The sequence below is a fragment of the Schistocerca gregaria genome, chromosome 4 (assembly GCF_023897955.1).
Source record: "Schistocerca gregaria isolate iqSchGreg1 chromosome 4, iqSchGreg1.2, whole genome shotgun sequence".
Taxonomy (NCBI): Eukaryota; Metazoa; Arthropoda; class Insecta; order Orthoptera; family Acrididae; genus Schistocerca; species Schistocerca gregaria.
Genome location: NC_064923.1, coordinates 356,955,834 through 357,100,012, shown reverse-complemented (window position 1 = coordinate 357,100,012; position 144,179 = coordinate 356,955,834).

Genomic DNA, 144,179 nt, shown 5'->3' with positions numbered 1-144,179 from the left:
TTGTTACAGAACTCAATTAGTCTTTCTACACTTTCATTCCTTGTCCCAAGCACATATTCTCCTGTAACCTTTTCTTCTACTCTTTCCCCTACAACTGCATTCCAGTTGCCCATGACTATTAGATTTTCGTCCCCCTTTACATACTGCATTACCCTTTCAATATCCTCATACACTTTCTCTATCTGTTCATCTTCAGCTTGCGACGTCGTTATGTATACCTGAACTATCGTTGTCGGTCTGCTGTCGATTCTGATTAGAACAACCCGGTCACTGAACTGTTCACAGTAACACACCCTCTGCCCTACCTTTCTATTCATAACAAATGCTACACCTGTTATACCATTCTCTGCTGCTGTTGATATTACTCAATACTCATCTGACCAGAAATCCTTGTCTTCCTTCCACTTCACTTCACTGACCCCTACTATATCTAGATTGAGCCTTTGCATTTCCCTTTCCAGATTTTCTAGTTTCCCTACCACGTTCAAGCTTCTGACATTCCACGCCCCGACTTGTAGAACATTATCCTTTTGTTGATTATTCAATCTTATTCTCATGGTAACCTCCCCCTTGGCAGTCCCCTCCCAGAGATCCGAATGGGGGACTATGCCGGAATCTTTTGCCAATGGAGAGATCATCATGACACTTCTTCAACTACAGGCCACATGTCCTGTGGATACACGTTATATGTCTTTAATGCAGTGGTTTCCATTGCCTTCTGCATTCTCAAGTCGTTGATCATTGCTGATTCTTCGGCCTTTAGGGGCAATTTTCCACCCCTAGGACAAGAGAGTGCCCTGAACCTCTATCCGCGCCTCCGCCCTCTTTGACAAGGCCGTTGGCAGAATGAGGCTGACTTCTTATGCCGGAAGTTTTCGACCGCCAAAGCTGAGCAGTGGAGGGGATCGAACCCGGCACCGAAGACGTTTTGATTACGAATCAAAGACGCTACCCCCCCTTTTTTTTTTAATGTCGTTTTGTTCGCTTTTGTTCGTTGCATCTGCTCAGGGCGGACGTCGTAAGACATCCGTTTAGGTTCGTTGTTGATCGATTAACTCAGTTTTTTGTTACAGAGGGCAGCTAACCCTCTGACCGAACACGCTGAGCTACCGTGCCGGTTACCCCTAGACCACGGGTGCAATGTTATCGAGGAGCTATAGACCTATATCTCTAACGTCGATCAGGTGTAGAATTTTGGAACAGGTAATATGTTCGAGTATAATGACTTTTCTGGAGACTAGAAAATCAACTCTGTAGAAATCAGCATGGGTTTCGAAAAAGACGATCGTGTGAAACCCAGGTCGCGCTATTTGTCCACGAGACTCAGAGGGCCATAGACTCAGGTTCTAAGGTAGATGCCGTGTTTCTTGTCTTCCGTAAGGCGTTCGATACAGTTCCCCTCAGTCGTTTAATGAACAAAGTAATAACATATGGACTATCAGACCAATTGTGTGATTGGATTGAAGAGTTCCTAGATAACAGAACACAGCATGTCATTCTCAATGGAGAGAAGTCTTCTGAAGTAAGAGTTTTTTCAGGTGTGCCGCAGGGAGTGTCGTAGGACCGTTGCTATTCACAATATACATAAATGACCTTGTGGATGACATCGGAAGTTCAGTGAGGCTTTTTGCGGATGATGCTGTGGTCTACCGAGAGGTTGTAACAATGGAAAATTGTACTGAAGTGCAGGAGGATCTGTAGCGAATTGACGCATGGTACAGGGAATGGCAACTGAATCTCATTGTAGACAAGTGTAATGTGCTGCGAATACATAGAAAGAAAGATCCCTTATCATTTAGCTACAATATAGCAGGTCAGCAATTGGAAAGCAGTAAATTCCATAAATTATCTGGAAGTACACATTAGGAGTGATTTAAAATGGAATGATCATATAAAGTTGATAGTCGGTAAAGCAGATCCCAGGCTGAGATTCATTGGAAGAATCCTAAGGAAATGCAATCCGAAAACAAAGGAAGTAGGTTACAGTACACTTGTTCACCCACTGTTTCAAACTGCTCAGCAGTGTGGGATACATACTGATGTGCTCTCCATGCTAGTCTGTCATGTACAAATCTCTTCATCTCTGTATAACTATTGAAACCTACATTCACTTAACCTGCTGACTGCAGTCAGAACTTGGTCTTCTTCTTTAGTACATCTGCCCCCTTACCCACCCCACATACTTAATTCCATTACCTATCTGGCTTTCCTTGATGCTTCAGGATGTGTCCCATTAACTGGTTCCATATTTCAGTTCAGCTGTGCCAGAAATCCCTGTTGTCACCTATCTGATTCATTGTGTCTTCATTAGTTATCTGATCGGGCCTACTAATATTTAGTATTCTCTTGTAGCTCGATTTCAAAAGTTTCAATTATCTTCTTGCCTGAACGTATGATTTGCATTGCACTTCTGTGCAAAGTTACACTCCAACCAAGTGCCTTAGAACCACTTCCTAATACTCAATTTACGTTAGATGTTAAAATATAACTCATTTCAAAAACACTTTTTTGTTGTTGCTAATCTACATTTTATATCCTCTTACAATGTTGCTGAAATGAAATGTTTAAGGTGTAAATCTGCATCATCCATCTGCAGAATCGTAATCAGGATACTTTTACCACACAAATGCTGGCCCCAGAAGGCCTTCCCCTGCAAAGCGCGTTTCTCCATTCCAGTTCCAGCGGTTTGGCCTCTGATTGTTTGCCACGGATCATAGATGTTAATTATGCACTAAAGACCACAGTAGGTTGCCCAGTGATACTTGTGTCAGACAGCCAGAGTAATGTTGCCTATCTGGCTGCTACTTTTGTTTGAGAACAGAAGACAAACGCGAGGTACATTTGTGTGTTCACTTGAAAGGAAATGTTGCAACCAGTAACAGATGGTTAAACTAAAAATTTGTACTGCAATTTAGACTATACAGTGACATATAAAGCTTTGCACTGACTGTTCACACTACTGGCTATTAAAATTGCTACACCAAGAAGAATTGCAGATGATAAACGGGTATTCATTGGACAAATGTATCATACTAGAACTGACATGTGATTTCATTTTCACGCAATTTGAGGGCATAGATCCTGAGAAAACAGTACCCAGAACAACCACCTCTGGCTGTAATAACGGCCTTGATACGCCTGGGCTTTGAGTGAAACAGAGCTTGGTTGGCGTGTACAGCTACAGCTGCCCATGCACCTTCAACACGATACCACAGTTCAGCAAGAGTAGTGACTGGCGTATTGTGATGAACCAGTTGCTCGGCCACCATTGACCAGACGTTTTCACTTGGTGAGAGACCTGCAGAATATGCTGGCCAAGACAGCAGTCGAACATTTTCTGTATCCAGAAAGGCCCATACAGGACCTGCAACATGCAGTCGAGCATTATCCTTCTGAAATGTAGGATTTTGCAGGGATCGAATGAAGGATAGAGCCACGGGTCGTAACACATCTGAAATGTAACGTCCACTGTTGAAAGTGCTGTCAATGCGAACAAGAGTTGACCGAGACGTGTAACCAATGGCACCCCATAACATCACGCCTGGTGATACACCAGTATGGCGATGACGAATACACGCTTCCAACGTGCGTCTCAGGGATCGAGACATGGCTGCACTATTCGTTACAGCCATGCGGATAAGATGCCTGTCATCTAGACTGCTAGTGACACGAGGCCGTTGGGATCCATCACGGCGTTCCGTATTACCCTCCTGAACCCACCGATTCCATATTCTGCTAACAGTCATTGGATCTCGACCGACGCGAGCAGCAATGTCGCGATACGATAAAGCTCAATCGAGATAGGCTACAATCCGACCTTTATCAAAGTCGAAAACGTGATGGTACGCATTTCTCCTCCTTACTCGAGGCATCACAACAACATTTCACCAGGCACCGCCGTCAACTGCTGTTTGTGTATGAGAAATCGGTTGGAAACTTCCCTGATATCAGCACGTTGTAGGTGTCGTAACCGGCGCCAAACTTGTGTGAATGTTCTGAAAAGCTAATCATTTGCATATCACAGAATCTTCGTCCAGTCAGTTAAATTTCGCGTCTGTAGCACTTCATCTTCGTGGTGTAGCAATTTTAACGGCCAGTGGTGTAATGTCATTTGTGCCATTCAAGTGGTAGAAACCAAAGATATGCATTTTTCACAAGCTATTGTTGCAAAGAAGCATGGTGGGGTGAGGCGGTATATTTATTCATTAATCGTTCTGTGCATGACGCTACAGGGTACCATTATGTTACAAAAAAGCCGCCTGAAAATGCAGTTTTTCAGGGCATCATATCTCGTGCTCTACTGAGGACAGAGATCAGGGACATTCTGTTTTGAACACCCCACGCCCTACCAACCATTTGCGCACATACCAGAAAGCAGGGTATCTATTACGATCTGCCATAACATTATGACCAGTGATCGCCGCGACGTTGGATACCACCTGGTGGCGTTGCGGGTAAGTAAAAAAGTAAGTAACCGGAGGAGACAATGACAGTGGTTCACTCTGGCGAAAATATGGGCTGCAAATGAGGAAATCCTTTGAGATAAGCGACTTTGACAAAGAGCATATTATTATTACGCAGAGCCTGTGAAAAAGTATCTCGAAATGGTTGGACCTCCAAGACTCAAAAATGTTCCAATGTGTGTGAAATCTGATGGGGCTTAACTGCTAAGGTCATCAGTCCTTAAGCTTACACCTACTTAACCTAAATTATCCTTAGGACAAACAAACACACACATTCCTGAGGGAGGACTCGAACCTCCCCCGGGACGAGCGGCACAGTCCATGACTGCAGCGCCTTAGACCGCACTTCACGACTCCTCACACAACGTGGGGTTCGGAGGCTTGTCTGCTTTGTCAAGTAGAATAGATGGTGAACTGATCTGTGGCATCTCCGCGAAAAGAGCACAATTCTGGTGCACACACAACTGTTCTGGTTCACTCCGTTCGTCGTACATTTTTGATCCTGGAACTCTGCAGCAGACTACCTCTACGTGTTCACATGTTGACGCAACGACATCGTCAATTACGTTTGTAGTGGACACGGGACCATTGAGACACGACCGTCAACCAAAGTGTCGCCTCTTCGGGTGAATCAAGTATTTGCTACTCTAGGTCGACTGTGTCCGTTGCTCGTGGTATAGCTGTAGCGTTTTCGCTTCCCGAGCACGGGGTCCCGGGTTCGATTCCCGGCGGGGTTAGGGATTTTCCCTACCTCGAGATGACTGGGTGTTGTTGTGTCGCCTTCATCATCATTCATCCCCATTACGGTCGGAGGAAGGCAATGGCAAACCACCTCCACAAGGACCTTGCCTAGTAAAGCGGTGTGGGTCTCCCGCATCGTTCTCCTACGCTCTGTAAAGAAGCATGGGACTTCATTTCATTTTTTCAGGTCGACTGTTGTCTCCACTAACTCCGTCATCGAGGTGAACAGCGGCTCGGAACTTGCAGCGCGTCACAGACCCAGGTTGGTGGGAGAAGTATTATGACAGAGACATTCTCTTGCCTTGGCATGGGACCTGTGGCAGTAACTGAAGACACGTTAGCAGCTGCGAACCATCTGCATTTCTTCACGCACGATGTCTTCCCTGGCGGTGATGTTATCTTTCAGCAGTATACTTATCCGTGTCTCGGGGCCATATCCGCGCTACAATGGTTTGACGAGCATTTAGTGAAATCATGTTGACGACTCGACAACCAAATTCGCCTAATGTAAATACCTTGGAACCCATCTGGGTTGCTATCGGGCACCATCACCACGTGCGCAAATCAACAGCTGAAACGTTCACTTACAAAAATTATACATGACTGTGCTTAAACTGAAACAAAGTACTTTTAGAGCAACGCAATCTGACTCTCAATAATCCCTACAAAAGAATGGCCCTGATTGACAATAACCTATACCTTTCATGAATCACTTACCTCACAAAAATCTTCGTTACTCAAACTACTGCAATACAGCGAGCGCCACTACTGCCAGCTAAATAAAAGATTCAAACTACTGAAGGCACTAACTACTGATAGGCATAGTTAGCAAGTGAAAGATTTTGATAGAGAACAAAGAATGTATTTACCTTAATAGTGTTCTAAAGTCATAATATATATAGCATTTCATGACATCCAGTCTTACAAATTTACTGTATCTGATGGACACACGTCGAGATCATCCGCTCTCAAACCTCCGCCATCTCTCTCCTCACATCCACCACTGCTGGCGGCTCACCTAAAACTGGGCAACGCTACGCGCTGTCAACAACCAACTGCCCAACACTACAATGGCGAGTATTACAACAATGCCACCAGCCACAGACTGCTCACAGCACAGTCAGTGATTTTCATACAGAGCGCTACTTGGCGTTACCAATATAAAAACCTAAACAGCCTACTTAACACAGACCAATATTTAGACGAATTACGTGAGCTGTGCGTAGACATTTAATGCCAGACACATCCACAAACCTACAAACAAATTGTCGGATCCCTGGTACACAGTGATGTATTTCGTTCCAGAGACGGACAAACAAGCTATTAAGCAGGTAGTATTAATGTTTTGCCTTATCGGTGTACATCTATTAAACAGAACAGGGTCAAAATTTAGACATTAGACACTTCCTCCAACCCAGATAAATTGAGCAAATCGAATAGTTCTCTTGTAGTAGGTGTGGCCTAGGATCAATGGCTCCTGACAAAACCACTAAAAACGTGCAGCATACAGCAAAAACCGGTTATTAACCGTTTTTGCGCCTTGAGTCGCAGTTATCTGAATAACTAACCATCTCAAATGACTCACATTTTAACTGTACATTTAGGTAGACATGCCATTTTCCCGTTTTCGGAAATCTTTTTCTTTTAACACCCCCCCCCCCCAAAAAAAAAATCCCCTAAACTCACGTGTTCCATATTTCCCGATGTAGGGTCAAAAACCCGAGAATTCCATCCCCGAGGATGGAAGGAGACATGGTAGTTGAAGAAACGGACAGCAGTCAGGAAGTGAGAAAAAAAAGACAGTAGCAATGATACAGAAAAATATTGGCACAAAGACAACGGTGGCGCGACAAAGAGATGGTGAAAGTGGCAGAATAGGAGACAGTGGTAAGAAAGAGCGAGAGAAAGGGATGAAGACAGTGCCAGTGGAGATACACACAGAAGAAAGTGCCATTGGGAGAAAAAGGAGACACTAGGAGAGAGATGTACTGTATATAGAACGTGGCAGTGAGCTGGGGATGCTGATTATGAAGGCTTCATTACAGAGAGAGTGGGTAGAATGATTAAGAATGTTCTATGTTAAAAGTGCGCTAATGTGTTTGCTTGCCAAAACTGTGGCGAGGTATATGAAATGAGTATTGAAACAGTTAGTTCCACTTTTCTGTCAGAGTCTTTTAAAGAGGAGCATGTTTACAGTTTTTGTACTCTGACAAGAGCATTTTTCAGTTGGTCAAACAAGTGGTCAGTAACTGTTACAAGATCACATCAACCTGTTATGTGTAATTGGTGACAGTGCTAAATTAAATGCCATCGCCGGCGATAGTAATCGATTCACATTTTGTGGGGTAAAGAAATTTACTGGCTGTAGTTGAGATCATGAATTATCTTCTTTCTCAAACTGTGCACTCATCTGGTTTCACCTATGTCACCAGTTCTGTGTATTATTTATAACATTCGTTGCAACTCGAGGTACATGAAGTGCTTGGTAAATGAGAAGATGCCAGAAACGAGGAAGCTAATTTAGTTTTACCAGTGCTGAAAAAATGCTTCCTTAAACTAGGCCGAGACGATTTTGTCCCCTCAACTTGAGCTCACTGAAATAGTGATCTGTCTCTAACGATCTCGACATTAACGATAATAGAACTCTTGCTTTCCTTTTATCTTTCTAGATGAAATGGTGAAGTCACGACAAAGCAAATATTAAGTTTCACTGGTATTACCGACCAACATTTTCCCATTAGTTTTAGGAACACAAGGGTTCTAATGAAATTTCGCAGTCTGGAGCCAATTTCGACATGCACTATCCAATAGGGTTAGGAATTTTTTTTTAATTAGAATCCACTACAGAGGCCTGGAAAGGCACGCGACTATTAGGCAGCTGTCAACATTCACATCAGATATACTGATACAGCTGTCACAATCTTATCTTCTTTAGTGGTACACATTATACCACTTTGTTTGTGCTACCTACATTTTTAAATTTCCGGCTCCTGCGCCTTTTCTGTATTAAGTGGCTTATAATTGTGGCTTTTCAATCGCCACTCGAAAACTTATCTAACGTGCTGATTGCATCTTAAGCGGTGCACTTACAGATAATGTTACTTTTTTTTCTCTCAGATTGTGAAAGTCATTTGCGTTTTATAGGTACCAACAGTATAGATCAGATAGCGGTGGAAATGTCCCGTTTTACGACATAACTGGGAGTTACGACCAAGAAGCTTTTTGACAGTTAACCAACTGTCTAATGGTATCTCACGTATCATGAGTACCATGCATTTGTCTCGTCTTTGGTCGAAAAACATAGTGCAAAAATTTACTTTCGTTAGAACCCATGAACATCGATGGCCTTTACGGCAGTTTTTAGTAAATATCTGATATCTGAAGAAGGAAGAAACATTTTCTGTTCATCATAGAGAGAAAAACGATTTTCTTATTATCATACCAAATATAAACTGTTTTTCGTGCTTTCAATCAGTGTTAAACCATGGAGAGTTCTTCAAAAATATCAAAACAGACTTCTTTTTTCTCCACATCGTACACAGAAACCACCAGGATCCCTTAATTCAATCAAATACACAGTGAAGAATATTTCAAACGATTGGATGACGCATGGGTCTGTGCCTTAAATCCGACTGAAGGAAGACTACACTTTAACGTCCCGTCGAACACGAGTTCATTACAGGCGGTGCAGACGCTGCGACTGGGAAAGAGGGGGACGGACATCTGCTGCTCGTTTTCAAAGAAACTGTCAGGTACTCAACGCACTCGATTTTGGGAAATCATGAAAGCTTATATATAGATTGTCGGAGAGAATTTCAATTTGCGTCCTTCTGCCACCCAAATCAAACCAGAGTTGAGTGCGTATAGGGAGAAAGACTCGTGTGCCACATTTGTGTTGCTGAAGACCTGTATGGCTGCCATTTCTTCGTTTCGTTTTCCAGTTTCCTATGTTATGTTTCTATCAGCTAATTTAGATATCACCCACAATCTTTGGCTGTTTTCACTCCCTCTCCCTTCAATCGCTGACCTTAATTATTCGTTTGTACTGCTAACAGCCACATTATTGTGACTGGTGGCAGTGCAAAAGAAACGATTCGTAACTGCCTTGGTTCGTCCAATAGGGATCTAAGATTTCAGTGACGCCACAGTCTAACGTGTCACTTTTTTCTGGCAGCAAAGACAAATCAAAAGGATGCAGATAATCTGCTCAACAGTATGCACTGCCTAAGTAATGTTTTGCTTTCTAAAGGTGCGTAACAAATATGATGGCATGATGTGATGAATTTAAATACACACACCAAATTATTAATTGCTTTGTTAATTCCCAGCTTGTTTCCCTGAAAATAAAATAGCCACCGCTTTGCTGATTAATGAGTCGATCCGGCCGCGGGTGTTGCTGAACATACCACTGTTCGATAAGCGAACTGATCGTGGAAAGCGTTGACCAAGTTTCCACCTTTAATTAGTGGAAGTAATACTGATTCTAACTTCATATTGAAAGAAGCGAGTTCTATTTAAAATTAAATGCTTTAACAGTAAGACGAGATACGTGAGCAGTCTTAGAGCTTTCGAACAATGTACGCGACCCTTCCTAAAACGTCTTTCAGAGAACATGAAATATACAACTTAAAAATATATGTAAGAAATATATAGTAGTCTGCATAGATTGTAGACACCGTTGCAAATAATTAATTACAACAACGTTTCACCAGACAACGCCGGTCAACTGCTGTTTGTGTATGAGAAATCGGTTGGAAACTTTTCTCATGTCAGCACGTTGTAGGTGTCGCCACCGGCGCCAACCTTGTGTGAATGCTCTGAAAAGCTAATCATTTGCATACCACAGCATCTTCTTCCTGTTGGTTAAATTTCGCGTCGATAGCACGTCATCTTCGTGGTGTAGCAATTTTAATGGCCAGTTGTGTATTATTCAGAAGAAACGAAATTACAAGACTGCCACAGGTACCTATACCTCAGTAGAAGGAATAAGCGAAAACTAAAGTTAAACTGGAAGGAGCCTTTTCTCCAAGAAGTCTCTCTACTGTTTTCCACAATGGATAGTAGCTTCTACTACATATCGTTATAATTACAAAAAATTATTTAATGATATAGATTATCATTACTTTTATTTGCTGCCAGAATATAAACCTTCTTATCTTCCATTTGTACTGATATACTTCATTACGACAGAAACAATATATTTTTAAAAAAAGTATCGTATCCTTTTACTTCATACATTTTAACTGGAAATAAACGTTTTAGTGAGGTGCTCCTCTATTGGAGAAAAAAAGAGAGATGATTTTGGACGTACTCTCTCAGGTTAAATCGAAACTCATGAACATCTTGTTCTCTGTATTTTATTATGTATGCTTGTCACCACACCTAAGGTGTGCGTATGCGTGATCTCCTAGAAACGAGACTATGATGACTTAAGCCGATGACATCGACCTGTCGAGGACCGTTAACCATTCCTAACAGTAGTAGCTGAGTGGTCAGCGCGACGGAATGTCATACCTAATGGCCCGGGTTCGTTTCCCGGCTGGATCGGAGATTTTCTCCGCTCGGAGATTGGGTGTTGTGATGTCCTGATCATCCTCATTTCATCCCCATCGACACGAAAGTCGCCGAAGTGGCGTCAAATCAAAAGACTTGCACCAGGCGAACGGTCTACCCGACGGGAGGCCCTAGCCACACGGCACTTCTAAGAGTAAGCTAATGGGCAAGTGTCGTAAACAGAATGTAGGATGTGTTGCATTCAAGAGAGCTCCGAATAAATGCGCACTGTTGTTGTTTTATTTTATCAGTTTATTATTTCCTTTTTTTTCTTTCACGGCCGGCTGGCAGTGGCCATGTTACTGATATTCAGATTTTCGTTTACATATAAAAGCGACACAAAGAAATAAATTTCGCTACGGTAATATTGTGACAGTTTACACAGTGTGATGTCGCGCATTCTCTGTTCAATTACGGTGATAGTGGGTTATCATGATAAGTGCATGGTAATGAATTCGGACGGCTAACATGAAAAAAATGTGGCATGCATATTGATCGGATGATTGGGATACAGGAATTAGAAAATGGTCGGAGTTCCACCAGAAAGAAAAGGAGTGAAATGAGCCTCTTTTGAAAATGGAATCGATAGGATGGATTCGGAGCGTGTGTAGGTCTCACGGATTACAACAGGTATCACATGATTAGGTGGTTAAAAGTTTTCTGGGAAAGGATGCGAAGCGTTTGCTTGTATTCCAACATTCTTTCAAATCCGTGAACAATCACTGCAACTTTCGAGGAACCAGCATTTTTTCTCTCCATACGTCATCCACCTTTCCTTTGATGAGATTTATTCTTATCTATTTATGCTCTTTAGTGTATGGCATTTTTTTCTTAGCCCATGAAATTTTTTCTGTTTGTAAACGACATTTCTGTTCGTAGCCTTGTCGTTCTTTGATGCTAAAAGACGTTATTTACGTCTGGGAATATAGTTGGTGAGGCATCAGAGTCAAGACATCTCACTTGATATGTTTGTTTAAGATACAGCACTGGAGCTCTGAATCAACATTCGTCGCTACAGACCTCAACGTAAAAAATACTTGGCAAAGTCTGTTGTTTGCAAATGCACTTAAAATCTGTTTACTTTGTTTCTGAGGTTACTTTCGAGCATCCCTATTACAATGGTGTTGTAGTATAAAGAAAGTTCACCGAGACGACATCAGCTTCTTTCTCTGAAGTCAGAGTAAGAAGCGTCTTTTCTAGTTTCGCTATTAAGCATCTTTTTCGCCATGCATCGAGTACGTAACAGCTGAGCATAGGAAAACCTAGTTTCGTCCGAAACTGTTGCTGCCGCCGGATATCATAATTGTCTTTGTTTCGTGGTCAAATTTTTTAACAGTGTATCAATATTTTTGCGCAAGTATCTGGATGAATTACAGAAAAATAGTGTTAGATCGAAGAATAAATTTAAAACAGTTCTATATAAAATTACAGTGTGAAAACTAAGAACAGGATTCAATATCTTACCTAACCAGAAACGAAGGTACTCGTTTAAATCTTGTGTAGGGCACTTGGCTTGCCGTACAACAAGTAGAACTGACTTGGTGCTACCAGAGTCGATGTGCAATTCTTTTCCCACATTTAATGCATAGAATTTGAAATTCTTCAGTTAGTGCTGCTACTTGGTCTGCAGTTTCTACTCGTAGAGAAGAAAGAGAGTGATTAGTACATGTCAGGCTATAGACAGTGTAATGTCTAATCTGAATGGAGGTAAACCGACGGCCCGGAGAAATGGTGCTCAGAGTATTTCAGAATGTGGATTTCCGTGAAGCTCCGTCGCTTTACACTTCTGACAGGCTCAGTACCACGTCTGTATTAAACCGCTTGTGATTGATTTTGGTAGAGCTTGTCACAGCATAGGCACACTCAAGAATGGAGCCGGCCAGGGTGGCCGAGCGGGTCTAGGCGCTACAGTCTGGAGTGGCGCGACCGCTACGGTCACAGGTTTGAATCCTGCCTCCGGTGTGGACGTGTGTGTTGTCCTTAGGTTAGTTAGGTTTAAGTAGTTCTAAGTGACTGATAACCTCAGAAGTTAAGTCCCATAGTGCTCAGAGCCATTTGAACCATTTTAATCAAGAATGGAAAACAGATGTTTACAAATAAATAATTACGTCTACACTCCACAAGCGGAGTGTGATGAAATATTCTTCGTGAACCACTGCATGTTCCTCCCTGTTCTGTTCTAGTTGCGGGAAAAGCAACTGTTGGCAAGTCTCCTGACGGACTAGAATTTCTGTGATTTTGCCTTCGCGGCGTTTTCGGAAGACACATGTAGGAAGAAGAATTTGTAACCCGACTCCTCTAGGAGCGTACATTCTGCGACAGTAGCTAACTGCTACTGCTGGTAAAGTTGCTCTTCCATACTGCTTCGTTTATGTACAAACAAACTGCGCCTTTACCTGTGATCACTCGTACATCAGGTACATGGACTATGCACGGCTTTGTTTAAAAAGAATAGCTCTATTTAATCACACGATCGAGGTATACACGTCTGTTTTCATGCGCCACAGCTAATTCTCTGCAAATAATGACCTATAGCTGTGAGCTTGCGGTCACATAGTCCAAGCATTGGCTAGAATTGGGAGTTAATCAAATAGGCATAATACAAAATAAAAATTGAAATAATAATTTAACAACAAGGCTCTGTTCTAACATCTGTGATTGATGCACAAGACAGAAATTAAGTTGAGTCAATAATAAAAAAGGATACCTCAGATAAACGGGAAGTGGTCCAACGATGTTAAGTTAAAATACAGACAGATAATACTCTTGTCAAATGGAGTGAAGTTACATTGAGAAGATTTCATGAAAGACAGCAAAATCCACAAACTAAATATTCATCACAGATACACGAAAAATAGGTTCATTTCGTACTCACAGTAAATGAAATATTCACCACCTCAAAACAGTTCAGAGTTCAACATGATGATTCATAAGTAAACACACTCTTTACAAAGATAGCAACTTATGCTCTCTCTATTACCAGTCCTGTAATACAAGCGAAAAAAGACGGAGTGCTACACTGGAGCACACTCAGACCTCTCGAAATATGAATACCCTTCAGAAGTTAAAGTATGGTAGCGGTCGTTCACCACTCAAGAGTCACCTACATGATCGAATACTACTCGTTACCTCCTTCAAGCAGAAACGTAAAAGGGTCCAGAATCGCTCCCTTGAGCTCCTATCCGGAAAAGGTGTCCTCCACTTGACTCCCATAGTGTTTCACTAATGTCTGCTTCTCCATTGGCTGAAGGCTGTCCACACCAAAAGTACAGCGTTCTTAAGTCCTAAAGACATCATTTGACTCATCATGACCACTTAGTAGACTAATATGTTACGACGATACTTTAAATAAAGAAATGATATAAACATTCATTGACATTCAGATCGTTGACAATAAATATAAAGGTCTGTCTATAAATTAATAAGCCCATTATTTTTGTAAAAGTGCACAGATGATAAATGACAACATACTGCCGTGAAATATTGTTTAAACAGGTATTTAGGCCTGCTTGTCAGAAGCACCTTTTGGCATTCTTTTGGAAAGGTGGTGTCAGCTAACACATTCACTTGACCATTTCTTAAGCTACCAAGATTTTGAATTATTACTTGTAATTAACATTTAAATAAAGTTATTGGCAAAACATTAAATGTTGGGAAAATAAATACAAAAGTATGAGAAAATGTGAGGTGTTCGTACTCTATTCATTTGCTGTGTAATTGTAGAGGATACCATGTTTTGACAAACATTTGTGTAATGAAAACATATAAAAAACGTAATAAATCAAGAAATAAAACTGATACATGTACGTAGCTTTCAGACATAATAGCTCTACTGCAATGCTTTTGTCTGACATATTGTGTCTTGAAACAGTAAGAAGTGTTTTTAAGTTGTTAATTCAGATGTTCATTACGAAAATGTTTATTCAATGTGAAATATTAACTTCTCTAGTTTTAAGGATATTTAAATGCTGTTGTGTTTTTGGATGCACCGCGTTTTTCTGACATCTTAGACGTATTCTAATCTGCTTTAATACTCGACTGTGAATTATCACAGATTCTTGAAGAGCTGTAAGAAGCCATCTCCATTTCTTGGGCCATCATCTCCTGTACAAGGGCCATGCGAGCAACATCCGTCCAAATTCCCAGCTATAGGATTTGCACATTTCCCGCGACGCTGCTCGTCTTTGTACCTGGACTCGGCTGCACCAGTCTCGTAGCCGAGACTGATACGATGCACCCTGGGCCCGCTAGTATTCAGCTGTACAACAATTTCACCTTCCCCCATGCTAGTTGTTCGCGGCCAAATCACTCACCTTTATGCGCATAACGTTACAGTGTTCGGAATTCTAATAGTAAACCACACCATAACGCACATGCCTCCCTTGTGACTTACGAAACTGGAGTTGAATGTGCATCTCTGTAACACTTTCACGCGTATCTAAACGAATCAGACGTTTCTTCTATCAACGCTATGGTCCCACACAGACGAGCAGTACTCAAGTAACTGTCGCTAACTCCATTATGGGTGGTGTACAGATATTAAAGATTTTTCCAATAAATTTCAGTCTGGCATCTGTATTTTCTGCCATTAGTTTCATGTGATCGTTCTACGGTAAATCGCTTCGTAGATACACTCAGAGGTATTTAATGTATGTGACTGTTTTCAGCGAATGTTTAGCATTAGTGTAATGAATTCGCCAATTAATACTCATTAAGTTAATTGTTTGTGTCGCGAGTCAAGTTAGAATAGCTAACCCAAACTTCGATCCTCTATAGATCTTCCCGCACTTCCAACATCTGTCTAGCATAGTGACTTCTCTAGATACAATCCTATCTTCCATGAATAATCTCGTGTATCTTCCGAAATTTATCCTCTATGTAAATTAATTTCATTGCTAATATAAATGATTCTATAACACCCCCGTTAAGAATGTCATGTTCTGTCCTACTCGCTAAAACCTCGTCAAACCCATAGCAATGCTGATCTGATATTCATAAAATATGTCACGCCATATTCTTATTGTACGTTATGACAACAGTTTAAAGTAATGCTAGCAGTATCGAGTCTTTCTTTTAAAATATTTGTGAACGAAACGGTCAGTGGAGGATATTAGACGTAGGCGGTTGTATACAGGAAAGAAAAGGAGTTAAATACACACCGTACGCTGTGCAGTTAAGTCACAGTGGCTTACAGAAAGCCTTTCGATTGGACTCCACTTCGACGGCGCTATCTGTGTATCTGAAGAGCCTACATCTACATATATACTCCGCTAGCCACCAAGCGGTGTGTGGAGGAGGGCACAATTCGCGCCAAAGTCGAATTCCCTCCCTCTGTTCAACTCGCGGATCGCGCGAGGGAAAGACGACTGTCTGAACGCCTCAGTACGAGCTCTTATTTCCTTTATCTTTGAACGACGATCATTACGCGATCTGAAAGTTGGTGGTAACAATATGTGCTCTACATCCTCGGTGAAGATTGGATTTCGGAATTTAGTGAGCAGTATCCCACTTCAAACTTTCTATGAGATTTGTAACGCTCACGCGATGGCTAAATGTACCAGTCACGAATCTTGCCGCTGTGCTTTGGATCTTCTCAATCTCTTGAATCAGACCCAACTGGTAAGAGTCCCATACTGACGATCATTACTCTAAGACTGGATGAACTAACGTATTGTAAGCTATTTCCTTTGTTGAAGGACTGTATCGCTTCAGGATTCTACCAATAAACCGCAATATAGAGTTCCCCTTAACCGTTACTTGTGTAATCTGATCATTCAATTTGAGATCATTTCGAATAGTCACATCCAGATACTTGACGGATGTTACCGCTTCAAAAGACTGATCATTTTGTAATCATACATTAATGGGGATTTTCGCCTTTTTATACGCAGTAGGTTACACTTACTAATATTCAGAGACAACTGCCAGTCATTACACTACACATTTATTTTCTGCAAATCCTCATTGATTTGTTCACAACTTTCATGTGATACTGCTTTCCTGTAGGCTACAGCATCATCGGCAAACAGTCTAAGGCCGCTGTCAATACCATCAACCAGATCGTTTATGTAAATCGTAAAAAGCAGAGGATCTATTACGCTGCCCTGGGGCACACCTGAAGCTACTCTTGTTTGTGTTGATGTTACCCCGTTCAGGACGACATACTGCTCCCTGTCTGTTAGAAAACTTTCTATCCAACCGCATGTGTCATTGGATAGACCGTAAGCGCGCACTTTTTGTAGCAAGCGACAGTGCGGAACTGAGTCGAACACCTTTCGAAAGTCGAGAAATATGGCATCAACCTGGGAGCCTTTATCTAGAGCTTGTTGTATATCATGCACAAAGAGGGCCAGCTTTGTCTCGCATGACCGCTGTTTCCTAAAACCGTGCTGGTTTCCGCAGATGAGCTTCTCAGAGTCTAGAAAGGTTACTATGTCTGAACACAAAATATGTTCGACGATTCTACAATAAATCGATGTCAGTGAAACTGCATCCGATTTTCTACCCTTTTTTATAGATCCCTACGACGTGGGCCTTCTTCCAGACCAGTGCAACTTTCCGCCGTTCCAATGATCTCTGATAGATGACGGATAAAAATGGTGCTATATTTGTATCATAGTCAGCATAAAATCTTACCGGGATACCATCTGGGCCAGATGCCTTTCTGGCGTCTAAGTCCTTAACTGTTTTACAATCCCACATACACTAAACACTAAGCCGGCCGGGGTGGCCGAGCGGTTCTAGGCACTATAGTCTGGAACCACCCGACCGCTACGGTCGCAGGTTCGAATCCTGCCTCGGGCATTGATGTGTGTGATGTCCTTAGGTTAGGGGAACTGATGACCTCAGAAGTTAAGTCCCATAGTGCTCAGAGCCATTTTTTAAACACTATGTCAGCCATCCTTTCGTTTGTTCGATAATTGAAAGGGGGAATGGTGCTGCAGTCCTCTATCGTAAACGAGTTTTTGAAAACTAGGTTTAGAATTTGGGCCTTCTGTTTATCATCAATTACATTACCCGTACTGTCAGCAAGAGAAGGTACTGAATTGTTTGTAGCGTTTATACATTTTACGCACGAATAAATTTTTTGGGGTTATTTTTAGAATCTTCAGATAAAATATTGCTTTTTGTAATTGTCATGAGCACATTTGCGACTTGTGTGTATTGAGACGAATGAGAGATTTTTGCCTCTGTGTACACTGCTTTCTTACTCTACGGACCTCCTTTATGACATTACCCGGGAAAGTGCTAGAACAGATCTCTATTAATCTGCTGGACTACGGTAAACTACTATGTCACCGCCACTGACAAAACCTGATGAAACTTATCACAGCCTAGGAAAAAAAAAAAATTCTCGACATTTCAAAATCTACTGAGCACGTATGGTACCTGTTTAGGAAGTGTCCCAGAGAACAAACCAAAGGTACAGGAAGCTGCTATGAAAAGTTGACAATATGAGATACGCCGAAAGAGCTGGTCGGTAACATGCTAATCAGTCAAACGAGAACAGCTCATTGCTCTGCAAGAAAAGAAAACTGCTGCCAGTTACGGACCGACATGCTCGGGCAGCGTGCACGAACGATAGGGCATCGTATGACCGCGAGGTGAAAAACTGTCCAATGACTGTTGCATCTGGCTGTACAATAGGCGTCACGCCGCGGGCATAAGGTTTCGGCTAGCGTGATCATGATCGCTAGAGGCGGCTGACATCTGAATAGTAGCGTATTGCATCATAAAATACTCGGCGGTGCGCTGGAGTTGTTCTGACCTTGGAAGCAGAGGCTTAACGGCGCAGACCGCCGCTGCTCCGTCCTTGGCGTTCACTCAGAGAAAAAGGAGACGTAAGAACTGCACTCCAACGCTGCGACAGACGAAATTCGCCGTTCACAAGGAAGAAAATTCGTGGCGGTGCTGATGGCGTCTTTCTGCAAGTGAATGTTGTGCACTCCACTAAGAGAGGAAAGCCTTCGGTAACGGATAGTGGTCTCCAGTCTGAAATACGGCTCGATACAGCGCTCCACGGTAGTCTATCCTGTGCAAGCCACCTCATCTCTGTATTACTGTCACAGCCTACATCTATCTCAACCAGCGTACTTTATTCATGTCTACATCACCATCTACAATTTCTGCCTCCCACACTTCCACCCATAACCAAATTAATAATTTCTTGATGTCTCAGGGTGTGTCCTGTCAACCCATCCCTTCATTTAGTCAAGCTCTACCTTGCATTTCTCCCAAATTCGATTCATCATCTTCGCAGTAGCTATTCGAGATGGTAATATGGACCAAAAACAAGAAAAAATATCCAGTAAACGTGAACTCCAAGGTACATTGCTTAAGAGCTATGAGCAATTGTTCGTCTTCCCTGCTGTGAAATACATTTCGTCTACTGAAGAAGTACTCATAGCTCTTAAGGTACAAGACGAACTAACAGTCAAAATACGATAGAACACAGAAAAAGATTTTCAGACAGATGGCACACATGACTCTTCTCCCTTACAATAACTGATGACTCTACCTCCACGAAGGGCAACTTTAATCTGTAAGTCGGAATGGAGATTTGAACTCACTACTTCCATGCCATAAGCGCAGCAAGATCTCGCTCAGAGGAGACTGTCAACTATCCGCACGACTGCAAGAACGAAGTGGATTCTGGGAAATGTGTTCAGTAGGCACGCAAATCCAATGAGTTCGAAACGAGGAGATTGTCGCTTATTCAAACTCCAGAGTACTGTGCTTTCTTTGAATAAGGATCAGAAATCTTGGCAGCCTGTGAACCCCCTCGTACCCGAAGCGCTAAATTAACGTCATCGCTTACGCTGTGAAACCAACGACACTGAGAAAATGCAGAGTTCAGCCTTCCAACTATCAGACGTTACTATTGCATCACAGACATTTTGCTTAGGAATTATTCACTGGAACTGGTACAACTGCAACCGATCAGTATCTAGTAAGGCTACGTCAGTGTCTACGTTGTATTAGTTAGTTACATGTCCTACAGATAATTTGAAGGATTCTTTTACCGAAATGATGTGGAACGAGACAGTTTGCAGGATATATATACATGATTAGCATTTACATTAACGAACAGATTATTATGTTTAGTCCTACTCATGCAACTAACTTAATTCCTTTCTTTTTTCACGGTACGCCAGATTCAAATACATAAATGGAGTGGACGGATTCGCTCACGAGAAATGAAATTAGATTTAAAACTTGCTTCGCTACCTGTCAAACTTTTTATGTTACTGGTCAAATTATTGAACATTATTGTTGCTCCATATTGAACTCGTTTGTGAATTACTGACAGCTTTAACAGTGGATAATAAAGGTTATTTTCACCTGTAGTGTTGTAGATACGGACATGACTGTCCTTCTCATATTGTGATGGATTAGTTAAGACGAATTTCATCAACTAATATACATAATGTCACGGCGCAGTTAAAATGCCTTGCTCCTTGAAGAGATAGCTACATGACGGCCGTGAAGACCACATACTATTCTTAATGTTCGCTTTTGTGTAATCAGTACTTTCTTTCCAAGTGATGAATTACCCCAGAAAATTATTCTGTGAGGTATTATTCAGGGGAAATAATCAAAATGTGTCATGAAGATGATACGTGTGTTTGCAAGATTAGAAACTGTACGAAGAACAAACGTGGCTGAACTTGTTTGAGAAACTCACTAAGTTTCTTCTTCCAGTTCAAGTTTACATCAATATATATGCGCAAAAGTTTTGAATATCCTACCCTATCTACTGACTCCGGCTGGTGTGCTGCAGTTGTTAATGGTTTAACTCTATATGTTGTACAGGAACGAATGTAGAGTGGTTATTTTTTTCAAAATTTAGGGAGAGTCCAGTTTTAGAGAACCATTTAATAATTCTTTGGAAAATCTCATTCAGCAATTCTTCTGTTGCTGTCTCTGTAATGGGATTTATTATAACGCCAGTACCGTCTGCAAAAGTACTATTGTTTTTGCTAGTTGAATGTTAAGTTTAAGGTCATACACAAATATAGAGAATAAGAATGGACCCAAAATTGAAGCCTGTGGGAATCCCTTTGTGTTCACTAGTCACTAAAATTTTATAACTTTTCGACATTGTCTGAATTATTCAGCACAACTTGTGCCTTTTGTTCGTTAAGTATGATTCAAACCAACTGTCCATAAAGTCATTAATTCCATACGACTTGTTTTGCTGAATGAAAAACATAATCTGCACAATCAAATATCTTAGAAAGATAGCTAAAAAAATTATGGCGATATATTACTACTTAAGGACTGTACTGTTTGATGAGTCAACGTGTAAATAACATTCTCAGTCGAATCCAAACTCTGATATGCTAAGTAAATTGTATCCACTAAAATGTTTGACTACTCTTGAGCACAAACTTTATTTTCTGGAACGCACACTGGACAAGCTGACAAGACATACTTCTTCCAAGTACGACTCGCGAGCTCCCATCACAGCTGTACATGTCACAGTACTTCATTTCCTGCCTACCAAATCTCAGCCGGCCGGTGTGGCCGTGCGGTTCTAGACGCATCAGTCTGGAACCGCGTGACCGCTACGGTCGCAGGTTCGAATCCTGACCCGGGCATGGATGTGTGTGATGTCCTTAGGTTGGTTTGGTTTAAGTAGTTCTAAGTTCTAGAGGACTGATGACCACAGATGTTAAGTCCCATAGTGCTCAGAGCCATTTGAACCATTTTTAACCAAACCTCACAAAAGTTCTCCTACAGTTTGAGTCTCATTCTAGCAGACAGTTTTTAACTGCCACCAAGTTTCATTCAAAAATGTCGCTAGTTCCTCTCCTTCACATGCAAATTCGACATGAGCTCCCTCACAATGTTGATGTACCCTCAGCGCTGTGGAGGTAGAGTATAGGAGAAGGTTCGACCGTTCCTCAGTTGTGAGAAAGAAATGAGGATCAAGATTTAACGTCCTATAGAATGAATTCAGAGGCACGAAGTTAGCAGCGGAACGGATCGGTATGTCCTATACGAAAACATGACAGAAATCCCCGTGTAAGTTAAGTCGGCATCCATTGCTGAAACACAACGCAATTCTCCCGAAAACCTGTTGGGTAAATTTAGGGACCTCGTGTATTCGAAGAAGACTGTGTGACCATTATTCTCCCACCAGTGTATGTCTCGCGTAAGGATCAAGAGAAAAATGGAGATTATGGACCGTATAGACAGTGTTACCCCCATCGTTAAGCACGCGAATGAAATAAGAAAGAAAAATGATATCACTGGTACGATGTCCAACCGCCATGGATTGTATAGTGGCTTGCGGACTACACAAAGTCAACAAAAAGTCTTGGGATAGCGATATTCACATATACAGATGGCGGTAGTATTGCGTACACAAGGTATTAAGGGGCAGTACATTGGTGGAGCATTCATTTGTATCCAGGTGAGTCACATGAAGAGGTTTCCGTCTTGAATGTGGCCGCATGACGGGATTTAAGAGACTTTTAACGCGGAATGATACTTGGAGCTATACGCATGGGACATTCCTTTCCGGAAAATGTCAGATAATACAATATTCCTAAATTCACAGTGTCAAGAGTGTCTGAGAATGCCAAATTTCAGGCATTACCTTTCACCTTAGACAATGCAGTGGCCGACGGCCTTCACTTAACGTCCGAGAGTAACGGCGTTTGCGTAGAATTGTCAGTGCTAACAGACAAGTGACACTATGTGAAGTAAATCAATGTGGGACGTACGACGAATGTATCCGTTTGGGTAGTGCAGCGAAATTTGGTGTTAGTGGGAATGGCAGCAGCCCTCCGACGCGAGTGCCTTTGCTAAAAGTAAGACATCGCTTTCAGCGCCGCTCTTCGGCTCGTGATCATATTGGTTGGACCCTAGACGACTGGAAAACAGTGACCTGGTCAGATGACTCTCGATTTCAGTTGGTAAGAGCTGATGACAAGACTCTAGTGTGACGCAGACCCGTGGAAATCAAGGACCCAAGCTGTCAACAAGACACAGTGCAAGCCGTTGGTGGCTCTGTGATAGAGTGGGCTATGTTTACATGGAATGGACTGGGTTCTTTGGTCTAACTGAACCAATTATTGAATGGAAACGGTTATGTACCGCTACTTGGAGACCATTTGCAGCCATTAAAGAATTTGTTGTTCCCAAATAACAATGCAATTGTCATTGATAACAATACGCCATGTCACCTAGCCACAGTTGTTCGCCGTTGATTTGAAGAACATTCTGGACAATTGGAGAGAACGATTTGGTCAACCAGACTACCAGACACGAAACCCATTGATTATTTGTGGGACACATTGGACAAGTCAGTTGGTGCACAATATTCTGCACCGGTAACTCTTTCAAAGTTATGGGCGACTCTAGAGGCAACATGAGTCAGTTTCTGCAGGGGACTTCCAACCACATCTTGAGTCCATGCCACATCGAGTCACTGCACTACATAGGGCAAAAGGAGGTCCAACATAATATTAAGAGGTACCCCAGGCTTTTTATGCTCTCAGTGTAAATCCACACGTAGATGTAGAGGTCATTGGAGGTTGAACACGAGCTCCGATTAGGAAAGGATGGGGAAAGAAGCCGACAGTGGCTTTTCAAGTGAGTCATCCCTGTATTGCGTTGTACGATTTACAGAAGCAACCGAAAACTCAAATCAAATTGACCGTGCAGGGATCTGAACCACATTTTTCCAAATGAATGTCTTATGCACTGCACCACCTCGCTCGATCTAAGTCTCACTTAGAACTTTTTTTTAGTATTGTTGTAGTATAAACATTGAAAATATGTGACTTGTTAAATCTGTGTGAAAGGCGAGGAGTCGAACAGAGATCCCTGCTTTTCGGAGAATGGATTCTACAAGTTAAGACTCAGCTAATGAGTAAATATAATTTGCTCCTCGAACATTACGCTCTGGTGATATCTAACTCTATGCCATATTCATTTTCCCTGGTGATGTTAATCCCGTAACACCATCTATGAGCATGTGTATAAGCAGTAAAACAAAAAGTGGAACTAGCGACAACTTGAAGCTCTAAGTTTGTCGGTGACATTTGCTGGGAAAGCGCATTTAGTATCGCACCGGCCAAGACAAGCAGGGGCCTAGCTGGGGATTGGTACACTATATTTTCACAAACTTCTACGCGTCAAAGCTGAACCCTATTCCATGAAAGTTCGGGGACCGTAGCCGTAGGAAGTCGATATCTCATCATGATATTTCGGCTGAAAACCATTCAGCCATCTTTAGGTGAGCGTTTTACACTGGAGATTGCTTGTGCACGTCGCTAAATTTATACCAAAATTTGGCGCGGAAATGCATGTGTACAGGGTACCGCTGCATAAGCGCCATCTACCGAATTCAGCGCCCTCTGTGGCGCCCACAGTGATATTCAGTGCACTCCCTCTGTCGAATAGTGGATCCGCGAAATTAAAATTCAGGTGTCCACGCAGTAAAATTAACTGTCTCCTGATGTGTGATCAGTCCCCACTCATGTTTTCTTTCTGAAGATACTAAAGAAATCACCTAGTCCCATGACTCATCAATTTGAAAGCCCTCTATTATGTTGAATAAGCTCTTAATCCTAACGTATTTCTGCAGATCCCGCAATAACTGAGTCCTAGAATCATGCTGACGGTGGTAGGCGTAACCTACGTGTCAAGAGTGCTATCGAGTTTCTCTTTTAATTTTTATTGTATTTTGTAGCCTCAGGTCACAAAAAGGATGTAAGAACCGGTTTAGATTTAATACCAAGTCGTCGGCTGAGTATATTACACAGTAACTCATCAATTTATAATTGATTTAACGAGTTACTTTTGTTACACTGATGGCTGTTGTAGCTATACTACTTTAATCAAAGCATCCTATGTGATGTAGTAGGCAGCTGACGTCATTAGAAACTACTGATCGGCATATGAGGTCACGAAACACAACACGTGTCGTTTCTAAGTGGCATCGTAGACTGGTGGGCTCCTTTATTTCTCTGGTCTGCTACTGATGGAACGATCCTATGCTCTGTCTGTTTGGGTGCTGCATGCGTAACATAAACTATAACGTCATTACTAATGATTTGCTAAATAAAATTTCAAGCAAGCATTTGTATCAGTACGCTGGTGTGTAAAGGATAAGAACAAAAGCAACTGTCACAAAATTTGTCGTTGCCAAGTTACATAGACCAATAAAACTTGGACCAAACATTGCAAGAACTGCTGCAGTATAGTACAGAAGGTAACAGGAAGAGGTAGGCAATGAAACTAATAGAAATTATACTTTCTTTCAAAGCCAATAATAATATTGAAGTTACCGTGATTCATGATGGTCTCCTGGAAATTACAAAAGGTGGTGAATGGTTTGTAATAATGTGTGTAATCACGAGGGACCAGGGTATGCTGTGCAGCTTGTTCCCATGTGGGCTACAATGTTGGTAAGAAGTTCTTGTGTCCAGCGTTCCATCCTACTAAAACCGTCGTAGGCAATCGCTGTATGGTCCTTCGTTCATGTGAGCATGCTGCAGTATGCCTTCCGAATGCACATCGCACATTTTCGATGGGATGTAAGTCTGGGGAACGGGTGAGAGAGTCCATTCGCCAAATACGCTCTCGGTCCAACAGCTCCTCCAGTTGCGCTGTTCGATGCGATTGTGCATTGTCATCCATAAATACACTCCTGGAAATGGAAAAAAGAACACATTGACACCGGTGTGTCAGACCCACCATACTTGCTCCGGACACTGCGAGAGGGCTGTACAAGCAATGAACACACGCACGGCTCAGCGGACACACCAGGAACCGCGGTGTTGGCCGCAGCATTTGTGCACCGCCGCCGTCAGTGTCAGCCAGTTTGCCGTGGCATACGGAGCTCCATCGCAGTCTTTAACACTGGTAGCATGCCGCGACAGCGTGGACGTGAACCGTATGTGCAGTTGACGGACTTTGAGCGAGGGCGTATAGTGGGCCTGCGGGAGGCCGGGTGGACGTACCGCCGAATTGCTCAACACATGGGGCGTGAGGTCTCCACAGTACATCGATGTTGTCGCCAATGGTGGGCGGAAGGTGCACGTGCCAGTCGAACTGGGACCGGACCGCAGCGACGCACGGATGCACGCCAAGACCGTAGGATCCTACGGAGTGCCGCAGGGGACCGCACCGCCACTTCCCAGCAAATTTGGGACACTGTTGCTCCTGGGGTATCGGCGAGGACCATTTGCAACCGTCTCCATGAAGCTGGGATACGGTCCCGCACACCGTTAGGCCGTCTTCCTTTCACGCCCCAACATCGTGCAGCCCGCCTCCAGTGGTGTCGCGACAGGAGTGAATGGAGGGACGAATGGAGACGTGTCGTCTTCAGCGATGAGAGTCGCTTCTGCCTTGGTGCCAATGATGATCGTATGCGTGTTTGGCGCCGTGCAGGTGAGCGCCACAATCAGGACTGCATACGACCGAGGCACACAGGGCCAACACCCGGCATCATGGTGTGGGGAGCGATCTCCTACACTGGCCGTACACCTCTGGTGATCGTCGAGGGGACACTGAATAGTGCACGGTACATCTAAACTGTCATCGAACCCATCGTTCTACCATTCCTAGACCGGCAAGGGAACTTGCTGTTCGAACAGGACAATGCACGTCCGCATGTATCCCGTGCCACCCAATGTGCTCTAGAAGGTGTAAGTCAACTACCCTGGCCAGCAAGATCTCCGGATCTGTCCCCCATTGAGCATGTTTGGGACTGGATGAAGCGTCGTCTCACGCGGTCTGCACGTCCAGCACGAACGCTGGTCCAACTGAGGCGCCAGGTGGAAATGGCATGGCAAGCCGTTCCACAGGACTACATCCAGCATCTCTACGATCGTCTCCATGGGAGAATAGCAGCCTGCATTGCTGCGAAAGGTGGATATACACTGCACTAGTGCCGACATTGTGCATGCTCTGTTGCCTGTGTCTATGTGCCTGTCGTTCTGTCAGTGTGATCATGTGATGTATCTGACCCCAGGAATGTGTCAATAAAGTTTCCCCTTTCTGGGACAATGAATTCACGGTGATCTTATTTCAATTTCCAGGAGTGTATTAAGTCAAGACCTAACGCATCTCTGAAGAGCTGCACGTGGGGAAGGAGTACAGTGTCATTATAACGTTGACCAGTGTGTGTGCCATGTTCAAGAGTTGGAGGTCAGCCTGCTCATGCAACATTACTCGTCCCCACAGTGTATCACCTGGACCATCAAAACGCACATGTTCACGTCCAGTGTTGACTGGACGTAGCGTCATAAGACGAGAGACAGCGACACCTAATGCACCCAGGAACATGGTTGAACATAATTGTTTTGATGGTCCAGGTGTTATGGTGCGAGAAGGGATGACTGTTTCATGGGCGTACAGACAACCAAATCTTTGATCACGGTATACGGTCAGCGTTATTGTGACACTGTACTCCTTCCCGATATCCGTCTTTTCAGGGAGTGTATTCGGCCCTGACTTCAGTTCTATGGATGACACTGCGCATCCAATAGCCCAGATGGAGGAGCTGGTTCAAAATGGCTCTGAGAACTATGGGACTTAACTTCTGAGGTCATCAGACCCCTAGAACTTAGAACTACTTAAAGCGAACTAAACTAAGGGCATCACACACATCCATGCCTGAGGCAGGATTCGAACCTGCGACCGTAGCAGGAGGAGCTGGCTCTGAGCACTATGCGACTTAATTTTTGAGGTCATCAGTCGCCAAACTAACCTTAGGACATCACAAACATCCATGCCCGAGGCAGGATTCGAACCTGCGAGCGTAGCGGTCGCGCGGTTCCAGACTGTAGCTCCCAGAACCGCTCGGCCACACTGGCCGGCTCAGTTCTATACAGCTGTGGGCCTGTCTGCCAAGATTTATTGAGGGAAGCCAGTTGCTTCCAACTACAAACATGCTGTTTCTATGAGCTAAGAACCATAAAAATACCTCATGCTTTTAGCACCCTACCTGCTCCATCAGCGTCTGCTAAGGCATTAACTTTCTAGAGTCTCGCTCAAGGGGTGCCAGGTTGTAATAAAATCTTTAATAATTTTCTGTATGTGAAAAGTAGTTCAGAGAGTAACTTTTCCTCTCTCAAGATCAACAGCTTGTAGCAATGTTTTCAGGACTTCACACCTTGCAAAATTTCCTTCATTGGACGTTGTCACTGCTTGAAAGACACCAAAATGCAGTGTACTAGTTGGCACAAATACTGGCCTGTGAACTGTGGCTCAGATTACACTGTTGATGAAATCGTTAGGATTCTGCATGTGGCCATCAAGACATTGCTTCAAATCTCTGAAAGTTTCTTTCAAGATTTCCATTATTTCAAAAGGTATAGCTTGTTTATGAGTAAATTTCTCGTGATTTTTATATGATCTGGTGTATTTGGACCATGAATCACTTCCTGGAGGCCATGGGCCATGTATGGATTTATCGCATGTTGAAGAGAGGTGAAACAAAACTGCCCATACAACATTTCTCATATCTTCTACAGTACCAATATCTTGCCCAATGGATTTTATCTATTATAGATTCTGTGAGTGTCTTCTTAGCTTCTAATCCTGTGCCAGCATCCAATTTCTTTCCCTAGCACGCAGTTTTCAGTTATAGGAGAATCGTACCCATTCACTTTTGTACATGACGTATGCACTCCAGTTTAGTGATAGTTACATTTTCTCCATATGACTTCCGTTCCTTAACTGCATTGAAAGCTTTTTAATCCCTATCTGCTAAATAACTGACCTTCTTCCACTGTTCATATTCTTCGAAAATCGTCACGTCCACAAAAGTTTTGTTTAAATGAGTGAATAAACTATAAATAAGGTGATGATTTATATGTATTATACTTGTACGAGGGTTGCAAATTTAAAAGTGGCAACTATTTATTTACGGTTCGTACAAAATAGATATGTGTTTCAAAGTTTAAATGACCTTCAAAGTAGTTACCCATATTGTGTATAATCCGTTGCCAGCGATGTGGAAGTCGTAGGATACTCCTAGCAGTGCCTGTTGTGTTGACTGTTCGAGCAGCGTGGTGTATTACCCGACCAATTTGTAGCAGTTCTGAAGCTAATGCTGCGAAGCGTTTCCTTCAGTCTAGAAATCGAGTTGAACTCACGAGGGCTTAAGTCATGAAATGAAATGCTGTTCATTTTTGGAACACAACCAACGACAAGCTTAGAGGCAGAAGTTATGACACTTTCTGCAGGACCTGACCATCATTTTGCAGGACAATGCTCAAGTACGCACAGTGCAAGCAGTTACTGATTTGTGTGACTGATGGGGCTGCTAAGTGCTATACCAACTACTGCACTCCCCTGACTTAAGCCCTCGTGAGTTCAACTTGATTTATAAACCGAAGGAAACATTTCACGGCATTCGCTTCAGAACTGCTACGAATTCGTCAGGCAATAGACCGCGCCGCTCGAACAGTCAACACAACTGGCACTGCTAGGAGTATCCCACGACTTCCACATCGCTAGCAACGGGTTATAAACAATACTGATAACTTCTTTGAAGGTCAGTAAAACTTTGAAGCACGTATCTATTTTGTACGAGTTGTAAATAAATAGTAGTCACTGTTAAAGTTCCAGTTGGAAAGAGTAAAATCCATAGATAAATATGAATGAAAAAAATTGAAAATTTCAAGATTTCAACTGGTAAGAAGCCCCCAGTTATCGGTCAAAAGTCAGCTCAGTCACAACTGAATTATCTTTAAGCTACACGGTTCGGATCCATGATGTAACTACCAGCACGAATACAATAATATACAAGACTGTTGTTGTTGTTGTGGTCCTCAGTCCCGAGACTGGTTTGATGCAGCTCTCCATGCCACACTATCCTGTGCAAGCTTCTTCATCTCCCTACATCCTTCTGAATCTGTTTAGTGTATTCATCTCTTGGTCTCCCTCTACGATTTTTACCCTCCACGGTGCCCTCCAATGCTACATTTGTGATCCCTTCATGCCTCAGAACATGTCCTAGCAACCGGTCCCTTCTTCTCAAGTTGTGCCACAAACTCCTCCCCAATTCTATGCAATACCCCCTCATTAGTTATGTGATCTACCAATCTAATCTTCAGCATTCTTCTGTAGCACCACATTTCGAAAGCTTCTATTCTCTTCTTGTCCAAACTATTTATCGTCCATGTTTCAATTCCATACATGGCTACACCCCATACAAATACTACCAGAAACGACTTCCTGACACTTAAATCTATAGTCGATGTTAACAAATTTCTCTCCTTCAGAAACGCTTTCCTTGCCATTGCCAGTCTACATTTTATATCCTCTCTACTTCGACCATCATCAGTTATTTTGGTCCCCAAATAGCGAAACTCGTTTACTACTTTAAGCATCTCATTTCCTAATCTAATTCCCTCAGCATCACCCGACTTAATTCGACTACATTCCATTATCCTCGTTTTGCCTTTGTTGATGTTCATCTTATATCCTCCTTTCAAGATACTGTACATTCCGTTTAACTGCTCTTCCAAGTCCTTTGTTGTCTCTGACAGAATTACAATGTCATCGGCGAACCTCAAAGTTTTTATTTCTTCTCCGTGGATTTTAATACCTACTCCGAATTTTTCTTTTATTTCCTTTACTGGTTGCTCAATAAACAGATTGAATAACATCGCGGAGAGGCTACAACCCTGTGTCACTCCCTTCCCAACTGCTGCTTCCCTTTCATGCCCCTCGACTCTTATAACTGCTATCGGGGTTCTGTACACATTGTAAATAACCTTTCGCCCCCTGTATTTTAGACCTGCCACCTTAAACATTTGAAAGAGAGTATTCCAGTCAATATTGTCAAAAGCTATCTCTAAGTCTTAAAATGCTAGAAACGTGGGTATGCCTTTCCTTAATCTATTTTCTAAGATAAGTCGTATGGTAAGTATTGCCTCACGTGTTCCAACATTTCTACAGAATCCAAACTGATCTTCCCCGAGGTCGGCTTCTACCAGATTTTCAATTCGTGTGTAAAGAAATTCGCGTTAGTATTTTGCAGCTGTGACTTATTAAACAGATAGTTCGGTAATTTTCACATCTGTCAGCACCTGCTTTCTTTGGGATTGGAATTATTATATTCTTCTTGAAGTCTGAGGGTATTTCGCCTGTCTCATACATCTTGCTCACCAGCTGGTAGAGTTTTGTCAGGACTGGTTGTCCCAAGGCCGTCAGTAGTTCTAATGGAATGTTGTCTACTCCGGGGGCCTTGTTTCGACTCAGGTCTTTCAGTGCTCTGTCAAACTCTTCACGCAGTATCGTATCTCCCATTTCGTCTTCGTCTACATCCTCTTCCATTTCCATAATATTGTCCTCAAGTACATCGCCCTTGTATAAACCTTCTATATACTCCTTCCACCTTTCTGCCTTCCCTTCTTTGCTTAGAACTGGGCTGCCATCTGAGCTCTTGATATTCATACACGTGGTTCTCCTTTCTCCAAAGGTCTCTTTAATTTTCCTGTAGGCAGTATCTATCTTACCCCTAGTGAGATAAGCTTCTACATCCTTACATTTGTCCTCTAGCCATCCCTGCTTAGCCATTTTCCACTTCCTGTCGATCTCATTTTTGAGATGTTTGTATTCCTATTTGCCTGCTTCATTTACTGCGTTTTTATTTTTTTTCCTTTCATCACTTAAATTCAATATTTCATCTGTTACCCAAGGATTTCTAATAGCCCTCGTCGTTTTACCTACTTGATCCTCTGCTGCCTTCACTACTTCATCCCTCAGAGCTACCCGTTCTTCTTCTACTGTATTTCTTTCCCCCATTCCTGTCAATTGTTCCCTTTTGTTCTCCCTGAAACTATGTACAACATCTGGTTTAGTCAGTTTATCCAGGTCACATGTTCTTAAATTCCCACCTTTTTGCAGTTTCTTCAGTTTTAATCTACAGTTCATATCCAACAGATTGTGCCCAGAGTCCACATGTGCCCCTGGAAATGTCTTACAATTTAAAACCTGGTTCCTAAATCTCTGTCTTACCACTATATAATCTATCTGATACCTTCTAGTATCTCCAGGGTTCTTCCATGTATACAACCTTCTTTCATGATTCTTAAACCAAGTGTTAGCTATGATTAAGTTGTGCTCTGTGCAAAATTCTACTAGGCGGGTTCCTCTTTCATTTCTTAGCCCCAATCCATATTCACCTACTATGTTTCCTTCTCTCCCTTTTCCTTCTCTCGAATTCCAGTCACCCATGTCTATTAAATATTCGTCTCCCTTCAGTACCTGAATAATTTCTTTTATCTCGTCATACATTTCATAAATTTCTTCATCATCTGCAAAGGTAGTTGACATATAAACTTGTACTACTGTAGTAGGCGTGGGCTTTGTGTCTATCTTGACCACAATAATACGTTCATTATGCTGTTTGTAGTAGCTTACCCGCTCTCCTATTTTTTTTAAATTCGTTATTAAACCTACTCCTTCATTAACCCTATTTGATTTTGTATTTATAACCTTGTATTCACCTGACCCAAAGTCTTGTTCCTCCTGCCAACGAACTTCACTAATTTTCACTATATCTAACTTTAACCTTACAAGACTGACAACGTCAAATGATGTCCGTAATTCTTGTTCTTGTTGTGGTCTTCATTCCAAAGTCTGATTTGAAGCAGCTCTCCATTCTACTACTTCATCTTGTGCAAGCCTCTTCACCTCCCAGTACCTACTGCAACCTGCGTTCATTTGAATCTGTATACTTCATTCCACTCTTGGTCTCTATTATTTTTACCACCGCGCTTCCGTCCATTACAAAACTGACGAGTTCTTGATGCCTTAGGATGTTCCCTATCAACTGATTCATTCCTTAATCTAATCGTACCACAAATTTCTTTTTTCACCTATTAGATTCTGTACCTCCTGACTAATTAATCGATCCACTCATATAATATTCAATATCTTTCTGTAGCACGACATTTGAAAACTTTCTATTATTTTCGTGTCTAAACTGCTTACCATCAACGTTTCACTTACGTACAAGCCTTCATTCCATACAAATACGCTCAGAAAAGACTCTTCTGTTTATCTTAGAAGCTAACTCAGTCGCTTTTTTTAGATATTGCTTTTATGCTGTACCCTGTCTGTTTTTCACATTCTCTCTACTTCCACCATCAAAATTCATTTTGCTCTGCAAATAGCAAAATTCACAAACTAGTTGTACTGTATAATTTCCTAATAGTATTCCCTCGGCATTGCCAAATTTAGTTGTACTGCATTTCGTTATCCTTGTTTTACTTTTGTTGAACTTCATCTTATTATCTTTTTTCAAGACACTATCCATCCCGTTCAGATGTACTCCCTGGGTCCCTCAAAAGTGCTTAAAAGGAGCTATTGCTTGCATGTCTTATTCAGTTGTACGTCTAGCAGCATCGAAACACGTGGACTTCAATGCGCATGCTGTGACCTACCCCATTATTGTTTATTACAAAATGGATGGTTTTAAGTCCCGTCAACGACGAGGTCAGTCAGGAGGGAGCACAGCTTGGTTTGGGAATGCATGAGGAAGGAAATCGACCATATCCACTCCAAAGGAACCAGCCCAGCACTTGTCTTTAGTACTCTAAAATGAACGCAGGATGCCTAAATCGGAACAGCATGACAGGTATTTCAGCCTATGTCCTCACTAACGCGAGTTCAGTTTGCTAGCCACTGTGCTGCCTCACTCGGTGTTACTTTTGTAAATGGATATCTTTTCTTTTCTCGATTATACCTTCAGCGAGACTATGCTTTAATGTATAACTTTTTAAATGTGACCACCGCCTGTGTTGGACGTCAACGCGCAATGACCACCCACGGGCTGCCGGTGGCAACACTAGCAGTGGAGGGTATATATAGAGTGTGGGAGAGGGGGGGGGGGGAGGGGCGAGAAACAGTGCAGTCGTTGTCGTCATGCAGAAACAGAGCGATTTATCTGAGGTCCATAAGTGGTAATTATTGGCTTTCGGGCCAAGTGTCAAACATTTCCCAAACGACTAAGTTTGCAAGCTGTTCGCGTGCCGCTGTGACTAAAATATGCAATGCATGACAAAATGGCACAATCTAAAACCAGCACCTAGACAACTGTGGTGCACCAGGGGCCATAGACGACAAGTGTGAAGGACGGGTGTGAGGGTGCGTACGGGCGAATAGACAATTGAGCAAGTGAACGCCCAAATGAGCCAAGCGGCCACCAACAGAGTCTCCCCAACGACCGTTCAGCGAACGTTGCTGATTATGAGCCTCCGCAGCAGGCTCCCGGTTCATGCATCTGTGCTGACTGTTGCTCATTGGCGACGAAGGCAGGAATCTGCACGCCAGTACCGGAGCTGGATGTACATTGAGTGGCAAGAGGTGACATTTTCAGATGAGTCACGTTTTATGGCCTATCGGACAGAGAACACTCTGCAACAATCGTCCGACGAATTTATGCATCTATCTTTAGCTACCATGTCCACTCCGACATGAAGTTTGTAGCCGGCCGCTGTGGGCGAGAGGTTCTGCATCTACATCTACATCTACATTTATACTCCGCAAGCCACCCAACGTTGGGATTCGCGGGAAGAACGACTGTCTGAAAGCCTCAGTGCGCGCTCTAATCTCTCTAATTTTACATTCGTGATCTCCTCGGGAGGTATAAGTAAGGGGAAGCAATATATTCGATACCTCATCCAGAAACGCACCGTCTCGAAACATGGCGAGCAAGCTACACCGCGATGCAGAGCGCCTCTCTTGCAGAGTCTGCCACTTGAGTTTCCTAAACATCTCCGTAACGCTATCACGGTTACCAAATAACCCTGTGACGAAACACCCCACTCTTCTTTGGATCTTCTCTATCTCCTCCGTCAACCCGATATGGTACGGATCCTAACACTCAAGTATAGGTCGAAGGAGTGTTTTGTAAGCCACCTCCTTTGTTGATGGACTACATTTTCTAAGGACTCTCCCAATGGATCTCAACCTGGTACCCGCCTTACCAACAATTAATTTTATATTATCATTCCACTTCAAATCGTTCCGCACGCATACTCCCAGATATTTTACAGAAGTAACTGCTACCAGAGTTTGTTCCGCTATCATATAATCATACAATAAAGGATCCTTCTTTGTATGTATTCGCAATACATTACATTTGTCTATGTTAAGGGTCAGTTGCCACTCCCTGCACCAAGTGCCTATCCGCTGCAGATCTTCCTGCATTTCGCTACAGTTTTCTAATGCTGCAACTTTTCTGTATACTACAGCATCATCCGCGAAAAGCCGCATGGAACTTCCGACACTATCTACTAGGTCTAGGCGCTTCAGTCCGGGACCGCGCTGCTACTACGGTCGCAGGTTCGAATCCTATCTCGGGCATGGATGTGTGTGATGTCCTTAGGTTAGTTAGGTTTAAACAGTTATAAGTCTAGGGGACTGATGACCTCAGATGTTAAGTCCCATAGTGCTTAGAGCCATTTTTTTTTACCCAGTAAACACCTATGGAATACGGAAGCACGCGAGACGCCTTCCTTTAAAGCAAATACCTGACAGGGAATCCATCCAGAAATACTGCAGAAGTTTCTAAGCAATTTCCGGTCACGTGATAATGATGCAGGGGATATAAGACAGATGCAGGAGCTCAAGAAAATGATTTCACAAAACTAGCAGTTGCTGACTCAAAATACGCTTTGAATTCAATCGTTTTATACAAAGAAATGAGAGCTGTAGTCTGCTTTGCAGATAACATAGGAACTAGCAGGAGATATTTCATTGCACCTTGGATTTTAAACAGCCACGATGACATCTACCTGCAGGACAATACAATATGTCACACAATTCACAGCGTACTTGCGTCGTTCAAAGAGCACCAGTATGAGTTCAGCTTACTCCTCTGGCCACCAAACTCCCCGGATTTAAGCGCCGAATCGAGACTCTGTGGGACCACTTCTATAGGGCTGGTTGCACCATATATCCTCAACCCAGGAACCTAGCGCAGCTGCCCACGGAATTGTAATCGCCATGACTTCACGTCCGTGTCCGTGTCTTCCAGAATCTCACTGAATCTCTTCCTGTACATCTCGCAGCGGTTGAGTGCAGCGAATTTCTTTGTACTGGCTTTTTATGAGTGGTCACATTAATATTACTACAATGGACATTTAACGAACTAGGAATATTTTTCTGCCTTCGATATCAGGTGATCCAAAGCGTGAGTCCATCTGAGACACTGTCCAGAGAAATATGCGCGCCTGGATACTTAACAACCGAAACTATAATTTTAGGTTAATATTTGTGATAATGGTTCGTTGTGGTTTGGCACACGTGAGGCAATACTGCCCCCGCGACTTATCTTAAAAGCTAGATTAAGAAAAGGCAAACATACGTTTCTATCATTTGTAGACTTAGAGAAAGCTTTTGTCAATGTTGACTGGAATACTCTCTTCCAAATTCTGAAGGTGGCAGGGGTAAAATACAGGGAGTGAAAGACTATTTACAATTTGTACAGAAACCAGATGACAGTTTTAAGAGTCGAGGGACATGGAAGGGAAGCAAAGCTTGGAGTGAGATGGGGTTGTAGATTCTTCCCGATGTTATTCAATCTGTATATTGAGAAAAAAGTAAAGGAAACAAAAGAAAAATTTGGAGTAGGTATTGAAATCCATGGAGAAGAAATAAAAACTTTAAGGTTCGCCGATGACATTGTAATTCTGTCAGAGACAGCAGAGGACTTGGAAGAGCAGTTGAACGGAATGGACAGTGTCTTGAAAGGAGGATATAAGATGAACATCAACGAAAGCAAAACGAGGATAATGGTATGTAGACGAATGACGTCGGTTGATGCTGAAGGAATTAGATTAGGAAATGAGACAAAGTAGTAAATGAGTTTAGCTATCTGGTGAGAAAAATAACTGATGATGGTCGAAGTAAGGAGGATATAAAAGGTAGACTGGCAATGGCAAGGGAAGCATTTCTGAAGAAGAGAAATTTGTTAACATCGAATATAGATTTAAGCGTCAGGAAGTCGTTTCTAAAAGTATTTGTATGGAATTGAAACATGGACGATAAATAGTTTTTACAAGAAGAGAATAGAATTTTTCGAATTGTGGTATCTGTATGGAAGTGAAACATGGACGATAAATAGTTTGGACAAGAAGAGAATAGAATTTTTCCAGATGTGGTGCTACCGAAGAATGCTGAAGATTAGATGAGTAGATCACATAACTAACGAGGATGTTTTGAATAGAATTGGGAAGAAGAGGTGTTTGTGGCACAACTTGACTAGAAGAAGGATCGGTTGGTAGGAAATGTTCCGAGTCATCAACGGATGAATAGTTTAGTATTGGAGGGCAGCGTGGAGGGTAAAAATCGTAGTGGGAGACCAAGAGATGAATACACTGATCAGATTCAGAAGGGTATAGGCTGCAGTACGTACTGGGAGATGAAGCAGCTTGCACTGGATAGAGTACCATGGACAGCTGCATCAAACCAGTCTCAGGACTGAAGACCACAACAACAACGTGGTTTGGCAGACTACTGATTCTAGTGGAGGTGATGTCCGCACCGCCTCTCCCCTCTCTCACCCCCTCTCCCCCCCACCACCACCCTCAGCAACGCCAGTCCACATACTGTCGCCTTCATCAGGACATAACGCAAAGCTACACGTTGTCAGGAAGGCGTCTCCAATTCTGTTCGTCGTCAAGATGCCAAACATTTACCTTTTTGACATATTGTCTGGTGACTTTCGTCTCGCGCTCTTCGGGTTCTATGGTCCGATGATTTTCCTGATGTTTCGGCAGCACGAATGACCGCTATTGTCAAACATCCGAAACACCATTGATGTTGGAGTTTGCACGAGTTCCTGGCATTGCCCGTTGCTGGTGGAGGGTGAACCTGTGACAATGGAAAAATATCAGGAAAATCATGAAACGAACATCAGTCGAAGAACCTGAGACGAAATCCAACAGTCTGTATGTCAACAAGTGGACACGAAAGCCTCAACAGTTTTGTACATTTAACCTTGTACAATGGGACGCAATCTTTGAATGAACAACTCAGAATAAGGGAAGAGAGATTTCTTCCTTTTTCTTTCTTTAAAGATGATTATAGAACGAGTACATTCAAAGAATGTGGGGGCTTCAAACCGCCTTCATTGTGTCAGTAGAAATAACAGTCCTTTTGAATAAGCTGAAAGCATTCTAGCATTTCTTCATCGTCGACTGCACTGAAAAAAAAGAAAAAAACGGTTGTCATCCAACAGCCCATTTTGCAATCTCAAGGATAACTGGCAACGCTGTGCTGTAGCTATCTCTCAGTTAGCGGTTCATTCACATTCCTCGAGTATTACTGATCAGCTAGTCCCTGACAGGTAAATGTTTTCCACAGAGTTAGTCTTGGCAAAGCTGTCTGCCCACACGGCTTCCTCTGATACGCAGGCGTCGACAGCGTTGGCTGGTGGCCTACGAAGTTCCTGGAAAGTTAATCGTGAGCATTATTCAGAAGCGCGGTTGAGTAACCTCATTTCTGAGGAACTCGCATACGAGTTGGCGTAACCGAGATTTACTTGTCAACCTGGTAAAAATACAGGTGAGTCAAGATACTAGCAAAAGTCAAATGGACGTTGTTGGTAAATACACGTTAAAAGGTTCACGTCATTACTGCTTACCATACTCGTATATTTACCATCTCTATATACTATTCTTAAATGACAAGAATCCAAAAATAAAATTAAAGAAGGTTATTAGTGTTTAACGTCACGTCGACGATGAGATATTTAGAGATAGAGCGCCTGCTCGTCTAGGACAATGATCGTGATGGAAATCGCTCCTCTCCTTTTTGAAGGGATCATCCAGGAATTCACTTTAAACTACATTCACTTTAAGCGACTTAGAGATCCAATGGTAAATCTTAGTCTGTATGGCCACACGCATCCAAATGCGCAATTCATTTTTTGTTTTAGCTGTTAATGGTAATTGGGGCTCCGGTGGCAACCTTTCTTTTATTCTTTTCATCTCTTACTTTGAATTATTCCTCCAGTGCTACAACACAAAGCGATGGGCAAAAAGAGCTGACTTGCAGCGAATTAGGCAGCGATCTAAGAATTTGTTGAATCACTGTTTTTTAATATCTTTTGGTTCTGTCGGTAAACGAGAGTGTCTGGTCTAACTACTGCACGATACTACATAATTTTAAAGTGACAAGGTAAAACTTGTTTTCAGTGTTTATTCTGTTGATTATTTGTTAACATATGCATCAAAAACCTTGAAACGAATCAAATGGCAGGCTAGCACGCTAATTTCTTCAATGCTTAAAGTGAAATTCATCTTCATTAAAATATTTTGGGCATGAGAAACATGAAGTACTACAACGATTCGCTGTTACGACGTCCACCTCCTTCATTGATCTGGTTTACAGGTAGGCAAAAACTAAAAGATACCATTTCCAGTTAGCTTAAGTTCAATTACGGTTATTCTACGAAAAACTAAATGTGAATTGTCCAGAGAAGAAGTAACTGTGAAGCAAGTCTGTCCAGTGTTTCTCCACTACCAATGGAGTAAATGTCAGAATCTGTAACAACAATAGATTAAGGCCTTTTCAATTTCTCTTATACTGTGTAATTCGCCCTGTGCACACAACGTCGTTTATCAACGTGCCGTTTGTAATGTAATTAATTAACTGATGGCGTCCGTTTGATGGTAAGAGCGGAAAAAGCAAGTAAAAACGAATATGTGTTCCAGACGCAAAACATAGGAACGCATGTTAAATGAGATCGAATTTTTTGGGCAGTCCATTGTGCATAGTTTAGGTTATAGCAAACTGCAGCTTTTTACTTAGCTTAACACATACAACTAAACTCGTTAGTTCAAAACATTTAGCAGTATTTCAAGTCAAATGAAATTAGATTTAAAATTTCTCGGCCCGACACACAGTTTAAACTGCCAGGAAGTTTCATTAGATTTAAAACGTTTTAAACGTACATCAAATTCACTGTGTTACTTAAACTTCTCTGGAACACTCAGCCTAGGTATGTAACCCCTATTTTGGTTTGAGACGTACTCCCAGGACATGGAAGACTGCATAGTCCCTGTCTGCAGTTGCGATTACCATGTTCATCGATTTGAAATGTTTCGAACATCTATTGTTTCGTGTGCTATCTTTAGTGAAGCTATGTCACAATGATCCTCCGTCACTCGCCGGCCGCGGTGCTCGCGGTTCTAGGCGCGCAGTCCGGAACCGTGCGACTGCTACGGTCGCAGGTTCGAATCCTGCCTCGGGCATGGATGTGTGTGATGTCCTTAGGTTAGTTAGGTTTAAGTAGTTCTAAGTTCTAGGGGACTAATGACCACAGCAGTTGAGTCCCATAGTGCTCAGAGCCATTTGAACCATTTGAACCAAAGGAGCTCAAATTCCATTGTAGTTGACTGGACCACAGTCTCTCCAGCGGAAGTGTCCAGAACAAAATATTTACCTAGTCCCTAAGCAAAGTCTTAACTAATTGTGTTCTTTGGAAGTCACCTCCTTTGTTTTCTTTAAGGATCCTACCTTAGTGAGACTGGCCGCTTTGTGCACATAGTTCAGCCAGTTCAAATATTTTTTGTAAACGACCACTACGCCAGCCCACTGTCACTGTAAATGTGTACACTCCCCTGGCGGTATCTTTTAAGCGCAATTCACTTAACAGCGTGCCTTGTCTTTCCTAGAATGAGAGCTTTTCCCCCTACTTTTGTTCTGCTGGTGCCGGAGGCCATAAAATATTACAATCTTTGCCCTGTATTCCACCTGCCCAGTCAGCCTTCCCAGAAGTCGTGGAACTCCTCTTCTCAATATTACTCACATGAACTCTGCAACTTTGAACTGCTCGATACCCGAAAGCCGCAATTTGTCCAGAACTATGCTTATCACCACTACGCGAAATCCTCCATTAGCAACAAACTTGTAATTTTTGTCTCAGTCACCCCATGTAATGCGCCAGTAAGCATATTATAGTAGCATAGCGATGTTAAGCTAAAGAGTACTAATACATTTCTATTACAAAATCCTTAAAAAATTAATTATCGTAATGTCGTGACAGAAAGATGACGAAAAAGTGTTTAAAGAAATGAAAGTATATAACAACTAGCTTCATTTGCAAACTACATTTATTCAGAAGACAAATTTAAACCGACGTGTAAGCTTTGTACGAAACACAAACACACGTTTCTGCCATTGCATAATTTTGTTTTTGCATGAGTAGTTTTCTTTCTTAGTTCTCTTTCTGATAGTTTGCGATACACTACCAGAGGCGACGCTATTTAGCAGAATGTAATTATGTTTGTGCTCTTCTCAAGTTGCCCATAAAAATAAAAATGTTCGGCTGAGCCGATTGAACCTAAGAGTTGAAAAGAGTATGAAAATTCTTGTACGCACGTATCGTTGTCCAAAGCACAGATACGGCTCGTCTGATCAAACATACGCACTCTTTCTTCTGCCTAAAGTGTAAGTTACAGAATTCACGTAGGAGAATTAGAAGATTCAGAAAAGATCCTTTTCTGAATTGTGGAGTTTGTGTTCGTCCTGACGTCCATTAGAATAGATCATTGCCCTCGTCCCTTGTGGTCAGATTACATGGCTCCTTAACGTCCTTTAATATATAGTAATTACAATGGCTGCAGGAGGCCCCAGCTTAGACTGACAGAAAATTTTAGCTCGATAGATGTTGTATCTACGTATGTTCGTAGATAGTTTTCTTCTCTTTACCTTTCGAACTGATACATCGTCTAATATTCTTTGCTGCACACGGTGATATAATTCCAAGACGAAGCATGAACACATAATTGATTTCCGGAAATAGTTGTTAGGAGCGCGGAACACAATATTAAAATAATTGTGAAGTGCAGAACACAAAAAAATTATGTCACGTTTGAAATAGTCTCCATTAGGCCAGACAGGTCCAATTGTTCACGCTTAGATGAAAAAAGTTTGTGATTTTTCTAATTTCTTATGATGCAACGCCGCGTAGTTACTCAACCCATTTTTGTGTTATCTTTCCAAATATATTTTTGTATTATTCCTTGAAATGCACTGTGCGTCACACGAAAGAAACGATTCGAAATTATTACTTGTATGACTGCTCATTAAGTCTTTGTTTTGGCGGAAAGTCACCCATGGGCACGTATGGCGTAACCTTCGTTCGAAATATCTAAACCGCGAGTTGCTTCTGTTTCATGCGTTTCTTGTCCCCAATTGCTGCTTAGTCATACGGAGAGTAATCAACGGCCGTAGGGGTAGGAAGTTTACTTCCACGCGTACGGAATGTCGTCACTGCGCGTTCTCTCGTCGCCTCACAGGCGTTTTCAATCCTGCTGCCACTTACTCATACGGAAATTAGTCAACATCCGCCAAAGCAGGAAGCTTGTTTCCAAACGTCTTTAAGCGCAAAGTTACGGCAAGAGGGTCGTCATTCTTCATGACAGAAAGTGTGCAGCGAGACGAGTAAAGGACGCATGTCCAGTGGAGACACATTATATATCTTCAATCCAGCGGTGTCCATTGCCTTTTGCATTCCAACGCTGTTGATTACTGCTGACTCTTCCGTCTTTTTACGTGCACTTTCTCACCCCAAAGGCAAGAGAGTGTGTGCGCCCAAACTCTTTCTGTTCTTCGCCCTCTTCGAGAAGGCTGTTTGGAAACCGAGGCTGCCTCCTCATATCACAAGTCTTCGACCACCATTGCAGATGATTTCTAATCAAAATTTAATCAGCAGCTGGAATCGAAACCCAGAACACTTTGACTACCACTCAAAATTGAAACCCCTAAATGGCAGTGGCACTGAAAGTAGCGCGTCTGAAACTCGAGTTTTCAATTGGAAAGTTGGTAATATCTGAAACCAACAATAAAATAACACTTGTGTTCACTACATACCGTTTATTTTATTATACTGGCAGTGGTTTACGTATCATGGTGTTATGGACCACCTCACAGTAACGAGAAATACGTACAATTCATTAAGATTATTTACGTAAAATAGCTTGAAGAAGAGAACAAATGCACTATTTTGTGATGATTTTCGAAAGGAAAAGATAATGAAACACATAGACGTGGCACTAACAGTGATGCGGTATACTAATTATTCGTAGGAACTGACACGCAGCAAGATGTGCAAGTTACAGTGTGTTAAAAAGCACGAGGTTATTTTGTGAGCTGTTACATTGTGTTACTTTTCTTGACGCGAACACTGTGGCGATGTTAGTCTCTCGCGAAAAGTGACTTGCTGATCGCGATACAATTCAAACGAAAACAGTGCATGATTAAACTCATTTGCTGATATTGAACCGTACAAAAGCGTTAGGGGAGGGGGGAGGGTAACCTAACGCCTATCCTGTTTTGGTGACTGGGGAAGTTTCCGTTGTAGGAGAGCAACCTTGTAATGAACAGTTGGTATCGTCTGCCTCGTGTCGGATCCTTAGACCATGAGCTTGTGTGTGTATGTATGTGTGTGTGTGTGTGTGTGTGTGTGTGTGTGTGTGTGTGTGTATGTGTGTGTGTGTGTGTGTGGGCGCGTGTCTGTGTATTTAGAGAGACGAGGAGGAAGGACAAACGGGGGAGGGATACAGCAGGTTGTAAATTACGCAAATGACGTCATCTCTGCCATCGTGCTGATAAGTTTCTTCACTAGAAATTTTGGCTGCATTGCACACTGCGCTCCGTCTCGACAGAGGCAGTACAATGTACATTTTCCCAACAAAAATACCTTCTTGTTTTTCCAGCAAGATGGATTTTAGGACGACAGAGTTTTCCAATTGTAAAAATGGAGATGAGCGTATGGCATCGTTGGCCTGGAGGTTCCATCCGGGGAAGTTCGGCCGCCAAGTGCAAGTCTCATTTCAGTCGACGCTACATTGGACGACTTGCGCGCCGGTGGTGGGGATGGAATGATGATGAAGACAACACAACACCCAGTCCCCGAGCGGAGAAAATCTCCAACCTGGCCGAGAATCGAATCCCGTCCCATTTGCATAGGAGGCGAGCAAGTTACCACCCAGCTAATCAGACTGACAGTTTTCCAGTTAATCGCTCCGTATTCAACATCGTGTAGATGACCTCAGCATTGGTGGTAACAACAATTTCTGAAAGAAGCTGAGCAGCCTGGTGATGCCTATCATCAAAGCGTGGTAATAACGATAATTTCGAACAAATGTTGTGACATCACTTCCGCAATTCAAATGTTGTGACAGCATTTCCGCAGTTCACGGTGACAGTTGTCGTGTCGTAGTAAAAATATCTATCCAGTCCTTTCCTTTGTCTGTCAACACAGTCCTCTATAGCGCAAAGCCAGGCATTACGCCACAATATTGCGAGATAAATAATAATAATTCAGACTTACTAATCGGATGCCACGTATCTATATCATCTTAAGTTTGTCTCTGACGCTTTAATAGCAGCTGTGTTTGGTGCCTAAATTACTGGAATATCGTTCCGCCTATAACGCAGAGCTAATTCCTTCGTATTATCATATAGTTTGTCACAGTTTTTGTGATAGTTCTTATAGGGCATTCTGAAGAGTTCTATTCTTTTCTACAAGTTCTTATAAGATCTAACAGAGCTCTAGTGCTACTGTGACACAAAAAAATTGACTTAGATATCATCGAGATCATTAACAATCTTGTTTGGCGCTAAACTGCGGGGTCATCAGCGGACTTGCTCAAAAACGTAGTACTGTTGAACGACTAGTCACTCTTTCAAAGATAAAAGCAAAGCCCATCTAACTACAGCCATAGTCGTAAAAAATTTCACGTACTTCATCCACTATATTTATACGTACCGCTATCATTCGTTATCAGTATTAATCAAACAGTGGTTGGTATAAGGATAGTTGGTTGATGGCCGAGCAATAGAATGAACCAGTCACCCAAAAAGAAATTAAAACTTTCATCCAGATAAACTGGGTAGATGTCCTGGCGTCACAAAAAAATGTCAAAAATTTCTTTTGCTACTGCCTCGCCATCGTCTAAAATTTAGTATAGACCAAAGATTTCACTCCTGTCAGTAGACGAGACACACGAAGTTGAAATGTGATGCACCGTGAGTGTGATGTCACAAACACTGCATTCCGGCGTAGAGATTAGTATGTGCCAGTGGGAAGTGGCGGATACGAATGCGCGTGAGAAAAACATATTCCCTTCTTTGAGTTCCAAGCAAGCACGCCATGGTCAGATATTAGTTTGACCGACCGAAGCTTGTTTTTGGCTTCTTCCACCCAATGTTATTCTAACTCACCCATCAGTCTCTTTGTTAACCACGACGGAGTAGTCTGTAGGGGTACGTTAAGACGAACTGTGGTATTCTCCCGGCAGACTGCTCTCAGTGCTCTGTCAGCTTTCTCATACCCCTCGATTTGCTTCTGTAGTGGCCTGGACTATGATGAATAGCCTGTAACGCACTAAGAAAGTCCGTGCAGAGAAGGAACTTAATTCCACCAAGAAATTTCATATGCTTCAGCGCATTCTTGACTGCTCACAACTCTTCATAGTACACTGAGAAGTGGCCTGCTAGGTGATTTAATACAGTGAGATAACATGCCAGAACACTCGATATTGCCCATTTGCTTAGTTCCATCGGTATAAAGTGTCAAAAAATGTTCAAATGTGTGTGAAATCTTATGGGACTTAACTGCTAACGTCATCAGTCATAAGCTTACACACTACTTAACCTAATTTATCCTAATGACAAACACACACACCCATGTCCAAGGGAGGACTCGAGCCTCCGCTGGGACCAGCCTCACTGTCCATGACCGCTCGGCTAATCCCGCGTGGCTAAAATGCGTCATGTGTTCGTGGTAGTTTTACAAACGCGTTGGAAACCTTTTCTGAAGCTAAAGGCGGAATGTTGATCTTGTTGTTATCCGTCGTGTCCAAGTTAGGTGTGTGTCTCTCAATTATCCAGTAACAGTGTTTGCTCCATCCGTGTTTAAGGTTCAAATGGTTCAAATAGCTCTGAGCACTATGGGACTTAACTTCTGAGGTCATCCGTCCCCTAGAACTTAGAACTACTTAAACCTAACTAACCTAAGGACATCACACACATCCATGCCCGAGGCAGGATTCGAACCTGCGACGGTAGCGGTCGCGCGGTTCCAGACTCTAGCGCCTAGAACCGCTCGGCCACCCCGGGCGGCCCTGTTTAAGGAATAGCATGTCTGCTACACCAAGTTGCTCTCGATAGCCCATTTCTCAGCGACTGGTAGACCTTTGTTGAATGGATTTTTCACCCTGCCATCGTCAACTGGATGGTCGGAGGCTCACCAGCCTCTGCACAGATTCTAAGAAGGGGACTGGTTCGACAGACTCCTGTGGCCAGTGTAATTCCTGCATAGTGCACAGCATCCAATATCTTTAAACAGGAAGGGCCGGATGTTCCGTACACTATGTTGCCACAGTCAACTCGCGTGTGGACAAATGTTCTACAGAATGAGAGCGAACTGATCTCCTCCCATTTCTTACCGCCGAGACATTTTAAGGTGTTTAGTGCCTTCAGGCATCTACATTTCACATCTAGGAGATGTGGCAACCATATTGCACTCTGATGAAAACTGTGGCCCAAGGTCAGCACTCAGGTTTTAAAATTCAATGTAGTACCCCTCGCCCAAATTTCTGGTGAAGTGAAAGGTTGAGGTAAACGATTAAAAAGCACACAAATTGTTTTTTTCCCGCAGATCATTCAAAACGAGTCGTATCAGCCCAACACTAAAAAAAGGTTCAAATGGTTCTGAGCACTATGGGACTTAACTTCTGAGGTCATCAGTCCCCTAAAACTTAGAACTACTTAAACCTAACTAACCTAAGGACATCACACACATCCATGCCCGAGGCAGGATTCGAACCTGCTACCGTAGCTGTCGCGCGGTTCCGGACGGTAGCGCCTAGAACCGCTCGGCCACCCCGACCGGCCAGTCCAACACTCTAGTCTCTTAAGAGATAGGTGTAGGTGTCAGGTAGTATTCGTGAGACTGAAGGAATACCAGAATACCAGAAAATCATTCGCAAATGAGGAAAATTTTACTGCTCTGATTCTCGTGGAAGAGATACTATCGATTGCTACAGTAAAAAGAGTGACAGAGCGCTACAGTGAGAGCATTCTATTGAAGGAATTGGTAGGAGTACGTAGCGCCAACTCGATACTGGAAGTATTTCCAGCGAGGAAGGACCGCAGCAAGATGGCAAGACGCTCACGAAATTACCATTCATGCCGTTGACGGACGACATCATGTTTTCAGTGGTGTCATATACTTCCTGATGATCTAAGAAGATAAAAATAAACTGCTGTTTGCGTAGAAACGACTCTTTCTTTGCCCCTTCTTCTCGGAATAGATTGTCAAGTGTGGACTAGTATTTCAGGAACACAGACTGGAAACGTCTGATTAATCCCTGGTTTCACTAGGGGTTGGTTTATCATTCGATCAAGCATGTTCATTACACAGCTACTGAGCGCAATACACCTGTAGCTATGTGGAGGTAACGTGTCCTCCTTTGGTTTCAGAAATGGAATCTTCAGCTCACACTTTGCTGAAGAGGCATAGGAAGGCTTCTTGCACTTACGTGGTTAGGCGTCGTAGCACGATACAGTAAATCCAATTGAGCCCTGAAATTGTGTCAAGAGCAGCAGTTAGCGCTGACAGTAGTTCTCACATGGTGAAGAGGCAGTCATATTGCTCGAAGTTGTCAGGCGACAAGTCTAGTCTGTGTTTGTCCTTGTGTTCTCTATGTCGGCGGAATCTATGACGTATGAAATGGGTCAAGGTCAAATCACGGAAGTATTTTGTCATCGCATGCACTGTTTCCCTAGGGCCAGTTTGGAAGATACCACTGTTTAATGTGGCAGGTACTGGGCTGGGACTTCTGTTTGCTGGTATCTTCCAAATTGACTCCCATATCCTCATTGCTGAACATGTAATTGACGTTAAAATATCTCTCCATGCTCTCCGTTTTCTCTCCTTGGTGATTCGTCGAGTTTTAGTCCTCGACTACCGAAAGACTGCGAGATTTTCTCCATTTGGCCCATTCCAAAACATACATAAAGCAGCTCACTTATCTCTAATTGCTAACCTACAATCCTCTTTCCACCAAGGGACAGCTTTTCTTCTGGGCTGAAGCCTTGCCGCAGTGATAACACCAGTCCCTGTCAGATCGCCGTATGTCACGCTGTCGGGCTGGACTAGCACTTGGATAGGTGACCATCCGGTCTGCCGAGCGCTGTTGACAAGCGGGGTGCACTCAGCTCTTATGAGGCAAACTGAGGACCTACTTGGCGGCTACGGTCTCGTAAACTGACATATGGCCGGGAAAGCGGCGTGCTGGTCACATGCCCCTGCAGATTCGCACCTAACGGTGCCTATGGGCTGCAGATGACACTTCCGCAGCTCGTGGTCTCGCGGTCGCCTTCTCGCTTCCCGAGCACGGGGTCCCGGGTTTGATTCCCGGCGGGGTCAGGGATTTTCACCTGCCTCGAGATGACTGGGTGTTTGTGTTGTCCTCATCATTTCATCATCATTCCTCCAAGTGGCAAAACTGGACTGAGAAAAGTTGGGTATTTGTACGGGCGCTGATAACCGCGCAGTTGAGCGCCCCACAATCCAAACATCATCATCATCATCATCATCATCATCTGCGGATGACACGGCGGCCCTTCGGTACCGTTGGGTCTTCATGGCCTGTTCAGACGGAGTTTAGTTTATTTTTAGATAGAAGATGAAGGAATCGAGTAACCAGTAGCATAATGCATTATATTACTCACCTGTCAACCTTCTTCTGGTGAAGTCAAAGTGTTAGAATATGTGAGTAGTCTGCTGCATAGCGACCAGTTGGCTCTGCTGAACATCCACCTAGGTGGCCTTCGTTTCAGCCTTGTGATCGCAGCTACGGGAAGCCAGATGGGACACAGTTAACTTGAGTGTAGATCGTTGGCCGCGTCCGGCATAACGTTATCTGCGAGGGAGGGATATCGCAGGGAGGGATCTATAGCGGAAAATGACCACGTGGGCTTGCAGAAGTGCGTCAGTATTAAATAAGTAGATATTATCTGTCCCTAGCAACTTCTCAGTTATTTGGTCCCTTGAGGCGCATGATAGAAGTGTCCCAGAGCATATTCTGTGCACCGATGCCACCTGGTAAAAGGTATTAAACTGTGTTCATTTACTAGTTAATTTCACAAAACAGAGACCTAAATCTTGTTTGTCGAGCGCCTGCTGCTTATTTTTTTCCTGAAAATAAAAACAAAGTTTAGTGTGTGATAACAAAGGAACAGGCACACGGCTTAAGGCACACTTGTAAGTGCTCCGTCACCTCACAATAGGCCAGAACGCTCAGACTGGGCCGCTGTAAGCACGCTTGTTAACTTAGATATGACGAAAGTCGAGCTGGTGAACTAAGAAGGTACATCACTTGAAAGAGGCAAATTGTCTCGCGGAATAGTGCTAAAAGCGTTCTCTGGCGTCTGAACTGAACTTGTACCGCGGGTGACATGAAACGGAAGAAACCAGTCTTTCTGACAACGAACCCTTTTAACGTCGTTACCGCCTTGTTAGAGATGCGTAACAACTATTCAGCCGTTGTTGTGACGACTGCAGAAGTGCAGAAGCCCAAGAGGCCACGTACTCCGCACGTCCAAAATGTTCCAAGACTTCTTTTATTCCTGGCGTCCAAGCGACTTTTCCGCCGTAGCTGTGGAGGCAGCTTGAACTAACAACAGTGAACAACAAACAGATGATGTGCATTCGATCAATTAGCTGTGAACAGCTGGTGTTACGTAGTCTGCCGGCTAGGGTGGTGGATCTGTTCTAGGCGCTACAGACTGGAGCCGCGTGACCGCCACCTCAGAAGTTAAGTCCCATAGTGCTCAGAACCATTTTTTTTTATTAGGTAGTCTACGTGTGGTTGTAGTGTGTCAACGGTATTGCGTCACAATTCGCAGTGGAGCATCTCCAAATCATGTAGTCAAGACATTTTCCAGAATACTTTGCTGAAAAGAAAAGTGTGTGGAAAAATTGTCCGGGACACTGTGAACGACTGCAATGACTTGATTGAAATTTAAAATGTGCGAAATTATTTTCTGGAAAAAGTCATCAGGAGTGACTAAAATCGGTATCTTAATGCGAACTTACCACAAAATGACAAAGTACAGAATTCCACACGAAGGGGCAGTGATTTGACGACATATCCGGCATACAAGCCATTATGATGCGTGAGTTGCACAACATCCCAGACAGTTTCGAATGGTTGTATGAACGTTCTGTGCATTGTATTCAAGTAGGGGAAGACTATACAGAACACCAGACGCACTGAAACCATCATCTTTACGTTTTCCTGTATTTTATTGATCCACTGTCGAAGTTGTTTTTTGTGGGTGAGGGGAAGCAGGGTGGGAGAGGGGTGGGTGGGGATGGGTCGTTATGAGTCTTCAGACGTTTCCTGTGTAAGCCTCATTATGTCAGAACAGCACTCACATCCAACATTTTCAATTATTTGTTGGGTTTGTTGTAATATCTGTTTTCCCCTACGATTGTTTGCTACCTATGGCTGCTTCTAATTCTATAGAAGTTATTTCCTGATGTCTTGACACACATCCTGTCATACTGTTACTTCTTGTGGTTAGTATTTTCCATGTGTTCCTTACCTGCTAATTCTACGAAGAACCTTCTCATTTCTTATCTGATCAGTCAATTACTTTTCAGCATTCTTCTTCTCAAACACTGCGATTCTTTTCTCGTACTTAGCAAGAACTAAAAGTTCTTTAGCGAGTTCTGTCATTTCTCTATCAGGTATTGGAATACAAATACAATTATATTTCACGTTTGGGTATGGTTTCATATCTCCTGCGTTGAATAATTACCAACTCACAGCTTTGCTCGACAGTAGGCGGCTTACTGAAATGTACACATTATCTCTCGGATGCAATAACCTTATTATATTTCTACGTGTAACCACTAGTTGATTACTTAAATATTTCCTGTTTTCCTACAGAATCTATATTCGTTAGGTCAGAGAAACAGTCGTTATTTCTGGATGACACAAACTAATAGCGTGTTTTTAACGCTGATACAGATGGAAAAGTGGACTTCTGCTATAGAAGTAATCGTGTTTAATGGCGTGCTGGGGATAAGATACTCTAACCACAAACGTAGACAATTATTACCAGTTATTGGCCTGTACATTGTTTTCACTATTCAGGTTCCTTGGCCCATATACTATCCAAGCAAATTCTTTGTGAGATTCCAAAAGATAAGAAAAGACAAAGACCACTATTGTCCCTTCTCTCCCGTTATGAACGCGTAATCTGTAAACAAAAGCAAGTTCGTCGAGAGCAGAACAGTGAATGAAAGCCAATAACGAGAACAAGAAAATCCAGCTACAATGGAGGGTCCAAATCCAATAAGTAGAATGGCGTGACTGTTAGCAGCTCAGGCAATGGACTGCACGAGATTCAATCTTGGCTGCCTGCCTGGACCCGCTGCTGCGGATGACTCCGTCCACTTCACAGGCCTGCATATTTCTGGTGGTGATCGTCAACCACAGACTGTAGCAGCTCTGAGCCGCGATCACTTTCGACCACTGGTCGACCACTAGTATGCTAATTGATGATGTCATCGTGTCCTACATTAGGACCACTAAGGATCATCTGGTGCAGAGTCCCATGTTCAAGAATGTGCACTGAAATTTGGACTCTGAAACATTAGCGCCTACACCAGCATTGTACTCTGTCGTCAGCTCTACCACATCGCCAATTGTCCGACTTCACAGAGCGGACATTCCTCAGAATCCACTTTTTGTGATGATGCGTGGATGTCCAACACCTTGTTGACTACTGGTGGTTTTACTATCCTGCAACCACTTTCTGTAGGTGGCCATGACAGTAACACACAGACTGGCAACCAGCGCTGAGGTTTCCGAAAAGTTAGGTGCCAGGTGCCAGACTATAATAATCTGTATTTTGTGAAAGTTGCTTACAGGTATCTCTGTGGATTTCCTCATTTGCTGTCCGTATCATGGTCAGAACAAGTCAATATTCGTCTCTGCTCCATTTATGCAGGATATATCAAAAGCCATGTTACAAGTTGTGGTGGTTGGTAGATAGGTACCACATGAACATATTTTGCTAATAAACCTACGTTAAAAAACACTTTGTTTGTGTGCTAGCACCTCTGAAACGTGCAGGAGGATGTAATCAGTTTGTACCACTTAAGTCAGGCATGAAGGAGACACTGGCGTGGTCGTTCATATGATATTGATGTTTATGATGCCATTTTTTTTACTAAAGATATGTGCATACTTCTACAAAAACTTGTGTAATTCGTCACATTAAGTTGTGTCGACGGTGGCAGACTGTATTCGTTGTGTGACTCTCTGTATCATCAACTTGTTTACTTTGCGCAGATGTATCGCAGGTGGATGCAGTTTATATTTTACGAGTAATTAAGTTTTTGGCTATCGATATTGAAAATGCATTTACCTGTGAACAAGCCTATTATAGCGCCTTTCTCATGTGAAATGTCTAGCCTCATAGCCGCGCGGGATTAGCCGAGCGGTCTATGGCGGGCATGGTTGTGTGTGTTTGTCCTTAGGATAATTTAGGCTAACTAGTGTGTAAGCTTAGGGACTGATGACCTTAGTAGTTAAGTCCCATAAGATTTCACACACATTTGAACATTCTAGCCTGATAATGCATTCGACTATTAGGCCAGTTGTGATTAAGAACGGGCAGCGAGTACAATTTCCTTGTTTCGTTCATGACACTTAAACTGATTGGTGGTCAATTCTTACCTGATAACAAAATGGTTCAAATGGCTCTGAGCACTATGGGACTCAACTGCTGTGGTCATTAGTCCCCTAGAACTTAGAACTACTTAAACCTAACTAACATAAGGACATCACATACATCCATGCCCGAGGCAGGATTCGAACCTGCGACCGTAGCAGTCGCACGGTTCCGGACTGCGCGCCTATAACCGCGAGACCACGGCGACCGGCTCTGATAACATTTTCTTCATTATAACGTAGCATTTTAACCATATTTTTTGCGTTGCCATCCACAGTTTAATATTTGTTGTTACTCTTAATTTATTATTTATAATGTTGTATGGCGTTGCTCGGTAGTTTGTTTACAGGAACATCACAAATGGTTCAAATGGCCCTAAACACTATGGGACTTAACACTGAGGTCATCAGTCCCCAAGACTTAGAGCTACTTAAACCTAACTAACCTAAGGACATCACACGCATCCATGCCCGAGGCAGAATTCGAACCTGCGACCGTAGCAGTCGAGCGGTTCCGGACTGAAGCGTCTAGAACCGTTCGGCAACAGGGGATGGCAGTAACATTACAATTTAGTACAAAAGTTCATATAAACTTGGTTTGTTCATGTTCCGACTAGTGTCCCCGTCGTGATCACGATAATGCCTTGATCGGGTGTGATGGTAAGTGATTCAGTTTTGTTACCACCTCTGTTCAGTCGAATTTGATTTGGTGGGTCACATTCCACGTCCTGAGTGCAGTGTACGAGTGGCGTCATTGGCTGCGCTACTGAACTAAACTGAAATCCTCACTTTCTATCATGCCATGATTGTACTACCTTTTCGTGTGTGAATGATTCACTGAAAGTGCAAAATAAACATTTTTGTTTTCTGTGATAGTTACAGAAGGAAGCAGGTCTGGTACTGTCTGACTTACATCAGAAGGCTATTGGCGTACATTGCTGATTTGTTTTGTATCACTCACATGTCGCTCCAGACATATTTCACTTAATATACTTTCATACGGTTTTGATTTGGGTTTAATAAGTTCATCCAAAATGTCATTCTGAGTTCACCATTCTGAGTTCACCAGCTGAAGGCTGCACTACGTCGATTCTGATTTTTATTTTACATTTCCGGTATTTAACATTTCCTAGTTTTAGAGGAATTTTCACAGTCTACGATAACTGGAGATTCTAACGCATGTGGTACCGTTTTATATTGACCTGATCATGTTGCACTTCATTAACGTGCAGTGTTACGTACTAACCGTATTGTGAGCGCAATAAAATGTCACCCAATACACTCTCCGATAGATTTATTTTGGGCTCAACGATCTTCTCCGAAGAATCATTCTGAGATGGGAATTTAGTTGTTGATGTCTGCATTGCGTGTGTTGTTCCTGAATCTAACCCTCTGCTGCAAATAATGAGCAGTTCATCGAGTGTGTCTTTTCGTTTGTCCATCTGACTACCTAAGGTCGATTGCTTCTTTTCTATCAGGGGTAATTTCACTTACGTTAGATGACATTTGATTACTTACAGGGTGCATTTTTCTAAGATTGGTAGACATCTCACGAATCTCAGTAGGCATTCTATTACATTCGTTAGGCATTTGCATAAATCAAAATTATGCCGACACACAACTGAATGAGTAAGCGTAACAAGAATATTCTAAAAATACAGGATGGTTAAGAAAAACGGTACAACATCTTCGCGCCATTAAGCGCTCCCACGATATGAATTCCTCCGTCTTGTACAGTCTGTTACGTTCCACTGTTAACAATTTGAAAATAAAACTTGCTAGCCTACGGCGTACGCAAACTACTGAATGAGTATTGACTGAACTGACACAACCATTTACATAAGGTATTGTAACAGACACTGTTGTTCTTACCTGATATGTTACGCCGAGTGCTGTCAGCAATACTTTCTCCTTTTTCGTGTTATATAATTATTTTTCTGGCACCAATAAATTTTAATCTTTTTGCTTTTAATCTTTTTTTTATCCCTTTCAGTAAACAGTCTTTCATTCCCATATTTTGTCACAGAATTGTTTTATCATTTCTGCTTGAAACAAAGACGAACAAATTACAACACTGCACTGAAATGCATGAAGGGCAACTAGCAGATTCCATATTTCTAGGTTTCCGGGAAAGCATTTGACTCGGTGCCCCTTGCAGGCTATTAACGGAAGTACGAGCGTATGGAATAAGTTCAAAGATATGTCAGCAGCTCGAAGACTTCTTAAATAATAGAACCCAGTATGTTGTCCTCGACGGCGAGTGTTCATCAGAGACGAGGGTATCATCAGGAGTGCCCCAGGGAAGTGTAATAGGCCCGCGGTAGTTCTCTGTGTACATACATAATTTGGCTGATGGGATGGGCAGCACTCTGCGGTTGTTTGCTGGTGACGCCATATGCACAGTAAGGTGTCGATGTTGAGTGACTGTAGGAAGATAAAAGACGACTTAGACCAAAGCTCTGAATATGGCTGCGTTGTCAGCGACCGTTACAAGGTAAAATTTAAACAACTGCAGCCTTCGGTCGTGAAAATGAAGTCTTTTTGACCTAGGTTTCGGCCACTTCTAAGAGTGCCTTCATCACAAATAAAACATTTATAACTGGCATGTCACGTATAAAATAAATATGAAGCGATAACGCTTTAGTCACAAATTAATAAAACAGAAAACATAGAGGCAGGCCACTAACGGCTGCACCACATATCGAGCAGTGGTAGCATCGGACTGAGGCGCCTGCGTTAGCAATTGCGGGCGGGTGAGCGTTGTACCAAAGTACCATCCAGTAGTCGCAAATACAAACCGGCTACTTAACATTCCAAATATAGACAGGTGAAATGTATAATACATGAAGTAGGAGGCAATATTTTATCTGACAGTAGCAGACACGGAAATAATTTGTCTACATTTGAGCTCAGAAGTTCTTAGGGTCCATCCCCTATCAGTTACAACGCCTTCTTCGTAATAAATACAACTGTAATGTCACCTTTTCAAACGATAATAGTTTGAAAAAAAAATTACTCATAATTTAAAATCGTCCCGTTCCCCTTTGAAAAACTCTGGTGTCTATAAGATCCTTAGCGACGCCTGCTCTTCTTATTACGTATGACACACAGGAACTGCCTTTATAGTTAGATATAAAGAACAGCTTTTAAGAAAAAATCAAAGTAACACTCAAAATTCGCCTTTTGCTGGCCACCAAATTACGACAAGTTATCAAGTCTGCTGCTGTCAGATAAAATATTGCCTCTTACTTCATGTATTACACATTTCACTTGTCTGTATTTGGAATGTTAAGTAGCCGGTTTGTATTTGCGGCTACTGGATGGTACTTTTGGTACAACGCTCACCCGCCCGCAATTGCTAACGCAGGCGCCTCAGTCCGATGCTACCGCAGCTCGATATGTGGTGCAGCCGTTAGTGGCCTGCCTCTATGTTTTCTGTTTTAATAATTTGTGACTAAAGCGTTATCGCTTCATATTTATTTTATACGTGACATGCCAGTTATAAATGTTTTATTTGTGATGAAGGCACTCTTAGAAGTGGCCGAAACCTAGGCCAAAAAGACTTCATTTTCACGACCGAGGGCTGCAATTGTTTTAATTTCACTTAGACAAAAATTCTAGTTGGTGTGCTGAATGAATCCGTAGCAGGTCGAATTGAAGGAAGACATCGAAACAATTCAGAGGTGGGCTGCTAGATCTCTTACTGTTAGGTTCGAATAACATATAAGCGTTACGGATGCTTTGGAAACTCAAATTCTGGAGGGAAGGCGACGTTCTTTTCGAAAAACACTTTTGAGAAAATATAGAGAACCGGAATCTGAAGCTGACAGCTGAACGATTCTACTGCCGCCAACATCCATCACGCGTAAGGACCACGGAGATAAGTTACGAGAGATTAGGGCTCATACGGAGACGTTCAGACAGTCGTTTTCCTCTCGCTGTATTTGTGAGTGGAACAGGAGGGAAATGGCAAGTAGTGGTACAGATTACCCTCCGCCACGCACCACACCGTGGCTTGTTGAGTATCTATGTAAATTTAATTGTAGATACATAAGATTTACATAAAGTATCTTGTTATTTTTTTCTTGCCCTGCTTGACGAGCCAGATGTCATATATTGCGTAGTGTGTACAAGTTAAAATGTCAAAATTAACTATTCGTTTGCGCATTATGGAGCGTATTACAACAACTGATTGAGGAGTAAATATGTCTACTAAAGGTTGTTTTAAAAAATTGAGATATTTCTTTGTACCAAACTCCCTTCACAGCTGGTTCCGCACTTTTACTTTTAACCTTTTGTGTTCGAGGCATTGCGTATATGTTGGCACGGATTATGCTGTTGGACAGCAATGAATCGGATGATGTACTACTACAGAACGGAACGACGATACATAGCAGACCTTGTTTTAAAAGCAAATAAGATTGCAAGCTGTAAAATAGTGATTCATGTAAGAAAATGCGGATGGCGCTCTGTCACGCATCATCTAACTTACGCTTCGCAGCGGAAAAATAAGACTGAAACAAAAATTACTAGCGCACATATACTCATCGTTATAGGATAGGTTATTAGAATGAATATGAACCGAAAATCTGTCAAAATTATTGTAATTATCGGCGTACAGTTTAATTGTAGTAGCAAATGAGTCTTGTATCTAAGAAAACCAGCGAAAGAAAGACGAGTCTAAAAGACTAGAATGTGTGTTCATTTGTGTTAATTAAAAGAAAAGGACTACTGAAATTTCATCAGTGGTACAGGAGTTATCCTCTATAAAGTTAATCGATACAAAATTAATTTTTTTTACGGTATAATGTATTAACTGACGGTAATATTGTCACTTGCGTAGTAAAGCGAAAAATGTTCAGTAAAAAAAGGAAGAAAGAAAAAAGACGAATATCTCTGTAACATTTTCGACGAACCCACACAGAAATTTCTGACAAATTACGAAGTGTTCCAACAGCAGCTTCAAGATGCATACCCTTATGTAATACACTATTTGTCCGAACATTTTACCATGCTTTGAATGCATTTGGCATATCAATGTGATCAGAACGCCTACTACCAGCAAATTGCTTTTTGTTGATGATGATTATCCTCTGGATAGATGGTGCTGTTACTAGTCACATTTGCTAGTGCAGCACAGCAAATAAACATGTTACACCGTCTTGGTTCAATCGGTAACTTAGCAAGGATCTGAGCCTAGTAACTTGTTTGACGAATCGCAAATAGTGTTGATGCCTGTGTAATCGATTTCCACATGACTCATCAATCTACCAAAAACAAATACTTGTTGAATATAACTACTGCACAGGTTTAAAAAACCTCTGGGTGAACCTATGGAGTGGTTATCAGTTAATCTACATATTAGCTCTAATATCCCGGATTTTCCCATTACAAGACGTTTGTGATAGGGAGTAATATGTTGCATCTACACGGACACTTTTGATAAACCAAGCTTGAATATATGCTTGACACTATTGAGGAGAAGAATGTATTTGGTTGAGAAAAATGTATTTGTCCAGCTGTAACTTGCCACTTGTAATACCTATGTTCTGGTTTGTTGGTATATCTTTCAGAAAGCCACAGGCACACAGAAAATTCGTCCCACCAAACAAAATTGCAGATTGAAAGTAGTGGCACATAAGTACATTATAGTGGAAATCTTTAATACATAATGTTTTAAATCTGCTCGGCACTTCGATCCATTTAGGTGTTATTCCTCATAATACAGAATTTCGACGCACGGTCTATCACTTGAGTAAGGTCCTGGAATGATCAAGAAAAATAAGTCTCCCCAGGTTTAATAGTATACTTAGAGGGTGTCTGTGTTGACAAAAATAGTCTACATTATAACTATCAATCATCTTTTTTTAAGTATAGTATTTCTGTGTGTGGTACTGCTTCCTGCTGTTAACAAATGTTCTTTTAAAAAACCATAGCTTATATATACTATCATGGTACTGGGAAGCTCTTTGCTCACAACAAATAGCCAGCCCTCCAGCAGAGTAATTGAGTCTGACTGGTAATAAAGATTACTACCAAAAAATTGTTGATAATTCCCTGACAGCCCTAGTAGAATAATGCTGTGCTGCACTGCCTCCACAAGTTCTGTGTTCTCTCATAACAGAAGTATGACAATAGCACTACGTAGATATTTCCTTTGATGTTTGAAAGGAGCTATTATTCAGAAAACTTTACTTTGTAGCAAGAGTGTGTCTGCTGCACTGTGCTAACTATTAAACATTAAAAACATAAGAAAGAGACAGGCACTCGCTGGCTGCCAGATACATCGATAGCGCCACCAGGTCTCTCTAACAACTCAGCAAGGGCATCTCTGATCTATCACATTTCGATGTGGAATGAGCAGTATTTGTGTGGATCGCATCTTGATCATCTCAGACGAACTATGAATGTAGAAATTGATTTTCTACACCTCCCCCCCCCCCCCCCACCACCACCTCCCTCCACCTTACCACGTCAGTAGTAGCATGTACATCAATGTGCATGTAGTAAAACCGAAAAAAAGATCTAACACTATAATAAAAGACTTAAAATTAGACACAACATATATTGACAGTTGTAGCTGCTAATGTAAGTCACGGAAATGAATGAACGTAAGTAAAATGTGTGTTTTCATTACAATACAGTAGTTAGCGGAATGATAACCAAATTTTGTATGAATTAATTTGAATCTATAGACACTAGGCTTTGCTAAGGGAGTTTTTGTACTTCTAATGTCCTTTAAGTTCCTAAAGCTATATGTACAGGGTGTTTCAAAAATGACCGGTATATTTGAAACGGCAATACAAACTAAACGAGCAGCGATAGAAATACACCGTTTGTTGCAATATGCTTGGAACAACAGTACATTTTCAGGCAGACAAACTTTCGAAATTACAGTAGTTACAATTGTCAACAACAGATGGCGCTGCGGTCTGGGAAACTCTATAGTACGATATTTTCCTCATATCCACCATGCGTAGCAAAAATATGGCGTAGTCTCCGAATGAAATTACCCGAAACCTTTGACAACGTGTCTGGATGAATGGCTTCACATGCAGATGAGATGTACTGCTTCAGCTGTTCAATTGTTTCTGGATTCTGGCGGTACACCTGGTCTTTCAAGTGTCCTCACAGAAAAAAGTCACAGGGGTTCATGTCTGGCGAATAGGGAGGCCAATCCACGCCGCCTCCTGTATGTTTCGGATAGCCCAAAGCAATCACACGATCATCGGAATATTCATTCAGGAAATTAAAGACGTCGGCCGTGCGATGTGGCCGGGCACCACCTTGCATAAACCACGAGGTGTTTGCAGTGTCGTCTAAGGCAGTTTGTACCGCCACAAATTCATGAAGAATGTCCAGATAGCGTGATGCAGTAATGGTTTCGGATCTAAAAAATGGGCCAATGATTCCTTTGGAAGAAATGGCGGCCCAGACCAGTACTTTTTGAGGATGCAGGGACGATGGGACTGCAATATGGGGCTTTTCGGTTCCCCATATGCGCCAGTTCTGTTTATTGACGAAGCCATCCAGGTAAAAATAAGCTTCGTCAGTAAACCAAATGCTGCCCACATGCATATCGCCGTCATCAATCTTGTGCACTATATCGCTAGCGAATGTCTCTCGTGCAGCAATGGTAGCGGCGCTGAGGGGTTGCCGCGTTTGAATTTTGTATGGATAGAGGTGTAAACTCTGGCGCATGAGTCGATACTTGGACGTTGGCGTCATTTGGACCGCAGCTGCAACACGGCGAACGGAAACCCGAGGCCGCTGTTGGATCACCTGCTGCACTAGCTGCGCGTTGCCCTCTGTGGTTGCCATACGCTGTCGCCCTACCTTTCCAGCACATTCATCCGTCACGTTCCCAGTCCGTTGAAATTTTTCAAACAGATCCTTTATTGTATCGCTTTTCGGTCCTTTGATTACATTAAACCTCCGTTGAAAACTTCGTCTTGTTGCAACAACACTGTGTTCTAGGCGGTGGAATTCCAACACCTGAAAAATCCTCTCTTCTAAGGAATAAACCATGTTGTCCACAGCACACTTGCACGTTGTGAGCAGCACACGCTTACAGCAGAAAGACGACGTACAGAATGGCGCACCTACAGACTGCGTTGTCTTCTATATCTTTCACATCACTTGCAGCGCCATCTGTTGTTGAAAATTGTAACTACTGTAATTTCAAAAGTTTGTCCGCCTGAAAATGTACTGTTGTCCCAAGCATATTGCAACAAACGGTGTATTTCTATCACTGCTCATTTAGTTTTTATTGCCGTTTAAAATATACCGGTCATTTTTGAAACACCCTGTATATCAAAAGTGTATGTAGATCACACAGGAAATTGAATGGTACTTCATACAATGTCCACGTGGGGGGTGGGATATATTCTACTCTAGTCGAAATCTGCTATCATGCAGATGCTATCCTAAGAGCAATATAATTTAACTTAAAGGTTTCTTTGATGATTGCTCTGGAGAACTTTAAATCTACCTCTGCCTGTATTCTCGCCTATTGTCTTCAAGATACACAAAAAATTTCGTACACCCGATTTTGACATCGTAGTTACCTTATTGTCGTCAGCAGTTATATTTGTGTAATTGTAAAATCACCATTTTGGAAAATGCAGGATGCTTTTATTGTGGTAGAGGAAACGAAAAATGGAAAAAGGAGCATGGTTACTTATCATTTATCATATGCCTTTTTTTAGCAAAAAACATAATATATTACGAGAGATAAATCGCCCTCAAAACTGATTTACAGGTACTTATAGAGACTAAGTCGTTTACGCTTATTGTTCGAGCATTCTGGGAAAAAAGTAATATTTCTAGTTACATGGGAAAATCGTAGGTACCAAGAATTTATGAGAAAGTAAGCACACTCAGACGGATCGATAAACAATATCATGCAGCTAGTTCTGTAAGCTTACAAATATACATTTGTATCAGATTTTGATTTTCGCTCCCAAATGGAAACGACCTTTAGCCAACAGTCATAGAGCATGCGTTCTCTACCTCTCGCTGTTCTGGATATTGCACCATAGACGCCACTTTTTGTTCGAACACATCGCAGATTCTCGTGTAAGAGGGAGAGACCTAGCAGAGAGCCATCCAAGATACGAAATATGTCGCTTGTACACGGCTAAGTGCCAGACACAACCTTACAATTTTTAGTTAGGTTCGTAATAAAGTGATTTTCTACCTGATTCTCATTCTAAACCTGTGGGAAAATTGTTTGCAGTGTACATATAGCGGCGTATTTTGAGCATACATCCTTGTTTGAATTATCTTGTTTTGAGAAGACAGAAGGAGCAATCTGTTTTACTTGCTAAAATCATTCTAAACACAAGATTTCATAAATATTTATTTATATAAAAAACCGGTTTCGACAAACTTTGCTCTCATCGTAAGGTCTTAAAAACTCTTTTTGTTACGAAACGTGTTCATTTTAAGTTGGCCCTCACGCCAAGTTGTCATGTGGATAAAAAACACCGCATGTTTTTTTATATATTTTAGCTAAGACAAACTTTTTATAATGTGCTGTTTTTTATCCACTTGGCAACTTGGCATGGGGTCCAACTTAAAATGAACGTGTTTCATACCAAAAATATTTTTTAAGGTAGTGAAGTCTGTTGGGAGCAGTTGTTTTAAATAAAGAAATATTTATGCGATCTTGGCTTTGGGGAATATTTATGGCGAGTACGTTCTTGGATTTTTCCATTACTTACTTTCGAGTCTAATAGGAGCACCATCAAGGCGACGTTACCTAATAATGGAGGGGTAATGAAGACGAGGTACATGTTGTGCTATTTGTTTAATGGGGGATACGGCTGTATTTGTTAAAATAATGAACTCTACTAGTTTTTTAACGTGATATATCGACGTATTTGTTTAAATTTAGCACAGCGATAATTTGATTGCATTGTTTTTTTACGCGTGTGTCTTTGGAATACAGCGACAAAATTGTATGTAGCAATAGATGAATGTGATTGTACGTCAGCGCGCTTGCAGATGATACACCAGGAGTTATACATTGCAGAAGTTGTTTGACGCAGAATATCGACGTATTTTTTAAAATATTACAATGCAATAAATATTAAATATTTAAACTTACATATTACATATATCTTAGAATGGAGAAGTGGGCGTTCAGGCGGAATATTTATCACAAATAAATATAAAACAGTGATGGTAGATGCAGTGCTTATGCCATTGTTTTTTAACGCACCGTGACATCACACACAAATTATACGTTGACAAATTCCTCGAAGCAATAGTTTATTTGTTGCACTGTAATAACTGTTCAGATTCGTTTTTACGTGTGTGTCTCTAGAGACAGTTGACCAAAATTGTAAATAGCGTTGGGATCTATTTTTTTTACGCGATTTTTCTTAAGAAGCTATTATGTCAAATTAATAATTCAAGGAAGTGTTCTTCATAGCAATAGCTTGTTTGCTGCACTGTGGTAACTACTGAGTCTCGTACTTAAAGTGGGTATGTAGTCAAAAAACTAGTAAAATTGTAAATAGAAGAGGGAAGTGGAGTGTTTACAGAAAATGCCCAATACTTTGCTACTAATTGTGTTAGTTAAGATACGATACTTGAAGGTGTCCGTTTTTGGATCGTTAATTATGGTAAAAATTTAAAGTAGGACAGCACCCTGTGACAGAGCTCGCATAGACAGTGTTCCACGACTTCCGCAATCTCGTCTGCAGCCACGAAGTAAAGGATATGACACAAACAAAGGGATTTCGATTTTAAACACACTACTACGTATTTTTATGCTTTATTTCCTTTAATCTTAAGTAATAAAGTGCTTGTTTATTCTTTAATTATTTAATAATTCTGACAACTGCTATATTTTCATAAAAATTAAAAATAATTTATTTACTCAATATTGCTGTTTACATTACTTGTCTCAAGTTAATTGTGTTCTCACCTGTACCACTGCTAGGGGAGAGTACTTTGTAACACTGCATCTTTCTTGTATCACGGGCTGTACGTGCATTTTCCTAAAATTCTGTGGATTTACCAATATGTTCTTCTCTTATTGTTTTTATAGCTTTTCTTTGAAATTTGTCCCAGTTTGCAGCCGCTTGTTAAACTTCATTGCTCTTTTTCTTCACTGCTATAGGACCCATACATTGTAAGACAAGATTATAAGATTTCAGTTCTACAGTATTGCTATTTTCCCATCCTGGAATTGTCCGCCTCCGGTAGCTGAATGGTCGCCGGCACCTACAGCGTGTTCGACCAGAGGGTTATGTGCCCTCTGTAATAAAAAAAAAAAAAAAAAAAAAAAAAAAAAACTGAGTTAATCGATCAACAACGATCGTAAATGGATGTCTTACGACGCCCGTCCCGAGCAGATGCAACGAACAAAAGCGAACAAAATGAGATTAAGAAAAAATTTTAAAAAACGGTCAGTGTGAGGGATTGTCAATCCTCTGCCCCGAGTTCGATTCCCGGCTGGGTCAGAGAATTTTCTCCGCCCACGGACTGGGTGTTGCGCTGTCATCATCATCATCCTCATCGACTGCAGGTCGCCAAAGTGGCGTCAAATTGTAGGAGCGGCAACCGGCGAACGGTCTGTCCGACGGGGGGCCCCAGCCATACGATTAAATTTAAAAAAAAATCGAGGAATTTCCATTTATTTAGTGAAGTATTTAAGTTCAGTTTCATCACAGCCGTGCTCTGCAGTAGTGTGAATATTGTCACTACTACACCAGTACTTTCTATAATAGTGTGCAGTGCTATTAAACTAATTTTTCCAGTGTTGGTAAGTTCATCTACGAAGTGCTCTGCCCTCGATTGCAAGCAGTGAAACCATAATGCCTGGAATAAAAGTAGCTGAAGGGCAATACCGTAATAATGAATTATCTTACTGGTTTTCTTTTTTGGTGTGATGAGAAAACATGTCCAGTCCTCGAGTGTCTTGGGATGTGGTGAAAAACACAGCAATTGCTATGGCGCTCAGTAAACTGAAATGATGTTTGCCAGCAAAACGTTCCTCTCTGTTGAGTGAAGGCGTGAATTATTTTCGTCAGTTATTGGTGCGGTGCCGTCCACTATCCGGTCGGCCGCACTTTCAAATACGCACACGGCTAGTTACGCCGCCGCGTTTGCTACAGCCGTCACCGCGGCACGACGGCGCTGCCACGAGCCACCACGCCGGTGCCAATGAGATGCGAGCGTCCCCTCTCCGGAACTCCAGCGGCGGGTGTGCGTTAGTTCAAAGGTGCACGCACTGACCACATTTTGTTTGTTCGGCTGCTGAATATCATTTACAGACTTTCATAATGGCCGGGACTGATGGTACACTGGACAGTTATTGTATTGAAGACTGACTGATTTGCAAATCTTCGCCATCTTTATATGTATCAACATTCAAAGCTATGTATTTGTTTTACTATTTGACATTAGATGTGGAAAAAATTAATATCTGAATTCTCTGTTCATAAAGATCATTGGTTCCTCGGTCCTGTATCCACTAAAAAACTACACACTGTGCAAGGAATTTATGACAGTTGGGACAAAATAAAAAACAAAGGAAGCTCCTGACTATTTTCGTACATATTTTGAAAAAAGGTAAGAGAGTCAACTATAATTTATCGTAAAGGCCAAAAAACCACACACAATAGCAGAAACAGTGTTAATGCCCAAGTGTAAAGAAATCGTAAAAATAGTCCTGCGTACAGAAGCTACATCTGGAATGTTAAAAAAATTCTCTCTCTGCTGACACAATCAGCTGCCGAGTTAGTGACGCGCCCAGTGACATCGAAGACATCTTTAATGAGAAAATAAAGAGCAGTCGTAAGTTTTCACTTCAGATCGACAAGCCCACCGATGTTGGCGATCACGCACAATTCCTTCCTACACAATGTATGTTAAAGGTGATTTAATTTCAAGTTTGCTTTTTCTTTCCAAAGAACTATCCTGACGACCAACCGGTGAAGAAATATTTTTTGCGAGTAATGACTGTTTTTGTAATAATGAATCGGAGGGCTGCGTTAGTATTTGTGCACAAGCAGCCACCTCTATGATAGGCCGAGTGAAAGGATTCGTGGGTAAAGTATGTGAAGTAAATCCTAATTTATAGACTGTCCATTCACTCATTCACTGTGAAGCCATGGTTGCTAAACCTTTGCCGTCTGCTCTGAAAATTGTGATGGATAGAATTATAAAAGTCATGCACATCAAATTATGGCACTTACATACGCTCCTGTTGAACGTATTGTGTCAAGAAAAGGGATCACAGCACACAACAATTCTGCTTCATACAGAAGTACGACGGTTATTTCGAGTTAAAATGATTGTTTGAACTTAGAGACGAGATACTAGCATATTTGACTACTGAGAGATATGAATATACAGATATCGGTCTCAGTGAGACAGCTCCTTACATTCATGCAGAAATTATTTTCACAAGCTTTAAAGAGGAGCGATTTATTTTCAGTTATCTGTGCTGTTACTGTCTAGAGTATATTTCCGCTGTCTTTGTTATGGATAGGAACCGTGATTGCTGTGTTCATATGCGAACTCAGTTGGTCACCGTTCGCTCAAGGTAAAGGTTGTTTGGCTGCAGTCACACAGGTTGAAGCTTTTGCCAATCGGCATCACTATGTTCGGCCGGCCGTGGGGACACGAGGAACGTGCAGCACATACGGCACATCTCCCGACCGATCCACTGCGCGGCATGTACTGTACTGCCCGCAGTGCTCTGCTCCAGAGGAAGCTTCTTGGCCCACAAGGTCAGGGCATTAACAGAGGACTGGATTGTGATAGTTGGGATCTCCAATGTTATGTGCGCCATAGGGTCACTTAAGGGTGGGAAGGAATACAGTGTGCTTTCAGTGTTCATACTTGATAGAGATTCCAGAAGTGGAAAGGCTCCTTCTGGAAGCTAATAGGCGCAACTGCAAGTGGTGGCTATGTCAGTACGAACGATGTGTGCTGCTTGGAATCGCGAGAGATTCTCTCTGGTTTCGGGCTATTAAATGAGGTAGCAAAGACTGCCAGTCTTGTTTGTGAGATGATGGCAGCAGAGATCACCATCCTGAGCATCGTCGACAGAACCGACCCTGACCGTTTGGTACAGAGTCGAGTGAAGGGTCTGAATCAGAGGCGCAGGTGGTTCTGCGACAGTGTAGGCTCCAAATTCCTGTGTGCTATCGGCTGATGTGTTTACGCGTTCCGCTGTACTGAATGCTGTAACATCCAAATACACCAAAAATAAAAGCAAAATACATCTATTTAAAGAAGAAGATAAACATTCGCTTGATGCCTTCCTAAAAGACAATCTCCACTCCGTCCATTCTATGTAAACGTAGACTAGATGTGGTTAAAATTCAAACAAATGGCATTGTCTGAAACTGGGATATAGATTAGTACGAGATGCTACCGATTCCTTTCGGTACACAAAGCAGGTCAGAACACTATTGCAGAAGCAACGAAAAACACATTCCAAATGTAAAAGAACATAAAACCTCCCCAAGATTGGCGAAGTTTTACAGAAGCTCGACGTTTAGCTAGAACTTCAAGCGAGTTGCTTTTAACAGTTTCCATAACGAAATTCTGTCTCGAAATCTGCCAGAAAACCCAAAGAGATTCTGGTTGTATGTGAGGTACACCAGCGGAAGACGCAATCAATACTTTCACTGATGGACAAAAAGGGTGATGTTACTGATGACGGTGCTACTAAAGTAGATTTACTAAACTCAGTTTTCCGAAATTCCTCACTGAAGATGACGAACTACATATTTCAAAATTCGAATGAAAAACAACTGCCAATATGAATAACTTAGATATCCTCGACGAAGTGAAGCAGTTTAAATCATGTGACAAAGGCATGGCCTTTGCTCCAGATGATAAGATACGCTGATACAACAGCTCAATAATTTTCAGTCACATGCAACTGCTCGCCCGTCGAAAGATCCGTACCTAAGGACAGGAAAGTTGCACAAGGCACACCGATACCCAAGAAAGAAAATACGAGTAATTCACTGAATTGCTGACCCATATCACGTCGATTTGCAGGATTCTGGAACATATATCGTGGTCGAACATAATGAATTGTCTCGAAGAAAACGATTTAGTGATAAACAGCCAACAGATTCAGGAAATATCGTTCTTCTGGAACACAACTAGCTCTCTGTTCTCACGAACTAATGAGTGTTATCGACAGCGGATGACAAACTGATTCCATATTTTTAGGTTTCCAGAACCCTTTTGACATGGTGCCTATTAAGTATCGCCTCAGTTGTGTGACTAGATTCATGATTTCCTGACAGAAAAGTCAAGGTTCGTATTAACAGACAGAAAGTCATTGAGTAAAACAGAATTAATATCTGTCGTTCGTCGAGGAAGTGTTATGGGCCAGTTCTGTGAAAGGTTCGCTGGAGAGCTTCTGTAAAGTTTAGGGTACGAGGAACTGGCAGAAGTGAAGCTGTGAGGACAGGTCGTGAGTTGTGCGTGGTTAGCTCAGTTGGCAAGTTCCGCTTGAGACGCGACAGCGATCGGACGTGCTGTGTATTCGATCCGCCGTTACCCTCGGGTTGTGAATATTTACCTTCTGTGTGTGACGTTTCTTTGTCTTCTGTTTTTCGTTGTTTCTTTGCCTTAGTGTTTGTTTTGTGTCTTGTGTTGTATTGCGGCTTTTGCCGCATTAATTAAGAGTTATGGCTTCCCGGTTGTTTCCGCGGAAGTGTACTCTCAGTTTTCAGTTTAACAAGGCTACCAGGAATGTCCAACCGACATCGTTGGAAATTCACGAATGGATTGTGGACACGATTGGCATTACATCGGACCAGGTACATATGGCGTATTTTGATACAGAATTATACTGTTTTTTTGTGAAATTGTTGAACCCGGTTTTGCTGGATAAGATATTACTTAAACATGGTGAGCAAGTGTCGTTCCGTCATAGGGATGGTTCTGTTAGCAGTGTTACTGTCTCAAATGCTGAAATTACGTATACCACAGTTCGGGTTTATAATTTACCCCCTGAAGTTGACAACAGCTATCTTAAGGAAGCTTTGCTTGGTTATGGTACTATTCGGTCAATTCGAAATGAACGTTGGTCTGCACAACATAAGCTGCAGTGTTATAATGGTGTCAGATCAGTTGAAATGCATATTAAGTCTAATATACCGTCCCATCTGGTTGTATGTGGTTATCGTGTACATCTTACTTATGAGGGGCAGCTTGGTACATGTTTCCTATGTAATGAACATGGTCATGTTCGAGCTAATTGTCCTAAGCGGGTATTTGTGCTTAAAAATGGCCTAGCACAGCGCCGCAAATTAACGGTTGCCGATCTTGTGCCAGCAGCTTCCTCCACTGTTTCCTATCAGCCTCCTGCAGTAGCTTCTTCACAACAGGTGTCACCCTCCCCTGATGCAGGTTTTCCTCCGCTACCCACTCGCCCAGACGTATCGGCTGCTCCTATACCGATTCCGTCTGTTTCCAACAACAAACGCCGTCGTGCTAGTGATACCGGTAGCACTGATGACGAAGCTGCTGTTTCGCAGCCGGTTTGCGAATCTGATGAGAGAATTCCAGAATCTCCCATGCCTGTTTCGGATTCTGTTCCCGCTGTCTCTCCTGCTTTGCCTGATGACGTCAAACTTGCTGCCATGCCGTCGGCGCAAGAGCCACAACATTCGGTCGAGGTGTTGTTGACATCCCCACCGCCACAGGCATCACAACATGTTGACGACACTTCGGTGGAGACGGCTGTTTGTCGGAAAACCGCTCCTAGAACTGCGCGCTCCGCATCAGCAGACTCCAAACCTATCTTACCACCTCCTACACTTCCACTACCTACACATTCTGAAACCGGTGCCGATGTTCCTGATGCAGTTTTCCCCTTGATGGCTCCTCCTTCTGACTCCTCTCGCCCTGCTAATCCTTCGGACGCTTTGGTTGACGTGCCTGATCTCGAACCCCCCACTCCGCCTGCTCTTGAATCTGGTGTGCATCAGATACGTCGTCGAGTGAAAGTGCCCCCCAATCTCCACGCGGTGCGGAAGAAACATAAGCATGCGAAGGACGACTCTGATTCCGTTGATTCTGGACAATCACCCTCTGCCATGTCTGATGTTGATGATATGGATGTAGTTGCTTCTAGTGTGGTGTAATTTGGGTTCATTTCCCATTTTTTGGTTGATGTTGCAGGCGTACACGTTTATTACCTTAAATATAAATGCCATTCAATCTGCTCTGAAATTAGCGTTTCTGCAGCAGTTTGTTTATGACTCTGCAGCTGATATTGTTTTCCTGCAGGAAGTCTCCGTTGCACAACTGTTTGTTCCTGGTTTTCTCACTATTATAAATTTTGCGCCTGAGTTTTCTGCAGGTACTGCTTTCCTAATTCGTGACGGTATCCCCGTTACCTAAATTGAGCTTTTAGACTCGGGACGGGGCATTGGTTGTCGGTTATTTGACACGACCTTGGTTAACATTTACGCCCCCTCTGGTTCTAGCAAGCGGCAGGAAAGGTCTCGTTTTTATAAAGAGGATCTGATTTACCTTTTACGAAAAAATCCTGCGACCTTGATATTGGGGGGCGATTTTAATTGTGTGTTACAAGCTAAAGACCAATCCCCTCATTTTAATTATTGTTTCGAGCTACATTCTCTTGTACGTCAATTACGACTACGCGATGCGTGGGAGGTTAAACACCCCACTTTAGTTAAATTTACATTTTTTACTGCCACCTCAAGTAGTCGACTTGACCGATTGTATATTTCTGATCCCCTTAGTGTTTCTGTTTTAGATGTAGATGTTATTCCAGCCAGTTTTACGGATCATTGTGCCCTTGCTGTTATAATTAATTTGGAGCGTCAACCTCTTAAACTTTATAGGCCGCTGTGGAAATTAAATGTCTCCTTGCTCGATGACCCTGACATCGAACCTCTAATACAGACGGCGTGGGACATTTGTTTACGTTCTCTGCGATACTATCCGTCTAAGCTTCACTGGTGGATCCACTGTGTGAAGCCAAAACTACGTCGCACTTTAATGTCCTACAGTTATAATAGAGCGCGAGATCTGAAACTGACTTTTGAGTATTACTATTCGGTGCTTCGCGAACTTTATGATAATTCTACAATGACATGTGCCCACCTTTCTGAGATTCGGAAAATTAAGGCCAAGCTTCTTAGTATTAAGCGGCTTCAGATGGAAGGATTGAAGATTAAATCTAAACCACCGTCCACGTTAGCACATGAAATGACTTCTATGTACCATCTGTTTCGTCACCACAAGAACCGTCGACGTGTATTGATTGACGGCCTTATGGCAGCTGATGGTCGCCGGCTTACCTTACAGAATCAAATAACCCATGAACTTACCTGCTACTATGAGACGTTATATACTGCGGCTGATTCTGATCCGATTGATGTTGACGAGATTTTAACTGCTATCCCATCAGTTTTAACAGAGGACCATAATGCGAAATTTTTAGCTCCTTTTACTGCAGACGAAATTTCAGCTTTCATTGCTTGTTCAGTATCTCACAAATCTCCTGGTCCTGATGGCCTACCTAAGGAGTTTTTTGTTCGCTTTTGGCCTATTATAGGGCCTGTTTTTACGGATACTGTGAATGAAATCTTGAATGGTGGCACAATTCCAGCCGATTTCAAGAGAGGTACGGTTGTCCTGATACCAAAACTGCTGGTTTGAAGACAGCTAGTGACTTTCGTCCTTTAACCCTTTTAAATTTTGACTATAAGACGGCCGCTAGGGCTGTTAATGCACGTCTATCCCTCTTGCTTACACCTGTGATACCTCCTTGTCAAAGCTGCTTTCCAGGGCGCTCCATATTGACGTCTCTGGCGGGGTATCATGATGTCGTGTCGATTGTCGCTGTCACCAATATTTCCTGTGCGCTTTTATTTGTTGATTTTAGTAAGGCCTTTGATCGTGTGTCCCATTCGTTTTTAGAGCTTCTGCTGCGCCGGCTCGGTTTTAATGAACAGGCGCTGCTGGTACTTAAGAATATGACGACTGGCATTTCTGCTAAGATTGACATTAATGGCCAGCTAACAAAGGTCATTGATATTCAACGTGGCTTCCCGCAAGGTAGTCCTTTATCCATGACCCTTTATGCTCTCTCCCTTCAACCACTCCTCACACGTCTCAACTCGACACTTCGTGGTCTTACGATCTCTGGGGTTACCCAGACGGCAACAGCTTATGCTGATGATTTGGTTGTTTTGCTTCGTTCCACCGCAGAAGTGCCGCAGTTGAAAATGGAACTCGATAAATTTTCTGCGGCCTCAGGTTCTCGTATCAATCCCCGTAAAAGCAAGCTCCTGAATTTGCGGGGCTTTGAACGTGTGGTTGTTCCGTGGGTTACAGCTGTTGAACACCATACACATTTAGGTATCTATCTTGAACGTTGTCCTCTTCGGATGGCTGCAAAAAATTGGCAAGTGGCCATTTCCAAGCTGCAAGGTGTTTTATTAGAACACTCATGGCGTTCGATACCGCTACTGCAAAAAAAGCGTGTATTAGACACTTATGTTTTATGTAAAGTATATTACGTTGCTCAGTTGTTTCCGCTTCCCCGAATGCAGGGTGCAAAAATGGTCCAGCTTATTAACAGATATATTTGGCGGGGGCATATTTTTAAATTACGTTGTGATATTCTTACGAAGCCGCGTCTTGAGGGCGGCTTGTCGTTCACCGATGTCCGTGTCAAGGCTGCTGCCCTTTATGTTAAGCGAACCCTCCATCTTTTATTATCTGAGTCCCCGACTGTTACTTCGCGATTATTCCATGTCGTTCGTCCTGCGAGCTTGTCACCGCCCATTAACGTTGGGCCTCTAAATGCGAAGCTACGGCATGTTCGGGACTTCTACATTGAGATTAGTTACCTAGATCTCCACTTACAACGTCGTCCTGTTATTACTACGCTAACCCTGCTTGACAAATGGCACCGGTCTTCTTCTTCCAACCCGATTGTTTTGCATTATCCCAGTTTTAATTAGCGTAACATATGGACGAATATTAGCTTACCCGTTCATTCAGCAACTGTTGCCTCCCTATGGTATAAGGTAGTTAATCAGCTGATTCCTACGAACGAACGCCTTCATCGTATAGGTTTATGTGTCTCTCCGCTTTGTCAAACTTGTGGTTGTGTTGATACACTCCAACACCGATTTACCTGCGCTGACCGTCATCGCATGTGGCACTGGCTGCGCCGACAATTGGCTTTACTCACCAGGAGCTCAGAATCGGCATTTAAGACTGATATTCTCTGCTGGCCGGACACGGTTTTTTATCCCCGGACCAAGAACAACACCGTTATGTGGCTTCTTGGCCGTTACATTATTGCAGTGGTTGATGATCATGGTATTACCGATTTTATTTCGTTTACTGGTTACATGCTTCATGAGTACTGGACGCAAAAGTCTTTCCCACACCTTAAGAGGGACTTTGCGAATATGCTTACTATTGTTTTCGAAAAGCAGGGAGTTGGTTAAGTTTCAATTTCTATTGATCGCTCCTGCGCCTGAATCATTAATGGAACCGGTATAGGGGCATATTGAGCTAACTTCATGACAGGGAAGACATTCTCGCTAGTTCTTAGGTACAATCTTGGCAGGAAGGCAAAATAACTGTTTGGATAGACAACGCTTCATAAGTCCCGTGTTCACATATAAAAAAAAAGTTGGTAGAGCACTTGCCCGCAAAAAGCAAAGGTCCGGAGTTCTAGTCTCGGTCCGGCACACAGTTTTAATCTGCCAGGAAGTTTCATATCAGCGCACACTCCGCTGCAGAGTGAAAATCTCATTCTGTTAAAGGACATTTAATACTCTTGCACAGGAATTTTAAAACATTTTTGGACAGAGTGCTGAAGCTTATGACTGAGATCGTGATCCATTTGTAGGATGCGTAACATCTTCCCAATAATTTAGATTTGGTCTTACTAGTGATACTGGAGGATATGAAGGCAGACAGAATATTGAAACGAAAGTTTTTCGAATTGCCTGAAGCGCCAAAGGAACTGGTACAGTCATTCGTATTCAAATGCAGAGGTTTGTAAACAGACAGAATACGGCACTGCGGTCAGCAACGCCTGTATGAGACAACCAAGTGTCTGGCGCAATTGTTAGAACTGTTACTGCTGCTAATGTTGCAGGCTATTAAGATTAAAGTAAGTTTGAACGTTGTGTTGTAGTCGGTGCACAAGCGATGGCACACAGCATCTCCGAGGAAGCGATGAAGTGGAGATTTTCCCGTACGACCATTTCACGAGTGTATCCGAGAATATCAGGAATCGGGTAAAACAGCCTTTCTCCGAAATCGCTGGGGACGGGAAAAGACCCTGCAAGAACGGGACCAACGACGACTGAAAAGAATCGTTCAGCGTGACAGAAGTGCAATACTTCCGCAAATTGCTGCAAATTTAAATGCTGGACAATCAACAAGTGTCAGTGTGAGAACCATTCAACGAAACGTCATCGATATAGGCTTTCGTAGCCAAAGGCCCTCTCGTGTACCCTTGACGACTGCACGACACGAAGCTTTCTCTTCTCCCGGGCCCGTCAACACTAACATTGGACTTTTGATGACTGGATATATGTTGCTGGTCGGAGAGTCTCGTTTCAAATTGTATCGAGCTGATGTACGTACGGATATAGAGGCAACTTCATGAATCCATGGACCCTGTATGTCAACAGGAGACTGTTCAAGCTGTTGAAGGCTCTGTAATGGTGTGGGACGTGTGCAGTTGCAATGATAAGAGACCACAAGATGAGATACGACTCTCACATGTACGTAGGCATCCTGTTGTATTACCTGAATCCATTCATGTCTATTGCCAATTCCGACGGTCTTCGGCAGCACCAACCTCTCTAGACATGAACATTATTGGGCATATCTGGGATGCCTTGCAACATGCTGTTCAGAGAAGATCTCCACCCCCTCGTATTCTTAGGGATCTATGGATGGCCCTGCACGATTCGTGATGTCACTTCCCTCCTGCACTACTTCAGACGTTAGTCGAGTCCATGCCACGTTGTGTGGCGGCACTTCTGCATGCTCGCGGGGTCTCTACACGACATTAGTTTCTTTGGTCCTTCAGTGTGTTTTGGTTGTCAATATGCAGTGAATACCCGCTCTCTCCGAGATGGCAGTCATTGTGTTATTACCATTGTCAGCTACATGTTTGTGTAAAATGGGCTTCTGCACATTGTCTTAAATTAAAACATCTAAGAGACAGGGAGAGAGGGACTCAGATCCACCGCTAAAAAATTATATTTGTTTTGTCAATGGTTCTGCCACAGACCAGCCATGTGTGTGCAGCTAAGCAGGCTCAAGTATCATATTGGAGATATGAGTAATGTTATTTACTTTAAAAGTCGTATTAACGGTGTCTATTTTCTACAAAAAATTAAGTTAATAAGTTGTTAATACATAGTTGAGTCTATTCATATTTTATAGTGATTGTAATAATTACAACACTGAACGAGTCTTGCACATCTATTGCGAAGCACTGGACTGAACAAAATCACCTTTTGTATGCATTTTCCTTCAGCTATTTAATCAAACTAGCTTCGACACAAATAAAGTTATAGATGCAAAACCGACTATATCTGAATGTGTGTTTGATATTATCGATAACCCACTAAAATATAAAAACAGAAGAAAACAAGAATAAATTTTTACATTATGTTGTGCTTGTGAATATGCTACTTCCAATTTTATTGCTATAGGTATTAAAAAGAGAAGTTGATGCTTTTTTGGCATGGTGTAGGACATTCTCCCTCTACTCCTGAGTCCACTAATATTTCTAGAATGTTTTACCTTGAATTATTACAATATATTATTTACTGATTTATTGTTTTCTCTCTACTGTTTGGTACGGAATAAATATTCCTCTGTAACCCTTTTGTACCAGTCTGAATTGAGAACCTGTCTTGTCATTACTAAGAAATAGCCTATTCTTGTCCTATGGTTCCATGTACGTCATGTATATTGACTGTCGGTTAGACTGTCAGTGAGACAGTACCTCCCGTTCCTGCTTCTAATAAGGATGTTACGTACTTCTACGAGCTTCAAACAGGAGCAACTTATTTTCAGTTATCTGTGTAGCTACTAGTTCATTTTTGTAATTTCTTGCATGTTTGAGTACTTACTAGGCACAGCCTTTCATTTAATAACATTATAGCGTAAAGTAACGCCATTGTCATCGAAGCTTGTTTCGATCCTCGTTTCGTGCAGGCTTTTGTCTGTTTTTGCTAGTGTAGCTCAGGGTTAGCTAGACCATTAGTGAGAAAGTACCTCACACTCCTTTTGCTAATAAGGCGAGTACACCGTTCTTTTATTACGTATTTCTATGAGCAACAAACAGGAGCAAATTATTTTCAATTTTCAATTATCTGTGTAATTATTAGTGTATTTTTGTAATTTCTTGCGTGCCTGAGTGCTCTTTAGTTTAAAGTTGTTACTTTCGTGCTCGTTTATTGATCAGGCACAGTTCCACGTTTGTTGTCTAGTTCGGATAAGGACTGTGAGTGCTGTATACAGATGCGAGCTAAGATGGTGACTCTTTGTTCACAGCTCCAGGCTGTGTTGGCTTCCATCACACAGCTTGAAGCTGCTGCCAAAGAGTTTCACTGTGGGGTGTGGATGTGAGGATCCGAGGGATGCCGAGCACATCCCACGTGTCCTCCGTTAGGTCCACTGCTGTGGCCGTCGCGGTTAGAGCCTGCACTCAGGTTGACCCATCATCCGTGATCGAGTGGGAGTTCGTTCCAGGGTCTTGCAGGCAGTGAAAGACTTCCCTTGGGGCCGATCAGGAAACCGCCCCAGTTCGTCTGACAAACAGGTTTAGGGAGCTATCTCTGGCTGATGATTTCCAAGGCTGATGATTTCTCTAAGCCAGATGCAGATGCCTCCTGTTCCAGACGAAGCCCCTCGGTCAAAGTCTGGCCATTCACAGAGAGTGGGTTTGATAGTAGTTGGGAGCTCCAACGTTAGACGCGTAATAGGGCCCCTTTTGGGATCTGGCTGCAATGTAGGGGAAGGAATCCAGTGTGAATTCTGTGTGCTTACAGGTTGGAGTCATTCCAGATGTGGAAAAGGTCCTTCTGGATGCCAAGAAGAGAACAGGCTGCAGCCAGCTGCGGCTGGTGACTCACGTCGGTACTAACGATGAGTGTCACTTCGGATCATGGAGGTTCTCTTTGGTTTCGACTGTCTAGCTGAAGTGGTAAAGAGTGCCAGTCTTGCTTACGAGATGAAGGCAGAGCTCCTCATCAGTAGCATCGTCGACAGGACAGACTGTGGTTCTTTGGTACAGAAACAAGTGAAGGATCTGAATCAGAGGCCCGGGCGGTACTGCGACCGTGTAGGCTGCAGATTCCTCGACTTGCGACGCCGAGTGGTGGGTTTCCGGGTTCCGCTTAATAGAGTTGGCCATTACACACAGGAAGTGGCTACACGGGTAGCAGGGGCTGTGTGGAAGGGACTGGACCGTTTTTTAGGTTAGAGGGCCTCAGGAAACTACCGAACGAGTGTCAGTCTGAAAGGACAAACATAGGAAGGTAGAGATAGCGAAAATTGATATTATAATTGTAAATTGTCGTACCTGTGTTGAGAAAGATGCGGAACTTCAAGCACTAATAGAAAGCACTGAAACTCAAATCATTATAGGTACAGAAAGCTGTCTAATGCCGGAAATAAGTTCAGCCGAAAGTTTTTCAAAGGACCTAATCGTGTTCAGACAGATTAAACAGAGTCGGCGGTGGAGTGTCAGAATTAGTTTACCTCGTAGTGAAGTTGAAGTAGATAGTTACTGTGAGTTAATATGGACAGAGGTCATACTTGACAACCGGAATAAATTAATAACTGGTTCGTTACACCGACCTCCTGACTCGGATGATGCACTTGCTGAACAGTTCAAAGAAAACCTGAGTCTCATTTGAAGCAGCTTCCTCATTGATTCATTGATATAATTTTAGTTGCTGGTGACTTCAATCTACCCTCGATAGGTTGGGAAAAATATATGTTTAAGGCCGGAAGTAGGCATAAAACATCGTCCTAAATCTTAATAAATGATTTCTCGGAAAATTATTTCGGATAATTAGTTCAGGAGCCCACTCGAAACGTAAATGGTTGAGAAAACATACTTGACCTATTAGTGACAAGTAATCCTCAACAAATAGAGAGCATCATAACGGATACAGGAATTAGTGTCCACAAGGCAACGTAGCGAGACTGACTACCGTAACATCAAAACCCACCACTAATAAACGCAAGTATAGCTATTTAAAAAAGCAGGTTAAAATCCGGTAGACGCCTGTCTAAGAGACATCTCCACTCCGTCCAATCTGACTATGTAAGCTTAGACCAGATGGTGTTTGAATTCAGAGAAATTGTATCGATGGCGACTGGTAGATATACACCACATATATTAATAAGCGATGTTGCTGATCCCCCTGGTACTCTAAACGGGTCAGAACATTCTTGCAGAAGCAATGAAAAAAGTATGCCAAATTTTAAAAAACTCAAAATCCACAAGATTGGCGCAATTTAACGAAAGTTTGAGCTTCAATGCGAGATGCTTTTAATCATTTCCATGATGAAGCTCTGTCTCTAAATCTGGCAGAAAACCCAATCGTATATAAACAACACCGGCGGCAAGACGCAGTCAGTAACTTCACTGCGCGGTAACAACTGTGAAATCACTGATGACAGTCCCACTAAAGCAGAGTTACTAAACAGGGTTTTCTGAAACTCGTTACCCAAAGAGAAATTAGTAAATGTTCCATAATTAAAATCTAGAACAACTGCCAACATGGCTAACTTAGAAGTAGATATCCTTGGTGTAGTGAAGCAGCTTAAATCATTTAATAAAGCCAAGGCTTCCGGTCCAGATTTCACACAAGTCAGTTCCTTTCGGAGTATGCTGGTGCAACAGCTCCATATCTTACAATGATGTAAACTTCTCGTTCATCGAAAGAGCTGTACGTAAGGAGCGGAAAGTTGCACAAGTCCTCTGAGTGGAAAGTTGCACAAGTCCGCTGAATTACAGATACAAATCACTAACGTCGATTTGCAGTAGAGTTCAGGAACATAATCTGTGTTCGAAAATAATGAATTATCTCGAGGAAAACGATTTATTGACAAATTGTTAGCACGAATTCAGGAAAAATCGTTCATGTGAAACACAGCTAACTCTCTATTCCCACGAAGTAATGAGTTCTATCTAGTAATTTCTATCGACAGGTTTGTCCAATTGACTCCGTATTTTTAGATTTCCAGAAGGCTTCCGACACCGTTCCTCACAAGCGTCTTCGAATCAAATTGTGTGTCTACGGAGTATCGCCTCAAGTGTGCTACTGGATTCACGAGTACCTGTCAGGTAGGTTACAGTTAGCTGTAAAAGAGGAAATGTCATTGAGTAAAACAGAAGTAATATCTGGCATTCCCAAAGGAAGTGTTATAGGCACTCTGAGACAATGGGAGACAATCTGAGCAGCCATCTTAGATTGTTTCCGGATGATGCTCTCATTTAGCGTCTTGGAAAGTCATCAGATGATCAAAACCAACTGCAAAATGATTTATGCATGATACTGTATGATGCAAAAAGTGGCAATCTACTATAAATAATGAAAAGTGTGGAGTTCTCCACATGAGTATTAAAAGAAATCCGATAACTTTCGGTTACACGTAAAATCACACAAATCTAAAGGGCGTGAATTCAACTAAATACTTAGGATTATAATTACAAATGACTTCAACTGGAACGCTCATATAGATGATGTTGTGGGCAAAGTACCACAAAGACTGTGATTTATTGGTGGAACACTTAGAAAATGCAACAGATAGACTAAAGAGACTGCGTATACCACGCTTGTCCGGAGCTCGCACAGAAAGATTTAAGTGCTCGTTTTTCCCGAGCGTTGTTAGAGAATGGAAACAAAGAGAAATAGTTTGAAGGTGGTTCGATGAACCCTCTGCTACGCCCTTAATTATGAATTGTAGAATAATCATGTAAACTACGGTCGCAGGTTCGAATCCTGCCTCGGGCATGGATGTGTGTGATGTCCTTAGGTTCGTTAGGTTTAAGTAGTTTTAAGTTCTAGGGGACTGATGGCCTCAGAAGTTAAGTCCCATAGGGTTCAGAGCCATTTGAACCATTTTTTAATCTTGTAGATTTAGATATGTATTGCAAATATTCTTCATATTCTCAAGAATGTATTGCTCTTTTAAAAGATTCATGCAAGAAAACTGACTCTCATTGTTTGTTTATTTTTTTCTAATAGTTATGCTTGAGAAGATTCTCGGTAGTTGTGAATGGTGCCAAAAACTGATAAATAAAATTTTACACTCGTATAGGAACTGGTGCACCTATAGCTAACTGCGCAATAGCCTGTTCGCCGGAGACTGTGGCTTTGCTTACAGATATATCCTGGTGGAACAACGTACAGTCCCCAAGTAACCAGTTCTATTCCCGGAGAAAGGAATATTCATGTGGCACCATTTATGGCGATATATCCACCGCATGGGGAGGTTGACTTCTCTAGTCTATTGCTTTTAATCCAGAGTTCACTCTACCTCTTTATGTCCACACTCACATTCAACTCATACAGAGCATTACACAGTGCAAGGACCCACAATTGTCATCCACCCGATACAGATGCGCATTTCACCTAATTAAAACACAGAAGTCTCTGTTACGTGTCAGCTAAACACCTTAAACTGGGCTGCACTCAGGAATTTTGGGAGATATTTATACAAGAAATTACAACCGTTTCGTAAATAGTGATTCCAGTTAATCAGATCGTTAATACAGTACTTCACAATATCTTGCAGAGATTTCCTCCGACGTAACTAGAGAAAACATCACAACGCATACTTTTGCTTGAACTCTAAGAACTATTCGAACGGTCTTAAATTTCATTATTAAAGCGAAAAACCTATCTTATCCTCTAAGTAAACTACACCATCAGTTTCCAGAATTAATCTTCACTGTGCTGCGGAGTTTGCGTTGATTTGGAACTTCTTGGTAGATCATAACTGTGTATCGAACATGTTTCTCGAACCTGGGTCGTTGGCCTATCGTGGGCAAGTTCTCAACGCACCGAGCTATCCAAGCACGACTCACAACCCGCCCCCAGAGCTAGAAGTAGGGAGAATGTTCTGGAGGAAGGGGGAATGTGAGGGCAGGTCATGAGTTGGGCCCAGATAATTCTGCCCGTTGAGAACTTGCCAACAAAAGGCAAGCAACCCAGGTTCGAGCTCCGGTGCGAAACACTGTGTTTATGCAGTCAGTTTCCTTCCTGCACTCGTCCTATATTCATCCCTTATGCGAATATATTTCTTCTGTCCTCTATATTTCGATTTTTCCCCGTCACTTATCGCAAATTTCTCGTAGGCAATGATTTATACGTGCGAAAAATTCCGTTTCACTGTCGCTCGGAATCCACGTTAAACAGTACGGTCACCAGTAACTGTCTGCGTAAGTCAGTTCGAAGGCTGAAGGCAAGCTGATACCACCACCAATGAGTGTGAGCTATATGGTACTATGGCTGTCAACTTTTGGGTTAAGGACAGCTATTGTTAAGGAAGTCCCAGTAGACCCGCTCTAGTGCAGCTATCTTAAATAATCAATTAACTATTCTAATAGCTGTGTCACTCTGCTTTCCTACGACTGGTGGACTAACGGATGTAAATGCACCTGCTGGTATCTAAAAAGCTCTTGACTTTTTTTGCGTATGTTTCATTATCTACTGTCAGTTTCCGTTCGTGTAGAGACGCTAAGGCAACTTAAGCAGGAAGTGCCCATCGTTTTGCTGACATGTGTATTGACGTCAACGAACTGCGCCGTTCTGCCCTTGTCACCTGCTGAGCTCAACGTAAGGCCGGCCCGCGTCGGCGCTCCATTGTTACTGGCGAGACGCTGCGGTCGCCTTGTCTCAGGGACAGCCGTGTTTTTGTTTGCTCTCGTTGGAGATCCGGCGCCGAACTGCTTCGTATAAGGATTTCAGTCTTACCGATTCGCTCTTCTGCTATGAGACTTACAATAATGATTGTTTTCAAGAAGAAAATCTGTGCCACAGTCTGTTATAATTACCGATTATTTACTATTATTTTATTATTATTTATTTTATGGCCTTCATTGGACCACTCTAATCAAAAATACAAAGTTCTAAACAAGTTGTTGCATAGGAATACAATTTGCTTCAACAATAACTTAATATGATATTTAGGTAATATAATTATTAGAGTCTATTCTTATATGAAAGGTGTTTTGCTCTTCTGTCTGCCCAATATTTCTTCATTCTTTCAGATATTTTCTTTCTTTCTTCATCTGAGACAACTCTTCCTGTACTCCGTTTATTGATTTTCATTTGTAGTCTGGTTTGCGGGTCTTGCAGTATTCTGGTTTTCTCTGTCTTGTTTTTTAGGTCATCTACTGTAATTTGAAGTTCTTTTATATCTTCCTTAATTTCTGTGATCCATTTAATGTCGCTCTTGCTATTCCACAATTTTTGTATTATATTTTTACTAATTCTGTTTTTTGGAGTTCTCATCAGATGTCCAAAGAATGAGATGCGTTTCTTCCTGATTGTGCTCATGACTCGTTCTATTTTCTTATATACTGTCTCATTTGATGCTATTCTCCAATGTCCATTTATTTTATACTGTTTATTTATACATGTCCTAATTATGTTTCTTTCTATTTTTAGTATTCTGTCAGTTTCTGCTGTATTAGTTGTTTTGAAGATAGTTTCAGCTGCATACGCTATCTCTGGTTGTGTAACTGTTTTATAGAGTTTTAATTTTGCATCTATAGATAGGCTTTTTTGTTGTATGTAGTTTTGGTAATGTAATTTGCATAGTTCAATTTTTTATTCTATTCTGTCATGATGGCTTCTCATTTAGATTGTATGTTATTATTTCGCCTAAATATTTAAATTTATCAACAATTTTGATTTCCTGTTCTCCTATTGTAATTTTGTTTGCAAGTGGTGTATCAGTTAGCATAATCTCCGTTTTTTCAAATGATATTCTGAGACCTACTTTCTCTGCTATTTCTTGTAGTGATTTCACTTGTTGCCTGGCTTCTTGGACGGTTTTGGCTAGGAGTGCAAGATCATCAGCGAATCCCAAGCAGTTTAAGCTAATATCATCTTTTGCTCTCCCAATTCTTATCCTCTTTGGATTGTCCTTGTACCATTCTCTCATAATGTATTCCACTGCACAGTTGAACAGTAATGGTGACAGGCAGTCACCTTTCTTAAGCCTGTTTTTATGAGGAATGGTTCCGAAATTTCTCCTCTGAACTTCACTTTTCATTTGGTGTTGATTAGAGTGAGTTGTATTATTTTAATTAGTTTTGGATGGAGTCCTAGACTTCTTAAAATTTTTAATACTGAAGGTCTGTGGAGACAGTCATATGCCTTCTTAAAATCTACAAATGTTATTACCAGAGCTTTGTTCCGTTTCTTGTAGTATGCTATGATCAATTTTAAGCTAATTATCTGCTCTGCACATCTTCTCCATGGTCTGAAACCTCACTGATATTCCCCTAACTCCTGTTACAATTGCTCCTTGATTCTTTCATATAGGATCTCGGATAGAATTTTGTATGTGCAATCCAGGAGAGAGATTCCTCTGTAGTTGTCTGGGTTGCTCCTACCTCCCTTTTTGTGTAGTGGGTGGATTGCCGATTAATAAGCATTACTGATGCAGAGGATAGATCTTGCACTTTGCAAATATAGTACGTTGCAATAATTTCGTAGTAGTTTTCATGAGATTGGTTGGTTGGTTGTTTGTTTGTGGGAGGGGACCAACCACAGCGAAGTCATTGGTCCCATCGGAGTAGGGAAGGATGGGAAGGTAAATCGCCAGTGCCCTTTGTGGCGTGTGTGTGTGTGTGTGTGTGTGTGTGTGTGTGTGTGTGTGGGCTCGATGGGGATGGTTGTTCAAGTCTGGTTGACACAGGTCGGCGTCCATCGATCGCGACAACTCTGATCTGTAACTGTTGAAACGAACTCCTCGCTTTGTTTGACTAGTTTCAGATACTATCTCGCTTTAACACATATCCGGGTATCGATGGAGCAGCATGCCGAAATGTACAAGCGGACCTCGCTTATAATTGAAGCAATGGTGTTCGAAGGATGCCTATCTTCTTTACTCCTACACACAGCGACTGCACCACTCGGTACCGCAACAACTCCCTTTATCTGAAACAATAAACCAAATATCATTCGCGTGTTCGCGACGGGCTTATAAGCTTACGCGAAACTTGATAACAGTAGTTTATATGCCCGGTTTACAAATGAATGTTCAAACGATGGTAGTGTGATATCTCGAATTATAAGATCCACCATTCAAGCCGATGCCACATCATAGTCTTGCGAGGATATTGATTTGTGAAGGTTATAGCGTCGTTAATGCGTCGCTAGGGTGATAATTCAACAACTCCTACACCGTAATTCCAAAGATAATGTATTCTCTAAATAACGTACAGAAAGAATAGTAATAAAATGTTCAACTCTTGTTCACTGTTAATAATGTCACTCAGTCAGCTTTAGCATCGGCCTTCTATCCAAAAATTAATTATTTCTCAGTTACACAATAACGTTCAATTAAATGATGTAGACGACACGAAGTATTAAAGTTATAACTGGGATTATTGAACTTCTGAATTATCTAAACACGGCACTAGAAAGAACACCTATCTGTCACACAAGGAATGGAAGCTACGATTCATATCATCAATTTTGACATTGACTACAGCTTCCGACAACACGGCGTACCTGGGAATTCTTCATGATTGCGTGTATATGTTTTCCACCAAAATCTATTCGTAGAGTTTATGTCGGCGTGTGATATATTGCTGTGTCCTTCAATGTGCGTGAAGATCACAGGCCACGACGACTAAGTCCCAGAATTGATAAAGTATCAGACGAGTTACTTTTCCCTCGCGTATAGTATCTGTTCCGTTGTCTGGCTAAACGGTAAATGTTCTATCACGTTTCTTCAGAACTTTGATTAATAGGTCAAGACGATACTTGAAATACTTTAAAATTCCTGATCGGTCTGAAACAATCTAGTATCGGTCAATAAGCATGCTTCTATCGCGACGTCTAGAAGAGATCGAATTGACATGTCCATTGTAGTCGCAGCGAACTTACAGCTCGATGCGGCTACATCTCTTCTTGGATAAATGCTATCTCTGATCACTTTATCTCGTCTGGGTTTTAATCTTCGTAAAGCATATATTCTGAATTCTTTATTAGAATTTCATGCTTCGTGGATTTAGTTCTTTCCGTGGAACAGATGTTGTTAGTTTCCTAGTATTTCTGTTGGTCAAACTTTCACTAGTGTTAATATTTTGTTGCCAGTAGCGACCGTCAACGCCAAGATAACAAATTTTTATATTTTTTTCTGTCAAAATGGGTGTCGTTAGGGGCTCTATATTTGGAGTGTTATACCTTTCAAAGTATCCATCCCGGAATTTGCGTGAAGTGATTTAGAGAAACCGCGGAAAACCTAAATCAGGATGGCCAGAGTTGTGTTTGAACCGTTGTCCTCCCGAATACGAGCCCAGTGTGCTAACCACTGCATCACCTGGCTCGGTAGTTTTCATGAGAACGATAAACCTTTGACTCTAGTTACAGTGTAACATCCACAATCCTACGCAGTCTGATCAAAAGTATCCGAACACCAATTAGTGGCCATTACGCTGGGGCGTGTCCACAGTTCACTTTTATAACGGCTTGAACCCTACTGGATGTACTTTCAATAATGTGATTGAATGTCTTTGGAGGAATGGTGGCCCATTCTTCCTCGAGAACCGAAACCAGAGAAGGTAATAATGTTGGACACTGGTGTCGACGTTGTAAGTCACCGCAGAGACGATCCATTGGGTCAGGAGAAGCTCCAGGCCGGCCGGTCTATTTCAGAAATCTTACTGTCCACACAAAATTTTCCTCAGGGAGGCTGCTTTACGATAGGATGCCTTGTCATGTTTATAAAAACAATCATCGTCTCCGAACAGCTTCTCTTCTACGCGCAGTACGCAAGGCTGCAAAATGTTTCCGTATCTCTCTGTCTGTAGCATTTGCTTAAGCAAAATAAGGGAAAGACATTGTAACCATGAAGTAAACCCCATACCGTAATACCCACTCCTCCCTGCTTCATTGATAGTATTACACAAGATGGCAGGTAACGTTCTGCAGGCATTCAGCAAATCAGAACCCTTCCATCCGATGGCCACAAGTGAAGGTTGAATGGTGCCCCTAATTAAAATTAGTCAGTTTTATCCATACGTTAATCCTACAACATTGAAAATATTGCACAATCCTCCGTTTTAAATCCTTCCTTGATTTCCAAATGTCGGGATGCTGATACTAGCGACAACCTGCTTTTTAAGTGAGTATATCCGCAGTGGTAATGTCTCGGAAATCCGCTTTCGTCTTTGGAAAAAGGTCGATATAATTCAGGCTTCCACGTGTGCAGTAGATAATGTCTCGGAATGGCGCTTTCGAAATTGGAAACAGGTCGACAAAATTCAGGCTTCCACGTGTATAACGAATGTTACAAATACTTCAAATGTCACCTGTGAAACAGCAGAATCACCATGCCTTTATTTGTTGTTATGCAACATCATCTAGTAAGTGTCTGCCAAGAAATGCTGGCGTCAGTTATAGGTGGTGCGGCAGGAAACTGCATAGACAGCTTGAGCTGTAGATACTGGCAGACACGGCATTACTCTCCTACGGCTGCTCACTACTTAGAGTATCGCCTGTGTGATTGGGTTTTGTTGACCCATGTCCGCAGCAAATGGCTCAAATGGCTCTGAGCACTATAGGATTTAACTTCTGAGGTCATCAGTCCCCTAGAACTTATAACTACTTAAACCTAACTAACCTAAGGACATCACGCACATCCACCCCCGATGTAGGATTCGAACCTGCGACCGTAGCGGTCACGCGGTTCCAGACTGTAGCACCTAGAACCGCTCGGCCACTCCGGCCGGCTGTCCATAGCGGATGGGATATTTGAACAAATGTTCAGATACCGCTGCGTGCTGATACAGCTTTAGCAAAATGATGGTATCGCAACAGGGCCCTTTTCTTTCATCCCATACATACAGTTTGGCGTCCAGGATGTGCCATACCGTTTGATGTGACGATTACACAACTAGAGACAAATACTGTACAGCAAGATAATGACTTTTGTCCACAAGATTTTGCTCAACAGCATATACTCTTCAGTAATGGACCGCCATGATAGATAAAATCCGCTGACACATTTGCCTAGATCGACTCATTTGTCCAGGGTCCTGTAGCGCAAAGCATTAATTAAGTGCATCTGGTGCTATTGCGCATGGTGTTCTTGGACCATGTAAATAATTTTTCAGGACCATTGTTCTAATTTTCTAACTGTTATTTATTTAGAGTAGGGGAGAGCGTTTTACCTAGAGAATACTGCACACATGATGTTTTTTGGTCTGTACGTTGGTCTACTGACTGATTTTAGACCCACATGTATGAAGGCACACATGTATGAGACCGGCATAAGCAGTTTCCGCCATTTTCTACAGTTTTTGTTGTTGCTAGACATGAGGTTGTGTTTTTACAGAATTCGTAAATGTTTCAAGTTATACACATTTCAATAACTACACTGACAGAAAACAGTCACAACTTCAAAAAATAATTAATGTAGAGTCACGAAATTCAGAGAATACACTTGTCTAGGTAACATATGGAGGGCTTATTTCAGTAGTGGTATTAGTCCGTTTTTGTTCATTGTGAGATACAGAGCCCTAAAGTTAACTGAGCACTGAAAAATCTGCAGTTGAGATACCATAAATATTCAAGCATATTGCTTCTTGCTAGAGATGAATCTTTCTTTCTGTTTGTTTGGCTCATTAGTTTCAGAAGCAGTATAGGCAGAAAAGTGGAGGTAATGGACTTGTACCACTATTGAAATAAGGCCTTCATATGGAAGTGTAACCGCCAGAATGTTGAATGTAAGCATACAAGCATGCATGCATTGTGTTGAACAGTTGCCAGATGTCAGTTTGTGGGATGGAGTTCCAAGCCTGTTGCACTTGATCGGTCAAAACAGGAACAGTTAGTGCTGTTTGTGGATGATGCTGGAGATGTCCCGCATGTGCTCGAGTGTAGACAGATCTGCTGATCGATGAGGCCAAGGAAATATGTCTACATTACCGTGCATGCTCGGTTACAACAGTGGTGTGTCGATGAGCGTCATCCTGTTGGAAAACACCACCTGGAATGCTGCTAAAAAATGGTTCAAATGGATCTGAGCTGTATAAGACTTAACATCTGTGGTCATCAGTCCCCTAGAACTTAGAACTACTTAGACCTAACTAACCTAAGGACATCACACACATCCATGCCCGAGGCAGGATTCGAACCTGCGACCGTAGCAGTCGCGCGGTTCCGGACTGAGCGCCTAAAACCGCAAGACCACTGCGGCCGGCTGGAATGCTGCTCTTGAACGGCAGCACAATATGTCGTCTCACCACGCTGACGAACAGTTTTGCAGTCAGGGTGCATGGGATAACCACGAGATAGTTGCTGCTGTCGTACTAAATCGCACCCCAGACCATGACACCAGGTGTAGGCCGAGGGTGTCTAGCATGCAGACAGCTTGGCTGCAGGCCCTTAGGTGGGATCCTTATAACTAAAGCACTGACATCAGTGACACCGGGGCAGCACCAGCTCTGATCAGAAAATATATCAGATCTCAGCTTCGTCATCCAGTGAGCTTTCGCTTGCCATCGTGATGTTGCAAATGGCGGTGGTTTGGGGTCAGTGGAATGTACGCTACAGAGCGTCTGGCTCGGAGTTGTCGTTGGGCTAAGCGATTTGTGACTGTTTGTTGTCTTACTGTGGTGCCAACTGCTCCTCAAATTGCTGCTCCAGATGAACGACGCGGCAGAGCCATACTCAAAACACGATGGTGCTGCCTCTCGGTAGTGCTATGTGCCTGTCCAGAGCCCAGATGTACTGCGACCGTACATTCTCGTCACCACCGCTTCCAGTCGTCATATAGAGTGGTTACATTCCAGCGAAGTCTTTCTACAGAATTTCTGAAGTAACATCCACATTCTCATAGCGCTGTTACTCCACCTCGTAAAAATGGGGTGTTGGGAATGGAGTGTTTGTCGTCATAAAGGCATTCTTGAGTAACATTAACTCACAACGTCCAATCTCAAAGGTAACTACCGCTCACGGCCGTTATAGCGTGTATTTAAAGCAAACCTGATTTGCATCCTCATAGTGGCGTTAGTAGCGCCACTTTTATGCTTGGACACGAAATTGGAATTGACATCATCTTTCAGATGTAGAAACACACCTAGTAACTTTCGTATATGTTGTGCTGCCATTTGTTCCGTCATTGTGTTTGGAATGTACTCTTAATTCCTCAGTTGCAGAATTTTATGGCTAGTAAAATTCTAAATATTTTTAAAATTATTTATATAACGTGTGGACTCTGAAGACAAACTTCACGGGAGTACACCATATTTTTCGTTTTAAACGGAAGAATAGCTGTTATCAAGGAATATGGGATTTTGCCGAGTTAACTGAGTTTCGTTAATGTTTAAACGGCTTTCTCTGTTTCCAACATGAAAATTTTTGTCATTTTCGAAAGTTTTAGTTTCAAAATGTGTTTAACTTGTATGTATCTGGTTTTTGAAAATACTTCTCCTCAATTTAATTTCACATACTGATTACTAGTGCGCAAGTAGGAGTAATAATGTAACACATAGAACACTAGATACAGTATTGACAGGATTTTTTCGACTGCAACGGTTTTAAATTTCAACAGAATATTTGTCGCTACGTACATGACATGTTGTACCTTGGAACACGTTTTTTCATTTGCAAAACAACTTAGCTATCTTTAGTAATTTTTACAAAAAGCGTATGCCATCACTTAAAAAACGAGTATGAAAATACACTCCTGGAAATGGAAAAAAGAACACATTGACACCGGTGTGTCAGACCCACCATACTTGCTCCGGATACTGCGAGAGGGCTGTACAAGCAATGATCACACGCACGGCACAGCGGACACACCAGGAACCGCGGGGTTGGCCGTCGAATGGCGCTAGCTGCGCAGCATTTGTGCACCGCCGCCGTCAGTGTCACCCAGTTTGCCGTGGCATACGGATCTCCATCGCAGTCTTTAACACTGGTAGCATGCCACGACAGCGTAGACGTGAACCGTATGTGCAGCTGACGGACTTTGAGCGAGGTCGTATAGTGGGCATGCGGGATGCCGGGTGGACGTACCGCCGAATTGCTCAACACGTGGGGCGTGAGGTCTCCACAGTACATCGATGTTGTCGCCAGTGGTCGGCGGAAGGTGCACGTGCCCGTCGACCTGGGACCGGACCGCAGCGACGCACGGATGCACGCCAAGACCGTAGGATCCTACGCAGTGCCGTAGGGGACCGCACCGCCACTTCCCAGCAAATTAGGGACACTGCTGCTCCTGGAGTATCGGCGAGGACCATTCGCAACCGTCTCCATGAAGCTGGGATACGGTCCCGCACACCGTTAGGCCGTCTTCCGCTCACGCCCCAACATCGTGCAGCCCGACTCCAGTGGTGTCGCGACAGGCGTGAATGGAGGGACGAATGGAGACGTGTCGTCTTCAGCGATGAGAGTTGCTTCTGCCTTGGTGCCAATGATGGTCGTATGCGTGTTTGGCGCCGTGCAGGTGAGCGCCACAATCAGGACTGCATACGACCGAGGCACACAGGGCCAACACCCGGCATCATGGTGTGGGGAGCGATCTCCTACACTGGCCGTACACCTTTGGTGATCGTCGAGGGGACACTGAATAGTGCACGGTACATCCAAACCGTCATCGAACCCATCGTTCTACCATTCCTAGACCGGCAAGGGAACTTGCTGTTCCAACAGGACAATGCACGTCCGCATGTATCCCGTGCCACCCAACGTGCTCTAGAAGGTGTAAGTCAACTACCCTGGCCAGCAAGATCTCCGGATCTGTCCCCCATTGAGCGTGTTTGGGACTGGATGAAGCGTCGTCTCACGCGGTCTGCACGTCCAGCACGAACGCTGGTCCAACTGAGGCGCCAGGTGGAAATGGCATGGCAAGCCGTTCCACAGGACTACATCCAGCATCTCTACGATCGTCTCCATGGGAGAATAGCAGCCTGCGTTGCTGCGAAAGGTGGATATACACTGCACTAGTGCCGAGATTGTGCATGCTCTGTTGCCTGTGTCTATGTGCCTGTGGTTCTGTCAGTGTGATCATGTGATGTATCTGACCCCAGGAATGTGTCAATAAAGTTTCCCCTTCCTGGGACAATGAATTCACGGTGTTCTTATTTCAATTTCCAGGAGTGTATATTAAACTTCTATTACAGTGCTGGCTAGAGGCGGAGGTCTGAGAAGTGTCCTGAGATACATCACAGTTCGCAACCTCGAAAATACCGTCCGCCGCGCGGCGTGGACGCGTGGTTTGCGGCGCCATGTCACGGATTGCGTGGCCCCTCCCGCCGCAGTTTCGAGTCATGGGTGAATGTGTTGTTCTTAGCATAATTTAGTTTAAGTAGTGAGTAAGTCTATGGACCGATGACCTCAGCAGTTTGGTCCCTTAGGAATTCACACACATCTGAACATTTGTATCACTGTCCGGTTTTAATTATATGAATGTGTGGTGTCTGTTCTTCGGACATGTCCGAAGGAACAGACACGACGCATTCATACATCCGAAAGAAATGACGCCACGCATTCACAAAATTAATTCCGCTCGATGAGAAATGAATCCACTACTTTCAGTGCGGCTTCAGACTTTCGTGAATCCTCCTGTGGGAATCTCGAAGTAGCGAGCATGCAGGACATGGACGGGAACTGTGGATAGGTGGCTCTAGATGGGAGCGTGAGTCGACAGAGAACCGTGCCGAGATTGTCCGCGCAGTTCAGATGAACACTGCGTCCGCGTGACGCAGTGGTTGGCGAAACTGCCTAGTAAGCAGCCGAGACCGGATTCGAATGCTGGTCTGGCACACAGTTTCACTCGTCGCCGGTGACCCCGCATAACGTTCCATTGCAGTTGATCAGTAGTTACTCTTCTTTCCTTTCCTTACTCCCACCCCCACCTCCAACTTACATAAGTGTCCAGTTTTGCCACCTTCCCTCATCGCTGCCACTCACGCTGTCTGATGCTCCCAGTGTTCATTTCCTTAGAATTGGCCTATGACTTTTCCCTTTTCGACCGCTGGAAAACGGACTACAATGAACGTTGAATCAAGATCTCTGTGTGAACTGATTTGTCTTTTTTAATGTATGCGTACATCTACGTATAGACTGTGTCCCTCCTAAGAGTCGTCAGGTGCATTTTCTCTGGTGTTTCAGCATATACTTTCAATTTCGTTTTTGCATTGTGTAACTGGAGTCCTTCCAAACGACTGCCAATCCTGTAGTCTTTCATGTGAAGGCCAGCCGCGCGGAGTAGCCGCATGGTTTGAGGCTCCATGTCACAGATTGGACGGCCCCTCCCACCGGAGACTTGAGTCCTCCCTCGGGCATGGGTGTGTGTATGTGTGTGTGTGTGTGTGTTGTTCTTAGCATAGTTCAAGTTAGTTTAAGTAATGAGTAACTCGGGGGACCGATGACTTCAGCAGTGTGGTCCTATAGGAATTCACAAACATTTGAACATTTTGCGAAGCCCAGAGTCAATAGAAAGCGTCTGTCTGTTCCTCACTGTAAACAAAATTATTTTTAATCGATATTTTTCGTGCCAATTCGATAGAGTTATTCCGATATCCGTTTTATCGACAAGCATTAACAGGGAGTGGGAAACCGAAGAATAAACAGCAGTCTGGCAACGACTCAGAAGCGCTGCGTGATTGGCGGTAGCAGTCTGCCAGTGTCAGGACTGTGCTGTCGCTGCTCAAGTACAGGTTATACTTCGTGTTTTACTGTCCATGTTAATACAAATCGATATAATTTGGGACCCCTCTATCAAATGCGCAGGTAAAATTCTCCTTTAAAAACCATTTTTGTTTGAAACAAATCGACGCTTTCAATCGACAGTGAGTGTTGCATGATAGATGTGGTGAGCACTATACGATTCGGCTGGCTCCAGCAACACAATGCAGAAACGAAATTGCAGATGTCAGCTGAAACACCAGAGAAAATGCTCCTCACGACTCTTAGGAGAGACACCCTGTGTACTTATCAGGCGATTTCAAGGTGTGTAGCGGAGGTTACTTGGTCTACTACTGTCACTTCCCCATATCCCCCTTTCCTGATGCGGTTGCGAAAAGTGTATCGCTGGAGTTGTCATTGAGTCTTGTTAGTAAGAATAAGTAACCAAAAGTGATACATGTCCGCTGGACAAAATATTAGTAAGCCGCTTCAAAGAGCACGTCAGTCACCTTGGAGCTCTGTAGGTGGTGTAGAACTGGTGCCAACACTCATGTGACCCTCGCCGACGAAGTAAGTTATGGCATGAAGCAGCGCGTATGCATCAGTCGGTAGCATGATAGATCGACATGGAGACGTGGGAGTATGATAGAAAATAGCTACTGCCTTTGGACGTGCCCACGATTACATCGTGAAAGAAAGTGCACAATTTCTTGCTCACTGTGGACTGTCGAACGTTTCTACAACGAATGGTATACCAATCGCAGCCGTGTAGAACGACTTAAGAAGAGTGGTAGTAGAAAGGTCACAAAAGGGACCGGATATGAGTGTTAATGAAAACAGAACTTGCTCTGCCCCTGAATGCACGTCTATATCAGTTTCCCAACGGTCATTGTGGACTGCATGCAACTGACATCTGGACTAGGTTACCTCGCAAAAAACCATCCCTCACAGCGGCACATGTACCTGCACGCCTCCAGTGTCCCGAAAGACACAGAAACTGGACAGTAGGTGACTAGAGCCAAAAAGTGTGATTCATCGAGATGCAGTTTTACTTCTTTTGAAACTAAACATCGAAATGACTGTGACAATGACCACCTATCTGAAGTTGTACCTACTCCTGGCAGAGAGTTCATCAAACGACCTTCAAGCTATTTCTCTAGCGGTGCACTCTCGAACGATCATTTAAATCTTTCCGTGCGAACTCTAATTTCTCTTATTTTGTTGTACAATCATTTGTCCCGGTGGTTGGTCACCTACAGAATATTTTCAGACTTTGATGACAAAGCTAGTGAATGAATTTCATGAGAATATCCTGCCGCAACGAAAAATGCACTTTTGGTGGTAAGTTCCTATGGAACCAAACTGCTGAGGTCATCGGTCCCTAGGATTACGTACTACTTAATCTAATTTAAACGAACTTACACTAAGGGCAACACACACACCCGTGCCCCAGGGACGATTCGAGCCTCCGACGGGGGAAGCTCGGTGAACCGTGGCAAGACGCCCGAGACCGCGCGGCTACCCCGAAGAATGCATTTGTATTAATGATTGCCACCGCAGTTCGAGCATCATGTCCATCCCTATTTCGCGATAATATTTAACCATCTATTCAATGTTGTAGCTCCTCTTAATTTCCAATTCAGCCTTTCGCAGGGCATCGTTTGATTAGTTATGTTTTAGCCAATCATGTTTCAGTACTTTCTGTGCTACCCTCAATGACTGAAAATTATTATGACATGTTAAAATTTTGGTGAGGCTATAAGAATTTAGGCTTGTAGTTGTTTCCACGTATAAACCTGCTATATTTAGGCTCTAAATATGACTTTAGTTAACATATACAGCTGAAGACACGGCTCATAAAGCTAAGGCACTGAATGTTGTACGTTTACATAATGCTTAAAATTAGGCCTAGGAAATTAATTTGGGAATAAGTTAGTGATAATGTTGTTCACATGCCTTAGATGTTATTATAGATTAGTTATATGGGTAGTTTCATATCTGTAGCTTATCATCTGAAAACAATAGTTTTTAATATTTCTGTTTCTTTTGTATTTGTAACTGAAAATAGGAATACAATATTTGGTGTTCTCTAGCGTGTTAAATACAGTTCCTGATGCTGCTCTTGCTACCATTATTTTATATATATCAAAACATTTACCCACATTGATATTTTATTTTTAAGTGCCACATACACATTGTCATACTTTATCATAAAAACAAAATGTTTTCCAGCCATTTTGTGTGTTGTTAATGCTACACGATGTTCATTAGTTTCATCACGTTGTTTTTTTCTAGAATCACAGACGTATACAGATTGACAGAACTTGCTAGTTAATTGGTAGTTACCAGATTGGTTATATTTGTCAGTATTGAAGGATTGTCTTGGAGCATTGTTCTGTATTATGTTGTTACTTCCAAGCGACATGTTGAATCCTTGTCTCTTTAATATCTTACTGACCCTGTGTGTGACTTGGTAGGTGTATGTCACTATGTGTCATTTTTGCTTAGGCCTACTATCTGGTGATTTGTTGTATGTCATGTTGTGTTGATCTGTGTGTACATTTCCTCATTGTTTTAATTCTGATATGCCTTATATCTTTTCGCAAGTGTGTTTCCTTATACCTTCAGCTGTCTTTCTATGATGTTAATAATTTCTTTTGTTGGAATATGTGTGTGTGTGTGTGTGTGTGTGTGTGTGTGTGTGTGTGTGTGTATACAGAAGTTATATCAATTGAGATTAGTGCTGCTGCTATGACCATCAACATATGAGATGCAAAACCAGAGCCAGTTGGTATATGTTAAACTTATATTTAAAAAACGGACAGTGTCAATAAGCAGAAAAAATTAAGACAACTAAGGAAGATGAACAAAACGGAAATGACTTAAAAACGCGGACCTTCGGCGTACTTTCGAATGCCCTTAGTACCGACGCTATTTCCTGGTCGCGCCAAGTTCGCAGCAGTCAGTACTGGTTTCAGGCAGACACCCTAAAAATAGGGAGTCATAGCTGCCTCAGAAAACCTCGAAATTTCTGTTGGTATTCGCTTGATTTACGTCTTTTCCGTGAGGTGCAGGACAGATCTTCCAGCCGTCTTATTAGAGTTGTGCGTTGAAGAGTGACAGACACCAGAGACAACGACCTTTGTTGCCACCAGAATATCAGCCAATATGAGAAAGCAGAGAAGAGAATCTCTCAGTTCTTTCACTGGTGTCAAACATATATTTGTTGGTTACTGAGAATGAAGAGGAACCAATTTCTGAAATAAAATCCATCGGTGTTTCGAAGAAATATAGCTGTCCGTCTCTTAATCGAGAAACAATCTGCTATTTTAAAAGACTTCATCGCGTAATGAAGAAATTTGTTTTTGAAAATAAAGAGTCCAAAGACGCAATCATTACCAGACTACAATAAAGATCGTAATATTAACAGTAAGAGCATAAAAAGACTACTACCAGACACTTGGTTCAAAGACACCAAGAACACCGATCACAGATCTGGTCAAGGTTCAGTTCGTTGTAGAACAATACACGAAATTTAGTGTGTCTTAGATCCCCGCTAGTTTTGTTAGAAATGGAACTCTCTAATATTTAAGCTTAAGCAGAGTTCTCACTCCAATAGGTGACCGTTTACAAAAGCATTCATAATATTTATTTGGCTACTCTTTCAAGAAATGTAGCGTGGAAGTTATAGCATTAGATATTTTATCCATATGTTATAACTTACTAAATTTGTTTGTATATGCAGCAAATACCAACTTAGAATAAAACAGTAAAAAAGAAATCTTACAGAATATTACTGTACAAAGTGCCAGGCATTGCTACTTCGAAAATTATGTGACTAAATGGATATCTAAGAGTGTACTTGTAAAGACTCCTGTTACTCTAGTCGTGTCTCTGTGCACGTACTGGCTACACTTTACTTTAAGAAAGACATTGAAGAGTCATAGCATTACGCAGACCTTTCACCTCAGAATAAATCTGTGGATTCGTTCGTTGATTTTATTACACTATCTTTCTCCCACAGTAGTCTAAAATGATTGTACTTGTTGTCAGTGGCCGTGACGAATGTTTATGGCCTCTCTTTCGGCTACTATGCATTCTATATCCGCTCCGAATCTTTCTTTTATGAGATGTATCACTAAAGTAATATGTAATGCATTAATGTAATTGTACATGATATACCCATACTCAAGATTCCAATACAAGTTTAAAAAAAAATAAAAAAGTAAAATAAGACATGCCGTAGAAGCTACCGTATGGAACTCGGTGCATCATAAATTTTCTAATGCATCAGTATCATTTCACGCTTCCTATTCTACTCATGAATACTTGTGATATCCCATTGTACCCTGATTTCACAGCCTTCCGCTGTGACCGAGCGGTTCTTGGCGCTTCAGTCCGGAACCACGCGGCTACTCCGGTCGCAGGTTCGAATCCTGCCTCGGGCATGGATGTGTGTGTTGTCTTTGGGTTAGTTGGGTTTACGTAGTTCTACGTCTAGGGGACTGATGACATTAGATGGTAAGTCCCTTAGTGCTTAGAGCCATTCGAACCTAATTTCACTTTCATAATCATCGCACAAGTTTTATGTGGAGGGAATCGGTAATTATCGATCATGATAGTAGTGGAAATAACAAGAATAGAGGTAGACAGCTGAAAATTGATTAATCACAGTCTTTTTAACTACAGGGTGGAACCCCTCCACGACCACACTGGCATGATGATCAACACAAAAGGTCTACAGCAATCTCTGTATATTTGTTAGTTTCCAGTAAGTGAGATCTCGCAGAGTGTGGGTAATGCGATGTTTGCGTACATCTGGTTATGATTAACCATTAATACGTGCTTATCGAGACAGATTGGGTCGAAAGCTGAACGAAGGGTAGCGGTTTAAAGGTTAGAGGGGGGGCTTGCTATCTACGACAGATCATGCAAGGCTTAGGTAAGTTAGGGGTGGGTATCATGCAGGCGGACACTTCCGACGCGTTGTTACTCAGCGGCTGCAGTTGAAATCGGCGTTGACTTCTCGACCAGCATCAGCATACCTGCAAACAGTTGGGTTTACCATCGGTTAGTGTCCAATAGGTCATACAGCCGCTTCACAATGTAGGGCAGTGTTTTCAGTTAGTTTTTGCGTTAGTGTGAGAGCTTTTCGGCTTCCCTGCTGTTGCCTGTTGGTCGATTGTGGTAGCAGCTGGCATATCCAGTCAGTACTGCCGATGCGCAGGGGCTGTCCGTGAATTCCTGGAGGACACGGTTTCGGGTGGCATCGGAACCAGGGGCTTTCCTAGCATTGGATTGCTTGATAGCCCAAGTCATTTCATTTGCGCTAGTACGCGAGCGAGCGCGAGTGTGTGTGTGTGTGTGTGTAAGTTCCCCATAGGTGGTTATGTCCTAGTTAGCAGCGTGTTTGGTCGCTTATGCTTCCACCTATGTTATGATCACAGTTACCCAGAGTAAGACTGAGTGTCTCGAGTTCCTGTATAGTCGTGTGGCGAGTTTTTTCAATACTTCCTTGAGGGTGTCTAGGTGGTATTCATTGTGACGATCTACGGTGCGAGGATAGCGTGGAGTGTTGCAAATGATACGTAACACTTTTGTTCTATGTGATCTGCAAGTGGTGCAGGCGTGCAGGAGCTGCATATCCCCAGAGGGGAGCTGCATACGTCCTCAGAGGTCTGGTCAGTGTCATTTATATGCATCTCGACTCCCTCCTATTTAGTGTGGTTTCCTTGTTGAGCATTGGGTACACATGTTTGAGCCGTGTGTGAGCTCTGTTGGCAAAGTATTCTGTATTGTCCCCGCAAGTAAGTTTCCGGTCCAGCCAGACACCGAGGTATCTAACTTTCTCTCGGAAACTTATTGGGTGTGCGTGTAGTGTTACTTGTCTACAGTGCTGATGTTTGCGCAGTAGCTTCGGTCTGCGCGTGAACAACAGAACTGCTTCGCACTTATCGAAGTTTAATACATCATCATTCCTACCAAGGCTCGGTAGATCTGTAATCGTGAATTTATGTTCGACGTTTTCCAATGATGTCTGTGTCATTCGCGCAGATGTACAACGTCGTGTTTTGTGTTGCTGGGAAATCATTAATGTAGAGGTTGAACAAGATGGACCCCAGTATGCTTCCCTGGGGTACTCCAACTTGGATACTGTGTAGTGTCGATTGTTTGCCCTGCACGTCAGTATTGAAACATCTGTTTGTGAGATAGGAGTGTATGAGACGTACGAGTTCGTCTGGGTAACCAGCACTGCTTAATTTGGGTATGAGGCCGTTGCGCCACAGACGGTCGAAAGCTTTTTGAGGATGTCCAGGAACACAGACCGTGTGGCTTTGTTCGTGTGTTTAAATGTTTAGCTAGGCGGAGGAGTTGTTGTGTTGTGGAGTGGTAATTCCTAAAGCCGAAATGCTCCGGCCTTAGGCTATCATTGGTGATGCAGTGCTTAGTGATGTGTTTTAGTGTTACCTTCTCGACAGTCTTGCTGAGCGAGCGCAGCAGAGTGATGGATTGGTAATTTTGTGAGAGGGATTGGTCTTCCTCTGGATTCCTGAACGTCAAGACCTTGGCCGCCTTCAGAAATTCCGGGAAGTGTCGGTGTTGTAAGATGGCGTTAGTTATTTTGTGTAAGGTATTTCACGGCTCTGTCCGTTAAGTCCTGGAGAACACGGTTTTGAATGCCATAGAGACAAAATGCTCTCCTAGAATTAGAATGCTTGAAAGCCTAAGTAATTTCATTTGTGCAATAACGTCTGATTTCGCTGAGCGTGGGCTGGGCTATAAGTCGAGTAACCTCCTAGTCCGTTTCAAGTGTGAATACTGTGAAGGAGCCAGATTCAGCATGGACGCTGAAAGTGTTGTGGCCATAAGCTCTGCCTCCTCCTTCGAGGAGTATGCAGGACCGTCTGAGCCTTGTACAGTAGGAATGTGACCCCGGTGATGTCTCTGGCTAGCTTACACAAGCCAGAATGTGTGGCATCTAGCTCTGTGAGTTTCTGCTCCCATTGTTCGTTTCTGATTGTTTGTATTTTCTCCCTTCTCAGACTCTGGAGTCTGTCAACGTGCAGTTACAGATCGGACGCCTGGTACGCTGCCAGTACCTCCTCAGGTGGTTCCTCATTGAGACAAGGTCAAGATTTCCTGGGGAAGGCCCTTCAACTGTTGTGGTATTGTAAATGGAATGGCATCGGACGTTGCGTCTTGGACAACTGTAGTAATGACCTCTACGGCCTTAGCAATTTGTTGCGTGTTGTTAATTGCATCAGTGTCCGGAATACGACTATCAAGCGTTTCCTTGAACAGAGTCTAACTTGCGCGCTTGTAGTTCATTATCCTGCGTGGTTCTTTGCCCTGCGGTATTTCTTCTGTGTGGAGTATTTCAGGCTTTTGATCTGAGTCCAGCTCGTTTTCAACCGTAAGGATGAGTGTGCCTGTGATGCCCTTGATGAGGACTGTGTCTAAGGTGTCTGGCCTGAGTTGGACTCGTGCGGGCGGATACGTGGGGACGTCCAGCCCTAGTATAATGTAGTTTCGGCTTAGTGAATGCTCGTATTGTTTCTTGCCGTTGGGGGTACGTATTCGTGTGTTCCAGTCTGGATGTTTTGAGTTTAAATCTCCAGCGGCAACTATTGTTGTGGTGTCGTCGTGTTCCCTTTGTTTCTGTTGTTTGACCTTCTCCACCTTCTCTGAGGCTGCGACTCTGCGGCTTATAGTGGGCTACAATCCATAGTCTCAGGGAAAGGGGGGGGGGGGGGGGGGAGTGTAGAGTCGTGTTGTTATTTGCGTCCTGCGGTGTAACCAACGCGAGTGTGAGGTTGGGTGTTGTCTGTCTTGTCTGTGTGTCTGTTGCTGCGGGAGTTTGCTGCGTGGTTGTGCAGATCTGAGGTTCCTCAACACACCCAGCTTTGCTGGGGTTAGCAGCTACCACTTCCGAGGTGTGATGGCGATAGGTTTGGCGTGTTTTGCTGTTCTGACCACAGAGCCTCCTTGTAGGCAATGCACCTCCTGTAGTTGGCCGGATGGGCCCCACCATATTTGGCGCATTTGCGTGGTGCTGTATGGGGGTATTTTCATCTTTTGGTTGTGTGGCCACCAGCGCTTTTGCGGCAGTGGAGAGCGAGACAGTATCGAATACCCACACGCGCAGAGCTCTGGCAGCTGTGGACTTTTTTTTTGGGGGGGGGGGGGTGCACGGCTTGTTTTAGATCTTAACATTACGATCATATGAAGAAATAACTTCATCTTCAGCGGGTCGCGAGATTTGACCGTATCGACCAAGTCAGACATGTAGTTGTCCGAGGGTCTCACTGTGCCGAACTCACTCGTTCGATTTACGCGAATGCGTTCCCAGCCTAGGGCAGTGAGTTCGTTGCGTACTATTTCGGTAGGTGTTCAAGTATCTACCCTCTTGATCTCGTATCGCTGTGTCTTTTCTAATGCGGTTATGTACACGAAGTGATCCACTTTCTTTCCTTCAGAAAGTCCATTAGATTCGTATAATCTGTCTTGTTCGACACGTACAGTCTCGCATGATCTCCATTGTCCTGAGATTGCGTTTTTTGGTAAATTCTTTGTTTAGGAAACTAAGGTCTCCATAGTTGTGAACAAGGCCTTGTGGAAAGCCAGCCGAGGACACGTTTGGGTTCTGCGTAGCTGCTTGTATGATGCAAGTGCAGGATTCGCTTGGCTCAAATGGCTCTGAGCACTATGGGACTTAAAATCTTAGGTCATCAGTCCCCTAGAACTTAGAACTACTTAAACCTAACTAACCTAAGGACATCACACACATCCATACCCGAGACAGGATTCCAACCTGTTACCGTAGCAGTCACGCGGTTCCGGACTGAAACGCCTAGAACCGCACGGTCACCGCGGCCGGCATTGCAAGGTTGTTTGTGTTCTTCTCTGTGTCGTTGGTGTTACTACTTGACGTTGACAGCATCCGATGGTTGCCTCGTAAGTTTGTGGGCTCACTTGTTAGTGTGTCTTTGCGGTGTTTGTGGCATGGGCTGACCTGCTGCCACCCTCCGTCTTCTGTTTTCTGTGTCCTCTGTCGGCTCCGGCTGCAGCTCTTTCGGTGCCTGATTCACCAGGTGTGATAGAGGAGGCATCTCTAGGGCACTTGCGGCAGGCACTTATGTATGTGGTCGTGTTTGTGTGAGGTCACCCTCCGGGAGTAGCTGGATCAGTTCTTGGTGCTCAGCGATCTACCTCTCCTTCAAGACAGCTGCCACCTGGAACTTGGCGAATGGGACGCAGACACTGGCGGCGTCAGCCGTCATCTCCGCCGCTTGTTCTGCAGCCACGATGAGGGTAATCGGCTGGGGCCGTCCATCATCTCCCCAGCACTAGGCATTTTATTCGGTAGGGAGGGATCCTACATATTTTATATTATGAAAAGAAAAAAGCTTTAACATGTGTCCTACGAAGTGTGAAGTCCCTACGACCTCTCAGCGAAGAGTGCAATGCGCGGCGCTTTAAGGAAGCGCGGGAGGAGAAAGAAGACCTGCAGCACGCTAGAATGACCGACGTGAACGGTTCCCTGTTACTGCTTTCTAAGTCCCTAACAAACGACGGGAGGGTTACGCTGGGGAAGCGTGCAACAAAAGTTGCGGAAATTTCAAGTCGTCGACTCTTATCCGCTGAGCGGTAGAGTGTGTTAGTAGATGTTCACCAACGGCAGCGACCACTCCGTGGAACTACCCTCGGGCAGCTACGCCGTATGCAGAGAGCAGCGGCCCGCTCGGGTGGGCTGCTCGACTGCGAACCATAGTAGTAACACAAGATGCAGTAATAATAGTAACACTTTGTACTATCTATAAATGGAACGTCGTTATTACTGAAGCTAATGTAAAAGTAGAAATAAATTTGTAGTGAGGAAATATTGTAGGCCACTGGGTAATAGGACAACGAACAAACATTATTTTTGTTATAATCTTCCGAATTCCAAACTTATGTTCTCCTTATAAGCGTCAAATAACATTACTGTCCCAGTCCCATATGAAGATTGGACGTCATTTGAAGTTTTAAACTCTTTGAAACACGAGCATACCCGCAAAGTTATTCCCTTTGTGTTGCTACGCTGTTTCCACACCACGTCTCAGCACATTTTGAAATTCTGGCGATAAAGCGAACTCCAAGTTAAACTGTTGTTGTTGTCTTCAGTCCTGAGACTGGTTTGATGCAGCTCTCCATGCTACTCTATCCTGTGCAAGCTGCTTCATCTCCCAGTACCTACTGCAACCTACATCCTTCTGAATCTGCTTAGTGTACTCATCTCTCGGTCTCCCTCTACGATTTTTACCCTCCACGCTGCCCTCCAATGCTAAATTTGTGATCCCTTGATGCCTCAAAACATGTCCTACCAACCGATCCCTTCTTCTAGTCAAGTTGTGCCACAAACTTCTCTTCTCCCCAATCCTATTCAATACCTCCTCATTAGTTACGTGATCTATCCACCTTATCTTCAGTATTCTTCTATAGCACCACATTTCGAAAGCTTCTATTCTCTTCTTGTCCAAACTAGTTATCGTCCATGTTTCACTTCCATACATGGCTACACTCCAAACAAATACTTTCAGAAACGACTTCCTGATACATAAATCTATATTCGATGTTAACAAATTTCTCTTCTTCAGAAACGCTTTCCTTACCATTGCCAGTCTACATTTTATATCCTCTCTACTTCGACCATCATCAGTTATTTTACTTCCTAAATAGCAAAACTCCTTTACTACTTTGTCTCATTTCCTAATCTAATTCCCTCAGCATCACCCGATTTAATTTGACTACATTCCATTATCCTCGTTTTGCTTTTGATAATGTTCATCTTATATCCTCCTTTCAAGACACTGTTCATTCCGTTCAACTGCTCTTCCAAGTCCTTTGCCGTCTCTGACAGAATTACAATGTCACAAGTTAAACTAAAATACGGAAAGAGATATATGCAAAGGCACTTTTTGATATTATTCGCTCTAAGTGGCACTGTCTGTAACACAGAGAAAGAAAATCAATGATTAATGGTGCGCAATGCAAAAAAGAGCTTTCAAGCAAGTAAAAAAATGGTGCTACGAAATTTCGATGACCATACTTTTATCAGCAGCAGAAAAGTCCATTTTCGCATTGTCCAATGTCATTCCAGGAGACCAGAATTCCAGGCAGTAATTATTCTACTTTGGAAATTTGTTGTAAGATCTTATGGAACCAAACTACTGATGTTATTGGTCCCTAAGCTTCCACACTACTTAATCTAATTTAAACTAACTTTCGGTCAGGACAACACACCTATGCCCGAGGGAGGACTCGAACCTCCGATGTGTGGACCCGCAGAGCTGACAGGACGCCCTATTATCAGCTTCGAATTCAACTGTAGCAATAAGCATGAAACCTAAAATATTCATAGAGGTGGAACATGTAAAAGCGATCCTCGAAACACCAAGAAAAGCCAATCGTCTCGTAATTAAAACACTTTGTACCCGTAAATTCAAAAGTCTTACAATAAAAGCAACCAAAGACGTGTAAATTGAATGGAGGTGCTGTCAAATCGACCAAAGACAAAACCGTTTGGGCGCTTACTTCGTTAGGCTTGTACTAGGTCACATATGCTTTCTCTAAATTTTCTCAGTCCAAGAAGTTTAGTGGGTGGATTGATAAGAAACAGAGAGGAGGCACGATAGCGGTTTAATGTTTCAGATGTTCTACGTAGTCTCTCCGCACTTGAGTACAACACACAGAAAGTTCATACAACCATATACAAAGAAGGCAAAATCCCCAAGACTGGCGAAGTTTTACAGAAGTACGAAGTTTAGCGTGGACTTCAGTGCGAATGCTTTTAATTGTTTTCACGATGAAACTATGTCTCGAAATCCTGCAGAAAACCCGAAGATATTCTGATCGTATATAAAGTACACCACCAGCAAGACACAATCAGTATCTTCACTGACTGATATATGGCTGTGCGGTTCTAGGCGCTTTAGTCTGGAACCGCGATACCGCTACGGTCGCAGGTTCGAATCCTGCCTCGGGCATGGGTGTGTGTGATGTCCTTAGGTTAGTTAGGTTTAAGTAGTTCTAGGGGACTGATGACCTCAGATGTTAAGTCCCATAGTGCTCAGAGCCATTTTTTACTGACTGATAATGATGGTAATGTTGCTGATGACAGTGCCAGTGAAGCCGAGATACTAAGTACAGTATTCCTAAATTTCTTGATCAAAGAAGAGCAAGTAAATATTCTAGAACTCAAACCGAGGAGAGCTGCTATCATAAGCAACTTAGGAGTCGGTATGGCGAAGCTACTCAAATCTCTCAATAACGGCAAAGCCTCTGGTCAGTATTGTGTAGCAATTAGGTTCCTTTCAGAGTATGCTAATGTAATAGCTCCATACTTTGCCACCATATTCAACCACTCGTTCGACGGACGATCCGCACCGAAAGACTGGAAAGTTGCACGGGTCACACCAACACTCAATAAAGGAAATTGGAGTAATCCCCTGAATTACAAAGCATCTCACTAACATCGATTTATTCTCATGAAGTGACCAGTGCTATCGACAGGACATTTCACATTGCTTACATATTTCTGAACTTGCTGAAAGCTTTTGATAACGTTCCGCACAAGCGGCTTCTAAATAAATTGAGTGCCTTTGAAATAATGTGTCATTTGTGTGATTTTATTCTTGATTTACTGTCAGAAACAAGATCGTAGTAACTGACGGAAAGTCTCTGAGTAAATCAGAAGCGATATGTTCCCCAAGTAAGTGTTATAAGCCCTCTGGTGTTTCTACTGTACGAGAAATGATTTAGGAGACGGTCTGAGCAGCCCTCTTAGATTGTCTGCAGATGATGCTGTCATTTACGTCTAGAAAAGTCATCAGAAGATCAAAACCAATTTCAAAATGTGTGCAAGAAGTGGCAATTGACCCAGAATAATGAAAATCGTGAGGTCATCTACTGTACTGAAAGAAAATTATTGTCTCAGTTACACGATAAGTCACTCAGATCTAAAGATTGTCGGTTAGACTAAATACCTGGGATAAAAACTGGAACAATTACATAGATAATGTTACGGGTAAGTCGAACTAAACAGTGCGTTTTATTTGCAGGACACTTAGAAGATGTAACAAATCCACTAAAGCGACCGTCTGCACTACACTTGTTCGTTCTCTGCTGGTGTACTGCTGTGCAGTACGTACTGGTTGGTTGATTTGGGGGAAGAGACCAAACAGCGGGGTCTTCAGTCTCGTCGGAGTAGGGATTGATGGGGAAGGAAGTCGGCCGTGCCCTTTCAGAGGAACCATCCCGGCATTTTTCTGGAGTGAATTAGGAAAATCACGGAAAACCTAAATCATGATGGCCGGACGTGGGATTGAACCGTCGTCCTCCCGAATGCGAGTCCAGTGTGCTAACCACTGCGCCACCTCGCTCGGTCAGTACGTACTCCTACCGCATTGGATTGACAGAGGACAGCGAGAAAGTTCAAAGCAGGAAAGCTCGTTTTGTATTATCGCGAAATAGGTGAGAGTATGTCACGGGTATGATACGCGAACTGGAATGGCAAACATTACAACAAAAGCGTTTGTGGTTGCGGTGAGATCTTTTCAAGAAATTTTAATCATCAACTTACTCCTCCGAATGAGAAAATATTCTCTTGACAGCCTCCTAAAAAGGGAGAAATGCATATCGTTACAAAATAACAGAAATCACAGACCGCGTAGAAACATATGGTTTTTTTTTTCGCTCGCACTTTGAGAGTGTAACTGTAGATGTACGGCGTGAAAGAGGTTCGTTGAACCCTCTGCCAGGCACTTCAGTGTGAATTACTGTGTTATCATGTAGATGTAGTTACAGATGTAACTGTCAGAAAAGTGCTTTGGTATGTTGTAAACTCGCCCTCATTTTCGCATCTTCTTCGTTCTTGGCGAACCATCAGACACCATGCTACACTTTACCGTTTTTGATAGGTTCATACTAATAAGAACAAGTCTCGTCACCTATGATGACTTTTTTCCAGAAAAGAAATCTCCACGTTACCATCAAGTCGTGTCAAGCGTTGACGTGGCGTTGTTTTTCTTCGTGCGTAATGGTGTGTAGGATAAACTTTGCACCTGCTTTTCTCACCTTCAAGAAACTCTGGAGAATGTCTTGAACATTTAATTTAGAAGTTTTAGTTCGTTGCTCCATTTGATACGGCTGCATGTCCACTTCTTAACACTGTCTGCTCACAAGTGACTGGTCAAATGCATATCTGCTTGTTTATAGCTGTTAGTTCAGGCTGCCACCGTAGTTACAGGGCAGACATCGCTTGTACCTCAGAGATAAAATCTGTGTCGGAACTTGTTGGGCGGATAGTGTATATATTGACGTTCTAAAACTGTTTAACAGTAGAGTATGGTCTGACAGATATAACTTTGTGATACCACAATAAATGTGCAGTGTTAACAACATTCTTTTGGGAGGAAAATGAATTTAAAATAGTTGTTGTTTATTCCGGGGTTCAAATATAATCATGCACTGAAACACCAAAGAAATTGGTATAGATATACTTATTCAACTACAGAGATGTGTCAATAGGCAGAATACGGCGCTGCGGTCGGTAACGCCTTTATAAGTCAACAAGTGCCTGGCGCAGTTGTTAGATCGGTTACTGCTGCTACAATGGCAGGTTATTAAGATTTAATTGAGATTGAACCTTGAGTTATAGTCGGTGCAGGGGCAGTAGGACACGGCATCTTTCAGGTAGCGATAAAGTGGGGATTTTAGCGTACGGCCGTTTCAAGAGTGTTCCGTGAATATGAGGAATCCGGTAAAACATCAAATCTCCGACATATCTGCGGCTGGAAAAAGATCCCACAAGAATGGGACCAACGACGACCGAAGAGAATTGTTCAGCGTGACAGAAGTGCAACCCTTCCGCAAATTGCTGCAGATTTCAATGCAGGGCCATCAGCAAGTGTCAGCACGCAAACCATCCAACGAAACATCATCAATATGGGCTTTCCGAACCGAAGGCTCACTCGTGTACTCTTGATGACTGCACGACACGAAGCATTACACCTCGCCTTGGCCCGTCAACAACGACATTGGACTGTTGATGACTAAAAACACATTGCTTGGTAGGACGAGTCTCGTATCGAATTCTATTGAGCGGATGGAGGTGTACGGCATTGGAAACAACGTCATAAATCCATGGACCCTACTTGCCTGCAGGGGATTGTGGAGGGTCTGTAATGGTGTAAGGCGAGTGCAGTTGGAGTTATATGGGACCCCTGATACGTCTAGATACGACTCTGACAGCTTCATGTCTGATTACCTGCTTCCGTTCAAGCCCATTGTGCATTCCGACCGACTACGGAAATTCCAGCAGGACAATGCGAGACCCTGCAGGATATTAGGAAGGTGTACCAGTTCCTTTGGCTCTTCTGGGTATAGCTCGATTATTTTCCTGCAAGAGAACTATACGGAAAATCGATAGAAGATCACTATTTCGACTCAAGACTTTTTAAAAATGGTTTAGTGTATATAGCTTAACTAATAGCATTAGATTACACTGTGATAGGAAGGTTAAGGAGCTGCATCTTCAAATTTAAATTCATTCACATTCACTCTCACGTATTAGAGTAAGTCTTGCTACTCACGTCAGTTGAGCGAATTGCATGTAAGGTATCTTAACCGCAAATGTTCAGTGTAGGTGACTGTTATTAGTATTAGCGTAATATAGAGTTTGTGTTGTTGTTGTTGTTAACTGTGATGACGATGTTGATGGAAATATGATGGTGGTGGTGGTGGCCGTTATCTGCTCCTCGGAAATCATACTACAGCGACTACCGACCTGAGCTGCCACAGAACATTACAGAGGAGTTTGAATTTTAAGAAGGGTTCATGGGTAGTCTTTACGATCAAGAACTGAGTGCCTCCACTTGCCCTGTCTTGCCAGGAAAAACTAACAAGTTTCCTCCTGAGTCGAGTGTCACCGCACAAGTAGACCTGTGCATTGACGACCTCGGTTGCGGGAGCAGAAATGAAAATTAGAGCTCGAAATAAAAAGGTATAAAGACCTCTTATAATTCATTTAATAGTTAGGAAGTATTTAGTGAATGCCTGCAGACACATTTCACAGAGGTGTTGCAGAAAACATTCTTAGAGGTTTGGAAGTTTCTCAAAAGATGATGACAAAACTGTAAAGCGATAACTGCCATCAAGTCGGTTATGCATGTAAACCATCAAAAATTAAAAATTCCATTATTTAAAATGAATCTCATTATCACGCCTGTGGTGTCTTTGTCATCTATTTTTTTTTTCTGTTGTCCAGCGTCTTCTCAGGGGCGATATTTTCATTAACAAGAATAATGTCATAAACGTGTAAATCAATTTTCAACATTCGATACAAACGAAAAATGTCACTGGCAGATCTTATTTTTGGCACAACACAGAAAACGAAAGCACATGTTCTAATCCGTCTTGTGTTTGCAGTGTATGTTATGCAAATTCTTTTTGACGAAAAATATGACTTCTTTACGACCAAATCACAAAAACGTGTGACTGTGTATACGATTTTCGACTTTATAATGCAGCAAATATACTGCTCCTCTTGCACTGGACGTACCTTTCATATCTGTAAACCATTTGATCGTGACGTCGATAGATACAGTGGCCATATTAGATAATTTTTCCCAGTGAAAGTCGCAACCTCACCTCACTGCCACTTCACAAGCTGCTGCAGGAAACGGCATATGCTTGTCATTAAAAACACGTAATGGGTGAAGCATAATCTTGGTGAATGATGCGGAATTAATCGTCGTATTTTCGTTACAATCAACAGTCTCAGACTTCGCTACATAGTCCATAAACGGTTGAAATTATTATTCTGAGTTGTTTGTTAGCAGTTTGAGAGAGTAAATTATGCTTTGTCGAGATTGTCCCGATGACTGCGTCCATATATGAATGGATTTGCACAACTCTGCATAACTGATAAAATTTGAAGCTTACTGATGAGTAAATGCCACACCAACTTCATGCACAACTGTCTAGACTTGTTAATAGCGTTTTAGTCCAGCTGCGGTTGAGGAGATGCAGTGCTGGAAGACACGTAACTACGCTTCACATTAGGATAAATGACTAAGTGGTGTTACCTAAAAACTTACAAAGTTGCTGTAGCACACATTCAACTTTCCGTTCAACAGTCTTCGTATATTTTACTTTCAGACGGTATTCTGCTCAGTGATATTTAAATGGGGAACATAAACTCAGGGTTTCCTTGTCAAACACGAGGGGTATTATGTGACTAAAGCACAGAAAAATTGCACAGATATTGTTGAATTAGTACGAGCTTTGGAAAGTACGAATCTTTATACACTGCGTTGTGATGTTTTAGATATTTGCGTAGAGTTGCTTGTTTCCGACGATCTCATGAACAAACAAGCATTACATTTTCGACAAATAAATGAATATTATGATTTTATTTTAAAAGGTATAATCCCAATGAAGATAGAAGAGGTAATAGGTTCATCAGTAAAGGATTCTTACGTTTCGCTGTTGACAGCTAAGACCGAGACTATTGAATCTGAACGATTTAATGCATCTACTGAAGATTACAAATACTCAGGATGTCGAAAAGCACTTACGGACGACAAAATTCACTATAATGCAACTGCATAATGTAGAGCCTATGTCATTCCACTGGTACGGCGAAGATCTCAACAGGCCATGTCCACCCCCTGTTCACAATATTTATATTGAAGGCTCCTTTCTTTCACACAGTTAAGGCAAGTTCTTATTTTTCTTTTAGTCTGTTGCTGTGGTCCTTACTCCAAAGATGATTTGATGCAGTTCTCCATGCTGTTCTATCCTGTGTGACTGTTCGTGTCCAAACATCTACTGCAGCCAACATCCTTCTGTACATGCTTGCTGTGTTTACCTCTTGGTCTCCCTCTACGATTTATACCCTCCATTCTTCCCTCTACTACTAAATTGGTGAGCCTTTGATGCATCAGAATGTCTTCTATCAACCGATCCCTTCTTTAGTCAAGTTGTGCTACAAATTTCTTTTCTCCCCAAATCTGTTCAATACCTCTTTATTATTTACGCGACCTACAGCCCTAATCTTCAGCATTTCTCTGTACCGCTACATTTCAAAAGCTTCTATTCTATTCTTATCTAAACTGTCTGTTGTCCATGTTTCACTTCCATACATGACTACACTGCACACAGATACCTCCAGAAAAGAATTCCTAATAAATAAATCTATATTCAGTTTTTCTTCACGAACACTTTGCTTGCCATTGCCATTGTACATTTTACGTCCTTTCTGCTTCGGCCACCATCAGTTAATTTGCTGCCCAAATAGCAACACTTATCTGCTAATTATGTGGCTTTTTAATTGATCTAATTCCCTCAGCATCATCTGATTTAATTCTACTACTTTCTATTATCCCTCTTTTGCTTTTGTTGATATTATATCCTCCTTTCAAGACACTGTCCGTTCCGTTAAACCGCTCTTCCGAGTTCTTTGCTGTCTCTGACCAATCTCAAAGTTGGTACTGTTACTCCATGAAGTTTAATTCCTATTCAGATTTTTCTTTGGTTTGCTTTACTGCTTGCTCTCTGTACAGACTGAATAAAATCGGGGGAGGGCTACAACCTGTTCACACTCCCTTGTCAACCATTGCTTTCAAGCCCTCGCGTCTTATAACTGCCGTTTGGCTTCTGTACAAGTTGTAAATGGCATTTCACTCCCGAACACTTTACCCTTGCTATCTTCAGAAATTCAAAGAGCTTGTTCCAGTCAACATTTTCCAAAATTTTCTGTATGTTTAAAAATGCTTTAAACGTAGGTTTGCCTTTCCTAAACTATCTTCTAAGGGAAGTCGTAGAGTCAGTACAGCATCGTGTGTTTCTAAACTTCTCCGGAAACTAAACAGATATTCCCCGAAATCGGCTTCTACCAGCTTTTTGAATTCTTCTGTAAGGAATTCGCGTTAGTGTTTTGCGACCATGACTTAATAAACTGATAGTTCTCTAAAATTCACACCTGTCATAACTTGGTTTCTTTTGAATTGGAATTATTACATTTTTCCTGAAATCTGAGGGTATTTCGCCTTTTTCGTACATTTTGCACATCACATGGAAGAATTTTGTCATTCTGGCCCTGCCAAGTAGTCCAGACGTAATGTTGTCTACTCCACTGGCCTGGTTTCTGCTTAGGTCTTTCAGTATTCTGTGAAATTCTTCTTGCAATATCATATCTCCAATCTCATCTTCGTTTACATCTTCTTGCCTTTCTATAACATTGCTTTCACGTTCATCTCCCTTGCAGAGACCCTGTAATACTCCAACCATCTTTCAGCTTTCTGTTCTTTGGTTAGTACTGGCTTCCCATCTGAGCTCTTGATATTCATACAGCTACTTCTCTTTTCTCCAAAGACCTCTTTCATTTTGCTGTTGGCGGTATCTTTCTCAACATTCATAAATGCTTCTAAACCGTTACATTTGTCACGTAGCCATTCCTGCTTAGGCACTTTGCATTTCCTTAAAGTCTCATTTCTTAGACGTTTGTATTCCCTTTCTCCTACTTCATTTGCTGCATTTTTATACTTTTTCCTTTCATCAGTTAAATTCATACGTGCTGTGATATCCACGTATTTCAACTAGGCCTTGTTTTTTTACTTATTTGATCTTTCGCTGCCTTCACTATTTGATCTACTCATACGTCTTCTACTCTATTTCTTTCCCCTGTTCTGGTCATTCGTTGCCTAATGCTCCCTCTGAAACTGTCAACAACGTCTCGTTCTTTCATCTTATCCATGATTTATTTCCTACCTTTCTACAATTTCTTCAGTTTTGATCTACAATTCATAACCAATAAATAGTAATTAGAGTGCACTGTGCCACTTAAAGTGTCTTACAATTTCAAATCTGGTTCTGAAGTCTCTGTCTTACTACTGTACAGGGCGATCAGAAACAATCTTACATGCTTGTAAGGGTAGGTCTATCAGAGAAATAAGTATTAAGAAAAAAACCGAATAATAGTAGGACATGTGGCGGTAAGGATCAAACTAGAGCCAAAGGCTGAGCAGACTCGTACACTATCATCTGCTCTGTGAGAGCAACTGACATTAACGGTATCCTGCGGGCACCTTGTAATTGCGAACGCAACGACGTGATTGGCTATCTCCAATTCTTCTCAGATCGGAAACTGCACAACGTATCAATTTTTTCCTTAAGGATTATTTCTCAGGACAACCCACCCTTCCCAAGCTTTTCAGTCTGTTTCTGATCACCCTGCATAATCTATCTCAAACTTGCGGTATATGCAAGTCCCTTCCATGTAAACAAACTTCTTTCATCATTCTCGAACCAAATGTTAGCGATTATTAAATGACGCTCTGTGGGAAATTCTTTCATTACTTTCTCCAGCCCATATTCACCTATTTTTCTTCTCTTCCTTTTTCTACTATCGAATTTCAGTCCATCAAACTTCAATTTTCGTCTCCCTTAAAGATATAACCATACATTTCATCAATCTTCTCGTTATTTGGGGATCTATCTGGCATTTAAACTTGAACTATTGTAGTGGTTGTGAGATTATTATCTGTCCAGGCTACGATGATGCGTTCACTATGCTGTTCATAGTAGCTTACCCACATTCCTATTTTCTTATTCATTACTAACCTACACCAGCATTACCCCTATTTGGTTTTGTATTTCCTATATTCACGTGACCACAAGACCTATTTCTCTTACCACCGAAATTCGCTACTTGTCACTGTTTCTAACTTCAACCTATCCATTTCCCCCTTTAAATTTTCTAATCTACCTGCTCTGTTAAGAGCTCCAACATTCCATGCTACGACTCGTAGAACGCCAGTTGTGTTTCTCCCAATGACGACGTACTCCAGAGTAGACCCCATCCGAAGATCCGAAAGCAGGACTATTTTACCTACAGAATATTTTATCCAGAGGATGGCATCACCATTTAACCATACGGATGCATGCCCTCGGGAAAAATACGGCTGCAGTTTCCCCATGCTCTCAGCCGATCGCCGTACCAACACAACAAGCCCGTTGTGGTTCAAGTTACAAGACCAGAGCAATCAATCATCCAAACTGCCGTTACTCAAAAGGATTTTGACACTCCACAGGAACCACACGTTTTTCTGACCTCTCAACAGATACCCTACGGTACGCCTATCTATATGGGTGAAGCTTGCAAGCCAGCCCTCCGACGGCAAGGTTCGTGGTTCATGTACCACTATTCTATATCATTTGAGTTCTTTAGTTGAATTTCTTCATTTTTACCACTTTCCTCCTGCTTGTTGCTACCATCTCGTGTAATCTTGTTCCTTAAACTGGAGAGTTCTCTTACTTCCTTTGTATTCCCAATTTTGAATTTAAACAAGTCATTACCGTTTTTTGTATTATGCTTCCTCACCTTCCTGACAGCTCTGTTGTCCCGAAACTAAATTCTATGTGAAGCAGAGTGTCCATTGTAATCCAACAGTTATTATACTTCCTCGATAATTTCGACCAGGACTTCATTATCTGTGATATTAGTGTTGCTGTTTGGTTCTCTTCTTCTGTGGCAACCGCACATAATTTTCCCCTATTATTTCTGAGTCATCCAATTCAGCCAGTAAAAGCTATAAATTGCAAAAAGCCTTCCACACTTCCTGTTACATCCACCTTGTTTCTCTAGATTATTCTTCCAGTGGCATTTTATCCCCTTTTTGCTTAGAATTTTTCCCGCATTCACAAAACGGTATACAACATCATATTCCCTCCATAATTTACAAAAGCTTTTCACGTAACGTACCCATGAACGTCTGGAAATACAATTCTAAATGAACGCAGAACGCTTACAATAAAGTCAGAGACATGTTTTTTTCTACTGTTTGATATGGGATAAAAAAGTAATTCACTTCAGTACAGCAGAGGGATGAAAATACAAGTTTATAATCTAAGTTTTTGCTTGAGTGGCGCTTTCTTCATTCTCAGATTTAAAATTAACTACAACATGTTGTACATGCAAAATGAAAAGCGCTATTCATTTTGGTGAGCAACAAGGGAATTTTCTAATAAAAGCTCCCTTAACGGTCTTAGTGAACGTGACTTATTGCCCTCCTGCTACCAGTGGATGATACTTCAGAAGTATAACGGTCAATCCATTTCCTAATTAAAGCAGTAATCATGGACATCCAGTTTACTTTAGAAACTCCTACAGCGTCAGTGTTCATTATCCACGTACCACTTTACGCGTAACAGACGTTAAATAAGTAAATACAAAGCTCGTATGTAGATACCACATGTGAAATAAGCGCACTAGTTAACAATAAGCTGATAAAGGTCTCTGGCCACAGGAACAGTGTTCATTATCCACGTACCACTTTACGCGTAACAGACGTTAAATAAGTAAATACAAAGCTCGTATGTAGATACCACATGTGAAATAAGCGCACTAGTTAACAATAAGCTGATAAAGGTCTCTGGCCACAGTAACAGAGAGTGCCTGTATACCTGTTGAATACGTGAGAATTTTTCCGCGCCTTGTTGTGTAATACAGACAGGGTAAGTATGTAGTTCCTATAAAAAATACTGTGTGTTTTACATCAGTAAAAAAAAAGGAAAATATGGGCCTATTACAAAGTCAGCATCTCGTGCACAGCGAAGTATAACACAGCTAACTACAGACTTCGTTCAACTCTTCTGACGGATAAGAATCACGCAACAGATTCATAATCAACTGTACAACTGTATAAGCAGCGTGGAAGTAGGAATGGGAGGGGCGGAATGACACCCCTCGCCTCACCCTCCTACCCCCGCCCCACCCGTAAATATATATATATATATATATATATATATATATATATATATATATATATATATATATAAAGTATTTTATATGCAAAAGTAAAAATACTTTTAATAATTTCCAAAATTCACAATTATCATTCTAAGAATAAAGTAGTTTAAAACTAATAGTCGCGACAATGAAAAGGAATTCTAGGACTTACAATCTTCGTTTGACACTAGATACTTTTGATTGGCTGTGTGAGGGTCTGAGAGTAACAAACTGAAGGTCATTAACATTGGCAAAAGCCATTCGCTCTATGACACACTGCACAGAGGTTCTGGAACACATTGCGAAACATCAGAACACAACACAGTTATGGTAACCACACCTTTCCTGCTCTTGCCAGTCAAGCTCTGAGCATGATTTCGCCCACAATACAGACCTGCACCGGACACATCCCACGTTGGGCCCCGCTTGCGCTATGATGTCATAGTTACACAGAGGTATTTACAGTGTACGTCACAGTGAGAAAAAGGAAAAATGACGAAATGGTATTTCCATGAGTATCGTCTGGCTGCTGGCAATATGTGTATTCGGAGAAGTACCTGCAATAGTAGGAAACACGCACTTCCGCAGGAAAATACCCACCTCCGTTGTAATGACGTTCGAGAAAATACTGTCTTCAGGTTCTTCAGCAAGTCTAATTTCCAAAGGTGCTTTCCTCAGTCATCAGTAGCTTTCATTACCAACTGCTTAACACATCATACAGTGGAGTTACACAGCGAAGGGAACGACAGTTGATTTAGATATGAAAAACAAGCATTTACGATTACATGCAGATGAAAGTGATAAGACAAATAAAATAGCATTCAAACCTCACATTCCACCTTAATGTACTGTGGTCCAACTATCACCCTACTTGACTTTTTACCTCTACGGAAACGTAAGAGTCGTGTATGAGATCACCGCTAAAACTGTCAGGGTGATAACGCTTTCTTGTGCAAATACTTTCAGTTTAAAACTTACGTAAGACCCACAACCAGATTGAATGTGACGGTTCTCTGTAACAGTCTACTGATCCCCTCTGTGTTTGCAGTACTTTATCCTCAACTAAAATTTTCTCTGAAGAAACAGAGCATTCAAGTTTTTGCAGCTGAATCCATTAGTTAATGCAGACAACCTTGTACATGGGACAACCACACCTATGAGTATTCATCATGGGTATTAATAACCACTTTAGCTGTATTTTGGTCCTTTATTACTGCACCACTATTGGTTTCGTGGCGTTAAATGCCGTCTTTTAGCGGTCTTTCGTATTTTACGCACAACGAATGTTGGAGAAAAAGATTCCTAGCTTTACCGTACTAATTTTTTAATCATATGCCACCTGAAGATGTGGCTTTAACGCCACGAAACTGGTAGTGCTACAGTTATGAAGGACAAAAATACAGCTGAAGCGGTTATCAATACCAAAGACCATTAATTTATGATCTTAATCAGCCTACATGTGAAGAACTCTTGTATATCTGAACTTCCAATGTTGCCGTAAATGCGTCTGTAACAGTCAATACTTAACCAACTCCAACCTCTTGTTCTGGTCAAATCAAGAATGGTATCACTTTAGTTACTTTTAATGCCAGTCTTACATTTTCCTTCTAATCCATTTTCGGCTCGTGGTACATGTTTGGATAGTACGAGTGGTGTTCAATAAACAATGCAACACGTTTTTCTTCTGGAAGCAAGTTGATTTTATTCAGGATTCGAGACCAATATATTACTTCCCACTCTTTTGTCTACAAAACCGTATCTTTTAGCTCAATCCCCTTTCAATGCTACGGCCTTACGCCACCTTACTGGGAAGACTCTATGCCCGTATGACGTCACTCTAGTGGTCTACGGCAGAGCCAACGTCTTGTGGCATCAGTAACCACCTCGTCATCGACGTACTGCTTCCCTCAGAGTGCATTCTTCTTTGGACCAAACAGATGAAAGTCGGAAGATGTGAGATCCGGACTGTAGAATGCGTGAGGAAGAACAGTCAAGTGAAGTTTCATGAGCTACTCTTAGATGCGCACACTTGATTGAGGCCTAGCGTTGTCATGGAGAAGGAGACATTCGTTTGCATTTTTGTCTCGACGAACACGCAGAAGTGGTTTCTTCAGTTTATGGTAGCAGTATACATCTCAGAGTTGATCGTTGCACCACGAGGAAGGGCATCGAACAGAACAACTCCTTCAGAGTTCTAGAAGACATCGTCATGACTTTGTCGACTGAGGGTGCGTCTCTGAACTTTTTCTTCTGAAGAGAGGTGGTGGAACGCCACTCTATGGATTGTCGTTTCGTTTCCAGTTAGAAATAATGAATCCATGTTTCATCACCTGTGACGATGTTCGACAAAACTTTGTCACAGTCAGCTTTGTAACGCGCAAATAATTCAGCACAGATGGTCCTTCGTTGTCTTTAGGATCTTCTGTTAGGCTGCCAGGAACCCAGCGACACACACCTTTCAGTACCTAAATGATTGACGAACGCCTTAGCACTGCCAACGGAGACACTGAGTCGACCAGCAAGGTGGTTGATTGTTATCCTTCGGTCTCCTCTAATGAGAGTGTCCGCACGTTCAAACATTGCAGGAGTCATAGCTGTGTGCGGGCGGCCGGCACGCGGGAGATCGGACAGGTTTGTGCGACCTTGTTGCCATGATGACATACACCTCGCCCAACGATTCACCTGGCTTTTGTTCGCTTCCAGGGCCCCTTAGACATTCCGCAAGCGCCTGTGAATCACTGCGCTGCTCTAAACTTCCGCCAAAGGAAACTCAATGACAGCGCTCTGCTTGGAACGCACTACTGTTACACACTCCACTTTGAAGGCTACATGTGGCGATGCTAAGTATCGGAACTTTTGAAACTACAGAGGTTGAAGTGGGAATATTCCACGATGTCTCATAACAAATTTTGCATTTTTTCAAGTGAAACTGCCCTACAAAAAAATGCTTTGCATTACTTATTGAAGGACGTCGTAAATTCTGCTTTTCATCCATTTTAGGCTTCTGCCTCGCACTTATAATATTAATTTTTTACTTCTCCACACTTACAGGTGTGTAAGAGCAGTGCCCTAAAAAAGGCAACGTTACACGTTCGAGTCCAGGTTCACCAGAAATGTTTAGTGTGCCAGCAAGTTTCAGATGGATCTGTAACTTTACGCAGTGCAAGTGGAAAAATGAATACTTATTGCTGCATAATTGTATACAAACTGAACCTGGCTCCACGAACAAAGTACATACGTTCTTCAGGGACGTTCGGCAGCGCCGGGTAGCCGGGCGGTATGGGGCGTCTTGGCACGCTCCACGCGGCTCTCCCCGTCGGAGGTCCGAGTCCTCCTTCAGACATGGGTGTGTGTGTTTCCCTTAGTTGCTTATGATAGCAGCTCTCCTCGATTTGAGTTCCGGAATACTTACTTCGTCTTCTTTAATCAAGGAATTTCGCAATGCCGTATTTAGTAACTCGGCTTTAGTGGCACTGTCATCAGCAAGGTTACCATCATTATCAGTCAGTGAAGATACGGATTGTGTCTTTCTGGTGGTCTACTTGACATAAAACCAGAATATCTTCGGATTTTCTGCCTGATTTCGAGACAGAGTTTCATCGTGGAAACAATTAAAAGCATCTCGCACTGAAGACCACGCTAAACGTCGTGATTCTGTAAAACTTCGCCAGTCTTGGGGAATTTGATTTCTTTGTATATGGATGTATGAACTTTCTGTGTGTCGTACTCAATTGCTGAGAGATTACGTAGAACATCTGAAACATTAAACCGCTATCGTGCCTCCTCTCTGTTTCTTATCAATCCACCCACTAAACTTATTGGACTGAGATAATTTAGAGAAAACATATGTGACCTAGTACAAGCCTAACTAAGTAAGCGCCCAAACTATTTTGCCGTTGGTCGACTTTACAGGACCTCCATTCAATTTACGTGTCTTTGGTCGCTGTTATTGTAATACTTTTCAATTTACGGGTACAAAGTCATTTCATCACGAGACGATGGGCTTTCTTTGGTGTTTCGAGCAACGCTTTTACATGTTCCACCTCCATAAATATTTCAGGTTTCATGCTTACTGCTACAGTTGAATTCAAAGCTGAAATAGAATAATTGACGCTCGGGGTAGCCGCGCGGTCTGGGGCGTCCTGTCAGATCCGCGGCTTCCCCCGTCGGAGGTTCGAGTCCTCCCTCGGGCATGGGTGTGAGTATGTTGTCCTTAGCGAAAGTTAGTTTGAGTTAGATTAAGTATTGTGTAAGCTTAGGGACCGATGACCTCAACAGTTTGGTCCCATAAGACCTTACCACAAATTTCCAATTTCCAGGGACGTTCATTGAGTAGTTGTGTACAAAGGATCAATGGTTTACGGTGGCTCGATACAGAGTAATTTCATTATGTTAGAAAACAGAATGATCGCGTGTTACTGTTCCACGGCCAGTTCGTTCAGAAGACATGGCAACTATGGACTTATTCCTGCGCCTGGATGCCTGGATGTCGTAGCCATAGAAGTCGGAAGACAAATTTCTGGGATTCTTCAGCGCTTTAGACATGGACCTGGTTGCCAGAGTTGTCCCAGCCATGGAAACCAAACTCCCTGGATTCTCCAGTACATAAGACAGTCGTCGTAACCAAGTGTTCGACATTTTCAACAACTCATGTAAGCGAACAGGTCTGCATTTGTGGTGTACTGTGCTGTAACTCACAGAAAGAACTAAACTCATTATGGGAAAAGTGTACGTGTTTCGTCTAAGGGTTGTTACATTACTCTTTGTTTTGTGTTGCATGTTTCGGTGATCGCTTATTGCAGTTGTTACTATGTTGAACGCATTTTTATTAAAGGATGGTAACTGGGATAGAAAATCAAATAAAACATAATTTCATATTACTATGAAACGAGCCACCGGAGAACATGGGTCCATTATACCAGAACACTGACAAAATATCTGTGATCAACATCGAAGATTCCTCGGTGGCCACATTACCCTCTTCGCAAGAGAAAAAAAAAAATACTAAGTAACAAATTGATGCAGGTTAATGCACGTAAAGCAATTCCAAAATACGCCGGTGTCACTGAATGCATATAGCTGTTGCCATTGACGCCGTCCACAGCTTTTGGCAGTCTCCCAGGCATGCGCAAGCAGTCCGTCAGCATTCAACGCAAATTACGGGAGTCTGCTGTACATAATTCAATCCAGTTTGACCCCTCTCTGATTTATACAGATGGCACAGAAACTAGCGACAGTAGTGTTTGCTAATCTGCAACTGTTAGACGTTTCAGCGCAGTTCTTAAAAAAAAAAGGAAAAAATCATACAAGCCTTACTCAGTGCTCAAGAAGGAATGAATATAAAGTAAGTGGTGTACCTTATATTCTTTACTGCGTGGCTGTGGGGGTGGGGGGAGGGGGAGAGGGAATCAAGCCAATTCAGTGATTATGCCTAAAGTGATGCGCACATTCATATTTCAGAAAAACTGCTAGGTATACACGTATACCGTCAACGTTGGAAGGTACGTGTGGCAGTCAGTGACTTGTTGTTCTAAAAAGATGATGATGATGAGGAGGAGGAGGAGGATGATGTTTGGTGTATGGGGCGCTCAACTGCGCGGTTATCAGCGCCCGTACCAATTCCCAATTTTTGCTCGATCCAGTCTCGCTACTTTCATGAATGATGATGAAATCATGAGGACAACACAAACACCCAGTCATGTTGAGGCAGGTGAAAATCTCTGACTGCGCCGGGAATTGAACCCGGGACCCCATTCTAGAAATAGGAACAGTTCATTATAACATTCATGAATATCCAAAATTGAAGTGCTGCTTTTTAATATTAATTACGCAATGGAACCAATTGCACTTGTGTAATTCGAAAGCTAGTGTGCCATAGATGTGCACAAAGAAAGAAAGTCATGTGTGTATGGCTCTGTTGTTCTATATATTTCCTTTTATCTCTCTTAACAGCGCCACACACATGACTTTCTTTCTTTCTTTTTTCTTTGTGCACATCTATGGCACACTAGCTTTAAATCGTTTGCCAGCACGCTTAGAAATTTTTGTGTGAAATACAGTAATCTCCCATGATCGCAATCATTCGTAAATCATCGAAATCACTATCTGCAACAGTTACCTCACTGCTTCAGAATGAAAATGACTTACGATATTCTTATAGTTCACCACGTGGTGAGAGGATACTACACAGCGAAGGTGCAGATGGTAGGGTAAATGTGGCAAAATTAATGAAAGCAGTATCTTCCAAAAATGCAGGTAGCAATGAAATTTAAAAAAATGCATTGGCTTTCACAGATTAGGGAAAAATCTCTGCATGAGAATAATTATTGAAAAAATTGGGCGATTAATGCAAAGTGTTACTATAGTAGATAAATGAAGTGACTGAGCACTGTGCGTAGAAGACTTAATGAGTGTAATGTTAACTAGGGGTCGATTGAATGGTAGTTGGCTCCTGCAGTCGCAACTGGAATAGTTCAGCGTTTTACGAGCTGCGTCATGGTGAAGTACACGAAGTGTGATCCAGGATTTGTACAATATCTTTCTTTACTTACAGCATATCACTACAAAAACGACCCTCATAATATTAATTTCTGTCTGTAGTGATCATTTCAGATCAGTTTACAGCAAATTCTAACAGAGCTAGAATGGAATCGCCAAAAGATAAAAACAAAATTAGCTGGGACATCGTCGAACAGAAGCAATAATTCAGTGCGAATTATGCCACAGTGCCGGCTAAATTATTATATCTACTGACGACGCCACTCTGACTCTATTTTATTAGGACACGTTTTAAACAGATCCTAAGCTGGTTGCTATAGTTACAAATCGATACTCTGAAGACAGTTTTTGTGCAGCGTGTCACGCGACTGGAATGCCGTCAGACCTCCTACGGTCTGTTGGTGGATTTGTCGAGCGCAGGTTGGACGAGACGCGCAATACCGGTGCACTAGATCGCGGTCAGATAATGATTGCCCGACACGCGGGAAATTCCATCTTCGAAGTCATGCAGGCGCTGGACTTTTGACGAGACACCACGTGAAGGCTATAGTGTATGTACATCAATACGAGTAATGGTGAACATAGCCCATTTTCCCACATGACTACCTCTCCTAGCTATGGTCTACACAAACTATCAACCGCAACCTCTGCCCATTATGGACTACTCAAGTCAACCAAAGTTCGTAGCTCTGCGCACAACCGTCAATACAAAAATATTGTCCCACACAAATATTACTGTTCATTACAGTCTAGAGATGCCATAACATCAGATGAGCGCATCTGCTCACTACAATCTAGACAAGCTTTCTTCGGGCATCAATACTTCTGCTCACTACAGTACACACAAGCTATTGTCCCATATGTACCTCCATTTCCATGGTCTACACAAGCTATAGATCTACTAGGCTACCTCTGCTCACTATGGTTCATGACTCTGCTCAGTACAGTCTAGACAAGCCATCGTCTGACACTAGTAGCTATACTCAGTGTAAGCTGCAAACAGTAGTAATTAGTGAAACTGGAGGAACTCTGCCATTCGATCCCTGAAACTTGGTTCATAGTTTCTGGACTGAGTAGCCGATTGCAGCAACGAGTAAGTCGAAAACCAAGAAAGACGCTATATCTCGCTGGCCTGCAGGTCACTGCACAGGAATATCATAGAGGTTTCAAGTGATAAAACAGGACATGATTCGCCTAACATCATCTCTCAAAGATTGTCCGATCATGCCCTCGTCTAGAGTCTCTGCAGGTGACCAGTTGGTCCATCATAACACTACACGATCTGATCGCTTTCAAGTTTTTTCAGAATCATGGACATGAAAAAGCTTGTGCGCTCACCCTCCCCTAGGTCACTGATCTCAGTCCTATGAAGTATTACTTAGACCACATCAAGAGGGATGTGCAGGCCTTTTACGTAGATCTAATCAAATTTCGGGATTTTTGGTATAAGACTGAATAATAATTAATAACTGTTGCTCTCTAGCTGGGAGCTCCTGTCATTGGGGTGTAAGGAGGTCTTCATGTCACTAGACGAGTGACACTAATTCAGTTGCTGATGAGAATATGTGGAAGACAACCTGCCACATGTCTACATCAGACTACTCGTCACACTAGAAAGCTTTTTTTTTTACTGATATGGCTAACATAGAAAATGGACTAGAAATCAACACAAAACTTTTTTCTCAACATACAGTATCTGATAAAAACTATCCAGACTCCCCTACGTAATGCATAATTGACCACCAGATGTAACGAGACGTGGGCCTTCCAAGATAAAAGGAAAGGATAAAAAAGGACACCACCACCGCAGACCCCAGGCAATCCATTCAGGACTGAGCGACCAGTGTCCAATCCTCTGACTTATGGTGGCATGTGGATGTGGTACAGAGGAGCATGAGATCAGCACACCTCTTTCTGTTGTCAGTTTTGCAGACCTGGTGCTGCTAGTTATCATTCAAGTAGCTATTCAGCTGACAGCACAAGGCTGAGTGTACCCTGTTCTGAGCCACTCAACAACGAACAATCCCAGGCAGTACTGGGAATCATACTCAATATCTTTGCATGACAGTAAGCCACAGTGACAACACAGCAATGCAAGACTATAAAATAAAAAGCTGGTAAGTATTGTGTAGTTAGTAGAAAAGCAATTGTAGCAGAATAGGTGTGTCAGAAGAGCTTAGTGACCATGAACTTGGACTAGTCATTGAATGTCACCTGGGGAATATCAACCCTTCTAAATCTATCCAAATCGACTATTGGTGATGTGATTGTGAAGTACAAATTCCCAGGAACAACCACAGCTAGACACAGACCAGACAGAGCTAAGGTATTGACGGACAGGGACTGTCTAGCATCGGAAAGGGTGTTTGTAGAAATCGCATAAAGTCACCACAAGGAATGACTCATGAGGTCGAAAGTACTGTCAGCAGCCCAGCTAGCTCTAGCCTTCCTTTCAGTGATCATATCAGAACTGATCAATGACTGCAATAAAAAAACTCTTTTTCATGGATCACCACTCAAAATTCACTTACTAAAATAAATGACAGAAAGGCAACTTTGATTTCTAATTCAAGGTCACTTTACATCTATATGTAATGTACTTTAACCTTTTTCGAAAGAATTTAGGAAGACGTCTAATAATTTTCAGTTATGTCTCTTGCAGTTTCCTGACTTCCGAAAAGTCTCACATATGTTCTTCAGTAAAAATTAAAAATATGACCAAATTCTGAATAATGGTTTGGGAAATAATACAGATACCTCATTCTTGTTACTTTTTCACATCTTTAGTGAAAACAATATGTAATATAAAACTGGAAATATCAGTGAAATTAAGTTTGTACTTCCTGTATTATCTACAGCTGTCATTTACAATCAGTGTAACAGTTTATGTCTAGCTTGAAGATCACTGGAAATCCCAGATCATGGCTTTCTTGGACCCAACTGATGGTACTGTCAGACACCTTTCTAGTTCAATACTTCCCACCCATTATAACAACAATTGGTTGGTGACTGGTCTTTCTTTTAATTTGTCCATATTTCAGAAAGTTTTCTTAAGGCAAAAGAACTCTTACTGAAAAAAACAACTGCTGTTTTGACCTCATCAACAGTTTTCTCTTTCGACTTTTGCGTTACTTGTTACGCAATGCAATGTAAAGAATGTACAAAACGTGATACATAAAGAAGATTCAAAAGCATGGAAGCTGATTTCATATTGAAGAATTGTCCATTGTTATGACAGTGATTTTAAACATGATATGATATTTAACCGCCACAGCCTTTACCCAACTTGAAATATTTTCTGCATTGTGTCTTTCTTCAGATTAGATGCACTTAAACTGAATCTTATAATCTACAAAGTATGCTGTGAGTGCATACCAACAAATATTATTTATGGTTGTCCACCTATCGTTAGCCACAAATCACAAATCTACTCAAGTAATTACAATAACCAATGACTTCGTTCCTGTCAAAAGTAGCACAATTCTGGAACAATGTCATTTTAACCTATACCTATGGCATAACATCAAATCTCCAATGTTAAAAAAATTAAACTGTTTGAGTGTAGTGTTGATCTCATGTTATGAGCTTCTTATTAGGTTTTATTATGCTTTGCAGATGCCTGAAAATCGCGCAAATGCAGAAGTGGGAATAGTGAAATAAAAATAGTAACAGATGAAAGTGAATATGAATCAATTTAAAAAAATTATGCAAGCTGCTGGCTCATAGTATAACAAATTGATAATTTTGTATAATGTGACTGGATTTGTAGATCTGACAGATTTACTTATCTGTTATTAAAAACGAAAATAGGTTGTAAAAGAGGGTGTCACAAAAGAAAATAAACCAAGCTCTGGTTGCGAATCAAATGACAGTAGTAGTCTGGAAACAGACTGAGACTCGCTTTGACTTGCTGGACTGAGAGCTTGATCTGAACTGAAAGCAGACATCGGTATGGATGATTTGTAAGAAACAGTTCCCCAAATTTCTGCAGAAGAATTATCGTTTGATTCTGATCTTGATGGGCTTCCTAATGCACGCCATTCCAGGAGTACTACTGGGTGCTTGAACTCTGTATATGTCTTCAGTCTGATGATGAGCCAGAAGAATAGAAAGAAATTGCTAGTAGTAACAGCATTTTCCTTTTTTATCCAGTTTGGTGAAGCGATACCACATGTCATTTGAAACTCTTCTCTATGATTACTACATGGCTGACTTACGTCCTGAAACTTTGAACACATATTATATGGAAAAATTAAAATATTTACAGTGGAGCTGCACTTTTTAAATAGTAAAAATGTAAAATGAGAACAAATATACGTACAATGTATTCTATAAACCATAAACTCACTAATATATAGGTAAAATTGGGTACTGCAATAATAACCACAGTGAACTGGACTTGAAAGGAGAGCAGCGAGTCAAAAATTCAAGATGGACTGCAAGCTGAATCTGAATGAGAAAGAGCACTGTCATCTTAATCAGCGAATGAGCCATCACCACAAAGAGCAGATTGATTCCTGAGCATCTACCAATCTGCTTCATATGGCATCAAGAACTGTGAGAGGTTGCTGGGAACCGAATCAATGATAGAGCGAAGAACGTAGTGGCTCATGAATCATGAGCTACAACATAGTTCTGGATTAGAACAGTGATCCAGGAAGTGTAGAATAAATTTCTTTTATTTCCACCATTGATCACAAAACGTTTTGGACCTTAGACTACTAGTTTTGGTTAGTGATGACATTTTTCAGATATACAACAAAAAATGGAAAAATTAAGTACAACTAGTGGACAATTTACAGCTTAGAGCAATAAAATATGCCTTAATGAAAAGCATTCTTCCCATAGATTTGGAAACATGCACTTAAAATATGACAAAATAAACATCTTTTACGTCATGTCCTAATGTAATGCATCCATTTTGGCATTGTCTAGTAATACATGCAAAACCAGCTTCGCTTCATTGTATGTATTTATAACACGATATGAAATGGATCACAGTGCTGAGATACAGTAGTCACAAAATTTGTATGTTGTTGGACATTAGATGTCGAGGCTGTAAGCTTACTCATATTCATCAGTTCTGTAACTTTAAAAAATGCAATGAAATGAAAATTACAATAAATAAAATCTACAGGGGGCTCATAGGGTGTATAAAGATATTGACCCAGGCCATGACAAATTCAGCAGGCAGAGGGATTACAAAGATATATCTGTATGTGCAGCAGACCAGCAAGCAATCATCTGCTGCATACCAAATGAGATGAGTGAAAGGTTTAGCAATATTAGACATCTTTCAACAGATTTTTCTATGGAGCTCATAGGCACCATCAGAAGCAACACCAGTCATTGGTATGTGCAATTTCTTCCTCAGCATAAACATGCAATGTAATGATGTCATCTGTGTTACAACAACAAAAAGTTTTTCAAGGGGTGTTACATAATAAGACTATTGAACGGTTTTCATAATGTCCATCAATACTCTTTCGAGCAGCAGAAGGGATCTGCTGCAACAATGGCGCTGAAGAAATTCAGATAACTAGAGTTCTTTCTGATATCAAAACATATTGCATTAGTAGTAATATAACGACTGTACTATTTCTATGAAAACAAATATGATGTAATTTACAACAGTAAATTGAAGTGGGTACAACACAAAGGCAGAAAAATAAAATTTCGTTTCGTAAATACCGAAATATCGTGGAAACCGAATGTACAACCAGATTTATTTCGACTTCAACCACAACCAACAACTAGAGAAAAGAATTGACTTCAGAAAAACCAATGTAGGTAAATTATACGTGAAATCCGTAAAGCAATATTGTTCTCGCAAAATGTGGGAACATATTACGTGTATCTTGTTTCTATAACGACCACTGAAGATGATTTTATAATAAAAGCGAATCGTGGCTGGTGAAAGCACTCTTTAACTGAACTCAACTTAATATAGGAAAAATAATAATAATTAATATGTAACAGCTTGTGCAGAAGATGGCCATGTAAACAAACATATTGTGTTTCACCTTGTAAGTGACCAGTGCTTATAAGTAATCAGAAGGACACTGGAAATTAGCCCTGATTAAAATTCCCTTTTTACCTCTCACGAGTATAGGCCTAGTATGGTAACGCAGTCTGTCCCAGCTTCATGATTCACCTAAGACGGACAGCACTTACTTGGTGCGAAGGTTTAACCTGGCATAGAGAATGATTAATTCACTTTAACGACTAAGTTTCCTGACGCAAGAATTAGTGTTTGAGCTTGGGAAAGTTTAATATGTCTCACCTTCTAGGCAAAACATGTGCAGTGGTATGTGCAGTTCTACTTGCAGAGAGCATGTTTGGCTCGTAAATGTCATTCACGAGATCGTAAATGCCATCCTACGAGAAATATTGAAAATACCGCAAGTAATCTTATCCTGACTGAATGGACACTCCACATAAAAAATATTTTGGGAGCAACTAACCATGCCAAAGGCAACCGCCTTCAGCTGAACTATTACTGAGTAATTTGTAAGACCTTGGCCACATAGTTCCTTTAAGAGACCTGTTGTACTTTTATGTATTCTCAGTCAAATAATGGGAAGGTTCGCGAATAAATATAGAATGATCTCATAACATTTTAGAATTCGATTCATAGGGGTACGTAGAATCAGTATAGCTGCAGGAACCACTTGGCAGTTAAACCACGAAAAAACAAAGATTTTGTTTGCAAAGTATTCATGAAACCTACACAAAAGCCACAAATTGCTTGGTGAGTGAATGCAATTAGGAAACAAATGTAACGTATGAAGAACAAATTCTCACTCATCATCATCATCATCATCATTTAAGACTGATTATGCCTTTCAGCGTTCAGTCTGGAGCATAGTCCCCCTTATAAAATTCCTCCATGATCCCCTATTCAGTGCTAACATTGGGGCCTCTTCTGATGTTAAACCTATTACTTCAAAATCTTTCTTAACCGAATCCAGGTACATTCTCCTTGGTCTGCCCCGACTCCTCCTACTCTCTACTGCTGAACCAATGAGTCTCTTAGGTAACCTTGCTTCTCCCATGCGTGTAACATGACCCCACCATCTAAGCCTGTTCGGCCTGACTGCTACATCTATAGAGTTCATTCCCAATTTTTCTTTGATTTTCTCATTGTGGACACTCTCCTGCCAATGTTCCCATCTACTAGTACCTGCAATCATCCTAGCTACTTTCATATCCGTAACCTCAACCTTGTTGATAAGGTAACCTGAATCCACCCAGCTTTCGCTCCCATACGAAAGATTGAACGGTGCACAGATAACTTAGTCTTGGTACTGATTTCCTTCTTGCAGAAGAGAGTAGATCGTAGCTGAGCGCTCACTGCATTAGCTTTGCTACACCTCGCTTCCAGTTCTTTCACTATGTTGCCATCCTGTGAGAATATGCATCCTAAGTACTTGAAACTGTCCACCTGTTCAACTTTGTTCCTCCTATTTGGCACTCAATCCGTTTATATTTCTTTCCCACTGACATTACTTTCGTTTTGGAGATGCTCATCTTCATACCATAGTCCTTACATTTCTGATCTAGCTCAGAAATATTACTTTGCAAACTTTCAATCGAATTTGCCATCACAACTAAGTCATCCGCATACGCAAGACTGCTTATTTTGTGTTCACATATCTTGATCTCACTCTGCCAGTCTATTGTTTTCAACAATAATATGAACAACAGTGGAGACAGGTTGCAGCCATGTCTTACCCCTGAAACTACTCTGAACCATGAACTCAATTTACCGTCAGCTCTAACTGCTGCCTGACTATCCATGTAAAGACCTCTCACTCATACTAACCGAAACTGTGTGTCATCATACTGTTCACAATGGCTCAGTGTACACCTAAACTGCCAACATCAGTATTGTTCGCCAAGACACACACTGCAGTGTACTGTACATTTTCTTTTTGTGCTCGCACACAGAGAAATGCAGCTCGCAATTTTCTATTTAAGTTCCCACATACAAATCCAGATCGTAATCATCAACCACACTCCTTTGCTCTTAATATATACCAAACTAGGCACACGTCCTCCTTACAACCACATCATAACACAGACAAGATCTGAACATAGCTCATTAAAAACTTTTGTTCCAGTTCAATGCTGCAAACTTTGGCCTCGTAAAATTCCTATTGGCCAAGATACCCCTCGCTCCAAACAACACCGTTAAGGGAAGCCACTGCAGTGAGCAGAACAGCGAAACAACAAGTATCAATTACTGGGCACAGATTAGCATAGCAAAGACTACTCACAAGTTCATGATTACGTAAAAATGAGAAACAGTTAGATGATATATTTAACAGGTAACTTTTAACCAGACAACGTCAGCCATTTTATTACTCGATTCTACCATGAACAGAAACAAAGATTTTTATCTGTGCTGATTTGGAAATTTGTGGTAAGTTCATATGGGACCATATTGCTGAGGTCATCGGTTCTTAGGCTTACACACTAATTAATTTAACTTAAACTAACTTTTGTTGAGGACAACACACACACACACACACACACCCACACCCCAATGGGGAGTCGAACCTCCGACGGGGGGAGCCGCGTGAACCGTGATACGGGGCCTCAACCGTGCGGCTCTCTACGTGTGGCGTGTGCTTATCATAGAGCGACTACCTAATTAGAAGTAAATTCAAGAATAACGTCTTTGAGGAATGGTGGTCGCATGTTACTGCGTTTCTCGAACTGATGAATGGTTCACCTTGAAATGTGGCAGTCAAGTGTGGATTGAGACATATAAACATCTATTTATATCAATGTATCCAAATAATAATAATAATAATAATAATAATAATAATAATAAGACGATTGTAGCATCCAATACAATGAGTGTTGATATTGTATTACGGACTACAAATATTCAGTTGCTGACACGAATCTCAACTCTTTTTTTTTATTCTGTATATTTAGTACCATTTCCTCTATTTAATGAGATGCACAACTCAGCAGTGTTGTGGGGGATTCACTTCGGGCAGGAGGGAAAGTTCAGTGCAGCACCCTCAGCTGATAAAGTCAAGGTGACGGTCTTTTGGTACTCGGAAGGGATTATTTTGTGTGTTCCTCCCTCATGGTGCAGTGGTCAACTCTGAAGTGGACTGTGCTATCTTAAAGAGCTTGAAGAAAAGACTCCAGCGTGTTCATAACCTGGAAAATACAAACGAACTTCTCCTTATCCATGAAATCACAAGGCCTCACGCAAGTCTACACACCCAAGAGGAGCTCACTAAACTTGACTGTTCTTCCTCATCCACCGTACAGACCAGATTTCCAATGAAGGCTGCACTGTGCCTGAAGCAGTACGTGGATGATGGGAACGTTACTGATACAGCAAGACATTGACCCCAATGTCGATCAGTCGAGTGGTACCATACAGACATACAGCGCCTTCCAGTAAGGTGGTCTAAGGGCGTTGCACTGAGTGGAAATTAATTTGAAAACTAGGGTTTTATTGCCAAAGGAGGGGGCAACATTATGGTGTAAAGTGTAATGATATGCAAACGTAGGCGAGCTATTTGGCTTCCTGGAGTTAGTATGAGGGAAGGTGAATTTGGTTGGTTGCCTAAATACTAGCTGTATGGTACCAGATCCGAGAATTTTCTGCGACCTGTCTGGCCCGTGGGTAAATCCCATTATGGGTTATTTTGACAACATTTGGCCGCTTAAGATGGGAGACAAAGCTACAAGATATGACGGAGTGTCAGACAATCTTAAAGATGACTAAGTTACTACTCTTTGAGATTCAACAGCAATACACAGCCAAGTATTGAAACAAATCTGAATATATCTACAACCGCAGCAAAATTAGTTGCATCCAGTGTCACAATGATGGTTTCAATACCTTTAAAACTACAGAAGTTAATACTTCATACTAGATTTAAAAATTTCACAATTAACTTCTGAATTAGTAACTTTTAAATGCTTCAAGTAGTTTCATCAAATGATGTCTGAAATGACAGCATTGCACTATAGCTATCATCCCTGAAAGCTATGTGTCTCTGTCTATTTTATTTATTGATTTTCAACATCCTCTATACTTCTTTATTACGCGTATGTTTGTCAGAACATTGTACTCCTCAAAATAACACAGCATATGAATTCAGCATGAATACTTCACATTTAGTCGCACTTGCGCATTTATTTAATGAACTGTTTACTATTTTTCCAGTAACTTTGTTTAAATAGTAACTGCAAGTTCAATTAAAAACTGTGCTAATTTAGATCAGTTACTTGTTTTAGCTGACACCACTGTTGTAAATATTTTAAAAGATGCTTCTGAGGAGCAGGCATACATAATTTATTGTTACAACAACAACGAGGGACAACCGGTTGTCATTTAAGATAAGCATGTTTGTGCAAGAATGCTGGCTTATTTATTTATAAACTACTCTTTAGTTATATTTATTTAAATGATCTGAGTGTGGCTACAAGTTTATAACATTTCTTTTTTATGTATTGTTGTAATATGTTAGTTTAGTCTAGGAAGTGGTCGAGTAAAATTATGTCTGGAGAACTTAAGAATAAGGTGTTACTGTTGGGGTAGCCTTCAGCCAATGGAAAAGCAGATAGTAGCAGTACACTACGTGAATCAAGTGGAGGCTGAAACATTTCGACTGAAGAGTTCAAGGGAGCGATTCTGGCCACTTGAATGAAGCAGACCTCTGTGTGTTAACAAATGGTATTCAATCGTGTAGGTGACTGATTCTGGGCAGTGAATAGCGAATATAGTGCTCTAACGTCTGAAGGTGCTTTATATTTAGAGAAGTCTGAATGTGCTCTAACTCTTCCGTTTGTATTGTGGGACTGAGAATACACAGGGTAATAGCTACTATTCTTTGTATCACGTGTAATAATTTGTCAATCATCATGCTGAACTCTGAACTGTTTTGAACTGGTGAATATTTAGTGTACTTTGATCACGAAATAAACTTAGTTTTCGCATATCTTTGATGACTATTTATTTTGGGGATTTTGCCACCATTCTTGTAATGCTCTCAACGTAACTTTGCAGCATTTGATAAGATTATTATCTGTCTGTGTTTAACTGGATATCGCAAGTCCACTTTCCGTTTATTTGAGATGTCCATTCTTCAATAAACTTTATTCAACTTAATTCTCTGTCATCTACAGCAATTACAGATGTCAAAATAGAATCCTCTTCATTAAATTATTCATTCATCTTTTATTTTATATTTTTGTGTATTTTATTGAATCACAATTCGACACAATGCATAGACTATTTGATTACAGGATCACAGCTACAGGTAATTATTTGCAGAGAGTTAGCTGCTGGGCGTGAAAGCAGAATGCATGGCTCAACCCTAGGGCTAAGTCCCTAAGGTGCGAACAACATCAGATAAAGTAGCAACTAGTTTGCTCGTATGGGATGCTGCAGAGAAGATTCCTATTTTCTGCAGATTCTCATATTAGTGGTTTCATCCTGAAGCACCATTTTGAGAGGTCTGCAACAGAATTAGTTTTTAGTAACAACTTCCTTTAAATGTCGAAATACGCGGAAGTGAGTGAGCGTAAAATATGATGAATAAGGTAGAAATTCTCACAATCTTAGTGGAAATACCTTTCGTCATTATGAAAGAATATTTGTTACGAGATTAAATATACAACGTTTGAGTGTGGTTATATGTGTGTGGTTTTCTTTTTTTCCCTTAGTCTAGCGGCTTCCGTGATTGTATGTGTGTGGTTTTCTTTTTTTCCCTTAGTCTAGCGGCTTCGACCAACGATTATGATTGCTAATATAAGTGCACAGGACAGCCAGTGTAAAGCTGAATAAAATCATTTTGAATGTACTATACACTGCAATTTGGTCGCACTGAAGAGGCTCGCTGCATAGGCGTTCGAACGGCAGCGTTGTAGTTGCTTGAGTATTTCATTATACGTAGCCTAGCAAATAAATGCATTTTATTCAAAACTTATTCTCTGTGTTTCGTTATCAGCTCAAACTAGTGGACCCATGTCTCATACTTAACAGTACACTGGTCCCTAGGATCACTTTTGCTCGTTTTATAGTGTGTGAAACGCTTATTTCGCATTCTCTTGTAATCATCGTTCAACAAATGTAACATCCATCTTTCACAAAGTTTCCTAAAATGACTTCTACATGTATAACGTTTTCTGCTGAGAAAACTGTTAGGTAGCATCACAGTTGATAATCTGAATAAAACCCATCTGCTTTCAAAAAAACAGTGTTCCATTAATTATGGAACGCCTCTCATATGAGTCAGAATTTCTGCTCGAAGGACATCCTGGTGCTGTGTTTTTGCTGACTAGCCTTCTTAGAAACCTGAGAGAAGCTGGGCTGACCGAGAGATAGCCATTTAATTGCCTTCACGTGGGACGCTATGTGCTAGTCATTCTTATGAACGTTCTCTTCTTCTACCTACGGGGGGCGTTTGTCGGCATACAGATGCCACTCCACATGGGCTGTATATAATTCTCACTCTTAACATGGGAAGACTGTTTGTTAGAGAATATCAGTTAAGTGGGAGTTTAGAACCCTATTTCTCAAAGTTTCTTGCACAGAAATATTGGACGCCAAAAAAAAATATCTCCTATGTGGGGTGTCAGAAGCAGTTTAGTAAAATTTTGTTGATTTACGTTAGTTAAGCCGTTACCATACATGGAAGCTCATTTGCGCAGGCTTTGAGTGATGCAAAGAGGCTGTGTAGAATTTTTAGGACACTCTGAATATGGACACGGAAGATGATTGACTTGCCTGAGAGCTTCTGCCTGGTAATCTGAGTACATCTACATTTATACTCAGCAAGCCACTCAACGGTGTGTGGCGGAGGACACTTTACGTCCCACTGTCATTACCTCCATTTCCTGTCACAGTCGCGATGGTTCGCGGGAAGAACGACTGTGTGTATAAGTAGGGGGAAGCAATATATTCGATACCTCATCCAGGAACGCACCGTCTCGAAACCTGGCCAGCAAGCTACACCGCTATGCAGGGTGCCTCTCTTGCAGTCTGCCACTTGAGTTTGTTAAACATCTCCGTAACGCTATCACGGTTATCAAATAACCCTGTGACGAAACACCCCGCTCTTCTGAGGATCTTCTCTATCTCCTCCGTCAACCCGATCTGGTACGGATCCCACACTGATGAGCAATACTCAAGTATAGGTCGAACGAGTGTTTTGTAAGCCACCTCCTTTGTTGATGGACTACATTTTCTAAGGACTCTCCCAATGAATCTCAACCTGGTACTCGCCTTACCAACAATTACTTTTATATGATCATTCCACTTCAAATCGTTCCGCACGCATACTTCCAGATATTTTACAGAAGTAATTGCTACCAGTGTTTGTTCCGCTATCATATAATCATACAATAAAGGGTCCTTCTTTCTATGTATTCGCAATACATTACATTTGTCCCTGCACCAGGTGCCTATCCGCTGCAGATCTTCCTGCATTTCGCTACAATTTTCTAATGCTGCAACTTCTCTGTATACTACAGCATCATCTGCGGAAAGCCGCATGGAACTTCCGACACAATCTACTAGGTCATTTATATATATATTGTGAAAAGCAATGGTCCCATAACACTCCCCTGTGGCACGCCAGAGGTTACTTTAACGTCTGTATACGTCTCTCCATTGATAACAACATGCTGTGTTCAGTTTGCAAAAAACTCTTGAATCCAGCCACACAGCTGGTCTGATATTCCGTAGGCTCTTACTTTATCAGGCGACAGTGCGGAACTGTATCGAACGCCTTCTGGAAGTCAAGAAAAATAGCATCTACCTGGGAGCCTGTATCTAATATTTTCTGGGTCTCATGAACAAATAAAGCGAGTTGGGTCTCACACGATCGCTGTTTCCGGAACAGCTCGTCACACAATCAAAAACGAACTGCTGTTGAGGGCAACTGCAGCAGTTGCAGGTCTCATTCCCCTGAGTCATAAATTCTGGTGAGAACAACTTCTGGACTGGGTTACCGCGGGAAGGACTATAGTTAGGTGTATCCGATTCATTTCGTCCTAAACACTGCTAAGGATTGCTATTCAGTATCTTGTCTCGAAGTTGTGGGCTCATCCATGACCAAACAGGTTTAGGCAAATACATGTAAAATCTATAATATGTGTTCTGGTACTATCGGAGCAACTTCTGCAGATACAAACGTGATCACGCATTTCAGAAAACGGTCAGTCGAGATAAGGGTCACTCACATCTTACCTATTTCTTACAGGACTTGCCAACCGGATCTAGTACACCATTAAACTGTTTCATTGTTCAAGATTTATCATTCCATTTTGTTTTTCTTTGTATCCTTATTATTCATGCTAATGAATGAGTGTTCCTTTTTGTGTGTGATGAGAAAATAAATTTGGGGTTAATTGGGACCAAGACTTTAACTCCCTCAAATTACTGATCCTTAATTATTTTGTGAGAACTGACACCCAAGACACATTTACAAGGAGCCAGTTTTTTTTTCCTAATGACGTAATCCATTATGTGACATATTCATTTCCGTATCCGAGTCTACAGGCAACAATCTGCCTTCTGGTTGGTCCAAACAGAACAGATTATCAAAATAGCCGAAAAGTTGGTTAGCTCAAGTTTTAGGTGAACCTGTAACTTAACTTGAAATTAAAACTGTTGCGTAGCTTGGCCGTTTTCACAGAGATAATGTACCATTATGAGCGAAAATCAAAGGAAGTGCCAAATGTGGTCTACATTTTAAAAATACAAAAGCATTCCTATTCACCATGAAGTATCGGGGTAATTACATGATCATATCATTATCGTTCAAGAACACAGTAATTCTCTTCTGTTTGAACCACGACTGCTACAGGACACACGTAAATCATAGAGTTGTGTGGTATGATGTCTGGGAGACCCTGAGGGCAGTTTCAGCCGCTTCATTGGAAAGGTTTTCCTATCCTTCACTCTAACTGGCACCTTTCCTTAGCAACGTGTGAGATTTGTGTGTTAAGTGTGTCTGAGACGTGTAGATGACTTTAACGTGTGTGTGTTTGGGTTCTTTGATGATGAGAGGAAGGAGATGGTGAAACCTGGTACCGGTACACGGCCTGCTACTCTCGGAAAGCACGAACGGGGACGCTGAGTTCAAAGTCCCCAACTGACGGTCGGATCATCATCAAAAGTGTTACGTAAGCTCCCTTCATGAGACATTGCGGGAACGTTCGGAATTTAATTCGGGGCATTGCCGCAATGTCTGTTGCCTTCGTGATCTTCGTCGGAGGGGCTACAAAGTGTAATCAGGCAGTTAGTCAACCAAATACTGGCAACACATGGTGTTGCTTAGTATAGGGGATTTGGTGGGAACTCCTGTATTGAACGAGGCAAGGCTGTTGGCAGGCACCGCCATCGCACTAACTTTATTTAGATGTCTGAATACTACAAGACAACATCTCGTCAACATCAGTTGACTTCTATAACGATACTGCTATTCCTAAATGAATGAATGCGAGTCATCTTTTAATGTGGTGCATTTTATTTTTTAAGTTCGTTCTCCATTCTGTTTCGGTCCACGACATTCGACAGCTAACGAGCGCCCTTCTTTCAGCATGGCTGTTGTGATTACTTTAAATGCCATTTGTGCGATTCCTATTTTCTGCAGATTCTCATATTAGTGGTTTCATCCTGAAGCACCATTTTGAGAGGTCTGCAACAGAATTAGTTTTTAGTAACAACTTCCTTTAAATGTCGAAATACGCGGAAGTGAGTGAGCGTAAAATATGATGAATAAGGTAGAAATTCTCACAATCTTAGTGGAAATACCTTTCGTCATTATGAAAGAATATTTGTTACGAGATTAAATATACAACGTTTGAGTGTGGTTATATGTGTGTGGTTTTCTTTTTTTCCCTTAGTCTAGCGGCTTCCGTGATTGTATGTGTGTGGTTTTCTTTTTTTCCCTTAGTCTAGCGGCTTCGACCAACGATTATGATTGCTAATATAAGTGCACAGGACAGCCAGTGTAAAGCTGAATAAAATCATTTTGAATGTACTATACACTGCAATTTGGTCGCACTGAAGAGGCTCGCTGCATAGGCGTTCGAACGGCAGCGTTGTAGTTGCTTGAGTATTTCATTATACGTAGCCTAGCAAATAAATGCATTTTATTCATAACTTATTCTCTGTGTTTCGTTATCAGCTCAAACTAGTGGACCCATGTCTCATACTTAACAGTACACTGGTCCCTAGGATCACTTTTGCTCGTTTTATAGTGTGTGAAACGCTTATTTCGCATTCTCTTGTAGTCATCGTTCAACAAATGTAGCATCCATCTTTCAGAAAGTTTCCTAAAATGACTTCTACATGTATAACGTTCTGTACTTTTTCTCCTGTTGTATATGTATGACGCCAACTATCTGATAAACGTACTGTTACCAGTCATTCAATAACACATTGTGTACTTTCTCGGTATTTTCGTTTGTAACCGTAGTTTCGGCACGTTCTCGTATGGATCGTCTTTATGACACGATTACCCTCCGACATTCGAAAAAAAAAAAAAAAAAACAGTAGACTCATGTCATAGTACGACACTCACCAACATAATAGAAATACCAAAAATGGAATTTTGTTGATACCAAAGCCGTCGTCGACCATGACGAAAAGTTTTCATCCGATCTATTCCTCTTTATTTCCTGTACCGTAGGTTAACTGGGTAAATCACAAAAGTCCCAACACGTACCTCCAGTGATAGAATTCTGTAGGATCCAATGAATCTGACATTCACTACCCATTGTACTTTGTGCAAACTTTTAAGTGGCTATGCTTAGGGAACTGGAGTATACCGTGGTGTGGCAGCCCAAGTATAGTGAAGGAACACCAAGAGCATCACCTGCAACTGAAACGTCTAAAGCCTTTCTCAAACTATGGCGCAGTAGGTGCCGTCACCCAAGTACAACACTGTCTTTGAGCCTTCCCCCCCCCCCCCCCCCCCCCACCCCCACCCTCCGTCCATCATCCGCCCTCATTCTGTGTCCTCTTTCTGTCTCTCACGATCCCTTGATGGAGTGTGACGCACACAGATACGGATACTGTGGAAGGCCACTCATCTCTCTCTCTGCTGGACAGAAATTTCTCTAGGCAAGTTTTATCAAAATCTGTAAGATAATTATCATGGTTGTTTTAACAAAAATCAATAACAGAGCCTTGTCACTCGCATTGAATATGGCTAATACTAGAGCGTTATTGTGAATCATAACATTTATTGATTTACATAGAATTGTTCTCGTCATACTAATCAATGGAGTCAAACTTTTACAATAATCACTTAGTTAAATGAATACAAAAACGTCAGTAATTAAATACCAAATAGAGCGATTTTTATTTATGAAAAGTATATTTTATAATGATTCTGTAGTTGAGCAGAAGGCATTTAACTATATTTCAAATCCTCTCTTCTATTCTATGAATGGCACTCTAGGAGCTGTGAATAGCAGCTTGTTGAAAAATTGTATGCTTACACAATTATAATTATTATGGTGAGTTTTCAACAAGGCGAATCCAGCAAATGGATGGTCTCATACGAAATTTCTCGGCATTTTACATCAAACAGTTATTTGTATAGAAACTAGGAATAGTCATTACGTTAAGAGAGTTGAAGCGGTTTCTTCAGGAGTCTCTGAGTATTAATTCCAGTATGCATCTAAATGCCTTTTTACTCCGTATGAAAATACACTTGGTTCCTGGAAAATTTCCTCAAACTGGTGATGGTAGCAGAAGAAAGCAAAGTAAATGTACAGTTGTAACTGCTTCCTCAAAACCATTTTACTTTGTGAAGTAGAAAAGACATGGGCAAGTTTCAACCATAGATAACTCAGCAAAATGATAAAAAAACTTTTTTTAATTAAAGTAGTTTACCGGTATCCTTTTGGCTTTTTTGCTATCTTATAACAAAAGAAGTCATACCATCCTAAAAATTTACAGTTAACTTGTAACATTGAAAAATACATTTCTTATGCTTTCCATTATATACAGCGTGTCTTAAGAAACACCATCAAACTTTATGGGCAAGTTCCTCATACAGAAATAAGTAAAACAGGGATAGTAAACATGGGCACTAATATGCATACGTAAAGAGGTATGAGCACTTGTTCGTCTTCGACACTACGAAACGTATCTCTTCCAAAAACGTCTAATAAAGATTGGGTCCAAAATGCATATTTTAAGAGCTATGAGCATTTCTCATCTTCGTTAGCCTGAAACAAAATCTCTATCACTCAACAAGTGCTCATAGCTTTTACGGCATACGTTTTAAAGCCCATATTTACTTTACATCTTTTTCTTGTTTTGGTCCATACTACCTTCTCCCAGAAGATGAAAAGCAAAGAGCTTGCAGAAGAAGACATGTGTTTCGTAGTATCGAAGATGAACAAGTGCTCATATGTCTTAAGGTAAGCGCTTTAGAGGCTTTGTTTACTGGAAATTTTTATATTGTTATGGTGTAAGAAATTTTTCGTTTTTTTTTTGTCGACTTCCTGTATCTTTCAGTTACTACTTCAGGCATCATATTACCAAAATATAGGCTGCAGTGGCTGTAATGGTTAGTATACGTCATAAATATTATGACAAGCTTATTGACTGTTCCTTTTTCCGCAAGAAGCCGATGGGTACAAAAAAGATCTAAAAAAATGGTTCAAATGGCTCTGAGCACTATGGGACTTAACAGCTATGGTCATCAGTCACCTAGAACTTAGAACTACTTAAACCTAACTAACCTAAGGACAACACACAACACCCAGTCATCACGAGGCAGAGAAAATCCTTGACTCCGCCGGGACTCGAACCCGGGAACCCGGGTGCGGGAAGCGAAAACACTACCGCACGACCACCAGCTGCGGACCAAAAAAGATCTATTAGAACTATTGCGTATTGATCTAGACCTAATGAAACGGTTTGTAAATGCCTTTCCAGAACATGGAGTATATTTCATGTATCTCTGCAAGAAGTTTTCTGATCTGTCATAAGAGAAATTGAAAGAAGGTCTATTTGTTACTTCTCATATTCGAGAATTGACGTTCCATATCAACTTTTAATAAAAAAATGACCATGTCTGAGAGGTAGGCTTGGATGTCATTTGAAGAGGTGTGATACTGTGTTCTTGGACACAAAAATGCCTACATTATATATCTGTTACTGACAGACTACTTAGATACATTGTTTGATGGGCCTTAAGATTCTCTTTCTAAATAGTCGCCACGATTTTTCCCTGAAAATTTGACTCATATGAGTGAAGCACAATAATAATTCCTTGTGACTCAATCGCCTGGTGCTGGTTTTTCTATCACATACCACTTCACCAACTTACATGTCGCTCAACTGCTTCAGTAATTCTGCGGCAGAAATGGGGCCTACAGTGTATCGTGGAATCGGAACCAGGCGTCGTTTCTGGGGAATCTTCACGTCATCGAGAAGTGAACGCTAGGTTAAAAGTATACTGAAATATTCCGTGTTCCGGCCAGGAAAGGATCCCGCGATGTTTCCGCTCCTAGAAACGCGCATTTCCTCGGGAACACGAGACCCGACACATGCCGCTAGAGACAACGACTTTAATAAGAATCATTCATGGACAACCTTTGAAAATATGGCAGCATAATATATATTCATCAATTCTACACGGTTTTAAAACTGTGCAGTAGTAATTGCTGTGTCTTCCATGAGTAACATATTTCGGGTAACGACATTGTGACTACGGGATGTAACCTGGAAACGAAACGTTATGTATAATTCATTGTCTCATTCTTAGTGGAAAGAGCTGCTGCTCTCTGAATGCGTAGTACACGGCACGGATGCTGCGTCATCTCGACTTGATTTATGCAGACAGCAGCGGCGTTTGCAAACACGAGTAAAAGCACACACAATGTGTCACCGGTTCGCAAGACTTAATGAACGTACGCGAGGTGAGATAACAAGTTGTAATAGAGCATTTATCTGGATTGTCTGTTGTGCAACTGGTCATTGTGACAAGTCGGTATCTTCTTCCTCAATAAGATCTATATTTGACGTGTGTGTGAGCGTTAGTAAACCTGCACCTTCTATTCCTGACTGTTACATCATGAGGCTCACGCAGCAGATACATGGACGTTGTTCAACACCTCAGCAGAGTACGACACTGCACGCAGCTGTGATGGTTGCACAACTTTTTCGTCTCGAGACGCAACTGCCCTGTCGTTCTGCATGCGGCACGATAACTGTTCTTGATGAGCAGTTTGACACAGGGCAGCGTCCCATCAGGTAAGCCATCCAGCAACGCCCTGCAGACCTAAACAGATTTCATAATCTGCCATCTCTCCAAGTTTTGTAAATTCTAAGAAGGAGATTCTGGTTTTAATGTTCAAAAAATTTCTTGCTACAAAGAATCGAATGCTGCCTTTTGCTAAGTCGTGGTAGCTGAATTCGGAAGCCAGTTTTTGGCTATCGGTCTCAGTTTTGTTGTGACATGTTACCATATACGTGTCGAAACCGTTGAAAACACTGCTTACTGTTTATTGTTCTGCGGCTTAACTTAAATATTCTGTAGACGTAATTCTTCAAAACTAACTGAAATGTGTGCAAGGAATTAACACTCAGAAATTACCAGAATCTACCACCAGGAAACGAAGATTATTTGGCCTGCTACAACACTGAGCAAAAGAATGTTCCCCTTTCCCCCCCACCGCCCCAAAAAAAATAATAATAATAATAATAATAATAATAATAATGTGTGTCTGCCTCAGACGGTGTGTCGTCAAAAACTTTGTGGAAGTCATGCACAAACGTTCACGTGCATTCGTATACTCATCAGATAAGTTTCCAAGGATCAGTGAGGCAAAAGCAAAAGATGGAACAATAGCAGGACAGAGTTCATGTTTGATAACTATATTGTTCCATCTGTCACAAGTGTCTGCAAGAACATCTTAGGCAACGATAAGACAGAGAGCTCTAGAGGACTTTTACAAGAAATACTACATGAGAACATACAACCTTGTGACATGTGATATGTCACTACATTTCTCGAATAATGGTTTGGGGTTGCTCACAGATAAACTTCGTGCCTTCAGTGATGAACATAGCTAACAGTGTCACCAGGAAGTTTCTCGAACTTTAAAGAGTTATCATGGTAGCTTGAGTATCCCAATGTTGTCCAATTATTGCTGGTCCCTAGAAAATGAAGCTCTTGAGGCTAAGTATCGCAGCAAATCGGAAGCGACATATTTCTATGTACTATTATTTTTACTTTTCCTTACTATTATGCCACTGATTTCTTTAAATCCTTTCTGTATTGACAGTTTCTTTAGTCTTGTTGCGAGAGTGTGTCTATCTGCAATATACATATAACACATACCCTCCTGTAAACAGATAAAAAACATAGAAATTCTGTTGTGTTTTTTTTTTTCGTATTGACCAGTATAATCGCAAAGTAATCGTAAAGCAAAACAACATTGGAATACCAGACCTCGTCGGCAGTAAGATTAATAGAGGCACAAACGTAAAAACGGAGCATTCTGTGAAAATAGTTACACAATAAAATCCAAACATCCTATGGCAAGGTATTAAGGTTTCGTTATGTAACCAACATCTAGGACGTAGCTGAAGCAATTCCCTGCATTTCCACTCTCTTACAACACATTCTCCGGCAAGGTACGAGAGAGAATGCTAGGAAAACATTGGCAGATGCAAACATATCTATCCCAGAGAATGCTCCAATGATCCAATATGTGGTGAAAGAAAGAGAGAACAGGGCTAACGTTATGTCAACAACAAGATCATTAGAGGTGTAGCACAATTTCGGCCAGAACATGGATGGGGTTCAAATGGTTCAAATGGCTCTAAGCACTATGGGACTCAACATCAGAGGTCATCAGTCCCCTAGACGTAGAACTACTTAAACCTAACTAACCTAAGGACATCACACACATCCATGCCCGAGGCAGGATTCGAACCTGCGACCGTAGCAGCAGCGCGGTTCCGGACTGAAGCGCCTAGAACCGCTCGGCCACAGCGGCCAGCTCATGGATGGGGAAGAAAATCAGCTGTGTCGTTTTCAAAGGAATCATTGCGGCATATGGAAAGCTGTAATTTGCTAATATTAAACGTGGTAACTCCAATGCACAGTAAATTGTTTCATTCGGGACAGTACCAGTATCAGTACCAGCCTTAAGCAGTACCTCATACAAAAGCATCCTTCCATAGATGTTCACCCTCTATACTGAAATAACCAGGGGGAGGCATTTACACATAGTCTCTAGCATTGTGTACAAAAAGTTCTGCAATGCAGCCTAATGGCAAATACTGGGGAAAAAATACCAATCTAGTGAAGTGATTTGACCTGCCTCCAAGATTCAAACTCAATGCCCATACTACAGAAATCATTTATCTAATTTTGCTGCTCAGCTCACTCAGATTTATTACGGTTAATTGCAG